The sequence below is a fragment of the Prionailurus bengalensis genome, chromosome B4 (assembly GCF_016509475.1).
Source record: "Prionailurus bengalensis isolate Pbe53 chromosome B4, Fcat_Pben_1.1_paternal_pri, whole genome shotgun sequence".
Lineage (NCBI taxonomy): Eukaryota > Metazoa > Chordata > Mammalia > Carnivora > Felidae > Prionailurus > Prionailurus bengalensis.
The window spans coordinates 38,969,940-39,114,118 of NC_057358.1; positions in this window are offsets into that span (position 1 = coordinate 38,969,940).

Below are 144,179 nucleotides of genomic sequence, written 5' to 3' on the forward strand. Positions count from 1 at the left end.
GGGAACTTTGACTCAGTGTTGACCTGGTTTTGAACTAGTGACCTAGAGGTGAATGACTCCATATCTCATTACTAATTCCCCACAGCCATGCGGTTCCTCCTGCCAGCCACAAGCAAGAGAGTTTGGCGGGGGACAGGGACAGAAGTCCAGCCAGGGGCCCTGAACCCATCAGCCACAGCATCCACCCTGGCTTTAGCCCCTTTGGCTTGCCATCTGGCCTCCTGCCATTCCCCCCATCCTTTAGCCTAGTCTGACTGAACAGGTTTTTGGAAGAGGCCAAGGTCACCCTGGGGCCGACCTCCACAGATGGATTCAGCCTGAGACCGCATCTGTGGTCCAGCTCAACCATGAGTGCTCAGGACCAAGGCATACTCCTTCATCATGGTGGATCATCACTAAGCCAAATGAGGTCTGGGCCTCAACCAGGTAGGACATGACTAGACCCAGAAACTATAAAATCACATTCCTTGGCTTGACTCCCCCTTTTCTTCACCTTGTTTCCTTCCGTACCCCCAATTTCCTCACTTCCCAGTCCTGTTTGTTCTTCAGGCACTCTTGCCCTTCAAGACACCATTATCACTTCTCTGAGGTTAGTGCTCAAGGGAGAAATGAGCTCCATACATGACCTTGGGCAAATACTGGTGAGAGTACAACACTGGGCAACATTGCAGGGTCTTGGTCAAGAAATCTCAGCCCATAGTTCCTTGGGCCAAGGCCCATCACTCTCAGGAGAGAGCCAAACCATGAAGGAACACTGGCCCTCTGGATTGCAGCTGGACAGTCTGTTGGAGAGTGAGTGGGGTTGTGGTTAGCGCATCGGGAGCACTGAATTCTTGCTCTAATGGACATAATTACTTTGTGCTTTCATATGGCTGCCATACAAATTGGCATAAAATGCATTCTTTTTTGTAAGGGCTAATGATACAGGGCAATGAAGGTACTTCATCTTTTCTAAAAAATATGGCTTTAATCATCATTCTTTGAGTATGCTTCTCTGAGAGCATATATCACTTCATACTGAACTATTCACGCATTTATTTCCTCCATTAGACTGTGAACTCTTCAAAGATGAGGGTCCTTTCTTGATCATTTTTTTAAGCAAGTAAATGATGAAAGCGATAGCTATGTAGATAGCCCATACAGAGTGAATTTAACTTTTATTCTGCCTCTTTCTGGATTTATCTGGATTTATCTCCACTACATCATTTTCTTTCAACTACAGTCATATCCAATAATTCAGACACTAAAAATAATTTGGTGTAAAACAATTAAAATCAGGGGTGCCTGGGTGGCTCAGATGATTAAACTTCCAACTTCATCTTAGGTCATGATCTCATGGTCTGTGAGTTCAAGCCCCGCATCAGGCTTTGTGCTGACAGTTCAGAGCCTGGACCCTGCTTCGTATTCTGTGTGTCTCTCTCTACCCGTCCCCTGCTCGTGCGCGCTCTCTCTCTCTCTTTCTGTCTCTATCTCTCAAAAATAAACATAAAACAATAATTTAAAAAAACAATTAAAATCAACATTTACTGAAAAGATAAATTAAGGTGTGATGTTTTGATTTACAATAGATTAATTTAAAATGGTGAGCTTCAAAACTGCTTTTGGTACCGTTCAGATAAAGCCAGCTTGCTCCCAGTCTTGAACTATAATGCTCAGGTTACAAGTGGGGAGAAATGATTGTCGCCAGAAATCAGCTGGCAACATGTTTCTTGTGATCACAAAGCACAAAGTCTTGGCTCTAACGCACAATCAGATTGTGTGTCTCCTAGGAGCTTATTGTCCACCATTCTCAGATGCATCCTTGGGTTTGCCAAGTTCAGACAGTCAGAAAACCACCCAAGGGCATTTCAGTCTTTATCACACGTCCAGCATTTGAGCAAGGACCTTAAGGAGAACAACTTCTTTAAACTTTGTTTCGGTATCATTTTTCTCTGCTTCCACTCCCAGCCATAGTTCATATTAGGGAAATAACACTCTATACTGGAAACTCCTCTGAACACAGAAATTCCTACTATTCTTAGAGAACAAAAAGCCACAGTGGGGAATAAAAACTTGCTTGGGTTCATTTGGCAGTCTTGACCTCTCAGTCTATGACTTCTGGGCCTCCAAATAAGGCTCCCCCCCACCACCACCCGCCCTTCTCATTTTTTTTAATCAGCTCTTTTATCCCCTTCATACACAAAATTCAGTTAAATATACTAAACAAATTTACATGGTCCCTTTTTATGCTCACCATACATCAAGGTTATTTCTAGCACTTCACTTTCTCTGTGACCTTGATCAAGTCACTATGCTACCCCTTTGGAAATCCCTTTCTTCAATTTTAATGGAAAACAAGCAACTTGATGATTTCAGAATTTCCCTCCAGTTTGGAGTGTGTTTTTCTGTTCATCACAGTATTCCTGTTTCCTGGCACAGTCCCTGGCACAGAGGGAAAGCTTAACAAACATTTATTGCATTAGTGAATTAATCCAATAATGTAGTGAGTCCATCAGTCGCATGATACTGAAGAGGGAATAGGAGCCTAGTTTTAAGTCCTGACTGTGTCATTAGCTTGCTGGGCGAACTTGGTCAGTAGCTTCCCCTCTGTAAGGCCAAAGAGGAAACAAGATTTACCCAAGTTCATACAACTAGTAAGTGCAGAGCTAGGGCTAGAATGCAGATCTTCTTGATTCTCTTCTATACAGATGCACTGCTTAGAAATCAGGTCTTAAATTAGGAGAGGGCATCAAAGACCACTGATAATCACTATCCAGACCCCAGATTTAGAGCAACCATAAGCTTGAGGAACAACACATGCCTTCAAGAAAGGGGGCCTCCCAGCGGGCCTCTAACCAACGTCTCCTTACCTGCCAAGTGGAGATAGGCAACCACCAAGTGGGTGAGGCGATGTGGGCTGATCTGACAGCCCTGCTCAGGCAGGATTTGCCGTTTCCTCCTAGAGGCAGCTGGTTGGTGTCTGGGCTGCTGACAACGGCATCTGCTTCTACTACCTCCTAGTGTGGAAGCCAGAGTCTAGAGAGGGGCCTTGAAAGTAGGAACTTCAATCAGAGCAGTTTCCTTTGACATAAACATTCTGTAAAGGCAGAGATGGCCTCCATTCTTATTGACAGTGGCCACTGTCAGTGGCCACTGACAGTGGCCCTGGTGGCTGGCTGTCTGCTTGAGGCGACCAGAGCTGGCATGGGGAAGTCCCCCATTTGGGTTCTTCCTGTAAGCTCATCTCTACCTTCAGCTTCCCCCATTGCCCTGCAGGTAGGATGGACTTCACCTTCTCCTTAGCTTCCACAATGAATCAAGGATAGATAGGCTTGAAACCAGACCCCAGGACACAGTCTCATTGTTAGAGAGACCACCAAGTTTGCTGTGAAAGGCATGGGCTTTGGGATCAGACAGACCTAGACCTGCACCCAGTTTTGCTGCTTACTAGCTGTGTGACTTAGAACTAGTTATTTAATTGTCTCTTTGGTTTACTCATCTGCCAAATGGGAATAGTAACAGCTACGTCATGAGATTTTTGTGAGGATTAAGTGTCAAATATTTCTAAAACACCTAATGCAACACCAGAAACACAATAAGTACTAAATAAGTACTAGCTAAACAATTCTTTGGTGCCCTCCAGTTCCTTGAAGTCCTGAGATCCTTCCCAGGAGTTTAAGAGCCCCTTGGGTGGGAAAGGGTGCAGGGAGGAAAGGAGACATGAGGTGGGTTATTGGCCTTCTGCTTTAGCTAAAGCAAATGTTCTGTTATCTGTTGTCCATGTCTGTTTCCCTTCTAAGGGAAGTCTGAAATCTTGCTCTAGTTCAATCCTTTCATATAGCAGATGAGGAAGCAGAGGCCCAGGGACCATAGAAATGTCACAGGGCTATTCCAAAATGATGCTGGGAGTCATTATCCTGTGGTGTCTGAAAACACAGGTTCTGCAATTATGCTGTTCAAGTCTGGTGTCTTTTCCATCCCTGCCTAGCTATGTAACCTTAAACCAGTTCCTCCCCTCCCACCCCCCTCACCAGGCCTCAATTTCCTCATCTTTTTTTAAGTTTATTTATTTATTTTGAGAGAGAGAGAGACCCAGAGAGGGGCAGAGAGAGAGGGAGAGAGGGCATCCCAAGCAGGCTCTTCACTGTCAGCATCGAGCCCAATATGGGGCTCGATCCAACAAACTGCGAGATCATGACCTGAGCCAAAATCAAGAGTCCGACAATTAACCGACTGAGCCACCCTTCAATTCCCTCATCCTTAAAATGAAGGAAAACAGTGCTACTTCCAGGGGATTTTGTGGAGATTAAGTAAATTTTTATATCTAAAGTGCTTAGAATGGCATTTGACATACAGTGTTTTTCAAGCATTGGTGATTATTACAGGAAGTTGACCCCACTTCACAGTGTAGTATAATGTAACTGTAAGATACTGACTTTTAGTATGTGCACATCCTTCACCGCAACCAAGATGCTTCATGAGGTGAAAAGAGCTTCAGCTGCCTGTGACCAACTTGGACACAAGTGAAGTGTCACGTTTCCTCCATCCCAGAAGCTTGGGCCAGGCTGAGAGAGTTGAATGAAAGGGAAAAGCCCATGCAGGACCAAAAAGATGACTCTAGAAGAGGAGAAGCTTTATTCTAAGCAAGTTCTTCCTCAACAGATATCACTAGGGGGAAACTTGTGGAACAGGACTAAGTGGGACCCTTTGGGCACCATTTGACCACTAGAGGTCAGTGGAATGTTTGCTAACAATGGAGTGTGGGTTCCTGAGGAGAGGTAGTGTCCACAGCAAGATGAGCCAGGGTACCACCACCACCACCTTCCCTTGGTAGATCTGGGTTTGGTCTGCTTTCCCAGAACTCCCACCATGCACAATTGTTCCCTCACCCCTTCTGTGACCAGGCAGCATTGGCAAGGCAAAGCTCTGGGCCAAGGATGGAGAGTGTGGTACACTAGAGATCCCTTTCTCCTCTAAAATCAACCTGCTCAAGTGTTCAAGATTGTCAGTAGCCTTCATTTTCTGAGAAATACAGTCCAGACTCTTCCAAGGCCTCCTGAGGTTGGCTTCCCTGATTTCTTCATCAAATCATTCTGTCCTCTCTACCCATCTCTGCTCACTCTCCACCCTCTTTCTGCATTGCAAACCCATCTGCAAGACCCTCACCATTCTCTGACACCTGCATAAAATACCATAAATAAATCAATATTCTCCATATAGGATACCTCCAGATATCCTATAAGACAATGCCCCTCTCCTAGGCTATTTACCACACACCACTGCGTATGACCATTGTTTTTGTAGTTGTCCTGGCTCATCTACTAGACTGTGAGCTCCTTGAGGTCTTGGACTGTGAAATATTTATTTATTATTTATTTAGGTGTACAGTTCCCAGTCCAAATGTGATATTCATAACTATTTGTTGAATGAACATATGAGTGAAAGAATGAGCATGGCCACGATTCAGACACATATTTTTCACTGCAGGCCCATACTAGTATGCATGAGCCTCTATGCAGAAAGAAAGAGATCCAGAAGCTTCCCAGAAAGCTATCCACTTCAGACTGCATCAAGGCAAGCTGGTGCCTCAGTTTCCCCACTCTGTTGGCATTCACCCATGGTCATGTTCTCTTCCTTTTCCTGGATACATAACAGTCACATGTTCTTGCCTCCTTTCCAATCAGATGTCATCATAAGACTAAATTATGGCCAACAGACTAGGAACAAAAGGATGTGTACTTCTTCCCAGCCTGGCAAACAGAAACCTACAAGAGACCATCCTCAGTTTGTTGGCTCAAGAGGACCTAGAGAAGATGGAACATGAGTGGAAAGGTGCCTGTGTCTCTATATGACCCCATGCAAACCCCATGTGCTGATTATGAGCAAGAAATTAACTCTTAAAAATTTTTATTTCTCAATATATGCTTCACTTGGTAATTCAATTATGATATTTGGCCATGGTTATTGACTGTACCTTTTGGGTTTTCATTGTTTCAGTGGACATTGACAGGATGCTATAAAAGCTTCTAAGATAAGATTCTATAACAGTACTATACACTGGCACATGACTTGTTTTTTAATTTAAGAAAAGATTCATTTAATTTAAGAAAACTTCCTCATCTGAAGTAACTTTGTTTGCCTAAAAAAGGGTCATTTTAGTGAACTATAAGTTCTGTAAACATCCTTTTTAATTAGTTGAGAAAGTCCCTTATTTTTCAACAAAGGGGTTTTGTACACATAACGTGGATTATTTAGTTTAACTCCAGCAAAAGCAATTTTTGTATGTTGGGATAATTGTACAGCATTCATTATAAATGCTCCATAAACACGTTAATCAATCATTTAACAGTAGAGCATATTTCAGGCTCCTTGGTACTGAGCATACTCAAATGTGATTTAAGAGCCCAGGGACTTGGTATCAAAAGGGAATTGGAGCATGAATTCAAGGTATAACTAGATTCATATTTGAACCCTGTAATGCATTTTCCTCTTAGTGTTAGCAGTGAACAAAGCCAACAAAGTAACCAAATGAGGAGTACCTGGGTGGCTCAGTCAGTTAAGTGTCTGACTTTGGCTCAGGTCATGATCTCACAGCTGGTGAGTTCAAGCCCCATGCTGGGCTCTGCACTGACAGCATGGAGCCTGCTTGCGATTCTCCCTCTCTCTTTGTCCTTCCCCCACTGTCTCTCAAAAAATAAATAAATAACACAGCCAAATGAAAAAGGAAAGAGCAAGTAAGTGAAAAACAAAGGGAACAAAAGCAGCATCACAAACACAATGATTTTAGTTTGACAAAGACTCATAGTCACGATAGGATTCAAAGTGTAGTTTATTTGAAACATGTCCCAAATTTCCCAAATCTGCCAAAATCATTGTATTTCTTGGTTGATTTTTGAGTTTTAGAAGGGTCAAATCTTTTCATCTTTAGGAAACAGCAAGAGGAGGAAGCAGTGGGTCTAATCCCCCAGTGAGAAAACTACTGCTTCTTAAGTTTTCACAAAATGTTCTTGTCTTCTCATTTAACTTTCTTTCTAATGTAAATACAAATTCAAACCTAGACTTAATGTAGGTGGGTTTTTCCCCCCTCTATCCGAGTGATGTCACAAATCAACATAAAATCAATGATCCAAAATGCTCGGTGGGTAAAGATAATCCTAAGTATTTCTGGATGGTGAATTGGTATGTAAAAAAATTGCATTGACTACCATGTGTTCTGGGGCTGGTTCTTTGACTGTATGTGTACAATGATGCAAAGTTAAAACAGAGCCTGGAAATTTCATTCTACATCTAACTACTGAAATCAGTGTTTCAATCTCTTAGTGGAAATTTTCAGTTGCTTGAGTCTGTATTTGAGAATTTTTTTTTTATGTTCAACGTCATTTATGTTGTATTACAACACATGTAGAACTGATAATCTGTGGCATACTTTTCCAGAACACTCTCTCTCTCTTTACATATATGTGTATATGTACATGTATATGTATATGTATATGTATACATATATATGTAAGTGTGTGTGTGCTATATATATATATATAAACAGGTGTATATATAATGTATAATATATACATGCAATGATTGTGACGTGCATAAATATTTTTTAAACACAACAGTGGCCTATTCACATCCTTTGATTATGCTTCTATTTACTTAGTTTGGCATAAAAATGAACCACTATATCATGTGGAAAATATATAAATGTTATCTGGTATTGCTCTTAGATGTAAGGCTAATTAATGCTAAATCACAAACAAACAATATTTTAAATAACTTTTTATAGAGCACAAGCCACAGCTCTTTGGGCTGCAGGAAGGATGGTACCTTGGAGAAATTCAAAGGTCAAGCATTCTTTTTTACCCCTCGCTGTTTCAAAACATGTGAATCATGGAACTTTAAAGCGAGAATGAATGTACCTAACCCCCAAATTTTATTTCACAGATAAACAAATTGAGGACCAGCAAGATGAGTCAACTCATGCAAGGTCACACAGCTATTTGGTAGCAAAAACAAGATTAAAGTGTAGGCCTTTTTCTCCTTCCGCATATCAGGCTTTCAAGGGTGTCCCAGAGTGAGCCAAACCAATCCCTGAGAGGCCAGACCACTCTGTACTGCTTCTCTCTGTTGTAGTCTCTTTCTGCCTTGCAGCATGGAGTAATTCAGGAGACTGCACAAATACTGAAAAAATGTCAGGCAAAGATATTAAGTTTCTATATGATAAGAAAAAATAACGGCTTGCAGCCCTGGAACACTAGGAACCCAAGATCAAAACATTAAGCCAAGTGCAGCAGGGATTACGGCTACAGTACAGAAGGAGTTGGGGAGGGGGCCACTGGTTGGCTGGTCGGTTAAGCATCCAACTCTTGATCTCAGCTCAGGTCACGATCTCACGGTTCATGAGTTGGAGCTCCATGTTGGGCTCTGTGCTTAAAGCACAGAACCTGCGTGGGATTCTCTCTCTCCCTCACTCTCTGCCTCTCCCCTGCACACACACACACACACACACTCACACACACTCCCAAAATAAATAAATAAACATTAAAAAAAAAAAGAAGAAGTTGGGGAGAATAGAAGGTAAATTAACTGTAGGAAAAGGAGTCCTAAAAATGTCCTTTGGCTCAGTCTTGACCCGTCGCCTGGATCTCATCTCCATAGTGACTATCAATCTGGGGACACCTGTGTGGGAAGTTTCCACCTTGTAAGAGAACACGTAAGATAATCATGAGCAGCCTGTTGGTAGAAATATGGATGGTAAAAATGTTGTGGTTTAGTTTCAGACAGAAATGAGGAACACGTTATAGGAAACTGGAAGAAAGGGGATCCTTGTTAAAAAGTGGCAGAGCTTGGCTGATTTCTAGTGTTTTGTGTTCTAGTGTTCTTGTGCCTTGTAGGACTCGCAAACAATGACATTCTCAATTTAGCTGAGGAGCTTCGTATGCAAAGTGTTGGAAGATCGACTTGGTCCCTCCTAAGGGCTTACTGTAAAATGAAGGAGAGAGATCAATTGAAGACAGAACTGTTCAACAAAAAAGAACCAGAACTTGAGACCTGGATAATTTGCAGGCTATACATATTGCAAAAAGTAAAGTTTGCTCTGAAGAGATCACGGAGGGTGTGCGCTGAGCAACCAGAAGGGTCATGGGTCCGACTCATGAGTTTAATCAGCAGAGACCAGGAGAGATGGGATTATATTGGCAAAACCCTTACAGGTTTTAACTAAAGGGAACAGGGAAAGCTGGAAGGGAAAGAATGAAAGCTGTTGGACTTTTTAGATTCTACAAGATGGGACTGTAGGGGTATTTAGCTACAAATGTGTGCTATCCTTCCAGAAAAGGGAAGGAGAATCCCGAAGGCAATTTAGAGGTCAGCAGGGTTGCCACTCCACCCCAGGTCCAGAGTGCACAGGCCAGCGGTCTGGAAGGAACAGGGAGGGGCAAAGCTGTCTCTACCGCTGTGTCAAAGGACAGGACCCCTGCAGAGATCCACAGACTGCGCTGTCCTTCCTTACCCCCACAGAGAGCCTCAGTACCTTGCACAGCCATGGGGGTGACACTGTCATGGCAGTGAGCCTGGAGGGCAGAGCATCGAGCCAAAGACAAGTATTCTCGAGCCGTAAGAGCTCATGGAATTCACCTTGCTGGGTTTTGGACTTGCTTGGGACCTGTTACCTTTGCCTTCTTTCCAACTTCTCTCTTTTGGAATGAGAATGTCTGTCTTGTGCTTGTCCCACCATTGTATCTTGAAAGCACATACCTTGCTTGGTTTTATAGATTTACAGCTAGAGGGGAATTTTTGCCTCAGGATAAATAGCACCTCAAATCTCATTCAGATTTCATTTAGATGAGACCGGACTTTAGATGTTAGAAATGATGCCGTAATGAGTTAAGACACTGGGGGCTATTGGGATGTACTGTATGTATTTTGTACACAACAAGGACATATTTGGAGGGGGGCAAGGGGCAGAATTCTCTGGACTGAACTGTATCTCCTCTAAAATGTGTATATTGAAGTTCTAACCCCCAATATGATAGTATTTGGAGATGGGCTTTTGGAAGGTAATTAGGCTTAGATGAGGCCATGAATGTAAAGCCCCCATGATAGGGTTAGTATGATTATAAGAGAAAAGATCTTTCTCTCTCTCCCTCCTTCCCTCCCTCCTTTTCTGCCACATGTGGACTCAGCAAGGAGATCAATGTCAATAAACCAGGAAAAGGACTCACACCAGGAACTAAATCTTCCAGCACCTAGATCTTGGACTGCTGGACTCCAGAACTACAAGAAATAAATGTTTGCTGTTTAAGCCACCCCATTGGTGGCATTTTGTTACAGCAGCCCAAGCAGACTAATACAACAACCAAAAGGGCTGGGACCCTTCACAAAGAAAACACTAGCTACACAACTTGCAGCAGACAAATCTGCAAATGACATGGATAGGCAGAAATTAAAACAAAAAAAAAAATACATGCATCTCAGGATAGAAATCAGAAACACAAGACCTAACGTAGCACTAGCATCTTTTTTTTAAATTTTTTTTTAAACGTTTTATTTATTTTTGAGAGAGAGGGAGAGACAGGGCACGAACAAGGGAGGGTCAGAGAGAGGAAGACACAGAATCTGAAACAGGCTCCAGGCTCTGAGCTGTCAGCACAGAGCCGGACGCAGGGCTCGAACTCACGGACCTCGAGATCATGACCTGAACCGAAGTCGGACGCTTAACCGACTGAGCCACCCAGGCGCCCCAGCACTAGCATCTTTATAGAGGTCAGAGATACCTGACATATTTGGGTTTTTAAAAAGTGAGCTGAAGTACTGAGAGATCAGGCATCTCAGATCCTTTTCAAAAGCACTTCTTTTGGGAAGTCTTCCCTGACTCTTTCCCTGCAGGTTTAGGAACGTACTCCACAGAAATATTTCCGGTGACAGTAGGGTCTACCAAGACTCATCTGAGCAGGGTAGGTAAGGATGCATATTCTTTCCTTGTCCACACTGAATGACAGGAAGAGCCAAAGTAGAGAGTCTTCATTTTCATCTCATTCCAGGCCACCCTCTAGGTAGCAAAAACCCTTCATGTAGTTTATGACACTTTATTGTGCCTTCATTGACTCTCCTAACAAACCCTGTGAAGTGGTTGGTATCATCAGCCCATCTTAAAGATAAGAACATTGAGGCTCACAAAAGTTAAGTAACTCGCCCAAGGTCACCCCATTACTACACAGAAGAACTGGGACCCCAGCCCAAGACATCTAACTCCAGAGACTGGATGCTCAACGCTACACATTGTCTCTCCAGGCATGTTCGTGCGCGTGTGTGTGTACACGTGTGCACAACTGGAAGGCATGTGGCAGAAGGACAGGGGAATAAATTGTTTGTCTGTTCAAACTCTTTGAGTGAGAGTTCCACACCTGAGGGGTGGATTGCTATTGCTTATTAATAAAATAATGTATTTTGTGTTAATGCTTGTGCTTATAAAATACTATTGAAAAACTCTTTCTTCCAAAAATGAAGACTGGGGGAAGATATGACACAGAGGCAATGGGGTTGGTCATTGCCTTCCCTATCCATTCCTCCATTTATTCTGCAAATGTTCATTGAGCTCCTTTCCTGTGCTAAGCACGGCACAAGCAATGCAGGCTCCCCTGGATGAGACACCCTGTCTGCACTGGCCACCATCATGTTCAAGACTCCATTGGAGTTGATCTTCCCATGATGCCTTGTCAGGGCAGCCTCTGGCCAGATCTCTCTGGTACCTGTGTAGACCATCTCTGTGGCAGATGTAGCCTTTGCCCTGGCATTCAGCGGCAACAAGAAAGGAATGTTGCTTTCATTCTTCCCAGGCTCTACCTGGGTGTGGTGGGCGCTGCTGTCACCAGAAGGCTTCTGTAAATAAAGCCTGCTTAATCTCCTTAGCCGGATGGTAGTGTCAGCCGGCTGGGAGCCGGCAGGAAAGCAGCACCATGCTTTAGATTCCCCAAATTGTTAGAGGCCGAGGGTGATCCCACATGAACAGAGGGACCTGCGTTGGCTTGCCCGAGGGAGGGGAGTTGAGTTCAGGGTTTTCTCTCAGTCTGCTGTTCTGGGCATGCTCTGTGAGGCGTCTTTACCAACACAGGGGGGCTGAGCAAATTCCCTGGATGCCAGGCAATTGAGCGGTTTCCAGGAGCACCAGCATTGCCCCTTCCTTCCCACTGGATAGCCCTCCAGGGTTTACATGAGAAATCTGAACTCCTCAGCCCGGCCATGAGACTCACTGCAACGTGACATGCCCAGGGCTATAGAAGAGAGGGTCTCCAGAGCTTACTCAATTTGTGAGACCCTCTTTAAGAAAAAGAAAGCAAAATACCTAGGGTATTTTCCCGCAGTCTTGGAAGGGGTTCATGGCAGTGAGGGGTCCTGAAGCCTAAACTTTATAACACTATGAAAACACCCACTTTTTTGCACACTTACCTTTTTAAGGCTTTTCTCTCCTGACTCCAACCAACATGGATCCCTCCATTCCAGCCAACATTTCTACTCAGTGGGCATCTCCCATATCCTGTTTGACATTCTTACTTATGCTTCTGTGACATAAGTCTGTATGTAACATGACCATCAACTTGAGATGCTACAATTAACAATAATAATTTTTACAGTGACTATTTTACTGGGTGCCCCCGCTATGTCAACATTGTACCAGATGCTTACATCCTGCAAGATAGTGATCTATTAAACACTATTATATTCGTGTTGTGTGTTACATCTCAGAGATGTTAAGTGTCTTGCCACTGACCCATAGCAAGCAAGTAGCGAAAAAAAAAAATAGCATAACTTAAAAATTGCATTTTTCTGACTGCAAAGTCTACACTCTTTTACCTACCTACATCAAACTGCTTCTATTCCTTTCTGTGTTCTCTGTAATGTCCCCTTCAAAGCATAGTGCCAGACACCTGATACCTGGATGAAAATGGGGGCCAAATATTCACAACTTGGTATTAGAAAAATACTAGGCTTCCTAAATGTTTCCTATTTAATGGTTGTTAATTGGCATCCTAGTTCTGCTTTTCACATACAATGACCCAGCCCATGTGTATCAGTTAGCAATACTACAATGATCCTGTGGGGGGAAAAATCACCCTGAAATTCAATGGCATGCAACTATGAGCATTTATTCTTATGCATCTGCAGCTCAGGAGGGACTTGGCTGATAAAGGGTGGGCTCAGCTGGGCTTGGCTTGGTTTCTGACCTGCTCCTTGGGTCTTTCATCCTCCCTGGGGCAGTGGTTTTGCAGGGTAAATTCATCTCAGGACAAAGAGAGGTGCACAAGAGGATAAGGCCAACCATCGAAGCACATTTGAGCCTTTGCCCATGTCACATTTTCTAACATATTGACCAAAAAGTCATATGGCCAAGCTCAAAGTCCACAGCCGGGGACTCCACCCTGCCCACAATGAGGCCACAGTAAGGGAGAGGTCCTGACATCATTACCAGGGGTGAAGGGCTGAGACTAGCAATCAACCTACCACAGTGTAAAGTCGAAGACAAAAATGCCCACCACTCATCTTAAAACTCTCAAAATAAGCTTCCCGTCAATTCAGGGTATAATGATATTCTCTTCAGAATTATCCACTTTAAATTCCAGTACAAACAAATACATGCTATGTAACATTGTCAGAGAAGAGAAGGGAGAATAGGGAAAGCACTGAAAGATCAGAAATGCTGGGTTACCCAGCTGCCAAGGGAAGGGAGGCCATGCAAACTGAAATCTACTCCTAGGGTACTACAAAGGTAAATCTTGGGGAAATAACTCAAGCTCATTCCCAGGTGTCCTGGTCTCATTTTAAATAACCATAGAGGAGCGCCCCCAATTCTCCACCATAAAAGATGGCTAAGGAACTTTCCAAGTCATTTGATATCAAAAAGTGAGGCAGACTACATTCTTTCCCTGAACCCGTACTGGGATTAAAAGTTTGGTGACCTACCTGTATTGGAGCTAGCAATCTGTCTGTTAAATTGGACTAATTCTAGCCTGGGGGAATGTCAGATAGACAGAGGAAAGCAAGTGGAATGCACTCACAATAAAACAAAGGAACAAAAGGTAAAATAGCACAGTGGAATTTTTGAGGAAGAACCCCTTATTTAAGTTGTCAGGGGACGCATTCTACTTTCAAGAGTGTTTTGTCATTGTCACTGGAAATTAATGTCAATGATCACTTTTTAAAAATATCTTTTAAGAAATATGTGTAGTAATGATGCGTTTTTTTCAAAAGCCCAGAAATGGATGCACCAACACAGTCAGGGGATTATTTCTGTGTAGTGGAATCAAAAGCAGTTTTTATTTCTCCTTTATTTCATTTTTACTTTCTGTTTCTCCTGTGTTGACCCCATATTAATGATATAATAAAAAGGAAAAAAGGTTTTAAAAAAAAGGAACAAACTTAAAAATGTTTGTTTCTAGAGTCCCTGAGTGGCTCAGTTAAGTGTCGACTCTTGATTTCAGATCACGGTTCGTGAGTTCAAGCCCTGCATTGAGCTTGGTGCTGAAAGCGCGGAGCCTGCTTGGGATTCTCTCCCTCTTGCTCTCTGCCGCTCCCTCACTTGTGCTTTCCCTCTCAAAAATAAACAAGCACACATTTTTAAAAAAATGTTTGTTTCTAGAAATGATTAGTCATGGAGCAACCATGTTTATAATGCATCCCAAAGTGTATTCTTCAGACACTGGTTCCCATGCTATTAATAGTTGCCTGGTAGTGGTGATGGGTTCTGTGATGAATCAATCTGGGAAGATCTGTCTTAGACCAAATTAAAACTTAATTTTATCTGTCTTAGACCAAACTAAAACTTTCTTTAAAAGAAAAAAAAATAAGAGAAAAGAAAAGAAATGAAAAGAAAAGAAAAAAGAAAGAAAAAACTTCAAGAGTGAATAGGCAAGAAGAGAGCAGAGTATAAGCAATGTTTCCAACCATACCACACCCATGATCCCTTCTTCAAGAAGTAGCTTTCCAGAGTAGCACTCCTTTGGAATTGTTGTTCGAGGCCAACATTGCCCAAATATCAATTCTGGCATAAAGAACAATAAGTTGGGGGGTTCCTGGGTGGCTTAGTTGGTTAAGTGTTTGCGGCTTAGGTCATGATCTTGCCATTCATGGGTTGGAGCCTTGCGACGGGCTCTGTGCTGACAGCTCAGAGCCTGGAGCCTGCTTCAGATTCTGTGTCTCCCTCTGTCTCTGCCCCTTCCTTGCTTGTGCGCTCTCTCTCTCTCTCTCTCTCTCTCTCTCTCTCTCTCTCAGGAATACAAAAAATAAACACTAAAAACAAAAAAGAATGACAAGTTGGTTAGGCAAGACAGTTGGACTGAATTGCTGCTAGACGGGACATCTGACCAGGTGTATTGCCCTCCCCTGTGCCTTGTGGACCCTCCTTTTCTTTCTTTCTTTCTTTCTATTTTTTAAATTTTTTAATCTTTATTTTTGAGAGAGAGAGAGAAGTAGAGAGAGGGAGACACAGAATCCAAAGCAGGCTCCAGGCTCTGAGCTGTCAGCACAGAGCCCAATGTGGGGCTCGAACTCACAAACTGTGAGATCATGAACTGAGCTGAAGTTGGACACTTATGGACTGAACCATCCAGGTGACCCATGGACTCTCCTTTTCAGACCCCCTATCCATCCTGCATGCCTTCTTCTGTGCTGTCCCAGAGCTTTCAGTGTCAGAACAAGCTGGTAGCCTAGACATGTTCAAACTCCTCAGTTGAGGCTAGATGCTGTTCTGCTGTGCCCTCATAGTAAACTGGGTTGTGCTTTTACATAATTTATATCATTCATTCTTTCAAGCCATTATTCATTCAAAATGGCGTGCCTTACATGAGAAAGACACGGTGCTAGGTACTAGGGATACAGGGGTGAGAAAAACACCTCTTTGCCTTCTTGAAGCTTAAATTCTATTCAAGAAACTTGAAGAAATACAATTGGATATTAGAAGGCTCACTGATGAGAAGGCAATAGAAGAATCAATAAGAAAAGTCATGGTTTGATCATTGTTAAAACTGGGAAGTGAATATTTGGTTATTTTTACTGTTCTCTCTATTTTTGTAAATGCTCAGAATTTTTCATTAAAAAAAAGGGTTTTTTTTTAATGAATAAAAGAATCACACAACTGAAAGCAAAGTTGCCTCTATGGCAAGTGTCCCGAAGGAGACATAGATGGTGCAATAAGAGCACATAATGAGGAGATCCCTGTAGGTAGGGGAGATTTTCTCAGATGAACCAATGAGTGAACTGATTTCAAAAAGAACGAGCGTTACTAAGAAGCTGCAGGACAGCGGGAGGGACACCAGAGGGGACAGCAAGAGAGTAGAGCTTATGCTGGAGGGAGCACCACACGCAGGGGCTGAAGGAAGCCAAAGTGACTGGAGCCCTGGGGAGGAGAGAGAAGATGCTGGGAGAGACGCCAGAAAAGTAGAAGCCAGACCAGATCTCCTCCTCCACTAGCCAGCAGTGGACCACCAAAGGAGGCAGTGAGTAGGTCCTGTTCATCTCTAGCCTTGGTCTCTAGTGTCTGCAAAACAAACGCACAAATGAATATATAAAGAATGAATGAGGGGCACCTGGGCGGCTCAGTTGGTTACGTGTCTGACTTTGGCTCAGGTCATGATCTCATGGTTCATGGGTTTGAGCCCCTCATCAGCCTCTGTGCTGACAGCTCAGAATCTGGAGACTGCTTCCGATTCTGTGTCTCCCTCTTTCTCTGCTCCTCCCCCGCTCATGCTCTGTCTCTCTGTCTCTCTCTCTCAAAAATAAATATTTGAAAAAATTTTTAAAAATGAATGAACAGACCATGGTTAGGCAGAGAAGCCAGTGCCACGTGCACTCAGGTGGTCAAAGTCCTCAGGTGTTCTGTCCTAAGTGACCCCCTCTAAGATATATTCATTCCTGCCTCTAAGACTAGCAGTGGTTGGCATCAGAGAGCCTAAGTTCCCCACCTCTGTTGTTTCCTTCTGTGTGGAAAGCACCTCCATCCAGAGCTGTCTGTCACGGGGCATCCCTGACCCCTACCTCTCTGCACACCCCCCCACTCACTTTGTCACAGGGGAGGCAGAGTGGTGGACTTGATTGGTGAGTCTGGAAAGAAAAACTGGACAGCCACTGCCCACAAATCATGCTTTCTGCCCTGCTTCTCCGTGCCCTCAGATTTATACAAGGCCCATCCCCAGGGAAGGCAACATGGCTCAACTCTGCTGTGACTAAGTGGGCAGTCTGCCCAGTGCTGATGTTTCATATTAGTTAGCCCTCTTGCCCCTAGATATAAACCACATCCTCCAATTTATCAATACTAAAGTGATAGTTTAGCTCCTGTCACTTCCTCCTTTGTCTTCTTTCTTTGATGGTTCTGAATTGAGATGGAAAAGAGGAGCTTTATTTATGGAACCCTCTCAGAGACCTCTACATCAATGCTTCCACTATTCCTCCTAAGGAACACCACCCTCTGGGGCTCCCAGCATTGGCTTGGCTACCTGTCTATGGCCTCTAGGCCACAGCCCTGCTTCCCCTCAAGATTCCACTTGAACTTCCTATCTCTGCTTTTGGTCTTTGCTGGAAGATCAGACTCTCATTCTGCCATTCATTTATTTTAATAAGTTATTTAAATAAGTTTTAATAAGTTTAATAAGAAAGAAGCACATGTGAAAAACAAGATCATTTCAGAGACTAATAACCACTCTAAAAATGATAGAAGGCAATGTGATAGAGAATATCTATGGGCAACTTTAGCCTGAGTACCAGGAAGTGGAATTTAAATGCAGTCTTGAATGAGGGGTGCCTGGGTTGCTCAGTCAGTTATGTACCCATCTCTTGATTTCAGCTCAGGTCACGATGTCATGTTTCATGGGATTGAGCCCCATGCCAGACTGCTCTGGGTGTGGAACCTGTTTGGGATTCTTTCTCTCCGTCTCCCTCTGCTGCTCCTCAACTTGTGTTCTCTCTCTCTCTCTCTCTCTCTCAAAATAAAATAAAATATAAATGGAAACTTGAGTGAGAAGAAAGTAGCCATGCAAACATCTAGAGGAAGAGTGCTCTAGGCAAAAGGAATGCCATTGCAAAGGGCCTGAAGTGGGAATGAGCTTGATGTGTTTGAGAAAGGAAAATAAGGATGCTGTGGCTGAAACACAGTGAAAGAGGGGACCATAATGGGGGCTGAAATTAGTTTGGCCAGGGCCAAACCACACAGGGTCTTGTGGGCTGTGGTGAGGAATTTGGAGTTTGGGTCAAAGTCCAACAGGAAGCCATTGGTTGCTATCTTGGCTGGGAATCCTGGAACTTTGGTGTTCTTTTTTTTTTTAATGTTTATTTATTTTTGAAAGAGAGACAGAGCGTGAGTGGGGGAGGGGCAGAGAGAGAGGGAGACACAGAATCTGAAGCAGGCTCCTGGCTCTGAGCTGTCAGCACAGAGCCCGACATGGGCTTTGAACTCATGAATTGCTAGATCATGACCTGAGCTGAAGTCAGATGCTTAACCGACTGAGCCACCCAGGTGCCCTGGGACTTTGGTGTTCTTGTCCCTAGACTGTACTCCATCTAGCTTGAACCCTTTTTTGGAATATATCATGAAGAACACTGGTCCATTCCCTTGGTATTCACTGTTCTCATAATGGGATTGTCACTCTTGTCAAATAGAAAAGTGAGATTATAATCATTAAGAGTTCAGGGGCGCCAGGGTGGCTCAGTCGGTTAAGCATCTGACTCTTGATTTTGCCTCAGGTCATGATCTCATGGTTTGTGAGATGGATACCCATGCCAGGCTCTGCACTGACACTGTGGTGCCTGCTTGAGATTCTCTCTCTTTCTCTCTCTCTGCCCCTCTCTTTCTTGTTCTCTCTCTCTCTCTCTCTCTCTCCCTCTCTCTCTAAATACATAAACTTTTAAAGTCAATAAGTAAATAAATTATTAAGCATTCCAAGTTTAAGTTCTACCCTTTCAGACATAGCCATGGGTGTTTGTTGGGTTTTTATTTGTTTTTGTTTTGAGTTTTAAGAATTACAGTAAAGGGTCAATGCTTAACCCAAACAAGTGACTCACTGATAGTAGGATATCAGGCAGTTCTGGGGAAAACCTCTGGGATCCCTTCAGGTCTCCAGACTGGGCAACCCCCTACTCTGTGTGTGCATAATTCTAGTCGGGGACAAGCTCTGAGAAAAAGAAAATACAGTAAGAGTGGGCAGGAAAAGTGAAAAGGAGTGCCAATTATTTCAGTTGAAAAAAGCCAAGAAACTGGAAGTGCATCTCCCAAAGACAGAAACACATTGCAACATGGGTGGGGAAATCCCCTCCTTAATCAAGTAGCACTTTGAAAGCAGACCTGAACAGAGAGGAGGGGAAACCCACAGTGTGTAAGCTGTCTTGTGGAGTTTATTGTTCAGGGCAGGTGTTATTGGGGAATATAGGTGGGAGGGGGTATAGAGGGGGAGAGACAACTCATGCTCAGCTGGGAAATGTACCACCTAAAAACTAAAGACTCCACCTTCTTCACTTTGCCTGTCAAGAACCAATTCTGGGCACTTGAAAGAGAGAGGCACCCACTAGATGTCCCGAACCCTTAAAGCAGCCCAGAATCAGCTTTACGCTCAATAACCTGATTGACTACAGGTCTTCAGAGTCACCTGTCACTTCCTGTAGATGAGGATGAGGCTTTTGTCTCTAGTAACCAAGTCTCCCAACCAGGATAAAGCCTCAGGGGTCACAGTCTGTCTCTATCACAGGACAACTGGAATTTTCCCGATCTTAACGAGCCCCAGGGTCACAGGGATCTCTAATGTGTGCATTTTCGGAGGACCCAGGTGAAGTGCCCTCTACTCCTCTAAGCTGCAAACCTTCTAGACTCACATATTTCCCAAATAGTTATGGTGCAGCTGGAGGCAGAAGGTTTCAGTATTATCTGGAACACTTCTTTCTTTGATCTGTGTGCCATGCTATCAGGAACAGAAATCAGAAAGAGGCATTCTGCTTTGCTATTCAGCCAAATGAGGAACCACTAAATCCCCTGGAAGGTCCCCCTCGCTTGCAGTGCCAGCTGGGGCAGCTTGGCGGGGAGCCCAGCTGAGGAGGCTGTTAGCCTCTTCTTCTTTCCGTCAAGATCTCTATCTACAAATTGCAGTATGAGACCTGCCAGACAGTGATGGGGAGAGAGCGCCCATGGGGAGACCTGGATAAGCCAGGTACCAGTGCAATCAAAGGTGAACAAAACAATTACGAAAAGCAAGGGAGGTATGCAGGAAAGCAAGAATGTCCCATACTTGTTTGAGTTGAGATCCTGCCTGGGCTTGAGGCAGGATGGATGGGGTTTCTGAAAGTGCCCCCTCCTTATCCTTCTTTCCAGGTTCAGTTCAGTTCAACCCAGCAAACTTGTACTAAGTGTCTGTAATGACTCTGAGGGTGAGCGAAGGGGCATGGCTGTGCCCCACCTGCGGTGGGGGAGGCTCCTAGCTAGAGCAGGGCTTGGCACACGTGACTCCCAGGCCAATGTGGCCCAGTGCCTGGTTTTGGAGAGCCCACAAGCTAAGCATGATTCTCACTTTTATACCTGTTATTTTTAATCAAAAAAGGAATCATACATTGTGACATATTAAAATTATGAAATTCAAATCTCAACATCCAGAGATGAAGCATTATCGGAACGCAGTTACTGTCCATGGCTGCTTTTGCCCCACAGAGGCAGGGCTAAGTAGCTGCATCAGACACCATCCAACCCGCAAAACCTAAAATATTTACTCTCTGGCCCTTGCCAGGGACAGGTTGCTGACCCCTGGACTAGGGTTATGTTCCCAACAGCTGTTGCACCAAGGGTAATGAGTCCATTTCCAAAGCTAAGAAAAAAAATCTCATGCTATCTAAGCTTTCTCACATACTCTATTACTTCTAACAAATGACTTCATCACCAGTTTACCTGCTCCTCTGCTGTTTCTGTTGGGTTCTTAATATTCTGTGGAGGTGAAGGGAAGGACTCAGACTCCCCTAAAAAAGTTCTGAAGTGAGGGGCACTTGGGGGGCTCGGTCAGTTAAGCGGCTGACTTCGGCTCAGGTCATGATCCCATGGTTCGTGAGTTCGAGTCCCACATTGGGCTCTGTGCTGGCAGCGTGGAGCCTACTTAGGATCCTCTATTTCCCTCTCTCTCTGCTCCTGCCCCACTTGCACAGCACTCTCTCTCACTCTCTCAAAAGTAAATAAATAAACATTTTTTAAAAAGGTTCTGAAGTGCAATGAGAGTAAGTTTGGGGTGAAGTGCCAGGTGCTGGCTGTGGTAGAGCACCCTGAGTGACACTCAGACACTGCATGGGTTCAAATCCAAGCCCCGCCACTAACAAAAGTGTGACCTCAGGCAAGCTGTTTCCCTTCACTCTGCCTCAGTTTCATGATCTATAAATTGGACATAATAAAAATATTTACTTAACAGCGTTTTCCAAAAAGATTGGTTAGTTAAAGATTGAAAGCACTTAATAGTGGGCCCATTATTATTAGCATTAGCCAGCATTATTAGTGAGAAATGTCACAACTCTTGAATTTTGTAAAGCTTACATACTTGCACATTATTATTTAGTGATTAGTGATGCTGGCTAATGTTTACGTTGCTCTAATAATGAATTTAGTTTGCTTGTTTGTTTTATTTTTAATATTTTTTAATTTTTATTTATTTTTGAGAAAGAGAAAGTAGGGGAGGAAGGAGCAGAGAGAGAGGGAGAGAAAGAATCCCAAGCTGACAGGGCAGAACCTGATGCGGGACTCGAACCCATGAACAGTGAGATCATGACCTGAGCTGAAACCAAGAGTCTGACACTTAACCGACTGAACCACCCAGGCGTCCCTAGTTTGCTTATTTTAAAACAAACTTTGGCAATAAGCTAAAGGGAACTTAACTAGTTGTAAAATTAAGCTGAAATCTCTCTAGAGCAAAACCATCACAAAGACCTGACATAAGTTCATTTCCTACTATGTAGACACAGACAGGGGCCAGCTGAGAGCCAAACCCAGCAAGAGAAGCAGGATGTGTTTTTCTGTTGAACATTAAAAGAACTTTCTTGTGGCAGCAAAATATAGAGCAGAGAGTTAAAGACATGTTAACCCTGATAGACACCCATAACACACTAGAAAAGCTAGTTAGCAACTGCTAAAAATAAATCTGGACAAAAAATAAATACATTAAAAAAGAACAATAAATAAATCTGGACACCCACAGTGGGTGAAAATTTTACTCAGAACCGTTTAATAAATATGAAGCTAAACACCAAGATACTTGGTATTTTCCCATGCATTATATTATTTTGAACTTTGATTTGTACAAATAAAAATTGATGAGTAATTTAAGTGGGAGTTAAGAATGTAATAAAGAGGGGCGCCTGGGTGGCGCAGTCGGTTAAGCGTCCGACTTCAGCCAGGTCACGATCTCACGGTCCGTGAGTTCGAGCCCCGAGTCAGGCTCTGGGCTGATGGCTCGGAGCCTGGAGCCTGTTTCCGATTCTGTGTCTCCCTCTCTCTCTGCCCCTCCCCCGTTCATGCTCTGTCTCTCTCTGTCCCAAAAATAAATAAACGTTGAAAAAAAAAATTTTTTTAAAAAAAGAATGTAATAAAGAATTACATTTTGGTAGAAAGTTTACTGAAGAGCCAATTCTACTTTTTCAACTTCTCTTCACCTGCAGGAAACACTTTAAGCCTGTAGACCCATGGGCAGGCATCTATGTTCTTTGAGATGGCAGTTCTCCCAAATACACAGATATGGCTAGGAAGAAGAAACTGTCACCTTCCGCAAGGCTTGCCTGGTAGCCCCCATCCTTCTGAGTAATGATCAACATCACAGTGTGACAAAGAGAGTGGTGACTGTGTCACAAACACCAGCCCTCTCACCAGTGGCTCTGTGACCTTCGACAAGCCATTTACCTCTCTGGCCTGTTTTCTCATCTGACAAAAGAGGTGAGCCGACTGGTTGAACTTTGGGCTTCCTCTGAATTATTAGATGCCATGACCTTTTAAGTTGCAAACTAGCAACATAACTCTTATCATCCCTGCTACTGTATTTGGTCAACTCTTGAGGGTGGGTAGTAGGGGCAGGTGCAGAGAAACAGCATGAGTAAGATGACAAACGCAATTTACAGATATTCTAAAACTGTATTTTCTCTTTCTGTGAAAGAAACTCATAAGAAACCGAGAGGATTGGCTTTGGTTTGACCTTTCCACCTTCTATTAAACATCTGTCATGGGCTGACATGGTCCATGATGGAAGAACTGCTTAGAATTGTGTCCATGGCAGCTTTCTGTATTAATTGATTGCACAATGGCTAGGAAGGAAAGAGAGAGAACCTGGGTCATCCATGAACATCCCTTTATACCATCTATGGTATTTATAATTTTGGGGGGAACCATAAGTTGGCATGCCCCATTTTTAAAAAAAAATTTTAAAGTTTATTTATTTTGAGAGAGAGAAAGAGAGAGAGAGAGAGAAAGAGAATCCCAAGCAGGCTCCATACCCTGCACGAACCATGAAATCATGACCTGAACTGAAATCAAGAGTTGGACACTTAACCGACTGAGCCACCCAGACACCCAGTATGCCCCATTTCTTTCCCCACCTTTCTCTCTTCTTACTTGCCTACCTGCCTTTTAACTGCAGTCAAGAAAATCTGCTACTCTCCTTGACCTTCCTGAGGGTCAGACTATTTCTTAGGCATTAGGATGTGACACTCTGCCCTGCAGGGGACGTGAGGAAGACTGGCTGCAGGTTGCAGTTCCATTGCTTAAAAAGGACAATAACAAAGAAGTGCCTGTGGGGAGGCATTTACCACTGCCCTGTTGGAGCTTCACTTCTCAGACTTGGGGAGCCAATCACACCCCTATTTTGAAAGAAAAGAAAGAAAAATAACAACTGTCCTCAGAGAAGACCCTACTCCTGGGATGAGGATCACTCCCTCCCAAATTGTGCATTGGGGCAACAACTAGACAGGGTGGGAGTAATTGGGAGGCAAATCAGACTTTTAAGGTAAATTACTGTTTCATAAAAGAAATGAACCCGTGAAGTGGTACCTGCATCCTTGAGGGGAAGGGATTATTTCCAGAAAGGTGAGTATTGGCAGCTCTATACAGGACCAACCTCTTTTAAGTTCTGGACTTCCCACCCTTGAAAACACCTTTAAACCCCATCCTTATTCTATGCGCTCCATAAGGGCAGGCATTTGTTTTTTCTTTATCTTTGTGTTCGTTGATATTACCCAAGTACTCAGAACAGAGTCTGCTACACAGTAGACACTCTGTCAATTTGTTGACTAAAATGAATGATGCTGAAATCCAGGAAGCCATCTCGAAGTGTACCTGAGGCTTGCCAAAAGCCCAAGTCACACAGAAGAGAGGCAGGTGCCAACAGAGACTGCTCTTTCTTGTGTATCAGTGCCCTGGGCAGGTGTCTGAGGTCAGTTCTTAAGGAGACACTGGAGGTCTACAGAAAGTCTATGGGGCAGTGACTGGGGGCAGTAAGGAAGGTAGAACAGCCCCCAAGCCTCAGATGACCCGATGGGGGTTTCTGGAGCTGAGATGGCTTCTAAGAGTTGTCCTGCCCTGAGGAAAGGGGACCAGGCCTTTATGCACATTTACATATATGCCTGTCATTGGATGTGAGCCGCCCCCTGTGGAGTACGTGACCTTGGGTAAGGTAGCTGTGTTCTGCAGAGGGCAATTCCTGGAGATGGACCAGCCACCTACACTTCCGGCAGCTGGGAGAAAGAGTGCCTCACCCTTAGGGTGGATTCTGGGCAGTAAATCACAGCACTCAGCACAGTGGGGTTTCCCTGGAAGTTTGGAGGAGGGAAGATATTCATTATTTGAGTACCAAACACTGACGGTAGCTGTTTCATCTTGCATTCCTTGCCAGCAAGCCACGGACTCCAATTCTGGTTTTCTTGATCTACTGAGGGGAAAAGAAGGAGATCACAAATGGATAGGAAGCTACAGAACGAGGCATGGGTCCAGAAGAGGGACTTAGAATTGGCATCACTACTGCTTTCGAACACTTCTCCTGACCATTGCCCTGGGAATTAATGTACTCTAATCTTTTGTTGCTGTGGTTTTTCACCCTTTCAGCTCTCTGCTCAAGGTCTTAAGTATTGGGAAACAACATCTAATTGGTGTAGTTGAGTTCATTGTACCCACCACTTCACACTCGGCAGGAATGGTCCCACCAAAATTGCACACAGTGGTGGTGAAATCCCATAAGGAAGGGGAAATGCATGTTGAGACATGCACACATTCACATGCATACACATAGACAAAACCATGGGAAATAATTTGCCAAGAGGAAGCCTTCCTTTCCCCACCTAGTCAAAAAATATATATGAACAATGGACTCAGACAACACTCTGGTGCAAAGGGAGTAGCAAACACCTTGGTAAGAGTCACATCACACCTCTGGGTCACCAAAGGAAATGGCATTTTAAAATTAGCATGATGTGGGGCACCTAGGTGGCTCAGTTGGTTGAACATCTGACTTCAGCCAGGTCATGTGGTTCATGAGTTCAAGCCCTTCATGGGGCTTGCTGCTATCAACACAGAGCCCACTTCACATCCTCTGTCCCCCTCTCTGCCCCTCCCCCACTTGCACTGTCTCAAAAATAAGTAAAACACTTAAAACATTTAAAACTACCATGATGAAGCTCTACTAATCTAAAAAAGTTTCATTCTTAAAGGAAAAGGAGGAGAAGGAGGAGGGGAGGGAGAGGGGGAGGAGGACATAGAAGAGAAAAGCAATGTCTTCTAACTGGGAAGTTTCACGTCATAGCTTTCTAGAGAATAAAATAGCAAAATACCTTTTTGAGACAGTAAACAAATTAAAATTAGACTTTCTCTGCTTTTTTTTTTTTTTTTGCTCTTTTCCCTTTGCCTTTTGAGTCGAGTTATCCTACAGAGGGTAAGACCAAGAGAATGACCAGGGAATGGAGTTTCTATTCATTGCTTGTGGGTGCTAGGTGAGCCAAGGCTCACACAGCATAGTCTTCTGACACTTCTTGGATGTTAGAAATTATATTTCATGCAGCTGTTTCCCCAGGACACAGGGAGATCTCATCACTAAGTCTAGCACAGTATCAGACACAGCAGTGGCTCAGTGTGTCTTGGGAGTAAGCAGGGAAGGGTGGAAAGGAAAGGAGAGGAGGAGAAAGGGGCCAGGAGACTTTCCCTTGACTCATCAGTGTTTAGATTACAGATGAATCACACATCTCACTCAGATATGATCTTCCCTGACCAGCAATCATATAGAGAGATCTAGGAAAATACTTGAGGGAAGAAAGGCAGGAATTATTAAGGAATCTCCCTCTGATTAGCAGAAGAGTGTGAGGTTTAGTCAGGTATAAAGTAGAGCATATTCTGAGAGTCTTCCACTATCTGTGATTTATTCAAAGGAGCTAATTATTGGGGCACCTGGTGGTTCAGTCAGTTAAGCATCCAACTTCAGCTCAGGTCATGATTTCATGGCTCATGAGTTCAAGCCCCATGTCAGGCTCTGTGCTGACAGCTCAGAGCCTGGAGTCTGCTTCGGATTCTGTGTCTCCCTCTAACTCTGCCCCTCCCCCACTCATGCCCTGTCTCTCTCTCTCTCTGTCAAAATTAAACATTAAAAAATAATTTTTTTTAATCTTAAAAGATGTATTTAAAAAATAGTTTTATTCTACAGATGAAGACACCAAGGTCTAAGAAAATAATGTGAAGCTTCCACTTCTGGCCAAAATGGAGTAGTGAGGTCCTGTTTACCATTTCACTTAAAGCAGACAAAACAGTCCTTCAGGATCCACACTGGCCTCTCTCCTCTGGAAACCAGCTCAAGAGTGAAAGCAGGGTTGGGGCCAGAGTGAGGCAGTCAGGCACATCTGCCCGGCTCTGAGGGCAAATACCTCCTTACATCTCACAGCCTTGGTGCCCTGCTTGCCTGAGGGGATGCTAACATGGGGTTAACACGAAGTTCCAGGCAAAGATCTTAATGGGACGCTCTGAGCTTCACTTCTCATCTACTTCCTCCTGCATGTGGTTTTGGTTATGGACTCTACCTTTGACAGAAATCTACATTCAAACCAGCCTCCCTGCCTCTTCCACCTAAGCCTCCTCCTCTGCCGTTGCCCCCCATTCCCAGCCCCTAGGCTGCCATCATTCGGATGCCCCAGTGTGGTGGCTGGGGGTGCCACGCTGAGGTTGGGGCACCTCCCCCAACGGTGTCCTGTGAAGCTCACTTTCCTGTCTTCCTGGAGCATTGGCCACCTGGCCCTTCCTAGAATCTATCCTTGCCACCACCCCCACCCCGTACCCCGGCACAGACCATGACTTTGTATTCATGGTCTCTGTCACCTTGCCTTTCCCCCTTCTGCAGCAAATACTCCAAGTATAGGGACATTTCTAGCAGAGTGGACTGGACTGTCCTGTTGCCTTTTTTGGAGATAATGTGGGGTGACAAGGTGGAGTTTGGGAAAGGTGTGGTGGAGTGGACCCCACTGTGGTTAGAGACTCTGTTTTCTAGCAGTTGTGGGACAGCAGGACTGTCCCTCTCTCTAGAAGTCAAAACAAAACTTTGAAAACCCAGCGCAAATAGCCTTTCTGTCCCATACTTGCCAGGCCCCCCCCCTCCCCCCCCCCCCCCCCTTGCTTTGCTTGGAGCTCAAGTCCTCTGCAGATACCAGTTTCCAGCCAGCACCCTGGGTCACCCTCTGCCCAGATGGAGAGAGGACAGATGCCTTTCCCTTATCAAAACCAAGGACATGACTTACAATAACAGAATCTCGGGTTAGGAAGGCCCCCTAAGGGGTCATTTCATGCATTCCCCTGCCTCCAGCTAAGTCTTAATGTACTCCTCAACAGATAGCCCCTTGGCTATCTGCCCTGAAGTAGCCCCTGCTTATCCGTGCTTGTTTCCAGCGATGAGCATTTCCACGGATATGTGACAGACTGCGAGCACCTTTTTGAGATCTGGATTAGATGTTTCATATGCTCTAACGCAAGATCGGTTTCCCTTGTCTTATTTCTTTTTTTTTTTTATTTTTTTTTTAACGTTTATTTACTTTTGAGACAGAGAGAGACAGAGCATGAATGGGGGAGGGTCAGAGAGAGAGAGGGAGACACAGAATCTGAAACAGGCTCCAGGCTCTGAGCTGTCAGCACAGAGCCCGACGCGGGGCTCAAACTCACAAACCGTGAGATCATGACCTGAGCCAAAGTCAGACGCTTAACCGACTGAGCCACCCAGGCGCCCCTCCCTTGTCTTATTACTTGTGGAGACAGGAATGGAAAAGGCTGGAGGAGGACCCGAAGAAGGAATAGAAGTCGAAACCAAGATGGAAGTGTCCAAGGCTGAGAGCACTTGGCTCCATCTAAACTCTTACTGCTCAAAGTGTGGTCCACAGACCAGTGGAGGCATCAGCTTCACCTGGGAGCTCAGTAGAAATGCAAAATCATCAGGCCCACCCCAGATCTAATGAATCCGCTTCTGCATTTTTATCAGGATGTCCATTTGTACATTAAAGTCTGAGAGGCACTGGACTAGGGCTTATTCTCCATTACTCACTGCGAGCTTTGAGGCAGGACCCTCAACCCAGAGCAAGATCACGTCTCAAAGTGTCTGAATCTGTTCCTACTCCACACACACTTCCCTGAGCGGGTCCCAGCCATCCAGCCCCAATCCTGTGACTTTGAAGGAAGGTGGGAGTATTCCTCCAGGGGGATCAATCTGTCGGCCTTTGCTCACACAACAGAAGCCCTCCCTACACCTGTAGCCCTGGCCCTTCCGGCTGTACCCCTAATATCACCCCACGTTGGCACTGTCTTCGCACTTAGTACAGGGAACTCCATTTTGTTGGGTGGTGTTCCCCCTCCCCCTTTAAGCGTGTGTGATTCATTTGAATTGCTTTTTTTGTTTTTTTAACAAGGGGTTGTTTTTGTGTCTCTGAATGACACCCTTGTGGCCCCTGTTACCCCAGCTCCCTTTGATGCAAGGCCTCTGTTTTATAAGCACCAGGGTTCTGCCACCGGGACCTGGTGAGGCATATTTAAAGCTGTTTAAATTGACAGACCAGGCAAACAGGATTAACTCTGTGGGCCCAGAAGGGGAGGTAGGGGGCTGGGGGAGAGCTGCAGAATGGTTTACATGGATGGGCAAAAGGACAGCCGGCTAGGCTGGGAAGGGGCCTATCACCGGAGCCAGCCAAGAATTCTCGATCTGGGAGGTAGGCAGAGAGCTTGCAATCTGCTGGTGATTGGATTAGACATGGTGTGAAATTCGGAGCAGGGCTGCACGGTTGGGGCTGGGGCCCAGGTTGCTGTGGGGCCAGGCTGCCGAGGCCCTGCTGAGGAGACCGTGTGGGGATGCCTGTCCCTGCCCCAGCAGGCCTTGGAGACAGCCTCAATGTCACAGCCCTGGAGGCTCCCCCACCACCAGGCCCCGTAGTCTTCCCCACCCCACTGCGTCTTGGTCTTGGGAGCATTCTCAGGGAAAGCAGAGGCGGCCTGGCCCCTATTCACAGGGCTCCTGTGCCCTTGGCCTCCCAGCAGTGGCCTGCACTGCTGAGGAGTGAGAAGCCCAGTCTTTAAAGTCTCTGGGTCCTGAACTGCTGTCTCCCGAGATCTTTCTTCGTCTTCTCTTTGTCTCTGTCTCTGCTCTTCATCTCTCTCTCTCTCTCTCTCTCTCTCTCACAGTCTGGTTCATTCAGCAGGATTCCACTCCATCTGGATTTGTTCAAGAGCCCAATTCAACTTGTGTTTTCCTCTTTTTCAGGGATTTGGAGGTACTGATTAACATCTTTGAGGATTTTGAAGCTTCTTCCTGAAGCCTAATCAGGCAACTGGGGCTGGAGGGAGCGGGAGGGTGGGTGGGATTCATCATTGCTGAAAAGTTGACAAGGTTTAAGCCTTTCTGGCAAAAGCAATAACGCAGGTGCAAGTCTAAAAAGGGGGGAAAATGATGAGAGGAAGAAGTTGTGGGGAAGGAAATGGATTTTATGGGCATTCCTAAACCCACCCATTGTGAAAGGAGCTCTTTTTTCCAGGAGATTGGTGGTGATGGAAGCTGATGGCCAGAGTATGGACCCCTGGATCCCGGGCAGAGGCCTGAAGCCGGTCATCCCCCGACCTCCCTCTGATTCTTATGTGACTCTTACAGGAAACAAACAAATAAACACACCTCCATGCCTTCATGCCCTCCCAGAGAAGTTTCTCGCTCTGATTCTGCCAAAGTACACCTCTGGTCAAGCTACCTTTTTTTCTCTCTCATTTTCACTGTGTATGAAGCAGGGAGGTTAGTGGTCACATTCCCTCATCTGCTTTGAAAAGCCACCAATCTTCTGATGCATGAAAGACCTCCAAAGTTCATCTGGTTATATGGCCATAACATCTTAGAGCTGCAAAAGATCATACAAACAACTCCATGACTTTACAGACGATGAAATCAAGAGCCCTGGGGCCCCAGCGTTGCTTCAAAGTGCCCATGATTGCACCTATTAAATGACCAGCCCTCTTGGTAGTTGGGGAGAGCTTAAAATAGAGCAAGGTGCAGTGTTCTTTCTTTCCTCTTCTGCCCACTGGCTCCAAGAACAAACCACAAATGGTGTGTTGTTTTTCTGATAACCCAGGAAAGTACCTGCCAGGAGGGCATTTTTCTCTTCTGTCCTGTCTTGCTCTGAGTACAAACCCAGATGGAGGAGAGAATGGCCAGTCCAAGATTTGCCAGACTTTATCTCAGAGTGGCCCCTTGATGCCTCGCAGAGCAGATAACCTGCATCACTCAAAGGATTTCCCTGCATACGTCAAGCCAATTCAGATCTGTGTCGTAGGTGCCATGTTAACAAGAACTCCAAGTCAAAATCTGGGCTCACCAGGGAAGTTGGCACTGGTTGAAATGTCTGCCATGAGGGAGAATGGCCACACTCAGACTGTAACCTCTGAACTTGGCACAGAGAGAGGCAAGCTGGTGTGCCCCTGGAAGAATGCGTGTCCCCAAACCCACACCACCTCCACCCATATCACCAGCTCCACCCTATTTCCTTCTAAGGGCCCCCCTCCCTCTCTTGCTATAGCCTGTGGCATAGAGACTTGGGATTTCCCCAGCCTTTGCATGGCCATGGAGAGGAGTGGTTTTCTGGTGGAGAGAAAAAGCTTCTGAACCCTTCAATCCCTAATATGCAAATAAAAACCAATAACAGAGGTACTGACAGCCCATGGGTCTTATTCAAAATGTTCCCAAATTCTGCGGCATCTTCTGCCCACAGCCCTCGGTTCACAGTCTGTGGTTCACTGTCAAGCGTCCAAGGTTGGCCCCTTGATAATCCTTCCCCTCCCTGTCCTTGCATATGTGACTCCCATCAAGAAGTGGAGCTGGAGTCTCTTGCCCTTGCCCTGGATCTGGGCTGGCATGGGATTTGCTTTGACCCATAGAATTTGCTAATAGGAAGATTTCTGGGACGTCCAAGTCCAGGTCTTCAGGGGCCTGGTAGCTTCCACTTCCTCTCCCTTGCTCATCCCAGTGGAGATGGAAGAGGCCAGGCTAGCATCAGCCCACACACTATAAGGAAGCTCAAGGCAGCCACACCGAGAGGCCTCGTGGAAGAGCTCTGAGGCGCCAGACACGTGCTGACATCTGCATAGATTCTTCAGCCCAGCCCGGTCTCCGGCAGGATGCAATCAAGTGAAAGACCCCAACCCAAATGACACCTATGGTCAGAAGAGCTGCTCAGCTAAGTGCTGCCCAGATTCCTGAATCTCAGAACTGTGAAAAATAATAAATTGTTGTTTAAGCCACAAAGTTATAGGGTGGTTTGTTACACCCACTGTGCATGAAACCTGTCTTTTGAGATCGTGGATATGGCCCAATGCTAATGGAAGGTATCACTTCTTTGGGTGACAAGCGGGGGACTGACTACAGCAGAAAGTGCACAGGTGTAAGCTGAGTCCTTAAGTAGTCACAACTTGTTTTAAAAGCCAGTCCAGGCGCAGTCGGTTAAGCATCCGACTTCAGCCAGGTCACCATCTCGAGGTCCGTGAGTTCGAGCCCTGCGTCAGGCTCTGGGCTGATGGCTCAGAGCCTGGAGCCTGTTTCCGATTCTGTGTCTCCCTCTCTCTCTGCCCCTCCCCTGTTCATGCTCTGTCTCTCTCTGTCCCCCAAAAAATAAATAAACGTTGACAAAAAAAAAAAGCCAGTCTGTGGTGGGGCACCTGGGTGGCTCAGTCAGTTAAGCATCCAACTTCGGCTCAGGTCATGATCTCACGGTTCATGAGTTCGAGCCTTGCATCAGGCTCTGTGCTGCCAGCTTGGAGCCTGGAGCCTGGTTCAGATTCTGTCTCCCTCTCTCTCTGCCCCTCTCTGTCTCTTTCAAAAATAAATAAACATTTAAAAAAAGGCAATCTGTGACCTGACTGCTGCCGAGACAACAAACCACCAAGAAAGCACCTCAGTCATTGGGGGGAATCAGCCGGTTGTCTTGAGCTGTGTGGAGAGGGTCAGGATGGTGTTAGGATGCTATGCTGCAGTTCTGGAAAGGATGAGTGTGCCTATTACATTTTATAAGCCCACTGTGTGGTGTTGTTTCATTCAACTCATTCTTTTGTTCCTTCCCTACTTAGGTCGGTGTGCCCATCCAACAACCACCCAGTTTCGATTAACAGCAGTTGATTTCTAGCCCACCACCAGGGTCATCCTCTTCATCTATTCCACCAGAAAGTCCCATCATTTCTCCCAAGAGTTCAAAAGTGAAGGCCCTCTCACCATGCCATAGCTGCCAGAGTCTGAGCAGTTCTCGTAATAAGGTGCAGCGTTGTGCCCATGGCCATGGAGAGCTCAGCCCTGCGTTCTGCAACCCTGGGAGCATTCACAGAGCTCTGCATGTGCGGCCAATGCTCAGCGGTGAGTCCCCAGGAATGGCTGGGGCAGGTATCTGGCAGGAAACCCTCCAATGGTTCGGTAACACTATTTTCAACAGCACTAAATAGTGACTAAAGCTGGGGAGAAAAAGGGAGCAGAAATATTTCACTTGCATGAGCTCAGGAGTACTTATTCTCAACAAATACAATTTTCATGAACAGCAGACTGGCTATGTAAACCACTATATTATCACATAATGGAATTTATTAACATCTATAAAAAGGAATGAGGACATTTTAAAAACATATTGATATAGAAAGTTATGCAATGTATGTTGTTATGTGGAAAAAGGTTCGAAATGTGTACAGAGCGTGCTTCCTCTTTGTCTAAAAGGAAGGATGACAACAATGTATATTTACATGTGTTTGCATTTGAATAAAGAAATACTGAAAGAATACACATGAAATTAATAACAATGGTTGCCCCTGGCAGAGGAGAGAGGAAGGAGAGGAGAAAGGGTAGGTTGGCAACATGGTGAGTTGAAATTTACCATAAGCATTTTTATTGTTTTGATTTTGGACCATGTGAATTGCATTACCTAATCCAAAAAAATGTTGGAGGAAAAAGGGATACGTACTTTGCCTGATTTGATTAAAGACAAGCACAAAAAGAAAAACCAGGATCAGAAGCTTTGGATGGAACCATGCCTATTTAGGTTGCCTGGAATAACTCCAGTATGAACAAAGAGCTTGAAAATCTGAGGAAGGAGCCTAGGTGAAAGGGATGCTTCATCACAGTTTCCGGAGAATCCAAAGCAAAGATGATGCCTGAAGCAAAAGTAGAACAAACAGGCTTCCAGAACCTGAAGGAGATGTTGGATTGTGAGAAATGGTTAGACAGCATTTCCATACAGACTTGGAAATCTCACACCCTGACTTCTGTGAATTTTGACTGACCTTCCAGACCTGTGATTCCATGACAGTTATACCAGTCCAGATGTTTCTGGACAGTGAGAAAGAGCTCCCTTCTCTAGTGATATCCTAGTCAAGGGTACAAACTGGTAGGTCTAAGCTGTGCTCTGTGATTCAGGGGGTTTTCGACTTGGGTACCAAACGTGCACAAGGGGAGAAATAAATTGTTCTCATTAAATTAGCTTTCCTGCCCACCTTTTAGAAATACAGTATTACAACTTTCTTGAGATCAGGGACATACACATCCTACCTTGCAGTTACTGCTTATTGAACAAACGAACAAATTAGTGAATTGTCTGGAACCTATGACATGCACTTTATTTGCAAGTTATTTGGAAAAAAAAAGCTTTTGCAGTAACTATTTAAATTATTTTCTGAAGCAACCACGTCTCCAGGCAGTTTCTAATGCGGGAGGGAAAAAAATGAGGCGGTGGCCAGTAGAGGGCAGTGGTGCGTTTATCAATTAATAAAAGAGTGCCTGTGTGCACGTGTGTGCCTTAGAGTGCACACACTTCTCCGTTCCTTCTCTCCAAAGTTAGCTTCTCCCTGCTGTTTCTGTCAAGACAGAATGACCTGCCTTCTCTCAATACATACACCTCTGTGATGGACAGTTGGGGTCACAGTCCTTGACCCACAAAACCCCCTTGGCTAGACTTGGCAAACCCACTGTGTGCTGGAATGAACTTGAATTCTACATTAATACCTTCTTAATAACATTCAGAAACTGTGGGGATTGTTTTCTGGGAAAAGAAGATACCGCCTCCTTCCCTCTTCCCCTCGGGGCCTCTGACCCCTCTTTATCTCCTGACAGGCACCATATCTAATCATGGGAATGAGGGGTAGCCTCCGCAAGACCTGGGCTCTTTCCGGGTGGAGGGAGCAGGCAGCAACAAGGGCTGGGCCACGATTGTAGGCTGCTCAAATATTTAAGGGCACAAAGAAGCAGCTGTCGGGCACTTGTGCACTCAGGGAGGGAGAAGCGAGTCAGACTGATAATTAGCCTGCACCGGGTTCTTGCCATGAGGACTTCTCATCCCCCTGGGGCCCCTTGGACCCAACCTACTGCATTCAGTCAGATCCAGATGAGGCTGTTTCCCCTGCATGCCTTTCTTCAAAGACTGGGAAAGCAGACTTTCTACTACAGAGTGATAACTGATGCTCCATAGACCTGGGGGAAGCCCTTGGACCCTGGGTTTTTCTGGACTTCGGTTGCTTTTTCTGATAAATGGGAGAACTAGATTCACTAATTCACCACTTCCAAACCCGACAATGTGTATGCAAGGCCCCTGCATACATAAGCGTACACATAAGTGACTGTAGCACGCAGCTCTGTGTGATCACAGATCAACAAACTGAAAAGCCATGGGTGCCTAGCAAAATGCAAAAGGTACCGATGAAGACAAAAGTCAGGAACAAAAGTGTAGTATGGAATACAATAGGGACATGAAGGGGTATCAGAAAGGAAAAGGAGAATGATTACAGGGTTCAAATAATAACCGTCTTTATGTTTGTGCAACTACTTACAAAGTGCTGGGCCACAGACATCATTGTGATATAAGCCAGTGCAAAAACAGCCCCATTTTAAAGGTGAGATTGGTACAAACATAAGTTAAGCGATCTCCCCATGATACGATTCCCTGACTTCACAGCCAGTCCTCCCAAATCCATCCTTTCTAGAAGCAATGATGGATAGAAGGAACTCGCAGAAACAAACAAGGTTCCTATGTTTCACATACAGAAGACAGAAAACTCAGCTTGGAGGATTCAGGTAGGGCTGTTAGGGGTGAGAGCCCCCATAAGCACCCTAAACCACCATGAGCATTGTGAGGGGGCAAGTGCTCTCTGGCTATAAGCTTGTGCTGCTACAGAGCTCAAAGGAAGAGGCAGAGGAGGAATAAGCCATCAGTCTTGCTTCTTAGAGGTACAGACTAATGGATGTTTGGTGTTTAGGGTTCATTTACTCAAATATTGCAAAAAAAACTTCAACCTTAAACGTGCTGAGCCCAAAAGAAACTATATAAAGGGGGAGAGGGTTCAAAGCAAGTATCATTAGCCCTCCTATCCCCCAATAATGAAGAATGCCTTCCCTCTTCCTGAGGCTACGTTGGTTTCACCAGCAGTAATTATTAGGAGCCTACAGGATTACTGCTGGAAGCACGGGCTTCTTGGGGACTTGGGAAGGCTGCAAGGAGAGATGCGGTGGGGAGGGGAAGCCATGTAACTCTAAGTGGAGTCAATACAATTGTGGGTGGCCAGTGCCAATCCCTGTCCTAAATATGTTCTAGAAACACTTTTGGACACATTTTACTGGGTATATCACTACTTTTGCATAAGAAATTACTGAAAATCATGATAATAACAATAATGGTTACATCATTATGACCCGATACAGGTACCACATTTCACCCCTAAGAGTTTTCCTGCACATGTTACCTCACTTGCTCCTCCTAAACCTGGGATACATTCAAGGCAGGAACCATTACTGTTCTTTTACAGATGAGAAAACTGAGCCCCAGAAAATTGAAGTGATTTGGCCAAAGTTACACAGCCGGAACATCATCAGGCTGGAACCCAAACATAGGACTTCAGACACCATCGAGGCCCAGTTTTCAGTTCCAGGTGAGTATCATTGGGAAGAAGAGGAGCCAGATTGACAGCACAGGCCTCCCAGCTGGTTGGGGCATCTTACTGGGTCCAGTTGCAGGGACAGGTAGTACAGAACTGTCTGTATACAGGCCAGGGCAACCTACACAACTGCAGGAGCTGGCTGGGCCTCTTGCCCCTGTGACGTGAGGAAGAGGGAAGGAATTGGTGGGTGGTGGGGGTTGGGGAAATGTGGACAGAAAACACAGAAAAAGCAATAGACTGGGAATCTATGGTCTTCAAGTCCAGCCCAGACTGCGCTTTCAGCTGTAGCTTGGGGCAAGTCACTTCATCTCTCAGAGTCAGGTTTACCATGTAGAATGAGGTATTAGAGCACATGATTCTCAAGTCCCTTCCAGCTCTAAAATGTTAGGATTAAATATTTATCCACGCTTACCTGCATGCACGCACACACAGAGCATTACACACAAATTATGAATGTTAACACTAATTCATGAAATAGTTATCAATGCCTGTTATGTGCAGAGCAACATTAGTGCTCAATTATGATTTAAAGGCAAGCATGGGCCAGATGCATATTTGACTTTCAATGTAAAGTCAAACTGCATATGTTGGTATATCAGTCTGTGTGTATATGAAGAAGAGGGTTGGAAATTTAGGATAGGGGCTTATAGGAATGCCAAGTCCCCCATTGATGCTAGCAGTTAATGTAATTAACATTAATGTAAGCTAACGGAGTATATCTTGTACATTAGCTCAACCAGATATCTAGGGACACATGAAAACATAATGAAACCAAATGTATAGGCTCAATGAACTATTTCACATGCCAAATTCTCCAAGAGCAACTTTGCCCTTAAGAGACAGATCATTCTAAGAGATACCATGTTATCTGAGCTTTTTCCTGCATTAGTGTAGCAAAATGACTGGAGATGAGAAGGGATTAATACATGGTGGTAGTTTGCTGGTAGAGATGATTTTATGAGCCCTGGCAGGATAAACATCTCTCTTGCCGGATTCTGCCTAGTGTCACCGTGGAATGAGACAATTCCCCCTGCTTTCCAATTGTATCTGTCCTCTTAATCCCACCATGAGGCTGGGCTTGAGGGCAGAAGCCAGGAAGGAGAGAGAGCCAATTCACCTAAGACACAGAGAGGGTAAGCCAATTGTCTCAGCCCACACAGGAAATCAGATGCAGGGGCCATGGCACAGCCCTGGAATTCATGAGTTCCAGGCTTTGCTTCTAGACAGATGTTTGTGTTTCCTCCAATGTTTGTTTAATGGTAGAAACATTTCAGTAGAAACCAGAGACCTGGCTTCTCTGAGGCTCACCTGTTGCTTTGGAATGTATTTATTTGTACACGGGGCCCCATCTCAGCAGACTGTTCCTTTCCTACAGCCAGAAGGCTGATGTGCTCACGTCACGGTCTCCACGGCAACTGACTGTGATATTACAAACAGCAGATTGTGCCTTGAGGTAGATAGCAAGTGGCCCCAGCAGGTAAAGTGGGCCAAACAAACTTCCTGTTTCCAGGCAAAGATCTAAAAGAAGAACAGTAAAATGTTCCCTCACTCCCCCAGCCCCCCAGACAGGCTCTTCTCTGGAGCAACAAATACCTCACAAATTAAGATTAGGTTTCGGGTTTTTTTCCGCAGTATTCTTGCAAAAGGAGGCAACAGCATTTTCCTTCCTGATTGCCACCCTTCTTCCCCATCCCTCTGCCTCTAATTTACTCATAAACTAAAGACAGAGAAGGAAACCCAGCTTCCCTTGGCATGATCGTTGCCTCATCCTGGACCCTAGGCATTTAAATGTGCATTTAGGTCATGGTGGTGATGGACCATCATGGGTCTATATGGAGTCATCCTCAAAGGAGAAGAAGAAAAACTAGACCTTTGGAAAGCCATGTCTCCACCAGTTAGCACATCTGCTTACCATGAAGCCTGGAATGCCAGGGGCCTTCTCATAGTTTGGCTCCAGTATCCCTGACAGTCTGACCACCAGCTTCCTACAACTACTGGCCATCAGTGGGTCAGGCCCTCATCCAATCTCTCCCCCAGGTAACTTCACCTGCTTTTGACGTTCCCCTTGACACCTCCTATACCATGACATTGTTCTAAGGCCCTGGAAATGGAGTAATGGAGCTCAAAGAAATAGACGTGACCAGTTCAAGCCCTCCCCTAATCCCCCTTACAACCACCTGCCCTTAGCTTCGCCTAAGTCCTGCTTCTAGGGCATGGCCACAGCTGACTGGGCATTCTCAACGGGACTCCTGAGCCCTTAGTCTTGAGGAGTTCAAGGAACTGAGCTAACATACAAATCTCAGTGTGTCTAACTCAGAAACTAAGGGCTTACCCAGTCTTTCTTCCTTCAGTTGTGAACTATAACATTTCCCAAACCACCCACATTGCATACAATATACACTCTTGCCTTTAGCAAGCAACTGTAGTATCCATGTTCTTAGGAGGGCATGGTTAGTCATCACGCTGCAAGGAGGTAAACACCTTAACAGTGGTTTGGAGAAAGAGCGACCCTGTAGAAGGCATTCTGTGCCCCCGCCAGTCCTGCATATCCAAATCTTAATCTTACCTATCCTGCAAGACCACAGACAAAGTCCCGCTCCTCCACAAACTTCCCTGAAACACACACACCTGGCAGGGACCTCTCGTCCCTCTGCAGACCCACCACATGATCCAAACCTCTCTCCAGCTGTGTATCATTATATGTGTTCATGGGTAAACTATGTCTTACCTTCCCTACTAATTTCTATAAGGCCCATAAGGACAGGATCTGTGTCTCATCATTGTAACCTCTTTTGCCTTGAAAATAATAGCTGCTTAATAAACTAAACAAATAAATAACTATAATGCAATGGGCCCCATGACTTCCTTATCTGGACTATTTTCACCATCCTTCTCCTTTCACTTCTTAAAGGGCTCTCCTCTCTGCCTGCCACACAAAGGTGCTGTTTCATACCACTTGATGGTTGATGTGCTCGAAGTCTCCCCTTCCACCTTTCAATCCTTGATAAATTGGGTAGACTGGGTAGATTAACTCTACCCAAACAGCTCCTTTGGGGAGGTGACTTTCCCAAAAAAGGCATTTATTTTATTCAATCAATAAAAACAGAAATCCCTTTTGAGATCTTTGCTTAGGGCTCCAGAATCTATCCTTAAGCTGCAGGCAAGAGACCTCCCTTTCCAAGATTACTTGATCCTTTCTTCTACACGAATTAAAGTGTAATATACCCTCATCTAGGTATCTCTAGAGCAGGCTATCCCTTCTAAATGCACTGTATACTCTCTTCTTGCAACAATTGGTTGTATCTTTGGTGGCAAGTAACAGAAACCCAAAATATTATTGGCTTCAACAAGATGGAAACTTATTTCTCCATCTCCTAGAAGAAGTCTGGAGGAGACAGTACAGGGGTGCTGGGGGGAGCTTCCTAAGGTCATGAGGGACCCAAGATCTTCCCATCTGGTCTGCTGTTCTCAGAACTTGCCTCCTGCCTTGTGGTCCAAGATGACTGTTGAGCTCCAACTTTCCTGGCAGCAGCCCACCAGCAGTAACAAGAAGTGAAGGACATGCTTCTTTCCCTTAAAGGCACTTTCTGGAACTTCCCCTAAATTCTACTGGCCACAAAGAGGTTGATAAATATCATCTTTTTTCTGCTTAGGTTATTACAAATCCTACTACTTAGGATTCTATTTATTTCCTTGTTTTTTTTTAATGTTTATTTATTTTTGAGAGACAGAGACAGAGGGTAAACAGAGAGGGGCAGAGAGAATCCAAGCAGACTCCAGGCTTCGCTGAGCCTGATGCAGGGCTCAAACTCACGAACCGTGAGATCATGACCTGAGCCGAAGTCAGACACTAAACCGACTGAGCCAGCCAGGCGCCCCAGGATTCTGCATCTAAAGAAGAGGCTAATTGCTCCCAGGGAAAACTAGCAGGCCCAGCTTCACTTTCTGTCCTGAACAATTCATTGTCCATCTTCGAGAGACTAATTTTCTCATTGCTCAACATGGTCAGGATTGGCAGAATTGCTATGTCCACCCTTGATCTTCATAAACCAACAGTTTAAGTGGGGCTGGGGGCATCCACGGTAGGGAAGGTCAGGTGACTTCCTCAAAACATACAGTAAATTAGAGCCAAGACAGGAGCGATATGCCATGGTCCCAACCCCCCAGACATCACCTCTTTCGGAGGCTCAGCTGGGTCTGAGCCAGGAGCAGAGACTGTCACTGCACCCAGCAATGGGTGCCAATGAATGCCGCGATCGGGAGAGGTGTGTGCATCCTGGCCAAAAGCAACCTCAGGAAGCTGTAGATAAGAAATCTGTGCCCGGTGGCATTGGGTTCCAGCACGCTCATTCCAGGAGCAGCACATGGACCGAGGCAGGCCTCCCTGGTGCCATCCTGCCCAGTAGCACATCACCCTCCTGCCAGGGCAAGAACTATACTTGCCAGACCAGCCCATCCTCTTCACACAGCATGGCTGTCCCCTGCCACCTGGTAGGTAGCTTGGGACCATGAAAGGCAAGCCACATGGCTGCACCTATTTTGGGGGGCCCTGAGTCTTCAGGCAAATAAATCCCTGCCCGGGCTGGTGGCTACATGCAGGCTTTCCTGTTATCGTCCTGAATCTGGCCCAGCCCCTCCAGCCCTGCTGTTCCCTACCTGAGTGGGACCTGCCCTCCCACTGATGCTTTCTTCTCCATGGGGCCTCGGGAAAGGTATTTGGCCTGGCGGTTTGCCCGCCCCCTCTCCCCAGGGGCCGGGTCCTCTGAACATCCCACAGACTGTGGGGGTGATGGTTCCAGTTTGGGAACATTTTGTACACATAAGGTTGCAGTGTCCTGGGGAGACTGGGATGTGCCACGTATGGGACTATCTTGGGCTGGAAAGGCAGGGATTCTGGGCGTGATGCAGGGTTAAATGGACCCACAGGGAAGAAAGACACTGTCCCTCCTGAGGGACTTTTCTAATGGGGCAAATGGAAGCTCTCCAGGCCTCCGTCCTTCAGAAATGTAGTCTCCCTTCCATGGGTGGGATGATCACCTCCTATCTTTAGACAAGTTTTTCTTAATCCCCTTTCACAGTTGAGACCACTGAGGCCTAACCATGAGTATGGGGTGTAATTTCTCATTTAATCTATATATTCTTGTACAGGTCGTATACCCTCTCTAAATGGGTTCTAGGGCCACTATCTAGTTCAGCCCTAGGGCAAGATCTGCAACATTGGAATCTCCTTTCTTTTGAAAAGCCTCGTGTCAGCGAATTAACCTTTAGGGCAGTGAAGCAAAATTTTATTATCAGATAAGTCCCCTTTCTCCTTGTCCTCCTCCTCTTTTAAAAATAAAATCTTGGGGCGCCTGGGGAGCTCAGTCGATTAAGCATTCGACTTCGGCTCAAGTCATGACCTCCGGATCATGGGTTTGAACCCCACGTCAGGCTCTGTGCTGACAGCTCAGAGCCTGGAGCCTGCTTTGGATTCTGTGTCTCCTTCTCTCTATGCCCCATGCCCGCTTGCTCGCACGCACGCATGCTCTCTCTCTCCCTCTCAAAAGTGATAAACATTAAAAAAACTAAAAATAAAATCTTCATTTTTGAGACTAAAATCTTCTCTGATTCCTTGCTCAAGTCCTGCTTCTCACTCTCCTCCCCAAAGGAAACACCAGGGCCAGTGTGGGATATGTTGTCCTGGCCCACGCGTGTACATACGGATCTCTTTCCCTACAAAGCAACGGGGCTGGAGAAAAAGAAGGGTTCGAGGGCACCCTGTTTACCATGCCCATCTTTTTTCTTTATAAACCAGTTTTTTCCTGTTTTTTTCCTCTCCTTTCTCTCCTCAGAGAATCCTCCAAGAACAGGCTCCCTGAAACCCTGCCCCACTGTACTGTGAGTTCCCTCTTACTCTACCCTCTTCACACCCCAAACCAAGGGGGAGCCAGGGAAAGGCTGCCCCAGCAAGGAGAATAAGTGGGTATTCACTCAGCAGCTGGGGAGGAGGCCTTTTCCAGGGTGTGGTATAGAGCCACAGATGCCTGAACTCCTGCAAAATAATATCCAGGGAACAGGCATCATCAGAATGTTCCCAGCCTGCTTTGGAGAAGTTGTCCAAGGCTGGAAAATGGCCTCATGACCTTGCTTTCCAGATGGTCAAACTCAGAATTAGAGAAATAGATCTGCCTGAGGACATCCCGACTCCCGTACCAGTAAGCCCTTGCCAGAATTCCACAGAGAAACAGCTTGCTCTGGAACACTGTATGACTGAGTTTCCTCTTTTGGTTTTAGGAAAACGAACTACAATAGAAAGACCATCCATTGTGACCATTAGGATGCCTGGGTTCTGTTCTCTTTGCACAGTTAGAGATTGATTGAGAACATTGATTAAGAACATTCTATGTTTTTTTGTTGTCTCCATATGAAAGATGAATGGAGAATATACCTTACTCCTCCCTGAGATCTCTAAGTTTTAAAAATTCAAATTGTATTTTTTTAAAAAAGATATTTCGGGGTGCCTGGGTGGCTCGGTTGGTTAAGCATCCAGCTTCGGCTCAGGTCATGATCTCACAGTTTGTGGGTTCTAGCTCCACATCGGGCTCTGTGCTGACAGCTTGGAGCCTGGAACCTGCTTCGGATTCTGTGTCTCCTTCCCCCTCTGCCCCTCCCCCACTTGTGCTCTGTCTCTCTCTGTCTCTCAAAAATAAATAAATGTAAAAAAAAAAATTTTAAAGACATTTAAAAAAAAATTAAAAGGGGTGCCTGGGTGGCTCAGTCAGTTGAGCATCTGACTTTGGCTCAGGTCATAATCTCACGGTCCATGAGTCCGTGGACTCTGTGTCAGCTGGATTCTGTGTCTGCCTCTCTGCCTCTCTCCTGATCATGCTCTGTATCTGTCTCTCAAAAATAAATAAACATTAAAAAAAAAGATATTTAAAACTTCAAATTGTGTAAGGAAAGAGCTAGTAATTAGAGCAGCAACGTAAAATGCAAAGAGCCTGGTCTTCAAATCCTGGCTCTTCTACTCACTAACTGTGGTTTGGGAGCAGGATTTTTTGAGGGGTGGTGTGTGAGGGTGGGTGTGTTTTGTTTTTGTTTTTTAGCATCTCCAGGCCTCAGTTCCTTTACCTGTCTGCTTCCAAGTAACTAAACTGATCTCACAAAGTTCTGAGGATTACATGAGATGACACTCATAGATGGAGCTAGCCTGACACCGGGCACACACTGGGTGTTTGGCAGGAGTGGTTTCATAACCTGTTTATTTTCTTTGAGAGAGGCATTGTCTTACCATAATTAGTTTAATCCAGTGGACTTCATGCTTTTTTTTTTTTTTAATGGCATTCTTTCCACACTTCCAAGTCTGTGGACCATCCCAACCCCCAATCTTAGTGGCAGGCTAGCAGGTTTTTAAAAACGTTCATAACAATGGCTCATTGAGCAAGCGCTGAAAATGAAATGGACAGCTGAGGCAGCTTTCCAGATAATCCCCACCTCAAATCGGGGAACGCCTGGTCTGATTGATCGGGACACTTGTCTCCATTCTCTGCCTCATCTTGCCCGCTGCAGACCTACTGGCCCCACAGATCCTTTGGTTCATATTTTAAAAATATATATATAATGTTGACTCTCTTTTCATTGCAGACTGCACAAAGGTAGCTCAAAGGTCCTTTGAAGGAAAATGAATGGTTGGGTCACCACCTCAAATGCTAATTTTTCAGAGAAGTAAAATCCAGAGCAATAATCATATTAGCCTCACTAGCTCACTAGTCTTTAGAAAAGCCAGAGGGGCGCCTGGGTTAGCATCCAACTCTTGATTTCAACTCAGGTTATGATCTCAGTGCATGACATTGAGGCCCGCATTGGGCTCTGAGTTGACAGTGCAGATCCTGCTTGGGATTCTCTCTCTCTCTCCCTCTCTCTGCCCCCATTCAAGAATAAATAAATAAATGTAAAAAGAAAAGAAAAGCCAGAAACACAGCACTATCTGTTGCCTCATTTGATTTTACCATAACTCCATAAAGGGCCCAAGACATACCCAAGACATATAGGAAGACTACCAATTTGCAAGGAGAGAACTGAAGCTCAGAGAGGTTAGGAAACTGATCCATAGTCACACAGAAAAGCTATAGTCAGATTCCAACCATAATCCAAGTCTCCAGATTACGGGTGCTTTTGAGAACACTTAAGAAGCCCCCTCCTGTCATTTGGGAGAGGGTCCAGTCTCACAAGAAATAGCTTATGCCCTGATAGCCTCATGCAATTTAAGGAATGCCAGAGAACCATCCTTCTTCTCTCTCTACCCCCTTCAGCTAAAAGAATTCCTCCCACTTAGATGCCTGAAGTGATTCATTCCTTGGAGGATTCCCAATTACAGGTCCAAAGATGATCTGGGGCTGGTTACATTCTGAGTCAGTATGCCTGGGGTGGAACCCAAAGATTCATATTTGTGAAAAAGCTCGCCAGGTGATACATAGCCGGTTTTAAGAAGCACTACTTTAAATCGAGTCTTGCATCCAAGCTCAAAAAAGCTGTCATATTTTGAAAAGGAAGGACACTGGGGAAGAATAAGTCACAGAATGGCTGGAAACCTAATGCAAAATTTTCCTAGATCTGAGAGATGGCCCTCAATACCCTGAGCATATACACTCAGCTTAATCACACTCATGCTTAATCACACTTTTTGCCTTCTTGCAGATTCAAAGTTCACAGCAGCACAGAAAAGCCTCCTCTACATGCAACATGGGGCTCAGATCCACGACCCTGAGATCAGGAGTCTCATGCTGTATGGAGTCATTCAGGCACCTCATTTTTTGGAAAGGATCTCAATTCTTAATAAAACCTGATTGGCACAAAGTTTCACAAATATAGTTGATCCACTTTTTTTTTTTTTCTTCTCTTAACACCTGTTAGTGTTCCAAAGGACACATTTTGGGAAATGCTGATTTGTGTAAACCATTTCAGCAGCTTTCTCTCTAGGTAGCTGGAAAGGTAAGGGAAGATTAAGGGAGCTGAAAAAGTTCAAGAAGGTTAAAAAACGTTACCAAGTAAAAACTTCATCTGCTTGGGACCAGCTCATTTTGAGGTTTTATGCGATACTATGTAGAAAAATCCGAGACTAGGGTTCAAGCTTCCTATATTTTCCCTATGAAGTGAGTTTTTATACATCAAAATTGCTTCCTTATCAGAATACTGATATCAAGCACTTGCAGAAAGTTTTGGAGTTTACAAAGTCCTCAATATGTTGATACAATATAATACTGAATGTTAGAATCATAATATTAGTGAATACTAATATGTTCGTTTTAGGACAAGAATATTGACATTCAGTAAGCTTATGCCACTCATTTGAGAACTGGAAGAGGCTCAGAAATAATCTAGTCTAGTATTTCCTAAGCCTGATTCCACATCAGAAACACTTAGTGCCCTTGCTAAAATCGCAGATCCCCAGAAACTCTGCTTCTGTAGTTTTGGGGCACAGCCTAAGTATCTGTGCTTGTAATTGACCTAGGTGATTCTGATGTTGCCTGTCTATGGACCCATGTTTGGATCTAATCCTCTCTTTTTTAACTGAGAAAATGAAGAACTAGAAAGACAAATGGAAGGAACCCAAACCATAAAGCCAGGACTCAAACATGAATTTTTCTCATTCAGTGCACTGCTATTGCCTCTAAATCCTGAGGCCTGACATTGGGGCCAAGGGGGTCATGAAGGATCATGGTGGTTCATGGAGGTCCATATACAATATTCAGTAAGTACATCTGGAGGCAAGTGGAAAAGTTACTTTGAAGGGTCAGCTGTCTTCACCAAGTGTGTGGGAGCCACATCTATCTGTTTAATATCCCTCATAAAGGCATCAGGAGGCAGACCAAAATGATCTTCCTAAATGAATGAAGATTCTCACATTTGATTTATTTATTTTAATACTTATTTTTAATTATTTTTCCTTTAAAAGTGACCTGGCCTACCAAAATCTGTCTTCATGCTTACATCTTTCAAAGACCCTTCCTAGAATTATCCCACCTGACCTCTTTGATCTCATCCCTCTTCAGCAGCGGTATATCCTGTTGCCCTTGAAGATGTGCTTTTTTGCTGATTTGTTGGCTATAAATGTTCTTTTTTCTAATGTCTATTTATTTTTGAGAGAGAGAAAGAGAGCACGAGTAAGGCAGGGGCAGAGTGAGAGAAGGAGACCGAGGATCCAAAGTGGGGTCTGTGCTAACAGTTCGATGTGGGGCTCGAACTCACAAACCATGAAATCATGACCTGAGCTGAAGTCAGACGCTTAACCGACTGAGCCACCCAAGTGCCCCTTGGCTATAAATGTTCTTAAGACCTTTTCATGACTTGTGCCCAGGCTTCTTACAGTAAAATCTATGTCTTCTCCTCACTCTGGGTCCCACTGGGTCTATACCAAGTTAATGGACATTGTCCATCAGCTGTAGAAGAAAATACTCTGGCTGAGAGTCAGGAAGACTAGGTTCTCATTCCAGTTCTGCCACTAGCTTGCTGGCTGTCCTCAGGCAAGTCACTTCCTCACGTTGTGCTTCAATCTCCCACCCAAAAAGTGAATACACCAGACTAGATTAATATTTCCCAAGACATATTCTAAAGGCCAGTTCCTCAGGAGGTGAATGTTGTAAGAAAAAAGGGTAGCTCAGTTGGTTAAGTGTCTGACTCATGAGATCAAGCCCCACATGGGCTCTGTGCTGACAGCATGGAGCCTGCTTGGGATTCTCTCTCTCCCTCTCTCTGCCCACCCCTGGCTGGTGCGTGTTCTCTCTCTCTCTCAAAATAAGTAAATAAACTTAAAAAAAAGTCACTCTGTTGTTAAATATGTCTCAGAAGCACTAGGTTAAATGGATTTCTACTGTAAGATGTCTCAGAGACTTTAACAAGCATCATGAACCTGCACTAGGGGGATGGCTTGTCCAGAACCCTTATTTGGAAGGCACCCCATGAGGCTAATGTTCTGGAAAACTCACTTGGCCAGAGGCTGGGCAGGATCAGCTCTGGAGTCCCTTCTAGAAAGAAGAGATATAAATAGTAGACTAAGCACTGGGCCAGAAGTCAGAAGACTTGGGTTCAAAACTCTTCCGCTTACAAGTTGTGGGGCGGTATTAGTCACATCGCCCCACCTATCTGAGCCTCAGTTTCCTCAAATGCACCCCACCGGGTCATAGTGGAGGTTACACAGTGCTGAACACATGACTCAAATGAAATAAACGTCTAAATCCTACGAGAACTTGGCATTCTTGCTGTCTGGCGTTCAATGTCTTATTTCCCTCACAGGCCTTCATTAACAGTTCCATGGGATTTCCTTCTGAAATAGTCCTGTGCATCTGCCCTTAAACTGCGTGACTTTTAAGAAGAGTTTTGATACAGCCATGACCACTGGCTTGCCCCGCCCCAGGCTTTGAGCTCTTTTTCCTTCTCCACCCCTTCTCTAGCAGGGAGATATTATAACCCGACCTGGCACTCAAAACAGCCAGGTAGGTGGTTTAACAACAGGCTTGAGAATTTGTGCACAAAGCCCCTGAGGCTCTTTTAACCAAGGTAGGGAGCATCGGAGGTGTGCTGGGATGACTCTGGCCACCTGACGGATGGTTTTAGGCAGCAAGCAGAATGGATCACCGCCAACACGCGGTATAGCCCACTCAAGCCTCAGGAATGTTATTACCTTTGCTCACCGGAAGGCAGGTGTTTGTCTAGGTTGACCCAGGGTCAGGCATACCTAGGCTAAATACAACCAGTCTTTTCCCCAGGCTGAGCACACACGTTTTGACCCAGCCAGGGTCAGGGATCACTAGAAATAAAGGTCAGAGGTTGCCGATGGCAGTAGGGGCTGGATTTCCAAGGCATTTTGTATTCGTTGAAGACTCAGAAAAAGTTACTCGCTTAACAGGCTTAGCAGCATGGGTGTGGGGAACCTGAGCACCTCTGTTATGTAGGATCCTAAGATTTTGATTCCTAACTCAAGGATTTTGATGCTTTCATCAAAAACCAGCTAATAGTGTCAGGTACTACTACTCCAAGAACCTCACACATGTTGTAAGTTCTCCAATCCTCACTATTCTGTGAGGTAGTTTCTATTATTTTCCTCTATTGCCAATGCACAGAGAGGTTAAGTAACTTGTTTAAATGTCCACAGCAATTTAGTGATGACTGGACTGGATCCAGGAGTCTGGTTCCAGAATCTGTGATTCTATCCACCTTCCTAGACTGCCTCTCTAAAGTTAATAAGGGGCTCACTCTTTGAAATCCAAAATGGAGCTGTAAAAAGTAGGTTCATGCAAGCTAGTATTTCACAGAGTGAGGCAAATGTGACCTTCCAAACAAGACAGGCCAAGAAACCAGAAAGTTGGGGCCCAAGGTTTGGCACCCTCATGAATTCCACTCAGCTGAATAGTACCCTGTTTTATTTCCTGGACTTCCTTCCCCTAGGGCACCACACCCTCACCCTACCTGAGATCTCACACACACTTGGCCAAAATAGGTATAGAGGGCCTTAACCTTTACCTCCATTCTCCATTCCTTCTAACCATGGTAGGTACAAAGAAATACCTTGGAGAGGTGAGAAGGCCAGCACATGTGACATGGCCATGTTTCCCTTCACTGAGTCAAGAAATATTTTATAAGTGCCTCCCGTACGACTGGAATGGCTAGGCACTCACCTGACCAAAGTAAATGAGATGAAGATCCTTCCCATTAGCAGCTAACAGAAAGTAAAACAGCTACTCAATAATGGGAAGATAAAAGAGTATCAAGTGTTCCAAGAGGAACAAGAAAGCTTTATAGGACTTGGGAAGGGAACATCTGGTTGAGGTAATCCCAGAAGGCTTCCTGGAAGAAGGGGGAGGGCGGATTTGAGCCTCTGCCATCACCAAGCAGCTGCTCCAAGCTCTAGTGCCAGTCACTGAACCCCCCCTGCAACTCCTTATAGGATCCATCTCAAAATTCCAGCTTCCAGCTGAGAAGCAACACCCTTGGGTTGAGCCAGCCCAGAGCCCTGCCAGCCATAGTCCCCAGTGATGGTCCTGAGGGGCCTGTCAGAATTTCCTGAAGGAACAGCTGCTTTAAAGCAGAGCTGGGGGCGGTGGATAGCTTTGCAAGTTAATCCACTGATATTTTGCCTGCCTCTTCTCTGCGTTGCCAGGCCCAGCCCCTCGGAGACAGCCTAGCTGTGCAGTAAAGGAGAATGGACCCTGTCCTGGAGACAGGACAATAATGAAGTCAATGAAGCATAGCAGGAATGGAAATAAAGGAGCTTTCTTGGGCCTCACTGCCCTGGGGTGACTTGGCCAGTTAATTTTTCCCCCTCCTCGCCTCCTTGTCCCCTCCCTCAACTCTGCTTGCTCTAAAGGCCCCAGAAAGATATGTGATTATATTCGCATGAGATTGCCAGGGAGGTTGCTGGAAGGCTTAGGTCTCTGTGTTTGCCTTCTAGCACTCCTGTAAAAAGGCACAGGGATTGGGAATTAGGTGGCCTTGTGGCTCAGATCCGGAGGATGGAGGCAGACAAGGTAAGAGGCAGAGCAAAGACCACACAGCAAGCTGGTACCCGGACCCCTGAAAAGTACCCAAGCCCCAGCAGCAAATATGAGCATTGTTCCCATTGCTGACTTTTCTCAACCATTCAGCCATTGCTTCATTCCATAGAAATTTATCGGACACCTAACATAATCCAGATGCTGCAATAAAATTAAGTTTTGTCAGAGCTTTTTCACAAACACTAATCTCCTTAAACACTAACCCAAGGTAAAATAAGAAAGTCTTGGTTCTTTCTAGGCCCAGTTTAATTGTTTTACAGCCTGGTTTTCATGTGCCGGGTACCACTCCTTCCAACACTGTGACATTCCATAATCATTGAACTGATTTATTCTCAGAGAACAGATGTCCACATATATTTGCTGCTATTAGCAATGCATTTATTCATTTATTCATTCATTCATTTGGAAAACATTTTTCAAGTATTTCATGCTACTGAGTTCACTCTGGTGGGGAGAGCAGAGTTACTAACGGGAGGAGGACAGACATGTGGCTCCGAAACAGAGAATTAATATCTTTTTGTTGTCTAGCACTTGACATCTGCCATCTTGTTACAGTTCCCCTGCAGCCCGATGAGGGAGTGCTGGGGGCCTCTTTGTAGAGAGGAGAAAAAAAAAAAAAAGAGGCTCTGAGAATTTAGGTAAGTGCCCCAGGGCCCCATAGCTGCAAGCCAGCGACAGACATACCCAAAGAGATTCCCACACAAAGCAGGTATGTGAACAGAGGAAGAGGAGGAAGCAAAGGTGCTGGGTGGCTGGAAAACCTGTTAAACTCCTACTGGGAAGCCAGTCAAAGCTCCTGTCGAGAAAGGAAGGAAGTTCTCCTACCAGACAAAGGAGGATGGCGATGATGGAGCCATTCTCACAGGTGTGCTCCTGATCTCTCATCATCCTGGGGGGGCTTGTACGGCCCTTAGGGTCTGCAGGGGTGCTAGTAACTAGAGGGAGCACAATTGGAGGTTGAAATGGAGGCCAGAGTGGCACCATAGTTCTCTGCTTTGTAACCAAAGCAGAATGGAGGACGAAAACCTTTGGAATAGGGCATTCAGTTGAAGATAGTGGGTGCAGGGGGAGACAGAACCCTGTACTCCACTGGGGACAGTAGCAGCAGTGACAAAGAGGAAATAGCCCAAAGGATTGGGCCTGCCCTGGCAATCTCAAGGTCACCGCAGTGCATGTCCCAGGACCGCGCACAGACAAGGCTCCCAATTACTCATTAGCCAGCCTGGTGTTGGCCCCCACGTCCCTGTCCTTGGCCACAAACAGAGATGAAAGCCCGGCCGCCAGCTCTGGGAGGGGTGGCCTGATAGTTCGGTAGCTGTCTCAGTCACTGGCATTAGCAAAGCCTGGGACAGCCAAGACGGAGGGGAGGCTCGGCTTTCAAATACTTCTGCACCTTTCATGTCCCCCCTCCCTCTGTCCCCCTCACCCAAACAAACACAAGCCACAAAATCCGCAATTAGGGGATAGGGGACTTTAACAATTGGCTCTCAGGGCAAAGACTCCTTGAGCCAGCTTTGGCAAGGACATGCCAAGATGTGTTGATGAAAGGGAAAGACTCCTCCTGAAAGTCCTTTGACCAGACCCATGGAAGGGACGGCTCTATCCTTACCTCAAGTCTGAGAAAAAAAGCACCTTGGATTCAGGTTCAAGTGTACCCAAGCCATCTGGAGGCCTTAGTCCTACCTGGCCTCTGCCTCCCTAACCCTCCTCTCACTAAGGGGCTGTGAGTAGGTGCTCATGTGACCATGACTACCCTACTTCTCCAAGCTTCTCCCACTCATCCCTCACCAATGGAGATCATACAAGTCTAGAAACATTCCCTGAAATAATGCAGTTGGCCACCATAATTCTCCACTACCCCACTCCCAGCCCAGCCCTGGAACCAACCATGTCACTCTGCTCGTCTTTGTCCACTGCCCCATAAAAGGAAATTGGAAAAATCCTACATGGAGACACTGAAGCATGGTAGGAAAGCGTTAGCATTCAGAACTTCCAAAAGTCCTTGTTCTGGACTCTCAAGTGCCTTCTTGAATATTAGCTAATGGCAGCGAAACACCAGCGAGGGATAAATGGTCAGGGCAACAAGAAAGAAAAGAAGCAAGAGATTTCATCCATTCCAATTTCTCAGCCGTCAGGAAACAGTGACTCTCGTGTGCCAGGCTCTGGTGGGAGATTGGGGTAAATACAAAGACCTGGCCCCTGATCTCCAGGAGTTCCTACACTTGGGAAAGAATAACGTATGTAAACAATAATTATAACGACGAGAGCTGCCATTTACTGAGCACCTGCCGAATGCTCTGCTTCTCACCGCAATCATGTAGGGTAGCACTGTCGCCCACCTTGACAAAAGAAGATGCTGCTGCTCAATGAGTGTCAGGTGGCAGGGCTGGGAGCCACCCCCGAAACTGGCAGGCATGACTTGGGTAGGAAGGAGAACATGCACTTGACACCTTTGAGCACCTGGCAACTTCCCTTTCACCACACCTGGTGTCCTAGTTTGCTTCTCCTTTCGGCCCACCACACTTCTTTGCCATCCTTTTTGCTTCTCACCGTCCCTTACTCTGACCTTGGAATCTGGATCTGATCCCTACCTCTCTTGTCTTCTGTTGCCCCCACAGCTTAAATTTGTTCCTAGGGTTTCAGTCACCACCTATTGGCTTGGAATTTCCAAACCTGTATCTCTAGCTCAGCCTTCACTTCATGCTCCAATCCCCCTCCAATCCCCAGGTCATTTCAGATACTTAATGCCACCTTGCCATTCTCGGGCTACTGTGTTCAGGATCTCTTTGCCCCGTGCTTGGATTTTAATGGCCAGAATCCACCGTGACATTCTATTCTCTTCTATACCTAAGTCTTCTTGAGTCCTCTTCCTCTATATTTCTTTTGTCAGTCACATCACTATCTTCATTCAAAAATCTTCCGTGGCCCCCTAACACTTAAAGAATATTTCTAGATGCCCACGGGGCACTCTGTGTTCTGATGCTACCCTCTTCTCTACCTTCCTCTTCTCAGATCCTGCACCCCAGGATGCCTTACCATCCCCCCAGTGCATCTCAGTGCTTCTGCTCCCTGTGCCCTCCTGGCCATCACTTCCTCTGGACTCTTACCTATCTTCAGGCTACAGCTAGAGCAGGTGTCTTTTATGCAGCTCATCCTGGTGCCCACAGCTGGATGCGGGCCCTCTCTCCCTGAATTCCCATCGCACTTGGTTATTTCATGTCCTTGGGTTTGGGGGCTTTGCTTTGCCTTGCATTTTGGTGCTGGGGAAGGAGTTTGGGCTGTGAAATTCAAATGAGTGTGAATTCTGGCTCAGCAACTTCCTAGCTGTATGACGTTGGACCCTTTATTAGGAACTCTTCTTTCTCCCATCTGTAAAATGGGCAACAGAATATAACCGTGCTGTGAAAGTTAGAAATAACACACATGAAAACACCCCCCATGAGCAAGTGGTCAAACAAGAGGCAGTACTTGTTAGCATGATGTGTTTATTTCTTTCCCACTAGAACATAAATCCCTCAAGATTCAGCTGACCAACTTCTATTTGTTTTTATATCAACCTTGGTCATCAGCACAGAGCCAGGAATATAGAGCTCTCTGAAGCAATGTTAGCTGAATGCTGACTGAACGGGAGAAATCAAGACTTTCTCTGTCTCCTTTACTGCTGCCCGGTCTGTCTGAGCCCTGCCACCCTGGAGTCAGAATCCTCCGAGACCACAAACCCAGCCCTTCCCAACCTCTGCCTCCATTTCCCCACCCCAAAGTGCCTCGTTATCCACCCACATGCCTGCCGTACACATAAGATGCCATTTGTAAGAACTCAGCTGTAGGTGGAAATGAATGTTGAGAGCTTCTCAATGGAACAGGAATCATAAATCACTCCAAAGTTGGGATGAAACCCTAGGAAGCCGTGCCATGCAAACCACAATTCCCTAAACCTCTGTACAAAGTGGCCTTGAAACCCCTGGAGACCTGGGAAGACATTCCTTTCTCTCTGTTGCTTGGCACTTGGCTGTTTTAATTCTGGCTGAACCCCAGCAGCCCACAGGCATGTAAAAACGAAAAGCCTCACCACCCATGTCCTAGATGAGAATGCCTTCTGGGCCCCGTGTCACTTTGTCCCTGCATTAAAACCCTGTGGGTCTTTAGGTGATAAATAGAGAAAGCGAGGGTGACTAGACTCTCTGGGTGGCTTCGTTATCCCATCCTCCTCGCCTGCTTCTGGTGGCTTTTCCTGAAATCAAGGCCGGAGACTGCCCGTATCTCAGCTAGGGGTGACCACAGTGAACCCCAATCTCTGGCCTTTGCGGGTTGTGCTAGGGAATGCTCCAGGCCAAGGCCCCTGAGCCTGGGAGGGAAGAAGACTGGTTGCAGATGCTAGCTTGCGAGAAGCTTTGATGTTCCGAGCAGAATCGGGAGGCGTGGGAAGTGAGACTTCTGTTCCCTGGAGCTCCCACAAGGCAAAACCCTTCCGTTATCTTATAGGCCTGAGCATAGCCTCAAGGTGCTGGCTCAAGTCTGTCTTGGCCCAAAGTAAATCAGGCCCGAACCAAAGAATGCACTTGAATCAAAGTGGAAAATTAGACGCTGTGCAGGAGAAAGCTGTCCTCTCCAAAATATATATGCATCAAAGTGTACCCCTGTCTAGCTGGGACAGGAGCCATCAAAATGCAAATGTGGGCCTTGAGAATGCTAATGCTGGAAGTGGAGAACAATACCGAGACAGACTTCTCGGGGCCAGGGAGAGGGCCCCAGGGCAGGATGTGGGAGCCGAGTGGGGGGCAGGGATGAAAGGGGTAAAGGAAGCCGTGTGAGAGAGCCTGGAGATGAGAAAACAGCAGGAGTCAATTGAGGCTGAATGACCGCGGGGGCAAGCCTGGAATAGGGGAGTGCTACAGAGGACGGGTCAGAGGACCTGCCGCTGACCGCTGACCTGAGGCTGCGTGCCCAGGAAAGAGGAGGGTGAGTTCAGGGAAATTTCTCTGAGCGGCAGCCCAGCGGGGTTGGAGAGTCAGGACAAGCCTGGAGTCCCGAGGCTTGGACTTGAGGTCAAGGCCTGGAGAAGCAGACAGAGGGATCCGTGTTTCTGTAAAGGCAGTGAGGCCAGGAGACGTGCTCTGCTTGGGTTCAACTGGCATGGGAAGCACTCCATGCGGGCGCTTGAAAAGGGGCTGCGAGCGGGGTGACGGGGACAAAGCCAGGCTTGCAAAAGCTGCTTCCGTGGGTTGCCTCTGAGAGCCCTTCCTCTCTGCCTCACTTTGATATCTATAAAGTGGCGCTGGCTGGAGCTGGAAGACTGGAGAAAAGTTAAAGCAGAGACTGGCACAGGGTAAATGCTTGCAGGTTTTTGCTGCCCTCATTGTAGATTAAGAACTGAGGCTCAGGAGGGTTTACTAATGTGTGTGCAAACCCCAGACAACAGGGGAGAGGTAGGAACGGGATTCTGACTTGGATCTGTCAGTCCTGAGTCAGTCACGGAGGCTGTACTACCTGCCTGTCCTGGTGGTGGCATGAAAACAGAATCCTAAGGGGGGGCCCTGGGATCCCAGAGAGTCGAAAGAGCTGTCAAAGCTAACAGCCCATGCAAAGGAAGAACCCTGGGGGCCTTGAATGATGGTGGTAGAAAAAAAAAAATCAATACTAGGAGGGCTGGGACACTTGTTTTTGTTTGGGGGCCTGTTCACTCATTTCCCAACAGTGCCTACTCAATCCTGGCCCACAGTTAAAGCTGAATAAAACACTGTGGGACAACTGTCTCCCCATCCAGACTATAAGTTCCTGGAAGGCAAGGATTTGTGCCCCATTCTTGTTTCATGGCCTCCAGGGGCTTGCACAGCACTCTGGGCGGTCATTGAATGGGTTCATTCACTGAAGAGTGTCCCTAGTGCCAGGCTCTGTGCTAAGCAGTGGGAATATGCGAATGAGTGTATGATCCCCGCCCTTGGGTCACTTGTCTTAGTCTGGTGAATGAATAAAAGAAAGGAAGAATGAATGGAAACTGGCCACTCTGCTAATTGCTTTATGAACTGGTAGAGAGCCCAGGGATAGACCTCTGAGATACCCTGCTTTCTCTTGGGCATCAGACCCGAGCCATGACAGTGGACTTAACCACATTGAGCTCTGGTAAGTGGCTGCAGTACCCAGCTCAAAGCTCTGAGCAAGTACTGTCTTTACAGATAAGGGGCCGCACCACTCTGCCATACCATACACACTCCACGCAGAGAGCTTCCAAGAGAGATGACTGGATACCCAGAGCTGTTTATATCCTCTCACCTAGATCGTCCTGGGGCTGAGGACTGCCAAGGGCCAGGGGCCAGGGATGGTGGAAGCTGGGGGAAACTGGGAATTTCTCTGGTGTGAAGCTAACTGGTCCCCAGGGCAGTCCACTAAGGAATCACTGGGATTTCTACCGTGGAGAGCCAGCCAAAAGCTCTGTGACTCAGAGCTGGCTCCCTAAAGATCTGCCTTTTCAGGTGGAGACATCTTCCTTCAGAGGTCAGTGGAAGGGTTCAATGAAAATGCTGGATAGCGGGGCTCCTGGATGGCTTAGTCGGTTGGGCGTCCAACTTTTAATTTCGGCTTGGATCATGATCTCACAGTTCCTGGGATGGAGCCCAGGGTCGGGCTGTGGGCTGATGCATGGAGCCTGCTTGGGATTCTTTCTCTCCCTGTCTCTCAGCCCCACCCCCGCTTGTGTGCACATGCACGTTCTCTCTCAAAATAAATAAATAAACTTTTAAAAAGAAAGAAAGAAAGAAAGAAAGAAAGAAAGAGAAAATGCTGGATCTCATAAAGGAGGACAGCTTGCAAGATATTCAAGAACACATTCTCTCCTGTGGACATTGCTTATATCGAATAGGGTTAACCACAAGAAGCAAATCAGGCATTCCTTCTTCAGTGGAAACACCACAGCCTGAGGCTCCCAGGAACAACCAACAGGAGGGGGCAAGGTTGGCTGGGGGCCCCCGGGCTGTGACTGGCAGGATTTCTGTGAAATGGGTCTGTGTCCAAAGGGGCCTAGTGTGAAATGGAAAATGCCCTGTTCACCACACCCTTCCCCACCAACTCTGCCTTCCAGGAGTCCACACTGCAGGCTCCAAACTTCCATTGTGTCAGCCACAAGGGTGACCAGTCCGTGTCCTGCCAGCCAGGTTAAGGGAAAAGCCAAGACACCCTCCCAAAGATGGCACCCAGAGAAGAGGACTTATGATGACTTATGATTGATAGGATGGGAGAGTGACAGACCAAATGGACAGACCCTACACGACTTACCCACCCCCCCACCCCCCCCACCCCCTCCTAGACCCATGTGGCTGCCCCTAGGCCGGCATGAATGACAAAGAGTACAAGCAAATAGAGACCAAGTCTGCTGCCAGTGTTAGGTACAGAAAGGGCTGGATTTTACAATCTGGCGTGTGGGCTTTTCTGGGAGAAACTAGGGGGGAAAAATGAGAAACTGGGCTTTAAAGACAGATGAATGTTGATGAATTCTCTTCAGTTTGTCAGCCTCTCTCTTCTCGACTGTCTTCACCTTAACCCAAGTCCCCATCGTCTCTCACTTCCTAGCCTGTCCCTTACTTCCGCTCTGTCTCTTCCTCTCCCCTTGCCTCACCGTGTAATACTTTTTAAATAAAAACTGAAACATATAATCCTCATCCTAAAGTCCTCCAGTGGCTACCCATAGCTCTCAGATCACGGCTGAAACCCCCGCAGCATCTTGGCCCTCCTGCCCTTTCTCCTCTCTCCTGCGTCCATGCTGGCTTTCTCTGCTTCCTTGAACATTTGTGCGGGAGCTTCCTGCCACAGGATTTTTGCACGCTGATGTGACCATGCTTTAGTACCCAGTTCAGTTGGTAATTATGTGCGTGATTGTTTGATCAGTAACTGTTTAATTGGACCAATTGATGATTGTATCTGTCTTTGTGCCATTGGACCTGTCCTTAAGCTCTCTGAGGACAGAGACCACAGCTAGTTTTGCTCTTTACTGTAGTTTCCAGTGTTGGACAGAGTGCCTGCACATCAGATGATCAATAAATGTATGCTGAATAAGTGAAGTAATGGAGCAGTCCATTTCATAGATGTTTTCTTGCTGGAACGTATTCAGGCCAGCTGAGGAGCTTGGGGCTTGGAATAGCAGTGACTTGCTAGAGATCACATGGCTTGGCTACCAAGAGGAGCTGGGACTTAGTCCTGAGTATTATCTCCCTTCTCCTGTATGTAGTTTGACTCGGCCACTTTGTGGTGGTGGTGGCCGTGGCACACACGTGTGCAAGCATGCGTGCATGTCTGTTGGGGGTGGGGATCGGATGGCAGAGTCAGCTTTTAGATCACAACTAAGGGAAAAGTATCCAGAAAAGTCTCTTGCCATGGATAATGCTTCCCTGCTTCAGCATCTTTCTCCTGTAGAAATAACCATGGTTGGCTCCCAGACCTCATTAAGAATCCAAAGCAACAGTATAGATGAAAGCAGTAAATTAAAAAACAAACAAAAACTGTCAGGTTTGGGAATGCATTTTTTTTCCCAATTAAAAAAAATAGTCTAAGCCTACTTCATATCAGAATAGACCCTGAAATCAACAAAATATCAGCATAGATAACCAAAATATTTTACTGAATGGACAGAGTTATGCTGCTCTTATAGATAGGGCTGCAGCTCTGGTGTCTGGGTTTATCCTCACCAGTAAGCTCTGAAGGGAACTCTGCTGCTTACCAACCTGCTGAGAGCTCCTAATAGGTGCTCCATAAATATCTGTTGAAGAGTGTATATATATACATACAATGGAGTATTACTCTGCAATCAAAAAGAATGAAATGTTGCCATTTGCAACTAAGTGGATGGAACTGGAGGGTATTATGCTAAGCAAAATTAATCGGAGAAAGACAAATATATGACTTCACTCATAAGAGGACTTTAAGATACAAAACAGATGAACATAAGGGAAGGGAAGCAAAAATAATATAAAAACAGGGAGGGGGACAAAACATTAGAAACTCTTAAATATGGAGAACAAACAGAGGGCTGTTGGAGGGGGTGTGGGAGGGGGGATGGGCTAAATGGGTAAGGGGCATTAAGGAAGCTACTCCTGAACTACATGCTAACTAACTTGGATGCAAATTAAAAACAAACAAAAAAAAAAAACACATTAAGTTTTAAAAAAGTGTCTGTTGAATGAGTAAGTGAACAGAACTTTCACTGGGCTGGAAGAGTCCTAGATGGCAGAAGCGAAGCCACAGCACCCTAAGAGATATGGCCATCTGCTCTAGCATTTATCTGCCACCTCTTAGAAGACCTATTATTTTGTAATACAAGTGCCTAGCACAAGCAGAAAGCCAGAGACGGATTGAACATTTTTTGGCTATTTGAATGTCGCGCCGGCAAGTTACCTCACTTGTCTGAGTTTCTATAGCCTCATCTGTTAAATGAGTACAATGATTCTTTACTCCTGAAGATAAATTTTTTTTAACGAATTCAACCTAGTATTTATTGAGTGCCAGGCACTATGCTAGGTGCACAACAGAAGTGGCTTCTGTCCTTTCTAGCGGAGGAGACATTAAGCAAATAAATATAAATAAACTTATAAAATTACAGTTTTGGACATGTGCTACCATGGCAAACCACAGGGTGCCACAAGAGAGGATGGCAGTGGGACCTTGTTCAGATCAGGGTGCAGGGAGGGCCTAAGAAAGCACCGTTTATTCTGAGCCCTGAAGCAGGAGCTGGGAGCTAGCCCAAGGCAAGGTTGAAATTGCAGGTAACAAGAAGAGCACGTGCAAAGGCCCGGGGTAGGAAAGAACTGGGGCCGGCAGAGGGGATTGCAAGCAGTCCAGGAGAGGTTGAGGGGAAGAAGACCTGATTGGGGAAGGAGACTGATACTGAAAAGGTTGTTAAGGAGGGGACGCTCAGGATTCCATTCACTTGTCAAGAAAACTCTGGGGCTGCTGGGTGGAAGACAGTTGGGGACGGAGGAACAAAGAACCAAAATTCCTCTCTCGGTGTTGAGATCAGAACGCCAATCTCAGGGCGGAGGACTTCACCGATGATCAGGCCCAAACCTCCCACGTTAAGGAGAAAAGACAAGAAGTGCAGTTGGGAAGAGACCTTAGCCGGGATGGCACGTCATCCCCGCCTGCCCTCCGATCAGTCCTTCCAACCTCTCTCGCTCTATTCACGGTTCTAGGGTTCCTGACGCCCGCAGGCGGGGGGGACCGGGCACTGACTAGGGTACCGGAGCCCCGAGGCAGCCTGGACCCGGCCGGGCCCAGCGGGAGCTGCCTGCGAGCCAGGGGTCCCCTAGCGCTGCACGCAGCCAGCTCCGGGCGGCTCACATTCTGGAATGGAAACTTGGAGCTCAAAGGCCCTGAGGCACCCTCCGGTGTAGGTGGCTCAGCCCTTTCTTTTTACTTCCCTCCTAGGCCTTACCTGCCTAAACAAACAGCCAGAGCCTCCCACCCGCTGCACCCCCGCCCCTGGGACAGGAAACAAGCAGTGACAGCTACCCGCCCGCGCCTCCCTTGCGGACCCCGGCGCGGCCAGGCTAGCAACCCGGCTAAGCGGCGCTCCGATTGGCTGCGCCCTGCTAAGCGGCGCGACGCTCGTCCAATTGGAGGCCGGGCCGGGCGGCCGCGCCGGGAGTCCTCGCCGCCGGGAGGCCGTGGGGAGCGAAGTTTTACATGCCTGTGGTATTTGCTCAGAGGGGCATGACCACTTTGGGCAAGTCTTTAAATGTGAGTCAGCTTTCGGCCGATCCCTGGGAAAAATTCCTTCGGTGTTGTCAGGCAGGGTTCGCTAGCTGCAGCTTTTTTTTTTTTTTTAAACAATTCAAAAGGGATAATCCTACTGAATGGGGAAAGGCATTCGGACCCTGTCCCTGGCTCTCCCGAGAAGGCGCCGGGGGCAGGGCTTGGGGGCCAGTCACCTCCACTGCGGGGCGGGAGCACCCCGAGGTGGCAGGCCCCCAGGAGCTGGTTTCCAGGAGGGCGAGGGCACCTGCCCTCTCTTCCCTACGCCCCGTGTCCCCGTGTGCATCAGGGCACGCGGGGGCCAGAGGGCGCATAGAATGCAGTCGCAATAGTGCCCCCTGGAGTTGTTCGGCATACCCGCCTTAACCTGGGAAACTCCCGGTCGCCTGCTTCCCTTTCTTCCTTTGGTTGTTTCTCTTCCATCTCGCTGTGCTTCTGGTCTTGGACCCCGCACTTAACAGCTGTGTGATCTTAGATCCTCTCTCCACCTCTCTTCAGTTTCAGTGACCTCGTTGGCAATGTCAAAGGCAGAAGGCAGAGGAAGTGAACTGGTCTGGGAGTGCGGAAACTTGGGGTTCTCCTAGCTTAGTTTCCCTAATTGATTGGGCAAGTCACTTTTGTGCTCCCAGCCTCAGTTTCTGCATCGGTCAGATGAGGGAGGTGTTCTAAAAGAGACCTTAGGGGCGCTCTGGTTCTACGAGCGGTTCCCCAGCCCGTCCTTGTAGCCGCCTCCTGGAGCTTGTGCGCTAGGAGTAGACCAAGCCCTGTGGCCCTCCAGTCTGCCCCTCTAGTCCCCCCAGTCTTGGCTCCCCACATATCATCTCAGAGACTCTCAGCAGACAGGATGGGAAGTACTGAGGAGAAAAAAAGACCAAAAAAGGCTGAGGGCTGAGGCAAATGAGCAGGGACTGGAGGGATTTGTGTCCAATTTGATTTTAAATGAACATCTTGTGCAGAAGGAGAGGCAATTTGGCACCTGTTGCTGGTGAGTTAATAACTTAGGCACTCTTGGTAATAAGGATACAGTACTGTGAAGACCACATTAGCTCATGTGGCAGCAAATTATAAGAACGGTTGAGAAAGACACTGTCCTGCCTCTGCCTGGGAATTTTGTAAAGCTAAGGTAGGCACCACACTTCTTCAGTTGAGGGGCTTCAAAATTGAGACAGAATGGAACTTAGAGCCCTCTGAATCCTGAAGAACATAGGACAACTGGATTCTTCTAGGTGTGAAAAGTGTGGTTTGATAAAAAGAGCATTTCACTCTGCTGCTAACCCAACGGGTGTGACCTTGGGTGAGTCACTTGCCTGACGGACAGTCTTCATTTGCTGCAGGCTGAGGGATTAGACTGACCTCTTAAAGACCCCTCCAGCTATGACACCACAATTAAATGGAATAATGTGTGAATAATTGTTTTGAAAAGTACAGAGCACTGGGAGTCTTTCTGTTGTTATTTGTGTAGAGATAAAAATGACCTGAGAGCTCAATAAGCTATGCGACTGGTTGTAAATCAGGACATGCACTGCCTGCCATCTTGAGACTGCAACAGGGCATTTGCTTGGCAACAGGGTTTGCTGTGGCCTGTGAATCAGTATTTTTTTATTCCGTTCCTGCTGTCAGCTCCTATCCTGGTTTGGTAGCCGAACCAGCTGCTGCTCTCATTCTACCTTGGTTTCTCCATCTCACCTTGCCTTTTCCAACCTCCAGTAATTGGGATGGATTGTGTTTTGCCTTTGGCAAGCTTGGCTTTCCTAGAAACAGAACTGCCCATCTGGAGGAAGAGAAACTAGAACCAGATTGGTTTGCCACCACTAAATTTGACCAGGCCCCTTATTTCTTTTCTTTTCTTTTTTTTTTTTAAGTTTATTTATTTATTTTGAGAGAGAGAGAGAGAGCGAGAGAGCGAGAGCGTGAGTGCACAAACAGGGGAGGGATGGAGGAGGGGCAGAGAGAGAGGGAGAGAGAGAATCCCAAGCAGGCTCTGTGCTATCAGCACCGAGCCTGGCATTGGGCTCAATCCCATGAACCATGAGATCATGACCTGACCTGAAATCAAGAGTAAGACATTTAACCAACTAAGCCACCCAGATGCTCCAGACCATGCCCCCTTTTTCTATTCTAATCTTACCATTCTCCTGGGGGTTCTGATCTTTATAGAGATGAGGGGCTGGGGAGTAAATAGATTAAAGATAGAGAAAGAAGAATGCAAGGGCCAGTCATAAAGGAAAGGAAAAGACAAAGGTTGTTTTTTTCTTTTTTTTATTATTTGATTTTTCTTCATCATAGTAGTGTACTTCAGTCCCCATCTCCTGTTTTCCCCATCTCCCACCCACCTCCCCTCTGGTAACCATCAGTTTGTTTTCTATACTTAAGAATCTGTCTCTTGGTTTGTCTCTCTCTTTTTATTCCTCTGCTCATTTGTTTTTTTCTTAAACTCCACATATGAGTGAGATCATATAGTATTTGTCTTTCTCTGACTCATTTTGCTTAGCATAACACCCTCTCGATCCATCTGTGTCATTGCAAATGGCAAGATTTCATCCTTTTAATGGCCGAATAATATTCCATTGCATGTAACATACCACATCTTTATCCATTCACTTGTCAGTGGACACTTGGGCTGCTTCCACAGTTTGGCTATTGTAAATAATCCTGCAGTAAACATAGGGATGCATGTATCCCTTTGAATTAGGTTGTTTTTGTTTTGTTTTGTTTTGTTTTGTTTTGTTTTGTTTGTATTCTTTGGGTAAATACCCAGCAGTGCAATTACTGGATCATAGGGCAGTTCTATTTTTTAATTTTTTGAGGACACTCCATACACCATGGCTGTACCAGTTTGCATTCTCACCAACAGTGCAGGAGGGTTTGCTTTTCTCCACATCTTCACCAACACTTGTTTCTTGTGTTGTGCTTTTAGCCATTCTGACCGGAGTAAGGCTATATCTCATTGTGGTTTTGATTTGCATTTCCCTGATGAGTAATGTTGAAGATCTTTTCATGTGTCTTCTTTGGAGAAATGTCTGTTCATGTCTTCCTGCCCATTTTTTTATTGGATTATTTGTTGGTTGTTGACTTGTTTCAAGGGTTGTTTTTTTCTTAAATGAATTCTACCAATTTAAAAATAGAGAAGGGTATCTAAACTATGAGAAGGAGGCTCACATGATCACTACATGCTATGTAAAAAGAGAATCTCTAAAGACCATGGGAGCCTAGTGGAGAGTTTGGTTCTGCTTGGGCAGATCAGGGTATCCATTAAGGGAGGTGACATCTGGGATACTTCTTAAGGATGGAGAGAAATTTTTTCTGCAGTGAGAGTGGGGCACGAGCAAGGCAGAGAGATGGGAGAATATTGTCATGGGCCTGGGTCCCCTAGGAAGATCAGATGCCAGGTGTGTTGGGAATATGGGGTGCTTGGATGAATATGGCAGAATTGAAACTAGAAGATAAAGACCATTATAAATGGCCTTTGCCATGTTAAATAATTTGAACTTTATTTGGTAGGAAATGGAGAGCAATTGCAGACTTTTAAAATAGGTAATGAAAAGCATTGTTCAGACTTCAAGTTATACAGTGAAATTCAGGTCGTGGACAACATTCCAAAAATAGAATGGATGGGTATAGAATGGAATATAAAATATCAAAATTCATGCATAAGCAGTGAGTATTGTTTCACAAAATAGATGTATTTGTATGTGTTTGTGTGTGTGTTCTAGGTCATGATATAAAATATTATTATCTTATAATAATAAATATTTTATATTTATTTTTATATGAAATAATAAAATATTATTACTACAGCGGGTCATGGTTTAAAAAGTCTGATATCCATTGCATTTGCAGACTGCATCAAGGGAGGGCAGCCTGGAGGTGGAGGGAGACAAAGTGCTTGTGAACAGGAGAGGGGACCTGCTTTCCCTCCTACTTCAAGTTCTTGAGAAGGAAATTGCTTATCTTCTGAAAAGAGTTAACTGATCTCTTCCAAGGCCTCCTCCACAGAAGAAAGGTAATTATATTTGCCCCGCAGAGTAGTGAAGAGATCTATTGAAGTATTTGGTGCCGTGCTTCATTGGCAGGGCACTGCCTAACAGTGCACATAACAGGACCAGTAGTTAGAATTTGGTGACTTCAAGTCTCTGTCACAGACCCACATAGCCCTGGTACACATCATGATCCTCTGGCTTAAAAGCCATGTTTTTTTTCCCATTCTTCCAGTGACACATTATGTACTTACTATAGCCAGCAGTGGGGCCAACAGATGTATACAGCTACCTGATATCCTATGACTGGTACCCAGGTATGAATTCAGTGAAGATGTCAGACGAGTAATGGCCTTATATTTAAAGCAATCAATAAGACTATTTCATAATGTCCCATGGTCAGTAACACCAATGTTGTAACAGATCTGAGTGTAGAGAAGCCCCTTGGGGATAACTAGCCCCCAAATGATGCCATCAAAGCACATCTCCCCCTTTGCTGGCCTCAGAAAAACTGAGGTACCACTGACTATAAGCCCTATGACATACCCATTGCTCCAAAACTGACTCTAAGAGTCTATGTTTGCCCTTCCTCAGGCAGCCTTACATGCAGTGGGGGCCCATTTGCTTTCCAGAGACCAGCCGTGTGGAGAATGTTGCTCCCTTGCAACATGGTCTAATGTATTGTTTTTTGTTTTTTTTTCAGGTGACCGACACTCTGCCCAGTTTGATGACACAGCGCACACACCCATGTCCTCACCTTCCTTAAACCAAACCCTATGCATATGGTGCAGATACCAGTTCATTTACATAACCCCAAACACACAGCCTCTTGGTTACACCTTCAAGGCAAATATACCCACCCCTTTCATTCTTCCGACTGCATATCCTTCCTATCTGAGCTGGGACTTTTTCCGGATCCTTTGTCCCTTGCTCCTGACTGCTACTAGATCTGTAATAGCAAGAGCACCTTACCATGTTCTAACACCACTATGTGCCGAGCCCTATACTTCATACAATCAGCAAAATTCCAAGAGATATTATCTCTCTTTTACAGATAAACTGAGACTTGGCAACTGAAAAATTTCACATCTAGTTAATGATCAAGTTGAGTTTCAAAATCAAGTTTTTCAAGATCCTTTGACCATCCTTTGACCCCTGAGATACACTACTTCCCCTGATTCCCTTCAATATTCTCCTTCCACAAGAGCTAGGAATACCTTCTCCCTTCTTCTCTTTCCATTCTATGTTCAAGAAACCATGAAAACCCACTAACTCTTTTAGAGAGAAGTTCTAAATGAGATTTTGTTTTGCATTGTGACTCCTACAGTTGGAGAGTTTCTAAAAGTTGTATATCTAGGCTCCTACCTCTTGACAGACTTCCCTGGCTGTGAGAGAAGATTGTTTTCAGTGTCAGATATTGGAAGAGAGGGAAGGAAAGTGACCCAGATCACACAGTTTCCTGATCTAAAGAAGCTTGAACCGTGTGCCTGCCATGTGCTCCACTGTACCCCCCCTATAGCCCTTTCTTCATCATGTAGTCATTCCTTCTTCACAGCCTTGCCCTCCATCCCCACCTTCCTTTGGATATCCACTCTTATGGCAGAAACACAAACCCATCATGCCACGAATACTGGAGTGGATCTATATTAACCATCCTTAATGTGACCGGCACTGATCTTGGCATAGAAGTAATTATCTGTTTACTTAGCCCCAACCAAGGTTTAAGCCCCAGCCACTCTATGGCCAAGGATGAGGTCAGGGCTGGCCAGATGCATAGGAAACATATGATACAAGGGAAGTATACATGTCTGCATCTGCCAGGTTGGAAAACAGGCCATCCTTTTAGCCTGCCTGACATAACAATGCTTTTCCTTTTTTCTCTTTGTTTGGAACAGAGAATCATAGAATTCCCTGTGTTGGAAAGGCTCTCATAGGTCACATAATCCAGCCCTTCCCACCTGATACAGGAACTACACTGTGGCTTCACTTATGCTGCTCATCCAACTTCTCCTTGAACACCCCTCACCCCCACCCAGATATAAGCTAACTTGCTATTTTACATGGACGACTCACTCCATTTATGGAAAGCTTTAATGTTGGGCAATTCATATAATTCTCTAGCAAGGTTGATCTGATTTCCCAAAACTCCCATCCATGGGTCCCATTGCTACCTTTGGGGTGCCAAAAGTTCTAATCCCTCTTCTAATCATAGTCCTTCAAATAGATGAAGGTAGATAAGATATAATTCTTAGCCTTCTCTTCCTCAGACTGAGCTTGCCCAGTTTGTTCCAGTTCTTGGTAATGTCAGTCTCACGTGTAGGGCAGACTTGAGTGACTAAGTGAATAATGAGCTTTTACCATGTGCCAACTCTCTTCAAAGACATTATCTCATTCAATTCTGTGTCCAGCCTGTGAGATAAGAATACTTTCCATTTTATAGAGGAAAAAACTGTAGCTCATTAGGTTGAGTGTTTAGGCCAAGGTCGAATAGTTAGAAATTGACAGAACTGGCCCATTAGCCTGAGCCTTTTACCAAACACACGTACATTATTCTTTTCCTTGACATAGGAGTTTCACCAGGTCAAGGATGATACAAGACATCCAGGATGAAGGGCTTCTCATCTTAACTAAATAGGAATATTGAAAACAGGTGATGTGTATTTCTACAGTCTCAAGTCTTACTTGCTAGAACCCTTTTCTTCCTCTGCTTCTCCCTAACCTGATTCTGGCTATAGGTTGTAACAAGATATGGGGCAACCTTTCTATTTCTGCAGATAGAGAAACAGAGCACTGAGACTGATGGTTTCTGTCCATGTTGAGTCAGGGACACAGTGTTGAAATTAGAATCGAATCTCCAACTCTCAAAGACAATTTTTTTTATATGTACATAAACAGAAATTGCTAATTTCACACGTGGATGCTTAGAGCAGCAAATACTGGAGACATTTGTCACTTTTCCATAATATCTTTGGAATACAGGAGCCCTCTGGTGGTCAGAATAGCAGGAAGGTGTCCTTGGGAAAGGCAGTCTGAGATTTTCTGCCATTACTTCCCTTTAGTGATCTCTGGCCTCATTTTGAGGTTGCTCCTTTGCCATTTATCTTATTTCTGCCTATTTTCATAGAGGGTGACTTGATTTTTGCACATCCTTCCTTCTCCTTTTCCCCTCGAGTTCCTCTCTGCACCTTTCCCTTCAACCCCAGCTGTCACCACCACCACCCCCCATACCCCTGGAATCTCTCCTTGCAATCTTTGGCCTCAGAGGACCCTTTCTGAAATCTGGCCAGTTCCCCTGTGGCAGGTGCTGAGCGACAGCTGCTGTCTTTGCTGCTGCTTCAGTAGTGTGGAATTCAAATCCCTTGTGGGTGTTTAGAGCCTGCAGATGGATTAACTAATGATGCCTGTTCATCAACAGGCATTTGCAGCATCCTGCTAAGCACATGGAAGATGCTGATCATCACCCACAACCAAGCTTTCTTAGAAGAACAGATGAGGTTCCTCTCCCTTACACACAAGGAGCTGACTGCATATTATCAGGTCCCTGAAGTTGTCCAACTGTCCAGAGCCTGGGTATTCTAAGCTTCTGGCTATAGCTCTAATTGTGCAGAAGTCGGCTTTCCTCACTGTACCTTGCATGGAATCGTCCGTCTTCTGTAAGCTCATGCCACACAACAGCCAACGGCAAATGAAGACTCACAAAATTGCTACTGCACTGTAGATAATTGAGAATTGACCATCGATCCAGAGACAGAAGCTATAGTGGTGGCTTTGGTAAACCTCAATGAACCACACAAGGGGAAAGAATGCCAAGATAGGGTGAGGCAGAAACTTTGGTTAAGATTCTGGCTTTTAGTGCAATAAGGTGATGGGACAGTATAACACTTAGAAAGCAAGTTGCATTCTCAAGAAAAAAAATCTCCCATAAAATGAGCTGGTTACTTTATCATATTATGATGCTTAACAATTAGTGGCTTAAATCGTAGGGCAATCAGTGAGATAGACCAACTAGTTATCCTTACTCCAGAGACGACCAGAAGAGCATCCAGAATATGCTGCAAGAGGGTAGCCAGGATTGAATTTAGAAATAGTGTTTCTGGGGGTGTCTGGGTGGCTCAGTCAGTTAAGTGTCCAACTTTTGATTTCAGCTCGGGTCATGATCTCAGGGTCATGAGATTGAGTCCCATGTCCGGCTCCACACTAAACGTGGAGCCTGCTTAAGATTCTCTCTCTCTCTCTCTCTCTCTCTCTCTCTCTGCCTCTCTCTCTCTCTCTCTCTCTCTCTCTCTCTCTCTCTCTCAAATAAATACAAAAACAAAAAAGAAATAGTGTTTCTGGCCTTTTAGGAGGTGAAGCAGGAGGAGGAATCTGGGAAGATCATAAAGTTTAGAGCTGTAGGTTTGTATAATTTGCAGAGGAAATGGCTAGAGAGAGTGGACATGGTTACAGAGGGCATAGTTAATCCAGTCCAGCTCACAGAGGGATTGTGTAGTAGTGACAAAATGAGCAGGTTTCTACTTCCACTACCTTCCTGGCAAAAGGGAGTGGCCATTGCATGAAGCATAATGAATTTAGTCTTCTAACTATGAGGATTAGTATAGCATTGGAAAGTGTCACCTGAGAGGCTGCAGAAGTCTCTTCTTTAGATTTTAAGAAAGTGTAGATACATATTTATGGAAGCCTGTAGGTGCATATGGGTGAAGTCCTACCTCAAGGATGGCCTCAGGGGATGTTCTCCCGACACCTGTCACTCTAGAATCTCCTTAGGTTTCTTGTTTCCCAACATTTTTATGGATTTTGTAAGTACATCAAGTCTAGGGGTTTGGAGTGAAAGGGTATTGCTGGAGTGGGTGCTAAATCTGTCATCATAGTCCAATTTCTCTCAGCGGGCTGCCTCCTTGCCCTTTCTCACCTCCCGCCAAACCACAGATACTCCCCTGCCTTTCAGCTTCTGCCCCAACTTACAGAACTCACTATGACTTTGTCATTCCACCAGGAACCCTTGCAATGAAGCCAGTACATGGTTTGTTTAATGTTTCCCTTGGTTCAGTGTATGTGCACTCACCATGGTGTCCTTTTTAATAGAGCTCCCTGCATTGATGTGGTCAGGTCTCTCTTCTCACACTAAGCTGTGGGCAAAGAGCCTGAACCATGTCTATTTAATGTACTTTGTTTAGCAGCACAGTCCAAAGACAGGTGCTAAATAAATTATTTTTATAGTGATTCCGATGGTATAATGAAAAGCATACGAGATGGGAAGTTAGAAGATCTAGTTTAGTCCTTGCCTGCCACCAATTAGCCATGTGACCTGGAATATCTCACTGTGTTTATCCAGGCCTCAGTTTCTACGTTTATTCAAGGAGGAGATGTGGACCAGATAACCTTGAAGAGCACCTCCAACTATAAACAGTTCTACTTCCACAATGGTGCTCCCCTCCAAAAGCCCACAGACTCCTCAGGGGCAGGGGAGGGAGAGCCTCGCCTGTGGTGTTCCCAGAGTGCTTAGCCAGACTCTGGCCCTTGGAGGCCGAGGTGGTGGGGTGCAGAGTAAGGGGTAGTCAAGTATCTGTTGGTAGATTCTTCATATCCAGTCACTTTCCAGGAGAAAGTTAATGGTACCACGGGAGTGAGAGGCACTGAAAAGAGACTGGGGAGATTGGTTTTCCTTCGAGCACCACCTCTTCCTGCATGCGTACCACGCGTCCCGTTCTTTGCCTCTGTTCATGCCAACAATGGCCCCAGATCTGGGGGACAGCATACATGGCAGAACTTTCATCTCATGCTCCAAACTGGAGGCTGGGGCTGAGTCGCCAAGATCTGTACAAAGACGCTCATCACCCTGCTGGAAGTTGGGAGAACTCTCCTGTCTCACAATGAGGTGAGGTTTATGCTTCTCTGTGAAAATGTTCATGTAAAGGGAAAGAATAGGCTAGAAGGTTTGGGCACAGAGCCGAGGCTTTTGTGAAGGGTGAGATTCCTCAGCTGTCATAAATATCAGTGGAAGGGGAAACAGGTGGCGATTCCCTGCTTTCCTTACACAAATATTTTAAGTGGATCATAAACCCCCTCTGTTCTCTCAACCAACAGCGTTTTGTGCTTACAGCTTATAATGCCAGAAACCTTTTTTCCAAACTAAGCGGGAGCATCACTCTACTAGAGTACTGGTGTTTGGGGTAAATAGGCTTTGGTTCTAGAAGGCTGGCTTGGGTCCTAATTCCCTAACTCTGATAAATGATGAGAAGTTGGCCCAACTGCCTGGGCTTGATTGACTTGGGGGCTGTCGATGGAAACATGGCTCATTTTACTTCTGATAACTGAACCCTAGCACACAAGAATTATGTTTGCCAGGCAGGCAAGGTGGGAAGTCTTGGCAGCAGCCCTGGGCGAAACCAGGAAGAACATGATGAGGCCAATTGAAAGAGGACGTCACTCGTTTTTAATGAGGGGGTGCATGTCGGACGAGCAGGGCCTGGGGGGAAAGGCTTTTCATGAAGGGGGCAGTGAGGGACATATGTCATGTTCAGAGAAGGGAAATGCTCTTCAGGCAAATAAAAAGGGGTACAGAATGAGGAAACATTACCTGAGGGTCTTTTGAAGACATTATCTTACAGAGATAGCAGCAGGTGGTGAAGCTTACTATGTAAGCATGGGCCGATCCGGCTCCCACCAAGATAGGAGAGATAGAATCATGGAACTGACAACTGCATAGTACCTTATAGGTCTTTCAGGCCAGTTCTTTCATCTAACAAGTGAACAAACCAGGGCTTATTCCAGGAGTAACTGAGCAGGTAAGACTTTTTCCAGGACAGGAATTTTTAGTACCGCAGTATAGTTTAGAGTCAAACAGGCTTAAGTTGCAATACCAGTAGCCCATTTACTAACTGTGACCTTGGAGGATAAGAATACCCAACTCTGAGGTGCCTGGGTGGCTCACCTGGTTGAGTGTCTGACTTCAGCTCAGGTCATGATCTCACGGTCTGTGAGTTTGAGCCCTTAGTCAGGCTCACTGCTGTCAGCACAGAGCCTGCTTAGGATCCTCTGTCCCCCTTCCTCTCTGTGCCTCGCCTGCTCACTCTCTGTCTCTCAAAAATAAATAAACATTTATTTAAAAAAAAAAGTACCCCCTAAACCAAAAGCACACTATATACACTGTATGTTAGCCAACTTGACAATAAATTATATTAAAAACAATATACCCACCTCTTGGGGCTCTTGGGAGAAGTAAATAAGAAAACGTATGTGAAAGCCCCCAGCCCAAAACTTGGGACTGTGCCTAACAAGTACCGACAAATCATCATATCACAATCATACCACATTATGATTGTGATGTACTTGACTAATACAGTCTGTGCTGTCATGAGAGTGAATAAAAAAAACATGAATCAAGCCATTGCTATATGCCAGGCACACTCCTGTTATATTATAGTCACTTAATTAATTATTAAGGTTATATTAGTCCAGTGAATAATTGTAAAAATATTAACTGTTACACTAATAAATAAAACAGTGGTTGGTAAAGGCAATGATGGCAATAAATTGCTCAGAGGGAAGAGATGAAATGGGGCAGGGAGGAAGGAAAATTCTCTTGGGACTTACTCCTTTAGCTGGCTTTGGCTTTGGTTTTTGATTGCAGGTGATCTGATGAATATGAAGGCTCTGTGGTCATTCATTCCTTGGATAGTCACTGAGGATCTACTGTGTACCAGCCACTCTCCTGGGAACTGGGGACATAGTGGTCAACAAAAGTAAGGTTCTTTCCTTAAATGGAGATGACATTCTAGTAGAGGCAGTGCACAAACAAGGAAATAGATATACTGTTAGTGATAAGAACTGTGAAAAAATAAAATCAGTCAGGGCAAGGGGATAGAGAGTGATTGGAGTGATAGCTATTTTGTTTTTTTATTCTTATCATTTTTAAATGTATTTATTTATTTTGAGATAGGGAGTGGGAGAGGTTCAGAGAGACAGGGAGAGAGAGAGAGAATCCCAAGCAGGCTCAGCACTGTCAGTGCCGAGCCCGATGTGGGGCTCAAACTCACAAACCATGAGGTCTTGACCTGAGCCGAAATCAAGAGTCAGACACCCAACCGACTGAGCTACCCAGGTGCCCCCAGAGGAATAGCTATTTTAGATAAGGAGGAGGGGACACTTGAGTTGAGATCTGGAATAGGGAGGGGAAATGGTCATGGGGGTAGATTCCAGGCAGAGGAAAAAGCCCTGAGGTAGAGCCACAACAGGGCCATGTGTCTGGAATGTGGTACTGAGCCCTGGCTGGAGATATGTGTTCTATTTCTGCCTGAATGCAGAAAAATGAAAGATTATAAAAGGGCCTTCTCCAGAGAACTTAAAAACAGGCCTGGGACAGCCCCCTTTGGATAAAGCTAACAGGGAAGAAGCAGGTGAGAGGGACCGTGTACCTTAGTGCATTCCGAGAGATGAGAAGAGTCCCTTAAGACAATCCATGACTTGGCAGTGAAAGTCTGAGAAATGGCATCTTGAATCAGAACACAGAGCCATGTGGCTCCAGACCAGTCTAGGGCTCTTTCACTGTCCAGTGCCTCAGGTACATTTAGCAGAAGGAACGTGAACCCAACATCAAGCCTCAGAGGCCTGGGAAACTTCCCCCAACTCTCCACTTTTCCTCATGAACCTACTTGGGCTCATCAGATATGAATTTTCCCAGTTGTCTTTCAAGATATTCATACTTCCCAATCCCATCATCTCAAAAGTAGACCCATGAGGCCAGGCACCATGTCTAATTCATAGAATTCCCTTGGGAAACAAAGGACCTACCACAGAGCTTGACACATGGTTGGACTGGATGAGTCCTACTTTTTGTCATCCAGTAAGCACTGCAAGATCACCACTCACATCATAAAAAGTCCGTCTTTTTGGTTGTGCCACATTTCACTTTGTTCAGGCTTCCAAGGTTCCCCCAGGTTATAGGTTTGTGAAGGCAATGAGCAAACCCTTTTCACCAGTTCTGGTCCTCTGTTGACCATCCAAACTTGTTTCTATGTGCGGCCTCTCCCTAACACTGACAAATTCTTATAGATCCATGGCTGAGTGAGAAGAAACTGGTCTGGCGGTACTATTCTTGGCATTTACGAGTGTGCAACCTTGTAACCTGACCTCTAGGAGGCCAGGTTTCTCATTCAAAAGTGCCAGACAACATTCCCACATTTTAGAGGGCACTGGAACAGATATTAGGTAGACACAGTCCGTATTATACCCACTTCATAAACTTTAAAGTGCACATGGAGGTTTCAGCCATACAAGTGACCTTCTGCCACCAACCTCCCGATCATTCAAATTGCCTCTTGCTGAATTTCTCCAGCTGTGAAGTTTTGATTTTTTAATGTTTATTTATTTTGAGAAAGAGAGAGAGAAAGAAAGGCAGAGACAGAGGGAGACAGAGGATCCAAAGCAGGCCCTGCACTGTCAGCACAGAGCCTGACACCGGCCTCGAACCCATGAACCATAAGATCATGACCTGAGCTGAAACCATGAGTCGGACACTTAACTGACTGAGCCACCCAAACACCCCCAAAGTTTTCTTTTTAGTGGACAAGGTGAACATTGGATTTGTCCAAAGACTGAATGTTGTTCCCTTTTGTTTACTCATCTTCTTCCTTCCCCTTTGGGAATCCCTAGAGCCCACGGGGTTTTTTTCCTAGGACATAAATATTTGGAACTGAGTTCTCTGTCATTCAAATACTTTCAACTCGGTATACCTGGAATGAGCTCCTGGTCTATATTGTATATGGTAACTAGAGACCACAGGGAATGAAAAGGTGAATAAGGAGTGATTAAGGAGCACAGGTCAGAGGGGGATGATGGATGTGCACACATGATGGTGTGACCATGCGAAACAGAGTAGGTAACATTCCCCTAGAGCAAAGTGCTGTGGAGCACAGAGAAGTGAGCGATCAAAACTGACCCAGGGAATTAGGGTGGCCTTCTCAATGAGGCTACTTTTCCTGCTGGGCTTTGGCTTGCCCAAAGTGTGGTTCTTGTGCCCTCTGCAACCTGGTAGATGCTGGTAGATGTTGATGGGATGGGACAACAGCCTTTCTTACCCTATGGGGAGAGGGCTATGTGGGGAAGGTATACCCTACCCTGAGAGTAAGAGGCCTCTGCACCAGTGACTGGAAGACCAGGAGGGAGGTGAAGGAGGGTTGAATCAGGCTTAGAAAAACAAACTTGGCTTGGCAGGGATTTGTCTTGTACTGGGATCTCTTGGGGTTTTACACCAGGGCCCGGACTGTGACACTCTGCTTAGCACAGGCCCTGGCAGGAGGCTTTAACTCGCCAGGGCTGAAAGGAGCCTGCACCCTGTCATTGAGACCATCCAGCCGGGCTCTCTCTGTCCTTTGTCAGGGCCTGGGAGGCTCCGTATCATTACTCCAGAGCATTCCGCTTCCCTCCGGCCTCATTACGCAGTACATTAGCTGTGGGAACTAAACCCATTACAAAAAAGAGGGGGTGGAATTGGCACACAGGGAAAGAGGCCTTCTCAGATCAAGCTAACAACTTGTGCCTATTAACTAGAGAAGATCGTTAGAAAATTCCCATCTCCTCCTCTCCTCCCCCCGCCTCGCCCCCACCCTCGTCACTTGCCGTGTCAGATGTGGAGGGAGAGCACAGCTCACACGTGAACTCGCCTGTTTCTCGTACACACACCCAACCTTAAAGGGGCCCCGCTGGGGGCTCTAGAGGAGGAAGCGTTGGATGGCGATGAGGAATTGCTTTGATGTCGAGTCAGAGTTTAAATGAACAGGACTTTTCTTTTCTCTCAAATATGGGTCTTTTTGGCTTGGTAGAGACAGTGACTGAAATAAACTGAGTCCCACTTCATGAGTTTTCTATGACTCCATAACAAAATAGACAAGGGGGGGAATGGTCTTATTTCCACTGTTTAGTAATGTGAATAGTAGAGCTGGAACGTACTTTGAGTTGAACCCATTTAAAGTCCGTTTTACAGATGGGGACACCAAAGCCCAGAGAGAGGAAACATTGTCCCCCACACCTTACATGAACTGCAGAGATCTTGTTTGCAAGTCTGGGTTTTTTTTTTCTCACAGGCTTCCTCCAGTTGGATCCTTTTTTCTTTCCGTTTCCCCTCCCTCCTTGGCTCTGTTCCCTCGCTAAGGGTTGGGGAACATTCTCAAGGAAATCCAGTAAAACACCTTTGCTCTTAAGCCACACGGAATTTGGAGTCTCCGCAGTGACCTTGACACTTGCTCTTCCTGTTTCCCCATGTGAAAAACCAAAGCAAGACAAAAAAACCTATACAAAATATGATTCGTGACTGGTCTCAGAGCAAAGGTCTGATTGAGCTCTCTGCATTACTCCTGGCCCTCACCGCACCATCCCTGCCTCTGTGGCCTCCTCCTCGCACCCATTTCTCTCTCCACTGGCAGTCTCCACACAGACACTGACCTGGTAAGTGTACCTTCAAGTCTATGTGCCCTGCTCGTCTGAATGTTGAGCTCAGTCTGAAATCACTCACTCAAAGAGGAGAATGCAGAGGAGGCCAGCCATGCCATGGCTTTCCCCGGCCTCCTCAGGTCAATGGTGGAAACACGTATTGGGGGATCTTTGGAAACTCTTCCATCCTAGCTACGTGGAACACTGAGAAAAGAGACTTTTCTCCTTCAATCCGAGCCCTGTGCGTGTGTGCGTGTGTTTACTATACTCTGCAAAAAGGTCTGATTAGCATTTCTTTTTCAGTTGCTGCTTCTCCATCCCAGCTGCACCAATTGTGGTCGGTAAAACAGAATTGGTGCAACAGCAATTCAGGAAGGCAGCTGAAAGGAAAGGGTGAAGAAAAAACAAGGGAATGCATTTGCTTTGAGCTTGAAGAAACCACTCCAATTTTAAAAGATAGAGAAGGGATGGAATGAGATATTTGGAGGGAATGGACAAAAAGATTCCAAAGACACAGGAACTGGGTTAAATGGGGGTGGGGGGAAGAGAGCGAGGTGTCTCAAACTACCTACACTGAGAAACAAAGGACCCCCTTCCCCCAAAAGAAAGCACATGTAGAAAAATGCAAAAAAAAAAAAAAAAAATTTCCAGAACAACAAATGGGACAAGAAAAGTCTGGAATCTTAGAAGTGAAAAGGTAGTTGGGGTGCGTGGGTGGCTCAGTCTTTTAAGCGTCCAACTCTTGACTTCAGCTCGGGTTAATACCTCACGGTTTGTGAGTTCGAGCCCCACATTTAGCTCTGAGCTGACAGAGTGGAGCTTGCTTGGGATTCTGTCTCCCTCTCTCTCTGCCCCTCCCCTGGTTGCGTTCTCTCTGTTCCTCAAAATAAATAAAAAACTTTAAAAAAATGAAAAGGTAGACATGAAAATTGCTTATTTCATTTCCCTGATTTTTCTTTTTAGTAGTTCCTCTTTTAATGTATTTTTTCCTAACAGAAAGAGATAAAATTGTCTGGTCTTCAGCCACAAAGGAGATGTAGCTTCTTGCTTTTGAGTGACTTATGCAGCAGAGTTAGGGTTGATCTAACCAACCTTGCCTGGGGACCAGATCTAGATTGTTTTGCAAAGTCTCCCCCTTTGACCTTAAGCATACTTCCTCTCATTAAGTCACTTTCTCCTTCCCTTTACTATCACTGGGATGATGAAGGACTTCATGAGTTTGTGTTGGACAAGTACCTAGAACTCAACAGAGTGAGGCCACTGGAGAAAGTGTGACCCACGTTCATAAAGAGGATTCTTGGAATCCTTTATATAAAGATTGCATGCAAATCATTGCTGTGACTGCTCACTTTTATAGGCTTATAACTTAACCCCTCAAAATTACCTAATTGGGACTGAAATATCTCCAGCTGGCTCTCAGCCCCAAGGAGGATGTTCTTGGAATGTATGATCTCCTATTGTCCATTTTCAAGCTTGTAAGGGATGCAAGGGGATGTGTCCTTTACTGGGAAGTGTCAGCATTGAAGTCCACACTGGATTGGGGGGAAGCTTCCAGCAGTTAGGGGGCACTTGGTGTGCAGGACAGGACAGCCCTTTCTGCTCATTTTCACAAACCAAAGCAAATGAAGTGTGTTTGTGGGATCTCACAATGGTCCCAAGCCTTGTTCTCTCTTAGGGTCCAGGTCATCTGGCACAGCATATCAGTAGCAAAGAGTTTAAGAACTTGACTCACACCTGTGTTTGAATCTCAGCTCCACCACTACTGGCCAAGCCAAAGCATGTTCCTGATTTCTCTGAGTTACTTCATTTTAAACTTGGAGTCTGTTGGTTGCCTGACTGGCTCAGTCCGTTAAGTGTCTGATTTTGGCTCAGGTCATGATCTCATGATTTGTGGGTTCCAGCTCCAAATTGGGCTCTCCCCTGTCAGATCTTCACTTCAGATCTTCTGTGCCTTCCTCTCTCCACCTCTCCCCTGGTTGTGCTCTCTCCCTCCCTCCCTCCCTCCTTCTCTCTCTCTCTCTCAAAATAAGTAAACATTAAAAGAAGTTTATTTGCTGGGATGATTATTAAAAAGCATGTAAAGTAACTACCACATAGTAAGTTCTAGAAATATTATATAATGGCCTAGGAAATGGGAAATCCAGTGTTGAAATACATAGGAGTTCAACAACTGGCCCTGTCACTTCCTGGCTGTGTGAGCCAGGACAAGTTAATTAACCTTTCAGTGCTTCGGTTTCCTTATCCATAACATGTGGCTAAAATACCTACCTCTTTAGGTGGACTAAATTAGGTAATCTGTGTTAAGAGTATGATACATATTAGGTTGATACCACTTTGTGATGATAATTCTTGTGTTTATTTCCCAGACTCCAGTGTTATTCCTGCCATCAACTCTGAATGTGACCTAATTAGGTTACCTAACTTTCACAGACCTCCGCTTCCCTGTCTACGAAATAGGGGCAGAACTAAATCTCTCTTGTTCATCCCAATATAATACATAAACTTTCTATTTTTATGAGTTTTCTGTTTCAAAAGTGGCTAGTAAATAGAGAACTGAGTTTCCAGAGGGGCTCCAGGATAGACACCCCTACAGAAGCCCCTGTTCCTTGGTGACTATCTGCCCCCTCCTTTCAGCCCCTGAGCTCACTTAGCTGCCACTACCGGAGACAAAGAGCAGAGATTCCAGGAAGAAGAAATCATCTCCACACTTGGTGAGCCTACAGGGGAGTTGAAGACAGAGGATAGCTAGATACGCAAGGAAACAACCCAGGTGAAAATCAGATCCTATTAAGTATAAAGTCGTATGGTGAGTATGTAGAATTGGGCTTAAAAGCATGGACTCCAAAGTCAGAGCTCATGATGGGTTTAAATTCTGTCTCCATCCTTACAACAGTTTGGTTTTGAGCAAAGTCCTTTGCCATTGAATGCATCTAGGTCTCCCCTTCTATTTAATGCCATGTCTTGAGCACCCCCAACATTAGCCATTAATTATTGATATCACTACTGTTATTAACATAGCTAACTGAAAAAAGCCTCATGGAAGAGCTATATAGAGAACTGGATTTTTTTATTTTTATTTTTGAGAGAGAGAGAGAGAGAGAGAGAGAGAAAGAGAGAGAATCCCAAGCAGGCTCCACACTCAGTGCAGAGCCCAATGCGGATCTTGATCCCACAACCCTGGGATCATGATCTGAGGCCAAAATCAAGAGTCAGGCACTCAACCTACTGAGCCATGCAAATGCCCTGAGAACTGGATTTTGAAGGTGAGGATAGAGAGTCTGACAATAGGGGGAGGGGTCAGGAAATGGTCAGTGTAAATAAAGCAGCATGTCCAGAGGAATGTCCTGTGGAGGAACCTGACATCTGTAGATTTTGAAAGTTTTCCAGGTATTTCTGACATAAAGCCAGGGCTGATGTGAGAACAAGACAGTCACAGGCATGATTCATTAAGTGTGGACCAGGGTCAGGTGCTGAGATTCCTGGCTTCTGGGTCTGCTTCTGCTCCTAACTGCCTGGCCCTGGCAATTCCTTTGCCTTGTTGGATTTCAGTTCCTTCATTTGTAAAAAGAGAAAGGTCAATCTACCCTGGGTGATCTCCTTCCTGCTCTGATGTTCATGGATCTTAACTGGCTTTTCTTGACTGGATGAGAACCCATGTTCAGGCATCATTACTCATTCTTCCTTTCCATTTTATCTCTTGGAAGATTTTCTCAAGATGGTAGGCTCTTGAGTGAGCCCTCTGGGTCTTCTCACCACACCCCTCCTAGGTTACTACATGGATTATACTAGTTTACTGCCCAGTCTGACCTGGCCTCTACCTGGTACCACCACTGAAAGAGGCCAAATAGAAAGGCAATGTGCAGAGACTTGGATGACAATCCAGAGACTGGCTGACTTTGTGACCTGGAAATTTAAAATTGTGTAACTGAAGACTTCTGATAATAGGAACTGTTCACATTTCTTGGGCATTTACAACTGTGTCAACCGCTGTACTAAGAGCTTTAAATCTATTATCTTGTTTAATCCCTCACAACAGAACTGTGACATCGACACAATTATTCCCATTTTACAGCTGTAGATGCAGAATCTGAGGCTTAACGAGATTAAGTACCTTGCCCAAGATCACGCAACTGATATGTGGTGCAGGCAGGGCCCATGCCCCAGTCTGCTGGGCTCCAGTGTCAGGGCTCTCCTGAATCATACCATGTTACCTCTCGTAAATTCACATCACAGTGACTGCTTTGTACCAATGAGTGGATCACACAGAAGGGGTTCAAGCTTGCCTCACGTATGAGGCGCTGCATTTGTTATGTTCAAAGGGGTTTCTAGAAGCCATTTACTCTTTCACTTGTCCTTAGAGACTTCTCCAACCTGCCTGCTTTCCAGTCCCATCACCCTCTGACCATCTGTGGGCAGCCACCTACCATGGAAGCAGCACTGCGCGTGGTTAAGAGCACAGACTATGGTTTGGCACTGCACTAATACAGTATCCCCTGGTCTCGTGTGGCTATGGACACTCATATGGACACTTGAAATATCCAAATTGAAATGTGCTGTAAGTGCAGAACACATACCAGATTTCAAAGACTTCGTATGAAAAAAAAAAATCCAATACCACATTAATAATTTTTCTGTTGATGACGTATTGAAATGATCATATTTAGAAATATGGGCTCAATAAAACATTAGTAAAATCAATTTCACCTCTTACCACTTTCTATTTTTTAAGTTTTTTTTAACATTTATTCATTTTTGAGAGATGGAGCATGAGTAGGGGAGGGGCAGAGAGCGAGGGAGACACAGAATCCGAAACAGGCTCCAGGCTCCCAGCTGTCAGCACAGAGCCTGACGTGTGGCTCAAACTCACAAACTGGGAGATCGTGACCTGAGCCGAAGTTGGACACTTAACCAACTGAGCCACCTGGACGCCCCTGCTTTCTATTTTTAATGCAGCTACCAGAATATTTAAAATTACATACGTGGCTAATATTTGTAGCTCACATTGCAGCACCGGTTAGAGTGAAAGCACCTGCCTTTGAATCTCAGTCCTATCTGTGTGACCTTGGGCAAGTTAATTAATCCCTATGTGCTTCAATTTCCCCATCTGTAAAATGGGGATAATAATAAGACTGACTTTGTAAGGTCATTGTGAGCATTTAATGACTTAAATTTCCCAAACAGGGCCTGGCTCATTTGTTTGCTACATACTATTACTCACTGATGCCAGAACAGCCCAGACTCATTTCTTGCCACACTATGCTTTGTTCTTCTCTTAGAAGACTCTCCACTTTCTCTCCACCTCTTTGGGCTGTGTCTCCTCCAAAACAGCATGGCTTCTGGAACTCCTGTGACTTTCTTTCTTTTATTTTTTTTCTCCAATGTTTAGTTTTTTTATTCTTGAAGTACAATTAACACAAGACATTAGTCAGTTGCTCACCACAAAGTCACCATCCGCTGAGACTTTCTTCATTTTTTCATTGACCTTCTTGCCTTATTTGTTGTCATTTTGGCATACACACCTGAAGTGTAGCTGGAAGGACACTGTGAGCTCCTTAAAATAGAACCTGTGTCTTATTTATCTTTGTATCCCTTCCTGTCAAGTCTTCCATGGACCTAACAGAGGGCCTCTGCTCAAAGTGGTGTCACATACATGCTTGTTATTTGAATAATTAATTAATATACCTCCCCTGCCCCCATACTGGGAAGGTAAAAGTTTTCCTCATTCTTTCAGACTCTTGAAGGGAAGTGGTCACCTTTCTTCTGGTCGTTCTTGAGCCACTGTCATCTCCCCTTGTTACTCTCCCCAGTATAGAACGACCCCATCTCTTTCACCTCTTTGCTCTACCACCTTTCATGTTTTCAGAATGGATGATGGCTTTTGTTTTGTTTTGTTTTTTGCCGTACATGAATATTGATATCAGCTATAATTCGAAGCCTTAAAAGAAATAGTCCAGTTCGTTAAATTCTAATTGCGCTGATGGGAAGGCAAGATAGTCGATTTAATTAAGGAAGCCCTCCCTCAGCTCTGGTGGTCACGGTGATGGTGGCGGGGAGCAGTGTTGCTGCTCCTGCCGAGGATGATGATTTATGTGGTGTGTTCAGAGGCACCAGCGCACACCCTCCGGCGGCACAGCCTCCACGTCTGCCAAGCATCTACAGTCTGTCATTACCCTTCTTGGGAACTTACCCAGAAGGGGAAATTTTCACCAGCTTTGGATCCCACTCAAAGTTCAGGGAACATTGTCTTCAGGGCAAATAAAATCCCCCGAAACAACTCACTTTGGAGGGAAAGGATTCTAATTTTGATTTCTCTTTAACAATCTGGTTTTTAATAAGCCTGGGCAAAGACCTCTTCTAACATTGATACAGAAATTGTACCACTAATGGTACTTTCTTTTGAATTAATCATGGTGCCCCTGATGATTGCCTTGGAAGCACTCCTTGACATTTAAGGGATGTCATTATGAAGACATAATGAGTTCTGAACCTTCAGTATGGATTCACATTGAGAAACTGGGGCTCCAAGATGCTGAAAGGAGTGGATATAAAGGATGTTGGGAAGCAACGTGAGGGGAACCATGGGAAAATTCTAACAATTCTGCCAGTTCCCCCAAGGCCAGCCCTGAGAGCAGTATCTACGTGAACTCTGCAGTGTCTCATTGGTATTGTTGTGTTGCATGCCCAGATGTCCCTTCAGGATGGAAGGATTTGTTCCCCTCACCTGCCGGGAATGTGGCTGGCTTACCACACTCAGCTGGAATTGTCCTTGCCGAGGAGAGATGCCTCATCCATGCATGTGCCCCCTTCCCGGAGGCAGCCTGTGACTGGTGACTAGGCATGCACAGTTGTGAACACTTGGCCCCATGACTCAATCTGGGACAACTTGAAAGGGCCATGACAGCTGTAAGGGATGGGTGGGCTGAGGCCTTTCAATTGCACTGTAGCCCAGCTTCACCCTCTGCTCCTCCCCGCTTCCTGCTCTTCCCTCGTAGGGGTTGATAGAGCACATTCCATAAAGTTTTCTTCATACTAACCTTTTTTTAACGTTTATTTATTTATTTACTTACTTATTTTAAAAGAGAGAGTGGAGGGGGGAGCAGAGAGAATCCCAAGCAGGCTCCACGCTGTCAACACAGAGCCCGATGTGGGGCTCAATCCCTAGAACCATGAGTTAGACGCTTAACCAACTGAGCCACCCAGGCACCCCATCCTTCACACTAATCTTAATTTCAGAATCTGCTTCCTGGAAATCTGACCTGCAACAGTGGGTCCCCCTTTCAATAACCCAGGATGACTCAGTAGTGGCCTCCAACACCCTTGCTACAGTTCACCGTCACAAGGCTTTCGGGATCCGCGTTCACTCTCTTCTATTCTTGCTCTTCATTCCCTGCATGGGTGGCTCTGACACCATGTCTGCAGCTCCACACACTAACTGTGAGTTCCTTCTGTGTGAATAGGTGCGTGTGTGCTGCTCCCACCTTCTGAGTGCCTCCCACTTCACCACGAGCCAGGATCTTCCTGTTTCTCACTGATTCCCAATATACTCAGTTTCAGGCACATTCTTTTTGGGGGTAATACTTAGTGCTGCCTCTTGAGCCTGGCTTCCAGAATCCCCTTGGACTTAATGATCCTCAGAGCTTATCATCAGACAAGAATAGCATAGACTAGGGCTGTCAGTCGGGGCTCTAAGGTCGTTAGTCCCCTTCTCACTCTATAAGAACCCTCCTCGGAGTCCCTGATGGCTAGCTGCACTTTGGTTGACTTTTTAGTCAAGAACACTAATGATGTCTTCCAGTCTCACTGCTAAGCATTGGTCCTAAACTAACCCCAAGCCCAGCACCTTAGCTGTCTGGTTTCAATCCCATACAAAGCGGCCTAGAGAGGTTAAGTCAACTGACGAGAGCACTCAGGAAGCCACGTGTTAGGAACACATTTTAAGAAAAGACCAAACATAATGGAGTTTGGTTTGCTTATCTGAGAACAAGTGAGGTAAGCTGAAAAGTGCACCTCCGAATCACAGGTAGCCTTGCAAATGTGGACTGATCCTCCAAAGGCCAGCTATAGCATCTTTTGCTTAAACTGTACGAGACCAGCAGCAGATATGCTTATTCTTTAGACTTCAAGAGTTTTTTCAGACTCCCTGGCCACCTCTTCTAGTGTCTTACCACCCAGATAAATAGGAAGTTCCTGCAGCTGTCCAATCAAAATCTTCCTGGTTCCTCCAACACCTGTCCTCAGTGAAGGGCAGGGAGGAGCTTGTCCTTCATTCCTCATGGACTTGCCTGCACTTGCACTGCCAGTCTTTCCTGGGAAAATGGCTTCTCTGGTGGGGTGCGGATGTGTCCACAGCACCATTCCCCGTGGCCAAGTGCCAAGTGACGAAAGTGTCGGGGCTTTTGAAATTGTCAGGGAAACTGATTTCCTTGTCAAGTCTTGTCCTGTACAGTTGGAGGGCCAAGTTCTACTTTTGTGTTAGCTGCCACGGAGATCAAAGGCTGCTGACAAGGAGTTAAAGGGTTTGTGCCTGGTCTGCTTCAACCTTTCCTCAGTCCAGCATGGGGAATGATCCTGGCTTTCGGCTTTCTTGAACTCTCTTATCGATCCTCCTTTGTGGGCCAACAGATGAAGGGCCTGGGAAATAATTCTGAGGGACATAACTCAGAGCATTCTTAACTTTGCAGCAGGAGAGAGGCCAGAGAAAAGAAAAGACAAGGGTACAGATGAACAGAGTCATCCACTACCTCAGAAAATTCAGGCATATTCAAATTCCATGAATTGGAGGCTGAGATTCATTGGCAAGATCAGGGCAGGAGATAGGGTGAGATATCAACCCTTGGTGGAGACTAGAGAATCTCCAACCCTAAGATCTCACAGAAGAAGGGCTAGTCTTTCCATTGCTCATTTTTGGGTATTGCACAAAGGGAGGGCACAGAAGGAGATGACTTTGGGAACCCTTTCCTGTATCATGTTCATGATAAGACTATGAGGTGAATGAGTGATAGACAAGTTCAGGATGTTCGTAACCCCAGATATAGCCAAAGTCATGGGTGATTCCCAGAGGGGAAGGGTGTTGGTGGGATGATGGAAATGAGTAAAATGAGTCAATTGTATGGTCATAGATGGTAACCAGCTTTTGGTGGTGTTCACTTTGTAGTGTATACAGGTGTCAAATTATAATGTCATACACCTGAAACTTACATGTTACATACCATCTTTACCTCTATTTTTAAAAAAGTCTTAAAAATATTTAAGTAAAAAAAAAAGTCAAGGGTAAGACAGGGGATGGGATATAGATGAGGTTGTGAAAACCATTCAAGTACCCCAGGAAGGAACCATGGGAATAAACTGAGAGTGTGGAGCATGGAGAGCATGCTTCTGGAGTCAAGAAGACCCATTGTTGGCCTTTGAATTCTAGCTTCCTCTTTGGCCTTTTGGACAATGCTAAGTACCACCTCTCCTCTGTGTCTACTTTTCCTCTCCAATACCCCCAATTTTTCTGACCAGAAGAACCCCCCCCCCGCCATGCATTTCTCTACCCACAGACAATCTGTACACCTCAACTGAACCAGACAATGTAGATTCTCAGCCATTTCTTTGTAACCATATTTAGGCACTACTGAAGACACAAAAGTCTTAAATGGAAAGAGAACACATCTCCAGCAGTGATTGAGCACTGGTATATGACCATGGCTTTAACCTGGAAAGCTTCCTTTTAACGTAGTCAGACTGTTGGGAGCTATAAGGTCCCAAGGCCAGGGTCCTTTATGTCTCTAGATGGCCAATTCTTCCTATTCATTCTTGGCTCATTCTTCTACATAGTATGTGTGGTAGTGTACAATCGCAGTCTGGTTGGTTCTTGAACTAGAGCAAGAGGTTGGATAATAAACTTGCAAAGAAAGGGCTCCTACATAATCTGTTTGGTTTCTGCCTTTCATGTAGCAAGTAGTGAGAATCCAGATAGCAAGGTATTGTCAAAAAATTTATCTGACTCTATTAAGTTCCCAAGCTTAGGTAGCAAGGTTTACTTATACTCTTATTTATTTCCATAAAAGTGTGTCCCTCTTTATAGTCAATTTCTTGAGGACAAACACTTTGTTTTTCTCTATTTCGCCCTGCCACATAATACATCTGCCTATATACTTGCTAAATAAATCAAATTCTTGAAAACACTGTTTAGATATGGGGTGGGTGAACTGGACCAGATGGCATGAAGCTCTAAAGTATAAAAAGCATATTAAAAAAACTTTAACTGGGGCGCCTGGGTGGCGCAGTCGGTTAAGCGTCCAACTTCAGCCAGGTCACGATCTCACTGTCCATGAGTTCGAGCCCCGCGTCAGGCTCTGGGCTGATGGCTCAGAGCCTGGAGCCTGTTTCCGATTCTGTGTCTCCCTCTCTCTCTGCCCCTCCCCCGTTCATGCTCTGTCTCTCTCTGTCCCAAAAAAAAATAAATAAATGTCGAAAAAAAAAATTTTTTTTTTTAAATAAAAAAAAAAAACTTTAACTATGAATCAAAGTTCTCATCCAGAGAAAACACACTGGTGTTCAGGCTCCACCCTAACCCAGTTGAATCAGAATGGAGCTTTTGAAAGCTCCCAGATGATTCCAACAGGAATCCAATGTTGAGAACTACTGATCTGCATAATTTACTGTCCAACTGGAAAGCCCCATGGCGTGCATGTCCTACTAGTAGTAAGTTTAGCCTCTACTAGTTGATACATGTTAGAGAAATCTTTCCACTCATAGACATTTGCTTATTTTCATGGAGCCTGTTAGGTTTGGTGAAACATGTGGGCCATTGAGAATGTCAATATAACTTGATTACTGTCTTCATTTCACAAGGATTTACTAAGCCAAGCAGAATACTAGGTGCAGTGAGAGTTATGAAGGACCTAAGGCAAGGTGCCTTGTTTCTAGGAGAGAAACAAGCTAAGGCAGTACACACGAATCTTTATGATGCAATGCATCAGTACTTACATGCCAAAGTGCATGGTGGGGATTAAAATGGTGGTAGGAGTGCAGAGGAAAGGGTGTGTTACACAAGGAGGTCAGTCTCGAGCTGGACCTCTGAGGATGAGGTGGAGGGTAGGGGAAAGAACACTTCCCATTCCTGACCCTAGTAACATAGGGCTTAATAGTGATGGGCTTTTCTGACACCCCACACCCAGCCCTTGAGATGTATCCAGTTCTCAGTTCTTTCTGGTGCCAGGTGAGAGTCTGACAGAGGTTGCAACATCTCTCAGACCTCCTTCCCCTGGTCTTCTCATCAGCTCCCCCTACCCTCACTTTCTGGATTTTTACATCTGGCTCAGAAACTCAGTCTCTCCACCCACTGGTTCCCTTGATACAGGGAGAGAGCTGGACTCCTAGGTCTTATGGTCTGCTTGGTTCTTCACTCTCTTGGCTTCAGAATTTCTAAGAGTGTTAAGTGAAGGACTGTCTTTATCATGTGTGGCTCCTGGACCTCTCTCCAGAGGAGCTAGTTCACCCACCTCCTCCCCGATCAGCTGTACTCCAGAATTCTAAGGTGTTGTTTGAGCAAGACCAATGAGGAAGGTGGTAGTTTATGTCTGACCCAATAAGAGAGCCTCCCAACCTTCTTCACATCATGGAACAAATAAGAAAGATGATATTCACACAGTAAATGGAGCTACCTGTGCTCTGCTGTTTTGTAGAGGTGACTGATCTTGAGGGGTGAGGGGAGCAATATCTATCTAAAACTGAGTTGCTGCACACCAGAGGGAAAGCTGTATCCCAATCAACTGGGGCCACCTAGCACCCTAACCTCCGTCAACCTCCAGACCAGTGGAACTGTCCTCAGCTATTTACCCCAACCTTTAAAAAAAGGGGAGGAAATTTTTAAAGGATGCTTTATGGCCAAAGATGACACATTTTGGCTTTAAGAACTAGACTTTGATCACTTGGTAGGACACAGAGAAATTGTTCACACCTGAGCAAGAATGTATCTTTTGTCACAGTTCTTGGAAAAGACAAAACTCCTAAAGGTGCTAAGTAGTATTGCTTCTCCCAATTGGGATGGGGCCCTCCTCTTGCCATTTGGCATACTGTTCAGCCATTTTCAGCTGGACCCTCCCATCAGCTGTGGAGGAACTATGATCTGGAAATAGATTTCCAAACCTTAGTGGGAACACCATGAGATGGAGGCCAGATCCCATGTTGGTGCTTGGAGGTTGCATCAGAAGGGCAAACAACAATCAGCGTACATAAGAAAGTCCACAAGGATTCAGGCAGGATGTTGGTGAAAGTGCCCAAGGCAAAAATAGAAACATGTCCCAACAGGTGGACAGAATGTCCCAACAGGTGAGGGAAAAAGGCAGCAAGCAACTCTAGAAATTTGATGTCCAGGCAGGAGATGGATAGCCAACACTGTCAGACTCCTGAATCTCTAAGGCTGAGAATTAGCAAGAGGCTGGATACTGGAACTATCGCTCCTTGCCCACACTGCCCCCATGCTGGGTGGGACCCACTAGACAGAGATTTCAAAGCCAAACTGGAGAATCAGATCACCTGGAGATGCGGATGGACCAAGCCAAGGAGAAAGGACAAGCCTAGAGTTGGAGAGCAGAGGAAAGGCTAAGCAAGGATACCCCAGTGGGCTCAGTACCAAAGCCAGTGAGCAGCCAAGAGTAATATGTACCCTTCAAATTTTTTTTTAACGTTTATTTATTTTTGAGACAGAGAGAGACACAGCATGAACGGGGGAGGGGCAGAGAGAGAGGGAGACACAGAATCGGAAGCAGGCTCCAGGCTCTGAGCCATCAGCCCAGAGCCCGACGCAGGGCTCGAACTCACGGACTGCGAGATCCTGACCTGAGCCGAAGTCAGACGCCCAACCGACTGAGCCACCCAGGCGCCCCGATATGTACCCTTCAAAGTCAAGGATTGTGTCCTATTTATCTCTGTGTTCCTATACCTAACACAGAGATGCCTAGCACAGAGTTCAATTATTATTATTTTTAATGAATGGATGAATATTGGCTGTGTCAAAAGTCATACGGATCAAGTGGCTCAAGCCACAGAATCCAGGACTGCAGCGGCTGAGGAATCAAATCAGGCCAACTTGTCATGTTCAATGCCTGTGGGGTTCATCTGGAAGCACACTGGGCTAGTGGCAAGCACAGCATAATAGTCCAGAGAGAACCAAGGCATGGGATGAATGACAGCAACAATACCATCTAACAATTCTGTGGTGTTTTCAGGTCACAAAGGGTACTCACATCCCTTATCTGGTGCATCTGATCTGTGCAACAACCTCCTGAGGATATTCAAGAGGAGATTAGCTGAGCTCCCTGTCCTCAGACCATGCCTTTCTTCTTTGAGTGCCAGTCAGATGGAGTGGAAGCCAGAGGATTGTTTACCTATAACACATGTGGAGATCTGTCCCCAGAAGGCCAATAGAAGAAACCTTGGCTCCATTTGAAAGCCAGCTGTGCAAGGATGAGGATGGGGGACGAGGCAGCCAGAATAAATATTGAACTTTCATTTTGAAACCCTATGTTGGTGTGGCTGTTGCCATTGTGGGGGGCAAGCTGTGAGGACAACATATTTACCATTTCTAATTGTTCCCACCAAACTGCCAGGTGCCCTCATTCTACTCTATTTATTTATTTATTTGTCCCTTTGTTTATTCCTTTGTTCATTCATTTACTTACTTTCTTTTTTATAAAGTTTATTTATTAGTCTGGGAAAGGGGTTGCGGGAGGGGAGGAGGCAAACAGAAGTTGAGTGAAGATTCTCTTCCATCTCAGAGAAAGGAAATAAAACCACAGATGGAAAGTAAAGGTAGAGAAAGTGCTGACTGACTTCTAGATCTTTTACTCACAGTTGTATTTTTTTAAACCTTCTATACTTTGGAATAATTTTAGATTTACCAAAATGTTACAAAGATAGTAAAGATATTTCCCGCATGTCCTTTATCTGGCTTCCGCTAAGGTTAGCGTCTTACTTACCCATGGTACATTGGTCAAAACTAAGAAATTGACATTGGTACAATACTATTAACCAAACCCCACAGTTTATTAAGTGTCACCAACTTCCACACTGCTTTTCTTCTTCCGTTTCAGAATCCAACCAAGGACCCCACATTGCGTTTATTGTCAGATCTTAGTTTCCTTTGATCTGTGTCAGTTTCTCAGTCTTTTCTTATTTTGAACAGTGATAGATATTTTGTAGAATGTCTCTCAATTTAAGTTTATCTGATGTTTTCTCATGATTAGACTGAAAGTATGGGTTTGGGGAAGGATACTGTGAAGGTGAAGTACCCTTCTCCCTGCATCATATTGGGGGATACATGCTATCAACACGACTTATTACTGGTATTATTAATCTTTATCACTAGATTAAGGGGGTGTGTTCCTGTAGAGTTACATTTTTTTCCCTATAGTTTTTGTTTTTCTCTTTCTATACTCTCTTCTTTAGAAGCAAGTCACCCAGTCCAGCCCAAGCTCAAGGGGAGAGGAATTAAGCTCTGCTTCCAGGAGAGAGGATCCTATTCCCTGTAAGAAGGGGTATCCCTTCCCTCCTCTTTATTCAGTGATTTACTTATATTAGTATGCTAGATTCTTGGGGCTGCCTTAACAAATCACCACAAACCAAGAGGCTCAAAAAAAGAGAAATTTGTTCTTTCACAATTCCAGAGGAATGAAGTCTGAAACCAAGCTGTCAGCAGGGTTGAGTGTTTCTGGAGGCTCTGAGAGAGAGCGGTCCCATGCTTCTCTCCTGGCTTCTGGTGGTTGCTGGCAATGCTTGGTGTTTCTTGACTTGTAGCTGTGTCACTCCAGTTTCTACCTCCATGTTCATATCACCTTCTTTTCTGTGCATCTCTTTGTCTTTCTTCTCCTCTTCTTATAAGGATACCACCAGTCATTGGATTTAAGCCCCACCCCAAATCCAGGATGATTTTTTTCATTTGTTTTTTTGTTTTAAGTAGGTTCCCCCAATGCAGGGCTTAAACTCATGATGCTGAGATCAAGACCTAAGCTGAGATTAAGAGTTGGACATTTAACTTACTAAGCCACCCAAGCACCCCCAGAATGATTTTTTTATCAAATTCCATAACTAATTACATCTGCAAAGATCTTATTTCCAAGTAACTTCACCTTGAGCACTTCTGGCAGACATGATTTTTGAGGGGACACAATTCAATCCAATACAATCAGTATGGACTCATGGATATTTATTTTATTCGTTAGATTAGAATCTATTCATCACTTCTTTGTATATTTGCTTGTTTATTTCCTCAAATTGTTCTAGCTGTGGCCATGGAGAGCTCCTTTGGTTAGTATCTGTATCCTTTTAACATATCCACATCTTACCTTTTCTTTCCTTATCTTCTCTTTTCTTTCCTTCTCTTTTCTTTTTTTGGTCTCTCCCTGTCTCTGTCTCTTTCTCTCTGTGTGTGTTTTAGTGCTTCCTTACTTCCTGACACTAAAGGATGCTCCAGGCTTGTCTTGTATTCTCCCTGTTCCAGCTCTAGAATCAGCCATGTTCCAATACAGCCTTGATTTCTTTTATGGAAAATGTTATTTAGAAATAAGGATCCAAGTGCTAGGTGTGTTTGTTGCTGCCAAGGATGTCACTACTTTGGGGACTTCTCTGCACACAGTCAGGAAATATATGCATGTGTGCTAACCCATGTATATATACATATCTATTTCTGTACCTATAGATCCGTATACATATTAAAATAAATGAGTTCTTACTGATATCTTACTTATCAACTCTAATCAGCACCCTGGGCCCTAGCTCTCCCTCCAGCTAACTTGTAACTTTTTTCTTGAGCAGTGAGAAATTTGGCTCCCATTATCCACAATTTATACTTACTTGTTCAGCCCTAGTATACACATAAAGTAGTTTCAGAATTGCTAACCACTACCTCTGTGAGAAACAAATTTTCCAACAAGAATATAGTGGGTTTTTTTTTTTTTACAGTTCTTTTGTCTTTAGCCTTATAATTTCCACTTAAAATACCATGTCCAAGTAACTTAGGTCAGATCCCCTTTTTCTCACTCCCCCTCAATGAGGTATTTCATACATTTGCAACATAGGTAGATTCATTTTTCAATGTCTGCATTCCATTCTAGGATTCCCCCAACAATCTGGTTGGTTTTTTTTTTAATAGACTATTTTTTCAACGAGTTTCAGGTTCATAGAAAAATTGAACAGAAGATAGATTTCCCATAAACTCCCTTCCCCCCCCATGCGCAGCCTCCCCATTATCAACATCCTCCACCAGAGTGATACAGTTGTTATAAATGATGAATCTACAGTGATCCATTAAAATCACCCTAAGTCCAAAGTTCATGTTAGGGTTCACTTTTGGTATTCTACATTCTATGGGTTAGGACAAATATGTAGGTATTTATTCATCGTTATAGTATCACACAGAGTATTTTCACTGCCCTAAAAACCCTCTGTGCTCTGACTATTCATCCCTTCTCTGCTTCCCCTCTTGTCTGCCCAGCACCTGGCAACCACTGATCTTTTTACTGTCTCCATAGTTTTGCCTTTTCCAGAATGTCATATAGTTGGAATCATACAATATGTAGCTTTTTCAGATTGGCCAAGTTTCCTTCATATCTTCTTATGGTTTGATAGTTTCTTCTTAATTCTAGAATAATATTCCATTGTCAGGATATACCACCATTTCTTTAACAATTCACCTGCCGAAGGGCATCTTGGTTGATTTCAAGTTTTAGCAATTAGGAACAAAGCTACTACAAACATTTGTATGCAGAATTATGTGTGGACATAAGTTTTCAATTCCTTTGGGTAATGCCAAATTGTGTGATTGCTAGATCATATGGTAGAATATTTTTAATTTTTCAAGAAAATGCCAAGCTAGCTTCCAAAGTGGCTGTACCATTTTTGCATTTCCACCAGTAATGAATGAGAAGCTCCTATTGTTCAATCTCCTCATCAATGTTTGGTGTTGCTCATGTTTGAGATTTTGGCCATTCTAATAAGCGTGTAGTGCTATCTCATTGTTCAGACTTAGATTACCCTGATGACATGTGATGTGGAACATACTTTTATGTACTTATTTGCCATCTGAATGCCTCTTTAATGAAGTAACTGTTAAGATATTTGGCCCATTTTTAAATTGGGTTGTTTGTTTTCTTATTGTTGAGTTTTAGGTGTGGGTTTTTTTTGTGTGTGTATAATCATCCTTTATCAGCTCTGTCTTTTGCAAATATTTTCTCCCATTCTGTGGCTTGTCTTTTTATTCTCTTGTCTCACAGAACTGAAAATTTTCATTTGAATGAAGTCCAGCTTATCAATCAGTTCTTTTGCAGATTAGTGTATCTAAAAAGAAATCACCAAAACCAATGCCAAAACCAATGCCATCTAGATTCTCTCCTGTATTAACTTGTAGGAGTTTTATAGTTTTTCATTTTACATTTAGCTATGTGATCCATTTTGAGTTAACTATTATGAAAGGTGCAAGGTCTGGGTCTAGATTCATGTCCAATTGTTCCAGCACCATTTGTTGAAAAGACTGTCTTTTCTCCCTTTCATCGTCTTTGCTTCTTTGTCAAAGATTGACTGACTATATTTATGTGGGTCTATTTCTGGGCTCTCTATTTTCTTTCATTGGCCTATTTGTCTATTCATTTGCTAATACCATACTGTCTTGATTACTGTAGTTTTATAAGTTTTGAAGTCAGATAGCCCTGTCCTCCAACTCTATTTTTTTATTTCAATGTTGTGTTTGCTATTCTGAGTTTTAGCCTCTCCATATAAACTTTAGAATCAGTTTGTTGATATCCACAAAATAATTTGCTGGGACTTTGTTTGCTTTATTTTTTTATGCTATTTATTTTTGAGAGAGAGAGAGAGAGAGAGAGAGAGAGAGAGAGATGCATGGAGGGAGGGGAAGAGAGAGAGAGGGAGACACAGAATCTGAGGCAGGCTCCAGGCTCTGAGCTGTCAGCACAGAGCCCGATGGGGGGCTTGAACTCACAAACTGCAAGATCATGACCTGAGCCAAAGTCAGACCAGAGCCTGAGTCATGACCTGAGCCAAACTGAATTTGCTGGGATTTTGATTACATCACACTGAATCTATAAGTCAAGTTGGGAAAAATCGGCATTTTGGCAATATTGAATCTTCCTATCCATGAACATGGAGTATCTCCCATTTAGTTCTTTGATTTCTTTTATCAAAGCTTTGTAGTTTTCTTTACAGAGTCGTGTACATATTTTATTAGAATTATACCTAAGTATTTCTTTGGGGGAGGTCATGCTAATATAAATGGTATACTGTTTTTAATTTTGAGTTCCACTTGTTCATTGCTGCTATATAGAAAAGTGATTAACTTTGGATTTTTATTTTTGTAGCTTGTTTTCTACATTTTCTACACAGATGATCATGTTACCTGCAAACAAAGATAGTTTTATTTCTCTTTTCCCAGTCTGTATACCTTTTATTTCCTTCTCTTGTTTTATTGCATTACCTAAGACTTCTAGTATGATGTTGAAAAGCAGTGGTGAAAGGGACATCCTTGCCTTGTTCTCAATCTTTGTGGGAAGGCTTTGAGTTTCTCACCATTAAGTATGTTAATCATAGGTTTCTTGCAGATATATTTTATGAAGTTAAGGAAGTTCCTCTGTATTCCTAGTATACTGAGTTTGTTGTTTTTTTTTTTTTTATCATGAACAGTGTTGAATTCTGTCAAATGTGTTTTCTTTATTTACCAATATGATCATGTGAATTTTCTTCATTAGCCTGTTGATATGATGGATTACATTACTGATTAGCAAATGTTAAACCAACCTTGTATACCTAAAATAGATCCCACATGGTCATAGTGTACAAATCTTTTTATACATTGTCAGTTTTGATTTGCTGATATTTTGTTGAGGACTTTTGCACCTGTATTTATGAGATATATTAGTCTGAAGTTTTCTTTTCTTGTAACATCTATGTCTGGATTTGGATTAAGGTAATGCTGCCCTCAATAACATGAGTTAAAAAGTATTCTGTCTGCTTCTATTTTCTGAAAGAAATTATGGGAAATTGCTATAATTTCTTCCTTGAATGTTGATACAATTCACCAGTGACTCCATCTGGGCCATGCTTTCTATTTTGGATGGTTATTAATTATTGATTCAATTTCTTTAATATACATAAACCTTTTCATATTGTCCTTTTCTTCTTGGTGTGAGTTTTGGCAGGGTGAGTCTTTCAAGGAATTGGTCCATTTCATCTAGGTTATCAAATCTGTGGGCATAGTTTTTCATAATATTCCTTTATTATCCTTTTTCAAAATTTATCTATTTATTTTAAGAGAGAGAGACAGAGAACATGAGCAGGGCAGGAGCAGAGAGAGAGGAAGAGAAAGAGAATCCCAAGCAGGCTCCACACTGTCAGTGCAGGGCCTGATGCAGGGCTTGAACTCACAACCCATGATATCATGACCTGAGCCAAAATCAAGAGTTGGAGGATTAATCGACAGAGCTACCTAGGTGCCCCCTTTATTATCCTTTAAATGGGACCTGTATGATCTCTCCTCTTTTACTTCTTTTTATTTTTAAAGTTTGTTTATTTATTTATTTTGAAAGACAGAGAGAGGAGAGCACAAACAGGGGAGGAGCAGAGAGAGGAGAGAGAAAATCCCTAGCTGGCTCTGTGCTGACAGCAGTTCTCAAACCCACAAACCACAAAATCATGACCTGAGCTGAAATCAAGAGTTGTATGCTTACCTGACTGAGCCACCTAGGTGTCCCTCCTCTTTTACTTCTGATATTAGTCATTTGAGTCTTCTCTATTTTTCTTAGCCAGGCTAGAAACTTATCAATTTTATTGATCTCAAAAAACTAGCTTAAATTTATCAATTTTATTGATCTCAAAAAACTAGCTTTTGGTTTTGTTAATTTTCTCTATTGATTTCTTGTTTCTATTTCATTGATTTATGCTCTAGTTTTTATTATTTCTCTTCTTCTGCTTAGCTTGGATTTAACCCACTCTTCTTTTTCTAATTTCCTAAGGTGGAAGTTTAGATTATTGATTTTAGGTCTTTCTTCTTTTCTAATTTATGCATTCAATTCTAAAAATTTCCCCCTAAGCACTGTTTTTTTTGCACCCCCCAAATTTTGATAAGTTGTGTTTTCATTTTTATTTTGTTCAAAATATTTTTAACTTTATCTTGAGACTTCTTCTTTGACTTATTTAGAAATGTGTTGTTTAATCCCTATGTATTTGGGGATTTTTCCAACTATCCTTCTGTTATTGCTTTCTAGTTCAATTCCATTATGGTATGAGAGGAGACTTTGTGTGACTTCTATTCTTTTAAATTTGTTAAGGTGTGTTTTATGGACAAGAATGTGGTCTATCATGGCGAATGTTCCATATAAGCTTAAGAATGTGTATTCAGTTATTGTTGGATGAAGTATTCTGTAGAGGTCCATTTTATCCAGTTGATTGATGGTGCTGTTGTGTTCAACTATGTCCTTACTGATTTTCTGTCTTCTGGATCTGTCCATTTCTAAAAGAGGGGTGCTGAAGTCTCCAACTCTGATAGTGAATTTTTCTATTTCTCCTTGTAGTCTATAAGTTTTGGCTTCGTGCATTTTGATGCCCTCTAGTTAGATAATTTTAAGAATAGTTATGTCTTATTGGAGAATTGACCCCTTTATCATTATGTAATGTCCTTCTTTATTGCTGAAAACTCCCTGCTCTGAAGTGTGCTCTGTCTGAAATTAATATAGCTACTCTTGCTTTCTGCTGGTTAGTGTTAGCAAGGTATATTTTTCTCCCTCTATTTACTTAGTCTATATGTGTCTTTATATTTAAGATAAGTTTCTTGTAGACAACATATATTTGGGTCTTGTTTTTTGATCCTTTCTGACAATCTCTTTTAATTTGTGTGTTTAGCCCATTGACATTCAATATAATTATTGGGATAGTTGGATTAATATCTACCATATTTGTCACGGTTTTATGTTTGCTATCCTTGTTCTTTGTTCCTATTTTTGCCTTCCCCTTTTGTGGTTTAAATTGAGCATTTTATATGATTCCATTTTCTCTCCATTCTTAGCATACGCTTTGTGTGTTTGGTTGTTTTTTTGTTGTTGTTTGTTTGTTTTTAGTTTTTATTTCAATTCCAGTTTGTTAACATACAGTGTAATATTAATTTCGGGTGTATAAACTAGTGATTCAACACTTCCATACATCACCTGGTGCCCGTCACAAATGCCGTCCTTAATCCCCATCACCTATTTCACCCGTTCCCTTCTCCCTCCCCCATCAGTTTTTCTCTACAGTTAAGAGTCTGTTTCTTGATTTTCCTCTCTTTTTTCCCAACTATGATCTTTTGTTTTGTTTCTTACATTCCACATATGAGTGAAATCATATGGTATTTGTCCTTCTCTGACTAACTTATTTTGCTCAGCATAATACTTTCTAGCTCCATCCACGTCATAGCATATGCTCTGTAAGCTTTTTTTAGTGGTTGCCCTGGAGTTTGCAATATACAGTTACAACTAATTCAAGCCCACTTGAAAATAACACTATACCACTTCACAGGCGAGGTGACTGTCTTATAACAACAAAACAATCTTAATTCCTCCATCTCTTTTCTGGTGTATTTGCTGTCATTCATTTCATTTAAACATAAGCGTAGATATGCACAAGTACATATAAGCAAATACATTCCCGCTATTTTGTTATTACAATTTTAAATAAACTTTTATCTTAGATAAATTAAGAATTAAAAAAATATAATTTTTAATTTTACCTGCACTAATTCCTTCTCTGGTGCTCTTCCTTCCCTTACATAGATCTGAGTTTCTAACCTATATCATTTCCCTTCTCCCCTAGGAGAAGTTCTTCCGTAGAACTTCTAACATTTCTTGCAAGGCAGGTCTACTGATACCAAATCTTCTCAATTCTTGTTTCTCTGAGGAAGTCTTTATTTTTCCCCTCACTTTTGAAAGATAATTTTGCAGGGTACAGAATTCTAGGCTGGTGGTTTTTTCTCTCGACACTTTAAATATCTAACGCCACTCTTCTTGTTTGCATGGTTTCTGAGGAGAAGTCAGGTTAATTTTTTTTTTTTTTAATCTTTGATCCTCTATAGGCCAAAAGCATTCTCTGATTTCTTTCAGTGCTTTTTTTTTCTTCTTTATTTTTGATTTTCTGTAGTTTGCATATGATGTGCCTAGGCTTAGTTATTTTGGCATTTATACTGCTTGTTCTCTGAGCTTCCTGGATCTGTTGTTTGATTTCTGACTGAATGTGGGGTTCTCAGTCATTATTGTTTCAAATATTTCTTTCCTTTCTTTATCAATTTCTTCCCTTTCTGGTATTTCCCTTGCACACATTTTACACCATTTGTAGCTATCTCACAGGCCTTGGGTTGTTTTTTGTTTTCAGTTTTTTTCTCTTTGCTTCTCAGTTTAGGAGATTTACACTGAGATATTCTCAAGCTCATACATTCCGTTCTCCATCATCAAAGGCATTCTTCATTTCTGTTACAGTGTTTTTTTTATTTATAGCATTTCTTTTTGGTGCTTTTTAGAATGGCCATCTTTCTGCTTACATTGCCCATCTGTTTTTACATGCTACCTTTTTTATACATTAGAGTCCTTGGCATATTAATCTTATTTTTTTTTTTCTTTTTTTTTTTTTTTGAGAAACGAAGCACACACAAGCTGGGGAGAGGGGCAGAAGGAGAAAGAATCCTAAGCAGGCTCCACGCTCACCACAGAGGCCAAAGCGGGGCTCAATCCCAGGACCCTGGGATCATGATCTGAGCTGAAACCAAGAGTCAGACACTCAACTGAGCCACCCAGGCACCCCTATTGTTATTTTAATTCTCAGTATGATGATTCCAACTTCCTGCTATATCTGAGTCTGGCTGTGATGCTTACTTTTTCTCTTCAAACTATTTTTTTGTTTTCTTGTTTTTAGGGGTTTTTTGCCCTTCAATAATTATATTTTTGTCTTGATTGCCAGACATAATGTGTTGGGTTAAAGGAATTGTAGTATACTGGCATTTAGTAATGTGGTGGTAAGGGGCAGGGGCAGGGGAAGTTCTATGATTAGGACTCAATCTTTTAATAAGCCTTTGCCTCTAGACTGAACTTCGCAAGAGGTTCTCAGGTTTTCTCCCCTCTTTAAAGGTTCTGGATGGCTAAAGAGGGCTGGAGTTGGGTATTCCTACTTCCACCTGAAGTTCCAATAAAATTCCAGCAGGTTCTGGTTAAAATAGCTTCAGCTGAGGGCATGCGTTAAGAACAGAATGCTTTGGCGTATCTCAAAATTATTCCTTTTACCCTCTCCCTCCAGAGCAATAAGGAGCTTTTTCTCCTTTATTCACTGTGAGAAGCTGGTTGTTCCAGAAGGTATAACTCACAAAAATGTGAACACCTCCCAGTGACTGGGTTGCCCTGGGATTTTTATCTTTCAGATTTGTCCACATGAGTCTCCAGCAACTCGTTGATTACAGTTCTGGTTTCCCTACAGAAGTTCCGGGGCGCCTGGGTGGCGCAGTCGGTTAAGCGTCCGACTTCAGCTGGGTCACGATCTTGCGGTCCGTGAGTTCGAGCCCCGCGTTGGGCTCTGGGCTGATGGCTCAGAGCCCGGAGCCTGCTTCGGATTCTGTGTCTCCCTCTCTCTCTGCCCCTTGCCCGTTCATGCTCTGTCTCTCTCTGTCCCCAAAATAAATAAACGTTGAAAAAAAAAAAAGAAGTTTCTACTCATGGATTTCTGCTAAGTTATGATTCTATTTACCTTTCTCTCCAATTTTAGGTATAGCAATCTGCCCTGTGACCTAATTTCTCTTATGAATCAAAGAAGAGTCACTGATTTTTTCAGTTTTTTCAGCTTTTTTTAAGTTGTTTTATTTATTTTTGAGAGAGACCAGAGTGCCCCCCAGTAACATTTCCATCTCTAGACAACTATCGATCTGCCTTCTTTTACTTATTAATTAGTTTTGCCTGTTCAAGCCTTCCATATAAATGGAATTATGCAGTACATACTCTTGTATTTGGCTTCCTCCACATAGCATAATGTTTTTGAGATTCATTCATGTGTTACATGCATCAATAGTTTCTTTCTTTCTTAGAACTGAGTAGCATTCCATCTTATAGATATACCATACTTTTTTTTAAATCTGTTTATCTATTGATGGGCATTTGGGGTGTTTCCAGTTTGAAGTTATTACAAATAAAGCTGCTGTAAACACTTGTCTATGAAATCTCCTTCTGGAATATTTCTTTCATTTCTCTTGGGTAAATTGCTTGGATTAGAATTGCTGAGTTGTATGGCAGGTGACTATGGAACTCTGTAAGAAACTGCCAAACTGTTTTGCAGAGAGAACTCTCGCATCCCCACCAGCAATGTATAAGAGTCCCAGCTGTTCTTCATCTTTGGCAACACTTGGTTTTGTCAGTATTTTTAATTTTAGCCATTCTAGAAGGTGTGAAATGATATCTCATTGAGGCTTTAAAGTTTCTTTGTTTTGAGAGAGCACAAGAGGGGGAGGGGCATGAAGAGAGAATCCCAAGCAGGCTCCATAGTCTGTGCTGAACTGGACACAGGGCTCAATCCCACGATAGTGAGATCATTAGCAGAGCTGAAATCAAGAGCTGGATGCTTAACTGACTGAGCCACCAGGTGCCCCACTTGTTGAGTTTTTAATTTGCATTTCCTGATGACAAATGAAGTTTGGAGCATCCTTTCATGAACTTATTGACCATTTATATATCTTCTTTTGTGAACATTCAAATATTTCACTCATTTTTTATTGGGCTGTTTGTCTTATTTTTTTTTTAATTTTTTTTCAACGTTTTTTATTTATTTTGGGGACAGAGAGAGACAGAGCATGAACGGGGGAGAGGCAGAGAGAGAGGGAGACACAGAATCGGAAACAGGCTCCAGGCTCTGAGCCATCAGCCAAGAGCCTGACGCGGGGCTCAAACTCACGGACCGCGAGATCGTGACCTGGCTGAAGTCGGACGCTTAACCGACTGCGCCACCCAGGCACCCCTGTCTTATTATTATTGAGTTGTATATTCTGAGTATAAGTCATTTGTATGATATGTAGATTGTAAATATGTTCTCTTAACTCATAAGTTTTTATATATTTGATGCAATAATTGTTATTCTTAATGTTCAAACTGCCCTATCTTTAAGACAACTCTTTTTTTTTTTTTTAAAGAACACATATTTGAGCCATTTTGTATGGGGATATGTCAGAAATGCATCCTGGTGGTTTTACACAAAACCTTTTGAGGGACGCCTGGGTGCTTAGTTGAGCATCCAACCTCGGCTCAGGTCATGATCTCAAGGTTCATGAGTTTGAGCCCCAGCATCAGGCTCAGTGCTGTCAGTGCAGAGCCAGCTTCAAATCCTCTGTCTTCCTCTCTCTTTGCTCCTCCCCTGCCTCTTTCTCACTCTCTGTCAAAAATAAGTAAAACATTTTAAAAAACTATTGAGCCCACCACCCAAAATTTGTTTGGTTTTTTTGTTTTTTTGTTTTTTTGTTTTTGTTTTGTTTTGTTTTGTTTTGTTTTGTTTGCTAAGTCTTGAATGCCATCTTATACTCATGATTCTCTTTGGGTCTGATGAGGGAAAAGATACCACCTTTTAAAAATTTTTTTAACGTTTATTTATTTATGAGATAGAGAGAGAGCATGAATGGAGGGAGGGTCAGAGAGAGAGGGAAACACAGATTCGGAAGCAGGCTCCAGGCTCCAAGCTGTCAGCACAGAGCCCGACGCGGGGCTCGAACTTGTGAACCACGAGATCATGACCTGAGCCGAAGTCGGACACTTAACCAACCGAGCCACCCAGGCACCCCATATACCACCTTTTTAATAAATGATGCTGTGACTGTGAGATATGACTCCAAGGAAATAAAATTGGTTTTATAACAAACATGCCAGAACTTCTTCAACAAAATATGACTTGTTCTTTGTACAACTCAAGACACTATCAGCCTATTCCAAAGAAGTTGATTGATACAACTCAGCACATTTTTGAATGGGTCTTTGGTGATCCTCACAAGGAAATCTCACAAGAAAATCAACTTGTGCCTGACAACCACATTCACAAGCTCTTTAAATGTGAGCTTTGACTCTGAGCCAGGCACAGGGCTAGATGCTTCACATTCATGGTCACACTTAATCCTACACAAATCCTGAGAGATGGGCATAATTAGCTCTATTCCACAGATTCTGAAACTGACATTGATAAAGATTAAGTGAGATGCCTAAAGCCACATAGTCACCTAGTGGCAGAGAGTGTACTTAAACCTGGTCCTCACTGCCCCCAGGCAATGCTCACCACAATATATCATAATGCCTCCTCTCATGTTCACTGGTTTCAGAAAAATAAAATCCACTTTAGATGGCAGACTTGTGCCCTGTGCTTTTTACATGATGTAGACTCCAAGGTGTGTTAGAGGATATTTCAAAACCATTCTTAGCGACGGCAGCTCCCAGGATAAGTGACCCATCTCCCAGAGTGACTACTTCAGAGAGGCCAAGGACAAGTGTTTTTCAGAGCCATTCATTATTATTTTCTTACCTTCTTCTCCTCTTCCTTCCTTTCCTATTGCCTGTCAATTTTTCCTCCTGTGAATGTTTCCTGGTGTTCTGATCTAGTGTTTTATTCCCATTTTTTTAAGAGTATTTATTTTGAGAGAGAGAAAGTGCAAGTGGGGGAGGGGCAGAGAGAGAGGAGAGAGCAAGAATCCCAAGCAGTCTCTGCATTGTGGACATGGGGCTCAAACTCAGGAATGCCGAGATCATGACCTGAGCTGAAGTTAGACACTTCACCGACTGAGCCACCCAGGCGCCCCATGCTACTTTTTTATAGCCATCCCCACTTCCCTCCCCCAACCACCCACTGGTAATTCCTGACAACCACTAATTTCTTCTCCATTTCTTTTTTTTTTTTTTTTTTAACGTTTTTATTTATTTTTGGGACAGAGAGAGACAGAGCATGAACGGGGGAGGGGCAGAGAGAGAGGGAGACACAGAATCGGAAACAGGCTCCAGGCTCCGAGCCATCAGCCCAGAGCCTGACGCGGGGCTCGAACTCACGGACCGCGAGATCGTGACCTGGCTGAAGTCGGACGCTTAACCGACTGTGCCACCCAGGCGCCCCTCTTCTCCATTTCAATAATTCTGTCATTTCAAAAAATATCATTATAAATGGAATCATACAGTATGTAACACTTTGTAATTGGCTTTTTTCACTCGACATAATGCTCTAGACACTGATCCAGGGGTTGTTACATGGACAGTAGTTTATCCCTTTCTTTATTGCGTAGTGATATTCCATGGTGTGGATATACCACTGTTTGTTTATTCACACAATAGAGGACACCTGGGTTGTTGCCATTTGAAGGCTATTACAAACAAAGCCACTATATATATTTCTGTATGGGTTTTTATGTGAACATAAGTTTTCATTTCTCGTATAAACACCCAGGAATGCAATCACTGGCTCATGTAATAGTTGCATATTTAATTTTAGAAGAAACTGCCAAATCGTCTTCCAGAGTGGCTGTACTGTTTTACATTCCCACCAGCAGAGTATGAGCGGCCTAGTTTCTTGGCATCTTCACCAGCATTTAGTGCTGTCACATTTTGCTGGGTTTTTAAAAATTTTTTAGGTTTATTTATTTATTTATTTATTTTAACGTTTTATTTATTTTTGAGACGGGGAGAGACAGAGCATGAACAGGGGAGGGTCAGAGAGAGGGAGACACAGAATCTGAAACAGGCTCCAGGCTCTAAGCTGTCAGCACAGAGCCCGACGCGGGGCTCGAACTCACGGACCGCGAGATCATGACCTGAGCCGAAGTTGGCCTCTCAACCAACTGAGCCACCCAAACGCCCCTATTTATTTATCTTGAGAGAGAGAGAGCAAGTGCAAGTAGGGGAGGGGCAGAGAGAGAGACAGAGACAGAGAGACAGAGAATCCCAAGCAGACTCAGTACTGTCAGTGCAGAGCTCCATGTGGGCCTGAACTCACAAATCATGAGATCATGACCTGAGCCAAAATCAAGAGTCAGATGCTCAACCACATGAACCACCCAGGCGCTCCAGTGCTGTCACATTTTTTACACATTATTTTGTTATAATCTTTAAATTTTAGAATCAGTTTCAATAGACAGAAAAGTTGCAGAGATCATATGAGAGTCCCATGAAAGAAATTGAGAAATTTCCCCTCAGTTTCTACTCAATTTTCTCTGTTGTTTGTACCTCACATCTGTTGGCATCTTTGTCACAACTGGAAAACCAACGTCGACACGTCATTTTTAACTAATGCCACAGTTTATTCGGATTTCACTAGTTTGTCTCCAATGTTCTGTCCTTCTTCTGACAGAGGATCCCACCCAGAGTACCACATTACTTTTGTTTGTCACGTTTTCTTAACCTTTTCTGGTCTGTGATAGTTTTTCAGACTTTCCTAGTTTTTGAGGACTTTGAGAGTTTTGAGGCATATTGGCCAAGTATTTTATAGAATATCCTTCAGTTCGAGTTTGTTTTTCTCATGGTTAGACTGAGGTCATGAGTTTGGGGAGGGTTACCACAAAGACAAAGTGCTGTTGCCATCACATCATATCAAAGGTACATGTAATCACACAGACTGATGATGTCAATGTCAGTGTTGACCACTTGGATGAGGGTGTGTCTGCCAGGTTTCCACTGTCAAGTTAACTTCCCTGTCCTCCTCCCTACCTTAGTCTTTGAAAACAAATCCTCAGCATAGCCCACGCTCATGGGGTTGGGAGTTAAACTCCATCTCTTTGAGAAGTAAGTAGCTACATAAATTATTTGGAATTCTTCTGTACTTTTATTTTTGCCATTCTTTTTTTTTATGTTTATTTTTGAGAGAGAAAGAGAGACAGAGCATGAGCAGGGGATGACAGAGAGAGAGAGGGAGACACAGAATCTGAAGCAGGTTCCAGGCTCTCAGCAGTCAGCACAGAGCCCGACACAGGGATCGAACTTGTGAACTGTGAGATCATGAACTGAGCTGAAGTCAGACGCTTAACCGACTGAGCCACCCAGGTGTCCCATTATTCTTGCCATTCTGATAGATAGGTAATAATATCTCATGATTTTAATTTGCATTTCCCTAATGGCTAATGATATTGAACATCTTTTCATGTGCTTAGTTACCACCTATAATCCTTTTCAGTGGAATGTCTCGTCCATTTTCTAATTGGATTGTTGTTGTTTTTGTTTGTTTTACTGTTGAGTTCAGGGAGGTTTTCATACCTTCTAGATACTGATCTATTTCAGATATGACATTTGCAGATATTTTCTCCCAGTCTGTAGCTTCTCTTTTCATCCTCTTAACATGGTCTTTCACACAGTGAAAGTTTTTTTGTGTAGTCTAATTTATCGATTTTCTCTTTTATGGATCATACTTTGGTGCCAAATCTGAGAACTCTTTGCCTAGCCCTGGATATAAAGATTTTTGCCTATGTTTTTACCTAAAATCTTTGTAAAAGATTTACATTTAAGTCTGTGACCCATTCAGAGTTAATTTTTTGTATAAGGTGTGAGACTTAAGGTGCATAGACATAAAAGTCTATGAATATCCAACTGCTTCAGCACCTTTTGGTGAAAACACTACCTTTCCTCCCGCTGAACTTTTGAATCTTTGTCAAAGAGAAATGGAGCATATTTTTGTGCATCTGTTACTTGGATCTCCTTTCTGTTCCACTGATCTCTGTGTCTATCTTTCTGCCAATAACACATAATTTTGATTACTCCAGCTACATAATAAGGCTTAAAATTGAGTAGACTGATTTCTCCCACATTATTCTTCCTTTTCATAATTGTTCTGACTATTCTATCCTCTGCTTTTTCATATAAGTTTTAGAAAAATAATGTCACCAAACATCTTGCTGAGATTTTGACAAGAATTATTTAAAATCTCTGTATCAGTTTGGGAAGAATTGATATCTTTACTGTGTGGAATTTTTCAATGAATAAACCTAGTACATCTCTCCATTTATTTCAGCCTTCTTTGATTTCTTTTGGCACTTGATACTTTTTAACATAGAATCCTATACATATTTCATTAGACTTACACCTAAGTCTAATTCATTAGACTTACACCTAAGTCTAATAATACCACTGGTATTGTAAGTGGTATTGTATTACTGATTTTGGTGCCCATGTGTTCATGCTAGTAGGTAGAAATACAACTGATTTCCATGTGTTTATCTTGTATCCTGAAATTTTGTTGAACTTACTAATTTAGAAATTTTTCCATACATTACTTGGGATTTTCTCTGTAGACAATCATATCATCTGGAAATAGAAGCACTTTTATTTCTTTCTTTGTGGTGAGAGTGAATATCCTTGCCATGTTCCTGATCTTGAGGGAAAGCATTCAGTCTTTAATCATCAATTATGATGTTAGCTGTAAGGCGTTTTTGTTGTTGTTGTTTATTTGTTTGTTTGTTTGTTTATTTTGAGAGAGAGAGAGAGTCCCAAGCAGGCTCTGCACTGTCAGTGTGGAGCCTGATGCAGGGGTCACACTCAAGCAGTGAGAGATCATGACCTGAGCCGAAGTCAGACACTTAATGGATTGAGCCACCCAGGTGCCCCAGCTGTAAGTTTTTTGTAGATGCTTTTTATCATGTTGAAGAAGTTCCATTCTCTGATTTTTTAAAATTTTTTTCTGAGATTTTTTAACATAGATGGATATTGAATTTTGTCAAATGCTTTCTACTGTGATTAGTAGGATCATGTGATATTTTTCTTCTTTTGCCTGTCAGTGTGGTGGATTAACTTTCAAATATTGAACCAGCATTGTGTCTCTAGAATAAACCCACTTGGTATACATTTTATTTTACCTATTGCTGAATTCTTTCTGTTAATATTTTGCAAAGGAGTATGTGTTGAAATATTGATCTGTAATGTTTTTGTTTTGGTGGGGGTGGGTTGGTAGTGTATTTGGTTTTCTGATCAGAGTACTATTAACTTCATAAAATAAATTGGGAAATGTTTCTTCTTCTTTTATTTTCTGGAAAATATTGTGTAGAATTAGTGTTAATTCTTTGAATGTTTTTGTAGAATTCTCCAGCGAAACCATCTGGCTCTGGAGACTTCTTTCTTTGGAGTTTTTAAAATTACAAATTCCATTATCTTAATAGTCACAGGGCTATTCAAACTTTGAATTTCATGTTGAGTGCGTGGTGGTGGTTTGTATTTTCAAGGAAGTTGTCCGTTTCATCTGAATTTTCAAATTTCGATGTGTAGTATTCCATTATTTTTTTTAATTTACATCCAAGTTAGTTAGCATATAGTGCAATAATGATTTCAGTAGCATCCAGTGATTCATTCCCCACATATAACACCCATTGCTCATCCCAACAAGTGCCCTCCTTATTGTCCCTTGCCCATTTAGTCCATCCCCCCTCCCGCAACCCTTCCAGTAACCCTGAGTTTGTTCTCTATGTTTTCAAAAGTCTCTTATGTTTTGTCCCCTCTCCCTGTTTTTGTATTATTTTTGCTTCCTTTCCCTTATGTTCATCTGTTTTATATATTAAATTCCACATACGAATGAAGTCATATGATATTTGTCTTTCTCTGACTAATCTGGTTTAGCATAATACACTCTAGTTCCATCTACATTGTTGCAAATGGCAAGATTTTATTCTTTTTGATCGCCAAGTGATATTCCATTGTATATATATACCACATCTTCTTTATCCATTCATCCATCCATGGACATTTGGGCACTTTCCATACTTTGGCTATCATCAATAGTGCTCTTTATAGTAATAAACATTGGGATGCGTGTGCCCCTTTGAAACAGCACATTTATCCTTTGGATAAATGCCAGTAGTACAATTGCTGGGTGGTAGAGTAGTTCTGTTTTTAATTTTTTGAAGAGCCTCCACACTGCTTTCCAGAGTGGCTGCACCAGTTTGCAGTTCCATCAGTAGTGCAAAAGTGTTCCTCTTTCCCCACTTCCTCACCAACATCTGACATTGCCTGAGTTGTTAATTTTAGCCATTCTGATTGGTGTGAGGTGGTATCGCATTGTGGTTTTGATTTGTATTTGCCTGATGATGAGTGATGTTGAGCATCTTTTCATATGTCTGTTATCCTGCAGTTTTCTATTAATATCTTTTTGATGTTGGTAGGCTCTCTAGTGATATCTCCTGCTCCATTCCTGCTGCCTTGTTACAGCTGGGAAAGAATGGGGTCTAGTATCACTATTCAGCCTTTGCTGCCCTGGGTGGAGAGGGGACCATAGGTTTTTTCCGTGGTTTTGGCTAAGGTAGTATGGTCATTGTCTGAATGTTTTCCATATTGTTAGACAACCCCACTGGCTAGAAAGAGTAGGTTTTGTTGGCTTTGTCTGTGTCTGTTGGTATTTCTGGGTCATCAGCTTCACCAGTCTATCCCAGACTTGGAACCCCCACCACCACCACTCAGGGAGCTCAACACCACACTGTTCTTTGGGTCCAGGATCCCTAGCAGGTCTGTCTTCTCTCCACCTTTCAGAGTCTACTCATGTTATTTTTTTTTAAGTTAATTCATTTATTTATTTTGAGAGAGACAGAGAGAGTCTCTGTGGGGGAGGGCCAGAGAAAGGGGGAGAATCTCAAGTGGGCTCCTCAATGTCAGCACAGAATACATGCGGGGCTTGAACTCATGACACTGTGAGATCATGACCTGAACCGAAACTAAGAGTTGGACACTCAACCAGCTGAGTCACCCAGGCACCTCCAGAGTCTACTTATATTTGTTTTATGTATAATGTTTTATATACAACGTCCAGGGCTTTTCATTGTACTTAATGGGAAAAGTAGAGAAAGGTACATCCCTTCCATCTTTCTGGAAGTAGAAGTCAAGACTTAACACTTTAAAGTCATTTAAGTAACCTGAGTGACGTTTCATAGGATCTCTTACACTTAAGAAGTACACTGTTACATTGAAGGGACAAAATTAACACACGTGAAGTAGGGATCAGTATGAGACAAAATTTAATTCAGGGCTTACTTGTGCAGTGTCAGAACATCAGGCCAGGAAGGATTCAAGGAAGAAATGGAACAGAAGCAAGACAGGGCAGACATCTGTACGTTCATGTGTATCGTGAGCTATTTTGTTTGGATAGACAACATGGTACTCTTGCTTCAACACCTGGAGGTTTGAAATTAACTGAGAGTTGTATGAGCTATTTCATTTTTGGTTTTGGTTTTGTTTTTGTAAATTTGTGTACACAGGACTTATTTCCATGATATCACCACAGTACTCAGTTCTGCCAATTCGTTTAGTAGGTTTGGTCAGAGATTTGTATCACGGGGAGCCTATTGCATAAATGCACCATCCTGTATCCCCATGTGGACTGAGGCTCTGAGGACATGGTGCCAAACTCCAGGTGTGTGAAGACATTTCTTTCAAGAAAGAAAAGTTCACCAGTCTTCCAGGTGTTTTCAAAGAAACACTCCATCTGCTCTGGACATAACAGAGATCTAGGTGTTTCCATTTTTATTCAGGTGTGTTGGCATTGTGATAAATACAGTCTCCGTGTCACAGAGCTTTGAGGGATGAAGGGCTATGTACACTGTTGGTGTAAAGTGTTGTGTGGCTTTTTTTTTTTTAAGTTTATTTACTTTTGAGACAGAGACAGAGTGTGAGCAGGGGAGAGGGGCAGAGAGAGAGGGAGACACAGAATCCGAAGCTGGCTCCAGGCTCTGAGCTGTCAGCACAGAGCCGACGCGGGGCTTGAACCCATGGGCCACAGGATCGTGACTTGAGCCGAAGTCAGATGCTTAACTGACTGAGCCGCCCAGACGCCCCTTTTTTATTTACTTTTTAACGTTTATTTATTATTGAGAGACAGAGAGAGACAGAGCATGAGCAGGGGAAGGGCAGAGAGAGAGGGAGACACAGAATCTGAAGCGGGTTCCAGGCCCTGAGCCATCAGCACAGAGCCTGATGTGGGGCTCGAACCCATGGACCGTGAGATCATGACCTGAGCCGAAGCTGGACGCTCAACCGACTGAGCTACCCAGGTGCCCCAAAGTGCTGTGTGGCTTTAATCGGGGTGTCTGAAATGGTGTGGGCTTGGTGCTGTGCCCCCCTGAGATTCTGTAGCTTCTTTCTTGCCTTTCGGCTGCCTCCCTCCCCATTCTTCGTCTCTCTGCCACTTAATGAAAGGGCAGGAATTTTGAGGACCTTCGGATCATCAGGTCTCTCTCTGACCTGATGATCCGAAGGTCCTCAAAATTCCTGCCCTTCATTGTAAAAGTGTTCTTCATTGTAAAAGTGACAAAATATTGGGGGTCCTGGGTGGCTCAGTCAGGTAAGCACCAGATTCTGGATCTCAGCTCAGGTCATGACCTCAGGGTTGGTGAGATCAAGCCCTGGGTTGGGCTCTGCACAGACAGCAAGGAGCCTGCTTGGGATTCTCTCTCTCCCTCTCTCTCTACCCTTCCCCTGCTCATGCATGGGTGCACACATGCTTCTTCTCTCTCAAAATGAAGAAATAAACGTTAAAAAGAAGTAATGGGGCACCTGGGTGGCTCAGTCAGTTGAGCGTCCAACCGACTTCCGCTCAGGTCATGATCTCACCATTCATAAGTTCGAGCCCCGCATCGGGCTCTGTGCTGACAGCTCAGAGCCTGGAGGCTGCTTCGGATCCTGTGTCTCCCTCTTTCTCTGCCCCTCCCCTCCTCTCAAAAATAAATAAACATCAAAAAAAAAAAAAAGAAGTGACAAAATATTAGTCTACAAATTTAGCTTGTCTGATTTACTGTTTCAAATTGCAAAATGATAACTGGAATGCCTTGTAGCCTTTCCTCTGTCAAAAAATAGTAGGAAGATTTAGAAAGATAGTCATTTTGGTTGAGGAAGCTATAGCTGACCTGGAAGTTAACACCTACGCTTTCTCCTGATTTTCTTCAGCTGATATTATTCTTTAGACTTCAGCTTACCAGTCAGTAAATCTTATGTTTGAAGAATTCTTTCAGGAATAAGAGAGACATTATTGGTAAAGCGTATTTAGCTCCTAAGAGAATAGTCATGTGGGCCTACCATACAAAGATAATAGGATAGGATAAAATAGTATCCAGTTAGGAACTACATTCAGTTACAACATAAACCTTGGGGGGGGGGGGCAGGGGGATGGGTGGAAAGCAGCTTAAATAAATCTGTTTATTTTTCCTCGCATAAAAGAGGTCCGGAGGTCTAAGGCCAGAATGGAAGTTCAATACTGCCAGGAGTATACCAGACTCTTTTGCCATTCTGCTGCCTGATCCTTAATATATTGCTACTATCCTCAAGACAGCACCCTGATCACAAAATGGCCAGTGGAGCTCCAGCCACCGTTTCTACATTCCAGACACTAAGAAAGTGAAGAGACCAAGTTAAAGGCCGCCACGGGCTCAATTAGTCCCTGCTTTGGAAGAACCTCCTACAGCCTCCCCAGGAACTAGTGCCTACATTGCACTGGCCCAGAGTCAGCCACGCGGTTCCCCTATATGCCAGTGGGAGTGGAAAACGGCCTTTGTTTTGCCTGAGCTCACTGCCACCTCCATACTCCCAACAGGGTTGTTAGCAAGGAAGAAGGGGAAAAGGGCTATTTGGCAGACTATCCCAGCCTCTGCAACAAAAATGCTACAAATTAACTTGTGCCCTCTTTACTATAACTAGGGATTTCCAATAGTCAACACGTTTGAAAGAACGTTTTGAAAGAACGTGGTCATATCCATGGTCAAATTATTTCATTCAAAGCAAGAGCCTTCTCAAGTTGCCAGGCCGCCGGGAAAGTCCAGGGATTCCATTAAAGGGCAGAAAATATCGGTGCTGCATTCAAGTTCCCACTTGTCCTCTGAGCGGGCCTAGCCCGAAATAGAACCTCCAGCAGAATTAACCTGAATGCTTTCTATGGCAATTGACCATACAAAGCACCTTTGTGGTCATGACCCAGTGAGAGGCGGTGAATGGTTTTATCCCCTTTCCCGGTGAAGATGGTTAAACCCGTTGGCAGTGACTGGCCCGTGGCCACACTGCAGTAGGGCTGGGATTCCAGATCTTCGGACTCCAACCTCAAGCTCCTTGCTTTCCACCATTGAGTTCATGGCCACTTATGTCCCTGTCTGTTTTCTAATGTGCCTCCACAGTCTCATTAGATCTCCATGGTGACCGTGTGAGGGAGACAGAGCGGTTCCTGTCGATGTCACTTTACAGCTGTGGAAACTGAGTGGTAGCAGTGATTGATGGGGGGACGAGGGCCGGAACGCAGCTTGGCCAACCCGTACCAAGGCTCTCTATATGGGGATGAGTTCCTCAGAAGAGTGGGTGCCCCTCCTGAGGAGGCCCTTCTCACACGTTTACACGCTGCCAGTGGAGCTCCCGGGTGCTCCGTGTAGACCGTCAGGGAGGGTGGGGGTGAGGGTTGTTATTCCCTCCCTTCCTCTGCCTGCCCACCAAGCCCTCACGCTCCCCAGGGGGACCCCTGGGTGCCCCCAGCAGCCTCAACGTAAATCACATAGGGAGGAGGGGGAAAAAAATGTTCCTGAGGGATTGCCCTGAGAAATGTTTTCTTTTCCCAGGAGATATATTTGCTACCAGATAAAGGGGCCGTGTGGAAAACAAACTTTCCAATGTTGTGCTTGGTGTTACTGCTTGCTTTTCCCCTCTCTGCCCCCCTCTTTCTCTCTCATATACACATTCACACATTTGAAGACACTACCCTGTAAAACGAACTCCCTTCCGTGGGGATTTGCTTTCTGGAGAGCGTTTCTCTCCGGGACCACTGTCTTGGTTACCTTTCTGGTTCCGTGTCCCCAGGCCCCACTGCCCCTCTTCCTGCACAAAGGCCTCTGCTCACAAGTATCTCCAGGGAAGGACATATCTTGAGATAAGCTTGCTTTGGGGACTTCTTGGTAATAGTGGCCAAGATGCCTGAGAGCTTGGTAAAAATCCTTAACTTCTGGCCCAATTGCCATCAGTGCCAATGACAGGAGATTTGGTTCACTCAGCCTCCTCCTAGCCCCAGTGGAATGAGCTCATCCAGCCGGCCACCCAGGCCCCCAACATTTCAGCAGAGTTTGAGCAGAGACTCCAAATATTCTGCCCCTTCCCACCCTAAAGATATGTGCAAGTGTGAGAAGGTAACCAGTTGCTAGAAGAGTTCAACACTATATGTGCTTCGCTGGGTCACTAAAGAGCCAACTTAAATTGTTTGGGGCAAATAGGACAAGAAAGTCCATTTCTGCTTCCTCCAAGAAGCCCTCCTTGATCTGCCCAATTCACGATGAACTCTCCTCTTGAAATCTGGAACACTCATTGTGTCTAACATTCATACACAAGCTGCTTTGTTTTGTTACCTAAGGTCTCTTGCTAGTATAATGTAAGTCAAGTCTTCCTACACCTTCCCAACTACTCTGCAAGCTCCCTGTGGCACCAGACTCACCTCAGACCTCTGGGTCATGCCCAGCACAGTGTGCTGCCATCCTCAGCCTGGGGACATTTCCTTGTTGATACATATCATCATAGTTTAACTAACTACCATTTGCTTGGCAACGTGCTGGGTATTTTGTGTATATCCTCTTCTTTTAATATTGCCAACATTCTATGAAAGAGGTATTATTGTCCCCACTTTGTAGGTGAGCAAAGTGAAGTTTCGTGATAATTTGGTAATTTCCCAACATCACAAAGAAGCAAGATTTGAACCCAGGTGATGGAGGCTTTGGAGCAGCCGATTTACCTCCAGTCACTGCTTGTTCAGTCATGCCATGAAAGTCCCTTCAGGGACTCCGCTTCTTCTGCCTCAGTTTCCCAAATCTGGGTGGTCCTTCTGCCAGGTAGGTGGAGCAGGAACAGAATGGCTTTCTCGGCCTGTGGCTCTTGTTGTAAGGAGAATGCCCAGCTAGCAGAGGGAATTGCAAAGAGCCCCCATCCTTGCTCTGTGAGCTCAACCTTCTCCATGCCCCTTTCTCCACTTCCTCCAGGCAGCCCCTTCCACCTCCACCCTGGGACAGCTGGTAAAATGTAACTTCCTTCACTTAATGCAAAGGGGCTCAGTTGATCTCTCACAGAAACCCAGAATGGTCATCCAAGAGAACTTACAAAACACTCTTTGGATCCCTTATGTGCTGAGAAATCCAGACCAGCTGGATGACATTTTCCTCCCAAATGCTCGTAAAGCTAGAACAATTGAGAGAAAAGGACTTGGCACCACGGGGGTTGGGGTGGGGTTCAGCTCCAAGCTCTGGGGAAGCTGCCCAAGGCCCTGGGTGACCTCCTGCCTCTGCCCCCGGTGACCCCTTGCCCCAGATGTCAGTGCCTCCCCTGCTTCCCAGGGCAGTGCCACAATGCTGTGGGTCAGTGGTCAGGGCCCTAGCTGCTTTCGGTTTCTTCTCCTTCAATCTTGCAAAGGAGGCGATAGACCAGATGGGAAAACTGGGGATCCAGAGATGCAGTCCAAGGTGAATGAGTGACTTTGCTGATTCCCCGATCTATCAAATAGGGGAGAAAAGCCTGGCATCTCTGACCTCCTAGCACGTTATGGGGCAAAGTGAGTGACAGAATAATGGCAATCCTTCCCTGAATGTCCCGGGGGCCCTTGAAAGTCAGCACGTAAATCATTCATAACAGCCCCAGTCCAACATGGGCTTCCTCCCCACTCCATCAGTGGGAGTGTGCTGAGGAAATAGAATTATAAAGCCACCCTGTATAAACGGTAATTAGGAAGATAAATCTGCTGTGAAGACATATGTCATAGAATTTCAGTGCTGAAAGAAAGCTTAAGGTTCATTTATTATAACAATACCAAAACGAATTAGAAATCATGTCAGAACATCTATTGTTCTGGGTTTTCTGGCCCTGTAGGGTTGATAAGATAGTGGCAACATCCTCTTACGAAGTCCACCATTTACTTTTGCGAAGATCATAGTACAAGTCCCACCGAGGTCCCTGTGGAGTACAGGGAAGTCAGGGACTGGTATCTTAATTTTGGTGGACGTGGAAACGGGGACACAAAGATGTTGGGCCGCTTTGCCAACATCACACAGTAAACCAAAAGCAGAACCAAAATACATTTCTCTTTAACTCTAACTCAGGGCCACACGCATCAATTCCAGTGACCACAGAGTTACGACAGTCCCCTCTGTAAATAAAATATGGGGGCTTCTCATCACAAAGCAGAATTAGAACCAGAAAGGGACCATTAAAATTAGATCCTGGGATATTATAAGAAATAGTAACCAAGGAAAATTAAATGGCAGGTTATGAAAATATGCACTGAAGAAAAAAAAATGTGGTTATAGTTGCTACTACATGCAAAATCATAGAATAAATAGTCAAAAATTGATTTGGGGGGGGCAAGATTTTTCTTGCTCAATTTTATGGTGAAATCTTTCAATGAATTTTTGCCTTTCAAAATGGAGTTGTACAGAGTCCTTAAACAATGACCTCAGGGGCCCTTCTTTAACCCTTGGATACTAAAATCTTTCTCTTTGGAAGCCCGACACCCTCTCTGTGGCCCCTCTGTACCTGGTCACCGACCACCTCAGCCAGGTCCTCTCCAGCTGTCTCCACCTGCGATCTGAGTAGTCCCCTGACACCACTCCCGGCCACCTGAGCTCACTCAGTATCTGTTGCAAGGTTTGCAATTTTATTTTGTGAAGGTATACTTGGATTAAAATGGAATATCTGGGGGAGAAAAAGAATATTTGAGGTGAACTAATTTTATTTTTTAATGTTTACTTATTTTAGGGGTGGAGGGGCAGAGAGAGAGAGGGAGAGAGAGAATCTTAAGCAGGCTTGTGCTGTCAGCACAGAGCCTGACGCGGGGCTCGAACCTATGAACAGTGAGATCATGACCTGAGCTGAAATGGACTCAGATGCTCAACAACAGAGCTGCCCAGGAGCCCCGAGGGCAAACTAATTTTAAAAGACACCAGTTCCTGGATGAGTCTTTTTGTGTTGGAATGATATTTCCACTCCAACCCCCCACCCCCATCCCAGTTTATCTCCTAACTCAAGGGTGGGGACAGTGAGTTTTCAGATAACATGTTCCTCCCCATGCCTCCTTACTCTTAGTCAGTTCCAGGGAGGTCTGGTTAGGTTGGATTATTTCTTAAGTAAGGCATCTAAGCTTGCAGCACCCATACTGATCCTCTTTGGAGACGGAACAGTTGGGACGGACTCTGTGCAGGAGAGGATGGTGTCAGAACCCCTACTTTTCTTTGCCTAGGACAGCATTTTCAGACTGAAAGTCTATGTTCCCTTTGTACCCCGATTATTTTTATCAGCCTTCCTCTCTGGACTGTAAGCCAGGCTGGGACCGGTGCTACAGGGGTAGATGGAGGGAAGGCAGAGTCTTATAATTCCAGGCCAGATGGGAATGCTTCCTTTCCACACATTCATTCATTTATTCATTCAACGAATATCAATCGAGTGACCTGGAAGAAAGCAGTTTCCCTCACAGGTCAGGTGGTGTCTCATCCATTCATCCATTCATTCATTCAAGTAGTTACCTACCCGAGAGGCATTTATTGAACAGCTAGTGAGAGATAGGCTTCATTCTAAACATTGTGAGGGTAGAAATGGATATGACACAGTCATTCTCCCCAAGGAACTCAAAAGGCAGTTGAAGAGATAAGAGGTACACATGGGATGTTAATTAATAGTTACTATTAGGAGCTTTAAATAGCTTTATTTGGAAAATGTATTATTATTTATAAGTATGTCATCATTTGCCTTCCAGCCGTTCTGCAAATGGCCGGGGGTAACCATTTAATTTGTAGATGAGAAAATGGAGGTGCAGGGTAATTGGTTATATTTGGTATATTTGGTATATTTCGTAGAGCCACGTTTCTTCTTGAGTCCAGTGTTCTCTCGAATATCCATTTGTTAACCTTTATTAAAATACCAGAGTTATTATTCAGCCTTAAAAAGGAATGAAGGTTTGATACATGCTACAACGTGCATGAACCTCAGAAACATTACACTAAGCGAAAGAAGCCAGACACAAAAGGTCACATATTGTATGACTCCATGCGTGTGGAATATCCAGAATAGGCAACTCCGTAGAAACAGAAAGCAGATTGGTGGTTGCCAGGGGCTGGGGCCAGGGAGGGATAGGGAGCAACTGCTTAATGGTATGGGGTTTCCTTTGGGGGGATGAAATGTTCTGGAAGTAGATAGAGGCAGTGGTTGCACAACATTGGGAATGTACTAAATGCCACTGAATTTTCACTTTAAAATAGTTAAGCTTATGCTCTGTGAATTTCACTTTAATAAAAAAAATAATAATTTAAAAGATACCAGAGTTGAATAACTGTAGAAGAGATTGACAGGAACCCAGGTATGATTAGGGTCAAGGGCCAAGTGCAAGGCACCAACAGTAAGTGTTGTACTAATAAATCTTCCTCAGGCACCCAGGACTTGGAGAGGCTGGTCGGCCACGTTGCCTTTTTACAAGCTGTCATAGCCCCTGTGCTTCTCCTTTGCAACGTTTACAGGCTGTTGGATGTCTGTCTTCCCCATTAACCTCTAAGCTTGCTGAGAGCCAGACCATCTTTTTCACCCCCCACACCACAGTGGCTGGTACAGGGCAGGGACTCCGTAAATGAGATCTGGTTCATCGTCAGTGGTGCGTAATAGCGTGGATGGTGACAGACGGCGGCCGCACTTGCCAAATCACGATGTTGTACACCTGAAACTAATGCTACATTGTACATCAACTCTACCTCAATAAAATAATAATAATAAAAACTAACCACCACAGCAACAGAAAGCCAACTCTGGCTCCAGTCCCCTTCCGCCCCTTCAGGGCTGTGTTTTTGAACCTCGGGGGTCTCAGTCTCCAGACTTCGGCTCTCCCCTCAGTTGTCTTCCTCAGCTCCCCAGACTCGGTGGGAACAACAGACCTGGCTCAAGCTGTGGGTCCTGAGTTCTACTTTAACATGGTTGTTGCCCTGGCAACAAGGCCTCTGGGTATTTTCTCACTGCCAGAGGCCTCCATTTGTTCTGGGCCTATGATACTGATACACTACTTTTGTGGAACCAGTGGGTTTTTTCCCTCTGGTTGGGGGGGGGGGCAGGGAACAATTGGCCACCTCTCATCGTATCCTATGACGAAAAAAGGAACAGTGAGGAGAAGCTATTTATTCCGACAAGCTCTAAAAGATTTTTTTAAACCTCTTCAAAGAGCGGACAATGGAATGCTGCCGGGCCTTTTACATACCGGCCCCTTCCTGGGCACAAAGCTTGTTTCCATTTTGTACTAGGATTTAATCCCAGAAGAGCCAGGCAGTGACAGCTTCCCTCGTTTTGTGGACTGGAAAACTGGGGTCCAAGACTGATGACTCATTCAAGACCCACAGCGAGTCAGTGTCTGGCCTGAGATTAGACTCAAGGTCCGTGCACTCACTCGGCCCTGCTCTGGAATGAGCTGCTGAGTCAGGCTTCGAGGGTCTCTCTTGGAATGAGCTGCTGAGTCAGGCTTCGAGGGTCTCTCTTGGAATGAGCTGCTGAGTCAGGCTTCGAGGGTCTCTCTAGGAGGTCTTCAGCAGACAAGGACAACTGCCATCTGGAATGGGTTAGTCTCACTCCTGCCGGGAGGCTAGGGGATGGACCGCATGACCCCTGCAGGTCCCTTTCTTCCCTCGGCCTCTCCAATTACCTTCTCTAATTTCCAGCAAACGTGCTTTCTCTAGGGAAAAATGAATCCGGGGCTCTAGCTTCCCATGGGAGTCTGCAAACGATTTCACTTTCCAGTTTGGGGAATATGAGCTCCATGAGAGAAAATGCGCAGTGGGCTGTCAGAAAGAAACATTTCAACAACACACTATATATTTAGATTCTTCCCAGCAACTAATGCTCCTAGTGGGTGCAGTGCAAACCAGGAGTCCTGGGCCCCCCATCCCTCTCCTGGGCTGTTAATTGGTTCACTTTTCTGCTTGAAGCCTGGGCTGGGCTTCATCTGCAGAATGCTGCCTCCTCACTACCTGAGGGTCATGAGGCCACAGCGAGGAGTCATAGCTTTGTCCTTGGGGAGTTCGGACCCTTGTGCAGCCCTGAGAGTGTGGGCCACCTGTTGCACGTTTTTTCCTGATTCTTACTTCTGTGAATTTCTATTTTCTGAACCCAACTTTGGATGCATGGCTTGACAGGATTTCTCTGATGCTTTGGGCTTAAGATTAACGATGATAGTAGCTTCTTTTTTTTTTTTTTTTTTAATTTTTTAATGTTATTTATTTTTGAGAGAGAGAGACAGAGCATGAGTGGGGGAGGAGCAGAAGGAGAGGGAGACACAGAATTCGAAACAGTCTCCAGGCTCTGAGCTGTCAGCACAGAGCCCAACTCGGGGCTTGAACCCACTAGCCGTGAGATCTTGACCTGAGTGGAAGTCAGATGCTTAACCAACTGAGCCACCCCGGCGCCCCTCGATGATAATAGCTTCTATGTAGACTACTTACTAAATATCTCTGTTGCTGAGCACCTGATATGCATCATTTGCTCCCACAGCAAGCACGTGAGGAAATGAGGTTCAGAGACATTTAGCAAGTTGTCTAAGATCACATAGCCAGTTAAGTGGCAAAGCCAGTCTTGCCGTCTCGTCCTGACTCCAGCATTCATTCTCTTTATGATAACACTAAACTCAGAGATGTAATTATGGGCTTTGCCAATAGTCACGTATCATTTTGACACCAAAACACTGGCATTTCCCAGAAACCCCCCTTTTTTTTGTTTTTTGTTTTTTTTTTTACACTGAAAGTTTTTAATCATAGAGAAAAACCACAGAATAGGAAATGAGCCCCCACCCCCCCAGGTCCACCAATTACCAACATTTTGCCATACTTCATCTATCCATTTCTTCTTTTTCTTTTTTTTTTCTATAGCACTTTAAAGAAAATTCCTGACATGGTGTCATTTTGCCCCTAAATACTTCCATATGTAGCTCTGAAAAGGGGGAAGGAGAGGGGAAGGAGCGATTTCTTACAGAATCACAAAACCAAACACCTCACAAAGATAGTAATTTCTTCATATACCCAATACCCACTTCAGCTCTGTTTTCCTCCCATCTCAAAAATGCCTCTTTAGATTTAACTTGTTTAAATCAGGATACAAAACAAGATGCATGTACTGCATTTGGTCTCATGTCTCCTAAGTTTCTTAATTTGCATTTTCATCCTCTCTTTTGCTTTTCTGTGTTATTGGTTAGTAAAGAAACTGTGTCCACTGCCCGGACAAATGTTTCACAATCTGGACTTGCTGGACTGCTTCTGTGTGGTGTATTTGTCTTGTTCTTCTATCTCCTATACTTCTTGTAAACATATAGCACCAAAAGTTTGATGAAGTTCATGTATCCAGCAAGAACACCACACAGATGCTGCAGTATTCTTCCCATTGCATCCCTTCAGGTTCACACTATCTGGTCCGATTTTGTTTTATTTTTTTCAGATATTCTCTATACCCCACATGGGGCTCAAACTCACTACTCCAAGATCAAGAGTCACAGGCTCCACTGACTGAGCCAGCCAGGTGGCCCTCTGCTTGTCCAACTGTAATGCAGAGAGACATTGATGTGTTTGGATGGCTCCCAGATATCTTGATGGCTTATAGACACAAAAGGGAATATTTAAATCCCATATTGTCTCAGGTTATCTGGACTATCTGCTATATTCTCTTGAGTGCCAGTATTTTGTTTTGTTTTGTTTTGTTATTTTTGTTGTTTTCATTTTAGAGACAGAGAGAGCATGCACAGGTGCGAGCGGGAGAGAGGAGAAGAGGGAGAGAGAGACAAAGAGAGAAAGAATCTTAAGCAGGCTCCACATTCAGCATGGAGCCTACATGGCACTTGATCCCATGACCCTTGGATCATGACCTGAGCCAAAATCAAGAGTTGGACATTCAACCGACTGAGCCACCCAGACACCCCTTGAGTGTCAGGTTTAAAGACTAATCTGCATTAAATTGGAAAACCACAGATTTTCAGCTTCAATAGGGCTATAGTCTTTGGGGTCCAAAAGCCTCCTTTGTGTGGGTAAGGGAGAAGAGTCACTCCCAAGGTGTGGTGAAGAGCTCATGTCCATTTGTAGGTGTAGGCAATTTTTCCCTTGAGTGTTATCTTGTGGGTGTGGACCACATTCATGAGCTAATGATCCAGGAATTAGAAAGTACCTGGCTGACTCTCGTACCAGAGTGGCGTGGCAGAGGCAAGAAGTATGAGCCAAGTCAAGAAGGAGCCAGGAACAGACCCTGTGTGCTGTGGGAGGCAGCTTGAGGCAGTAGCTAGAGCAGAGAACATGGAGAAATACTGATACTTTCAGAGAACGCTGGCAGGGAGAGACAATAAGTTGGCAGAACTTGGACTAAGGAAGAGCTGAATTAAAAAGACTCTAGGCAAGGAACTTAATTCAGAGTGAGGAACTCTAGCCAATACTGAGAAGAGTGATTGGAACTTGGGGAGTGTTGTGGAACCAGCCAGAAGAGACTTAGAATCACAGAGTCCTCACACTGAAGAGCCCTATAAATCATCCAGTCCAACCCCTTGCTTTTGCAAATAAAGGCATGGGGGCTCAGAAAGGGGTTCACTTGTTTAAGGTGACACAAAGATGCAGTTGGGACAAGAATCTAGTGCTTTGGTTCTCACCGAGCCCCTCCCACCTCACTGCTCTGCACTGTGCTTCTTCCTCAAGGAGCAGCAGCCATGCAGGGAGAAGTCCAGCTGGCCTGAGGTGGAGGAGAGCTGCAATGAGAAGCCAGGTTTCATTTGTTGGTAAGCCAGCCTAAGCCTAACTTCCATGACTAAGCCATGTGACCATAATTTGCTTAAGTCTTGATAGCTCCTATGCAATTATTCTTCTTGCTGTGCAAACTAGTACCAATAATGTGTCGTGTGTGCATGAGTGTGACTATATGGGTGAGGTGGGCTATATAGTTCCATGGTCTAGGTTTAAAAAATGATAGACCTGGAACTTCTGTCTGGCTCAGAGGAGCATGTGACACTTGATCTCAGGATGGTGCTTTCGAGCCTCACGTTGGATGTAGAGATTACTAATAAGTAAATAGATAAGTGACTAAATAAATAAATAAATAAACTTAAAAAATTTTTTTAAAAGATAGGCCTGCAAGCCCTCATCCACTGTCCCATTGCAGCAGTTAAGTCCAGAGGACAGGGATAGACACAGACACTCCTGCTGAACACTGGTGTTACTGATCGATTCTTGCTAAGTGATGCTCAGCTTGAGGGCTGGGACCTTGAATCAGTCAACTATACCTTCCTAGCGTTTAGCAGGGAAGTTGCATATAACAATGAGTGTTACTTAATAAATATGGCTGATTGAATGAGTGAATAAATACCCCAACAAGACCATCTTAATCTCATACTACTCTTAATCCACGCCCCTTCACTGATCTCAGCATTGTGTTCCGGAACAGTGGTCTCTAGATGTCACTTGTTTACTTAACACCCCCCCCCACACACACACACACAGAATTTTAAACATTATTTATTCTCTCTTTCATTTGTAAGTCAATATCCAAAAAATTATATCAGAAGTTTAAATAAGTAATTAAGATGGATATAATCTCCGAGTATTATACATTTTTAAATATCAAAAATACTTTTAATATTTTATTTTAATAATTTATAAAACTATAATAATTTATTAAAAATTTAAAAATATTTTCAATATTTAAATATTAGCATTTAAAAAGAAAATTCTTTTTTTTAATTTTTTTGAATATTTATTTTTGAGAGAGAGACACACAGTGAAAGTGAGGAGAGGCAGAAAGAGGAGACACAGAATCCAAAGCGGGCTCCAGGCTCTGAGCTGTCAGCACAGAGTACATCATGGGGCTCAAACTCACAAACCATGAGATCGTGACCTGAGGCCAAGTTGGACGTTTAACCGACTGAGCCACCCAGGCACCCCTAAAAATAAAATTCTTAAGTCACACTTTTACATGTACCCAATGGAAAATAGTTACCATAATTATTTGATACACAACATCATCCATTTAAAACTTTATGAACAAATTCTTCTTTGTGGCATTTCTACTTCACCTGTTATAATTTTATTCAACAAAACTATGTTCAGAAGCATAATTTTTCAAAATTCATGTGACTGGTATGTTCTAATTTTCAAAATTATTATTATGTATTAGGTTATAATAACAATTATTAGTAGTAAACAATTGATCAAATCAATATAAAATATTACCCAATTCAATAAGAAAAGAAACTTCTATGAAAAGTAGCAATACAGGCCATATCCTGGGTCATAAAACAAACCTCAATAAATTTAAAAGAATTAAAATAATATAGACTCTGTTGTCCAACCACAGTGACATCAAACTAGAAATCAATAGTAAAAAGATAACAGGAAAATATCACAACACTCCTACATAATCCATGGGAAGAGCAGAAGTCTCAAGGGAAATCCAAAAATACATTGAACTGAAAGGAAATGAAATACAGCACATCAAAAGTTAGGGGACACAGCTAAGCAGTGCTAAGAGGGAAATATGTCACACTACATGCTTACATTAGAAAAGAGGAAAGGCTCATGTTCATAACCAAATCCCCCAATTCAAGAACCTAGAAAATGAAGAGCAGATTAACCCAAGGGCAAGAAGAAGAAAGTAAATGATAACAGTGAAAGGAGAAATCAATGAAATTTAAAGGCAGAAAAGCAATAAATAAAATTTGTGAAAGAAAGAGGTGATACTTTAGAAAGTTAATAAAATTGACAAACCTCCAGCAAGACTGACAAAGAAAAAAAATAAAAGACACAAACGACCAATATGTGGAATGAAAAGGGGACTATCACTATGGAGTCTGAAGACATCAAAATGATCAAAAAGGGATTCCACAAACAATTCTACTCTCATAAACTTGACATCTTAGATGAAATGGGCCAAATCCTCAAAAAACACAAACTGATAAGTAATTATAAAATTACAAGTCACCCAATATGAAATAGATAATCCAAAAAACCCTGTGACAATTAAGAGTTCATAATTTTAAACCCCCTGCCAAAAAATCTCTAGACTCAGATAGTTTCACTGGAGAAATTTACCAAATATTAAAAAAAGAATTAACAACAATTCTATATAATCTCTTCCAGAAAATAGAAGATAAAGAAACACATTCTAAACCAATAAATCTCATAAGTATAGATAAAAATTCTTAATAAAATATTAGCAAATAGAATTCAACAGCATATAAAAAGAATCATACACCATTACCAAGTGGGGATTATTCCAGAGATGCAAATCTGGCTCAAAATTTTAAAATCATCAAAGTAATCAGCCATATTAACCTGTTAAAGAAGAAAACATATGATCATGGGTTGCCTGGGTGGCTCAGTCAGTTAAGCGTCCGACTTTGGCTCAGGTCATGATCTCGTGGTTCGTGAGTTCGAGCCCTGTGTTGGGCTTTGTGTTGGCAGCTCAGAGCCTGAAGCCTGCTTCGGATTCTGTGTCTCCCTCTCTCTGTCCCTCTCTGCTCACGCTCTGTCTCTCCAAAATAAATAAACATTTAAAAAAATGTAAAGGAAGAAAATATATGATCGTATCAACCAATGCAGAAAAAGCATTTCACAAAATCCAATATCCATTCACAATAAAAACTTTCAGAAAAAATAAAAAAGGAATAGGGAGGAACTTCCTCAACTTGATGAAGAAAATCCACAAAACACATGTAACATCATACTTAAAGGTGAAAGACTAAATGCTTTCCCCCTGAGATTGGGAATAGGACAGTGATGTCTGTTTTCACTGCTCTTATCCAATGTAGTGCTAGAACTTCTTGCCAGGACAATAAACAAAGAAAAAGAAACAAAAATCATATAGATCAGGAAAAAGAAATAAAATTATCCATATTTGCAGATCACATGATTGTCTATGAAGAAAATCCCAAGGAATCTACAAAAGACTACCAAAACAAACAAGGAGTTTGGCAAGGTCACAAACTATGAGATAAACATACACAAATCAATAAATTGATTCCCATATACCAGCAATAAACAAGGGGGCACCAAAATAAGAAATATAATGCCATGTTACAATTGATCAAAAAGCCAAAATACTTATGTATAAATCCAACAGAACATGTACAAGAATTATACACATAAAGTTATACCATGCTGATGAAAGAAATCAATAAGACCTAAATGGAGGGACATGCTGTGTGTATATATTAGAAGACTAGACACAGTGAATGTGTCAATTCTCCCCAAATTGATGTATAGGCACGACACATTTCTTGTCAAAATCCCAACAAGATTTTTGCAAACTAGTCACAAGATTATTCTAAAATTTACATGGGAAGGCAAAGGAACTAGAACAGCCAGAACAATTTTGAAAAAGAAAAAGAGGGGTGCCTGGGTGGCTCAGTCGGTTAAGCATCTGACTTTGGCTCAGGTCATGATCTTATGGTTTGTGGGTTCAAGCCCTGCGTCTGGCTCTGTGCTAACAGCCCAGAGCCTGGAGCCTGTTTCAGATTCTGTCTCCCTCTCTCTTCCCTATCCCCCACTCACACTCTGTCTCTGTCTCTGTCTCTCTCTCAGAAATAAATAAATGTTTAAAAATTAAAAAAAAAAAAGAAATTGAGAAAAAATAGTACTCCTTAATTTGAAAGATTTACTTTAGGGGCGCCTGGGTGGCTCAGTCGGTTAAGCGTCCGACTTGGACTCAGGTCACGATCTTGCGGTCCGTGAGTTTGAGCCCCGTGTCGGGCTCTGGGCTGATGGCTCAGAGCCTGGAGCCTGCTTCCGATTCTGTGTCTCCCTCTCTCTCTGCCCCTCCCCCGTTCATGCTCTATCTCTCTCTGTCTCAAAAATAAATAAAACGTTAAAAAAAAAACACTAAACAACACTAAGAATTTAAAAAAAAAAGAAAGATTTACTTTATAGGTACAATAAATCAATAATCAAGACTGTGTTATTGGTGGAAGAATAGATAGAGATGAACAGAACAGAATAGAAGACACAAAAATAGGCCCACACAAATGTGTCCAACTTCTTTTTGTCAAAGGTGCAAAAGCCACACAGTGGAAGAAAGGTAACCTTTTCAACAAATGGTGCTGGAGCAATCAGATAGCCATAGATAAACAAAACAAACAAAACAAATCAACTTAAGTTTCATGTCTTATACAAAAATTAATTCAAAATGGATCACAGATTTAACTGTAAATTCTAAAACTATAGAATTTTTAGGAAAAAAGAAAATCACCAGGACCTAGGACTAAGCAAAGAATTCTTAGACCTAATAGTGAAAGTGTGATCCATAAAAGGAAAAACTGATTAATTAGATTTTATCCAACTTTAAAACTTTTGCTCTGCAGAAGACCCTGTTAAGAGGATAACGTCAAGCTAAAGATAGGAAGAAAATGTTTGCAAACTGACAGATTACTGGTATCTAGAAGGTGTAAAGAGCTCTCAAAATGTAACAGTAAAAAGAAAACAAACAATTTTGCCCAATTAGAAAGTGGGCAAAAGACATAAAAAGGCATTCTACCAAAGAGAATATACAGACAACAAAGAACCACATGAAAAGATATTCAATATCATTAGCCATTAAGGAAATGTAAGTAAAATCATGAGATATCATTACAAACACTTCAGAATCATTAAAATAAAATACACTTGAATCAACAAGGTAAAGCTATTGTCACTCCAACATCACACTTGGAAGTCCCAGGTAATGCAATAAGACAAGAAAGAAAGTAAAAGGTATACATATTTAGAAGGAAGAAATATAACTTTCTTTGTTTTCAGATGACATGATTATCTATGTAGAAGATCCCTAAGAATTAAGAAAATAAAACCTGTGGACTAATAAGTGATTATAAAAAGATTGCAGCATACAAGGTTAGTATACAAAAGTCACCTGCTTTCCTATATACCAGCAATGAATGTTTGCAATAGAAAAAGTAAAAACCAACCGCCATTTACATTAGCACCCCCCAAAATGAAATACTTAGATATAAATCTAACAAAATGTATAAGAGATCTATATGAGAAAAAATACAAGACTCTGACAAAAAAAAAATCAAACATCTAAAAAAGTAAAGAAAGGGGCACCTGAGTGGCTCAATCGGTTGAGTGTCTGACTTCAGCTTGGGTCATGATCTCGCAGTTCATGAGTTTGAGTCCTATATCAGGCTTGCTGCCATCAGCACCGGGCCTGCTTCAAATGCTTCAAGCACTCCCCACTCTGCTCCTCCTCCACTCATGCTTTCTCTCTCAAAAATAAATAAAACATTAAATAAATAGATAGATAGATGATAGATAGACAGATATTCCATGTTCATAGATAGACAGACTCAATATTGTTCAAATTCCAAAGTTCTTCTCAAATGATCTACAGATGTAACAAAATCTCAAAATCCCAGGGGCGCCTGGGTGGCACAGTCGGTTAAGCGTCCAGCTTCAGCTCAGGTCATGATCCCACAGTCTGTGGGTTTGAGCCCCACGTCGGGCACTGTGCTGACAGCTGGAGCCTGCCTCGGATTCTGTGTCTCCCTCTCTCTCTGCCCCTCCCTAACTCATCTCTATCTCTGTCTCTCTCAAACATAAACATTAAAAAAAAAATTTTTTTTAATCTCAAAATCCCAGCAAGTTATTTCATGGATATCAACAAACTGTTTCTAAGTTTATATGGAAAGACAAAAAAGCCAGATAGCCAACACAAAAGTGGAGAAGAACAAAGTCAGGAAGTGGGTACTACCCGACTTCAACAGCCACTATAAGGCTACAGTAATCAAGACAGTGTGGTGTTGGTGAAAGTATACACAAACAGATAAGTGGAACAAAATAGACCTATACAAATATAGTCAATTGATATCTGGTAAAGGACCAATGAAAATTCAATAGAGAAAAGATAGTATTTTCAACAAAATTGCTGAGAACAGTTGTACATATTCATGCAAAAAAGGTAATCTAGACACATACTTTATAACTTCCACATGGGTCATAAACCTAAATTTAAAATGCAAAACTATAAAACAGCTACAAGATAACATGAAAAAAATCTAGCTGACATCAGATTTGGCCATGATTTTCAGATGTAACACCAAAACCACAATCCATGAACAAAAAAATCTGGTAAGTGGGACTTCATTTAAATTAAGAATTTCTATTCTGGGGCGCCTGGGTGGCGCAGTCGGTTAAGCGTCCGACTTCAGCCAGGTCACGATCTCGCGGTCCGTGAGTTCGAGCCCCGCGTCGCGCTCTGGGCTGATGGCTCAGAGCCTGGAGCCTGTTTCCGATTCTGTGTCTCCCTCTCTCTCTGCCCCTCCCCCGTTCATGCTCTGTCTCTCTCTGTCCCAAAAATAAAAATAAACGTTGAAAAAAAAAATTAAAAAAAAAAAAAAAAAAGAACTTCTATTCTGTGAAAGACACTGTTAAGAAATGAAAAGCCTGGGGCGCCTGGGTGGCTCAGTCGGTTAAGCGTCCGACTTCAGCCAGGTCACGATCTCGCTGTCTGGGAGTTCGAGCCCCGTGTCAGGCTCTGGGCTGATGGCTCAGAGCCTGGAGCCTGCTTCCATTCTGTGTCTCCCTCTCTCTCTCTCTCTCTCTCTGCCCCTCCCCTGCTTGCGCTCTGTTTCCCTCTAAAATAAATAAACATTGGGGCGCCTGGGTGGCTCAGTCGGTTAAGCGGCGGACTTCGGCTCAGGTCATGATCTCAAGGTCCGTGAGTTCGAGCCCCGCGTGGGGCTCTGTGCTGACAGCTCAGAGCCTGGAGCCTGTTTCAGATTCTGTGTCTCCCTCTCTCTGACCCTCTCCCATTCATGCTCTGTCTCCCTCTGTCTCAAAAATAAATAAACGTGAAAAAATAAAAAAAATTAAAAAATAAAGAAATGAAAAGCCAAGTCAGAGACTGGGAGAAAATCTTTGGCAACACACATCTGATAGAGAACTGTAATCTAAAATATACAAATACTGGGGCGCCTGGGTGGCGCAGTCGGTTAAGCGTCCGACTTCAGCCAGGTCATGATCTCGCACTCCGTGAGTTCGAGCCCCGCGTCAGGCTCTGGGCTGATGGTTCGGAGCTTGGAGCCTGTTTCCGATTCTGTCTCCCTCTCTCTCTGCCCCTCCCCCGTTCATGCTCTGTCTCTCTCTGTCCCAAAAATAAATAAACGTTGAAAAAAAAATTAAAAAAATATATATATACAAATACACACACACACTATTAAAACCCAACAATAGGAAAACAAACAGCCCAATTTAAAAAGTGGGCAAAAGATCTAACACTTCACCAAAAAAAGATGTATGATTGCAAATAAACAAAGAGTGTTCAACATAATACATCATTTGGGAAATGTAAATTTTTTAAAAAAATTTTAATGTTTGTTTATTTTAATGTTTATTTTTTGAGAGAGAGAGGCAGAGCACAAGCAAGGGAGGGGCAGAGAAAGAGGGATACACAAAATCTGAGGCAGACTCCAGGCTCTGAGCTGTTAGCACAGAGCCCAACATGGGGCTCAAACTCAGGACTGCAAGATCATGACCTGAACCAAAGTCGGACGTTTAACTGACAGAGCCTCTCAGGCACCCCAATGTTTATTTATTTTTGAGAGAGAGAGAGAGAGACAAGAGAAACGGAGTGTGAGCAGGAGAGGGGCAGAGAGAAAGGGAGACACAGAATCCAAAGCAGGCTCCAAGCTCTGAGCTGACAGCACAGAGCCTGGAACAGGGCTTGACAGGAACGATGACATCATGACCTGAGCCGAAGTCAGACTCAGATGCTCAACTGACTGAGCCACCCAGGTGCCCCAGGGAAATGAAATCTAAAAAGCAGGTACTATGTACCTATTAGAATGGTTAAAATCCCAAACACTGACAACACCAAAGGCTAGAGCTTGAAGTATAGGAAGTCTCATTCATTGCTGGTAGGAATACAAAATGGCTCAGTTACTTTGTAAGACATTCTGGGAGCTTCTTACAAAGCTAAAGGTAGTCTTGCCATACAATCCAGCAATTGCACTCCTCCTTGGTCTTTACCCAAATGAATTGAAAACTTGTGTCCACACAAAACTCTGTGCACAAATGTTTATAGCAGCTTTCTTCATAATTGCCAAATAATGATTGTTCTCCAACGAGTGATTAAATAAACAAATTGTACATCTATAAAAAGGATTATTATTCAGTGCTAAAAAGAAATGAGTTATCAAGCTATGAAAAGACATGAAAAAACCTTCAAATCATATTGCTAAGGAAAGAAATCTGAAAAGACCACACACTGTATGATTCTAAATATATGACAGTCTAAAAAGGCAAAACTATGGAGACAGTTAAAAGATCATTGTTTGTAAGGGATTTGGTGGGAGGGAAGGAGGGTGTACAAGAATGTTTAGGGCAATGAAGCTATTTTGAACACTGTATTTTGACACTGTAATGACAGATGCACAACATTATGAATTTATCAAAACCCAAAGGACTGTAAAAGAAGAGTGAATCCTAATGTAAAATATGGATTTTACTCATCATCAGGGAAATACAAATCAAAGCCACACTGAGATACCCCCTCACTCTGGTCACAGTGGCTAAAACGAACAAGTCAGGAGACTATAGATGCTGGCGAGGATGTGGAGAAGCAGGAACCCTCTGGCTTGTGGTGGGTATGCAAACTGGTGCAGCCACTCTGGTGGAGATTCCTCAATAAATTAAAAATAGAACTGCCCTATGATCCAGCAATATCACTACTAGGAATTTACCCAAGAGATATAGGAGGGCTGTATCCCTGAGGCACATGTACCCCAATGTTTATAGCAGCACGTTCAACTATAGCCAAATTATGGAAAGAGCCTAAATGTCTGAAGAGCATCTGAGTCTGATGAATGGATAAAGAAGATGTGGTTTATATATACAATGGAATACTATTTGGCAATGAGAAAGAATGAAATCTGGCCATTTGTAGCAATGTGGATGGAACTGGAGGGTATTATTCTAAGTGAAATAAGTCAGTCAGATTAAAACAGATACCATATGTTTTTACTCATATGTGGATCTTGGGAAACTTAACAGAAGACCATGGGGGAGGGGAAGGGGAAAAAATAGTTACAAACAGAGAGGGAAGAGGGCAAACCATAAGACACTCTCAAATACAGAGAACAAACTGAGGGTTGATTGGCAGGGGTGGGAGAGAGGGGAAAATGGGTGATGGACATTGAGGAGGGCACTTGTTGGGATGAGCACTGGGTGTTGTATATAAACCATTTTGACAATAAATTATATTAAAAAATAATAAAACAATAAAATAAAATATGGACTTTAGTTAGTAATGATGTATCAATATTTATTCATCAATTGTAATAAATGTACTCCATTAATGTAATATGTTAATAATAGGGGAAATTGTATGCTGGGGAGGGGGGAGAAGAGGGGGAGAGGGGATAGGTCTATGGAAATTTTCTGTATTCTTCTTAGTTTTTTTTGAAACCTTAAAATTGCTCTAAAAATAATGTTTATCATTTTTTTAAGTGAGATCTCCCATAAAGAAGCATTCCAAAAAATGTATGCAGGAACTCCTCCCTCAAAGAGGTGGAGCTTAACACCTAACCCCTTAAGGGTGGTCTGCCCTTGGTAACTGGCTTCTAAAGAGTAAACTATGGAAAGGGAGAAACAGAGTAACTTGACAGTGGTGAAACCCAGCATACACTCCCTCACCCAGGTGATCAAGGTTAAATCATCAGTCACGTGGGTTGCAAGTACCCTTGATATGATGTCATGGCAATGGCACTTCACCTCTGTGGTAATCCTCCCCAAACCCATGACCTCAGTCTAACCTTGAGAAAGACAAAACAAATCCAAATTGAAGGATATTCTATAAAGTACCTGGCCAGCACACTTCAAAAGTTAAGGTCTTCAAAAACAAGGGAAATCTGAGAAACTGTTACCAGAAAAGGCTAAGGAGACATGACGGTTAAAAGTAATGTGGTACCCTGGGTGGAATCCCCTAGCAGAAGAACACCAGGGACACGCTAGTGGAATCTAAATAAACTGTGACATTTAGTTAAAAGTGACGTGTCAAGGGGTGCCTGGGTGGCTCAGTTGGTTAAGCGCCGACTTCAGCTCAGGTCACGATCTTGCGGTTAGTGAGTTCTGAATTCAAGTCCTGAATTGGGCTCTGTGCTGACAGTGTGGAGCCTGCTTGGATTCTCTCTCCCTCCCTTTCTCTCTGCTCCTACCTCCCCCTCTCAAAATAAATAAACTAAAAAAAAAAAAATCTGTCAGGGTGTAAGATGTTAGCAATAGGGGAAATTGAGTGAGGGGTACATGGAACTCTCTGTCCTATCTTTGCAACTTTTCTATCTAAAGTGATTCTAAAATTTGAACTCTTATTACAAAATGATGTGTTTAAAAAAGTAACACCACTCACGGCTGGTGAAGATGCAGACAAACTGGATCCCTCATACATTGCTGGTGGAATTGAAAGAGGATACAGTCACTCTGGAAGACCATTTGGCAGTTTTTTAAAAATTTAAACATGCAACTACTACGTGATCCCACACTTGCACTCCTGGATATTTATGCCAGAGAAAAGAAAACTTACATTCACACAGAAACCTGTATGTGAGTACTCATAGAGGCTTTATTTGTAATAGCTCTGCAGTGGAAACAGCCCAGATGTCCTTCTTTGTGTAAATGGTTAAACAGATTGTGGTACATCCATACCATAGCATATCACTCAGCAATAAAAAGGAACAGACTATTGCTAAACACAACAGCCTGAATAAATCTCCAGAGAACATTGCTGAGTGAAAAAAGTCAATCCCAAATGGTTGCATAGTTTATGATTCTATTATAGAACATTCTTGAAATGACAGAATAACAGAAATGGAGACCAAAGTAGTGGTTAAGGAGAGGTGGAATGGCATGCCTGGGTGGCATGGTCGTTTGAGCATCCCACTCTTGATTTTGGCTCAGGTCATGATCTCACAGCCCAGGATCGAGCCCCACTTCGGGCTCTGTGCTGAGCATGGAGTCTGCTTAAGATTCTCATTCTCTCTCTCTCTCTCTCTCTCTCTCTCTCTCTCTCTTTCTCTCCCTCTCTCTCCTTCTGCCCCTGTCCCCCACTCACACTTCTGCTCTCTCTCTCTCTGAAAAAAAAAAAAAGAGGAGTGGGATAGAAGAAAGGTAGGTGTGGTTACAAAAAGGCAACATGAACAGTCCTCATGGTGATGGAAATATTCTGTATCTTGACTATATCAATATCAGTGTCCTGGTTATGATATTATACTATAGTGTTACAATATGTTACCATTAGATAAAAAGCTACACAGGCTATCTGCATTATTTCTTACAACTGCATGTGAATCTGCTTCCTCCAAATAAGAAGTTCCATTAAGAAATTTTTACTAGAACATTATTTCCTAATGAAATGGACAAGGCTTTTATTTCTAATTACTTTATGTACCCATGCATGATATTACTTGTTATTAGAATCAAACAGGGAGCAGTATCTATTTTATTCCTGCTTTTCACTTTTATAGAAGGAACGCTGGGAAACTTTGCTCACATAAATAAGTTTGGACGGAGTTTTATTATAGCAATATGATTTAACTGTCTGAACTCTTTCCAAGTTCTATGCCAAAAATAACATACTGCTCTATCATCAAGAATTATTTTTAATAATCTATCAGCTGACAACTCGATTAGGTCCTCCTCTGATGTCGTTGAAAGCAAAGAATTGGAAGACATCTGACTTACAAATACCTACCGTCCAGTCTTTTCAGTCATTAAACTTCTCTGTTTCTGAAGGGTCACCAAAAATGCTTTGCCAAAACTCATCAAAAGATTAAGTATCCTTGTTATTCTTTTTCTTGGAGGCACCTTCTAATTTCATTGAAAGAGTTAGATAAATTGAAATATTGTTAACTCCAATACACATATGCCAAAAACTTACATAAAATTATTTTGTATTATCATATGCTTACTTCTTATTGTTGCCAAACCTTTCAAAGATGCAGATATTTTAATTTTAAGCTTCAGATTTAATACAGTTTATGAATAACATCCACAATCATTCACACACATTCACAAATCATAGCCTAATCATTGAAAGCAGTCATCATTGTAAAATTAATCACCCAGGGTAGATTTATTCTCTGTCCAAACAAAAACCAAAACACCCCACTGGGTCTTCACTTTTTAATCCAAATCAATATGTGTTAATGTATGTCCTCATTCTAAGATGATGGATAGATAGATGATAGATAGATAGATAGATAGATAGATATAGAGAAGAGAGAGAGCTTGAAATCTCACCAGAAATATACCATTTATCACCTGGATAAAGTAATGTACCACCACCTTCATTATTTCCTATCTCCACTCACTTTATTTTCATGGGATTTGCATGATGGCAATATTTTCCTTGATCATCACTGGGGAATAGATGAGGAGATTCATTAAACAAAAATATCCCATTTGCTACCTCACTGTGCAATATGTCTGAATTCAAAATATCCTCCAAATGGGGCAAAGTACCCCATTCTAATGCCATGCTTTGCCCTTAACAGAAATACGTATAAGACAGGGAAAGACACAAAGCTTCAGAGATTTATGTTGTCTTCCCTGGTAATTTCAGTTGTCCTTTGATGCCATGGAGGTTTTTATACTTGGCCTAATGCACCATAGTAAGATTTGGGATGAATAAAAGTTAGGTTTTTTTTTTTCCTTTTTATAAAGTGAGCAAAGGGCTATTGAGAAAGAAGAGGCAGAAGCAGAGAACCAGCCAATGCAGGTGCACTGTCAAGCAGATCAACTTTAGAAAAGGACTGAAATGGAATTGAAGATCTGGAAATTGATTCCCTCAAATCAACTCCTGCCTGAATATCCCTTGGAAGTCTTCCTATCTCCTCAGGCACACTCACACTCCAGTTGGTAAACCATTATTCTCCCTCTCACAACCCACACATAGAAGTAGGTGTATGGAGACCTAGAATGTTATCTGAACTTAACAAAGACCTTGTTGCCCATCATTTCACCACTGTGTAAGCCCGAACCAATGAACATGCCTGGTTGGGTGGCCAGCACTGAATTTATGCTTAGTGCCATGATGAGCAACTAAGAAAGAGAAGCCAAATGTTTTCAGGAAGTAATAGTCCATGAGAAGAGGCCAGAGAAACATGCATGAAGCAAATATATCACACATGAAAGGTGCATAAGAATATGGCAAAAATATTTACACTTCCTATTGAAAGGGAGAGAGGAGATTGCTAGAGGGGTTGAAGGAACTGGAAATATGGGCTCTAAGATTGGGGAAATTTCAGGAGGAGCTGCGTTTGTTTCATTTCAGAGACTCAGAAATAAGCACATATGAGTTTTGATAGGGTAAGTAAAGCCTGTGGACTAATACCTTTTAAAAATGTCCATAGCTATCTCTTGGTAAATGAAAATGTTTGCCATTCTTTCCTATTCATAGGTAACATTTTGTTTTTGAACCAGCCTTTTATATTCAACAATAGGACAAAGAGAGGGGAGAGACAGCAGGACAGAGAGAGGGATGGAGGGAGCAAGAGAGAAAGAAGAAAGAAAAGAGGGAGGGGGTGTGAAAGAAGGAAAGAAGGAAGGAGGAAGGAAGGAAGAAAGGAAGGAAGGAAGGGAGGGAGGAAGGAAGAAATACAACCAATTTGTCATCTCCTTAGAATTTCAGCTCAATTTCCAGGTTGGTGGTAATCAAATGTATTAATTTATACTAAAGTGTTAATGGCTTACACAACAGGTATGCCCTTCAGCTCAAAGATCCCTTCCAGCTCAAAGGCTCTGTGGAATTTTATACAGAGTATAAACTCTGTGGAATCGAAGTTTAAAAAAATAAATAATTTAAAAGGAAGATTAGAGAACAGGAATAGGGGAGACTACAGGTCTTCCTCATTAAGGCAATCCAATCAGGAAACTCCATGCAGTAGCAAGAACTTACTGAGCACACCAATAGGTCTATTAGATACCATCTACCAGTAGATGGCGGTCTTCATATTAACTGACTTCACTGGACCTGCCCTCCTTTCTACAAGATTATATTTGTAGGCTTGGTTAGTTTAATGCATAGTCACTGTGGGAAGCTCCCTGCACATTGTGAATTGCAGAGCCCTAGGTTCGATCTCCACCTGCCCAAAATTAACTTCCTCACAGACCCTTCCATTTATGTCTAAAATTCAAATTTTCCCAGCCCTTAGGGGCAGAGGGAGTGGATGGCAGGCAGGAAGGGGAACTGAGGTTAGTCATTAACACTTTAGCAGAAACTAGTATGGTATTCCAACTCAGGAAAGAAAAGACATTGAAAAAATATTTTAAAAGACTGGTAAGTTCTAACAAGAGGATCTGCACAGCTTTGGTGGTTGTTTACGTAGGACATTCTATGTATAAGCTGGAGTAGCATGTAGGTACCTGACTTGTAGCCTTGAAAAGAAAGCAGGAAGAAAATAAATGGTAGATTGGAGCACATCAATTTTCCTGAGATCAGACCTGGAATCCCTACAATGTTTCCTTCAGCTTGCATCTCACAATGGAAGACTGAGACCCCGAATGTTTGCTGAAAAGCCCATAAAGCTTCTCACACCTGGGTCCGGTCCAGAGACTAGATAATTCCTTCTCATTCTCTACTCTGTTGTCCATGGCCCTGGATCTGTTCGGACTAGCACGTTTTTCGTCTCTAGGATGGCTGGAGAAGTGAGAGGACATAGACAAGGAGGAATTATTCAAAGAGGGGCCAAGACGGTGAGAAGCTGGAAACTGGCACAGTTCCTGACCTGGAGCACACTGGAGAAGACAGGACCTATTCAGCAACATACTGTCTTCAACGCCTTCACTGGCTGTCATGGGAAATGTGACAGACACATTTGGTGCAAGCCCACAGGCAGAACCACACGTACAGAGAAATCGATCACAATGGGATGTAAGGAAAATTTCACCCTCTGTGATGATGATTATATAATAATGATAGTAATAATCATAATAATTTACAATTGTTGAACCATCATGGTGAAAAACTTACTTTGTTTCATGTGCCTGATATCATTTAATAATTACAACATTTCTAGGGGCGCCTGAGTGGCTCAGTTGATTAAGTGTCCGCCTCTTGGTTTGGGCAAGGTCCATCTCACAGTTCATGAGTTTGAGTCCAAATAGGGCCCTGCGCTGACAGCTTGGAGCCTGCTTGGGATTCTCTCTCTCTCTCTCTCTCTCTCTCTCTCTCTTTCTCTCCACTCCTCCCCTGCTCACTCTCTGTCTCTCAAAATAAATAAATAACAATTTCAAAAAATAATACTAATTACACCATTTCTGTGAAGTGGGTGATATTGAGATCACCATTTACAGATGAGGAAACAAAGGTATAGTGTTGTTAACATACTGAGGGTGAGCATTTAAGCACTGGCGAGGCCCCTTCCTACTTCAACTGAACGGGCTGCCCTCAGAGGCAGCAAGTTCCCTGACACAAACACAGAGGCATTGAGGTGGAGGTGAGGGACATCCGACAGGAATGCTGTAAAGGAGATACATTGGATTCAGTGATCTTACATGTCCTCCCAACCCATGGGGCACATGGGTCATTTAGTCATTCAACAGACATGGGTGGGGTGCCAGGCAGTATCCTAGACACAACGAGAGATCATGTTACCAAAAGGAAGAGTGGGAGAAGGGAGTGAAGAGAGAGAGGGGGCAGAGGAGAACCTACTAAGCAATTAAACAATTGGGTTTTTTTTTTAGTACAATTAGCTACTATCTTACAGAAGTGAAAAAGTGCTATATAAGGGGGATATAATCTAGTCTAAGGAATCCAGGAGGTGACATTTAAGCTGTGGCCTGAAAGCTGAGTAAGAAGTATTCAGCCAACAAGTAGGGGAGAAGAAGGGGAGAGCGTTCCAGGCAGAGGGAACAGTCTATACAGAAGTCCTGAGGCAGAAAGACTTTGGCTCTTTTGAGGCTCAGAAAGGCCAGTGTGGCTGACGTCAGAGTGGCAAAGAGGAGCTGGTCTGAAGTAAGGCGGCAAACTAAGCAGGAGGGACCAAGCAGTTATAACCCATGTTGAGATTTTGTCCTTAGAAGAAGGGGGCATGGAGCAGGGTGGTGGAGTTGTAGGGTTTTGAGCAGGGGAGAAAAATGAAGACTTCTAGGTTTTCAAAGATTGCTGTAATTGCTATGTGGACATCAGAATGGAGGGAATGGAGAGTAGACACTAGGAGACCAGTGCAGAGGTTGGCACAGGAGTAGGAAATTGCCCTCTTTCCAAATGGTTCACAAGGCACTGCCCACCCACACCCACTAGTGTGCATCTTCCTGAAGGGGGAGGAAACCCAGGAGGGGAAGATGGGAGATAGGCTTGGGACCTACTGTAGGTCTCCTCCAGCATGACCCGCCAGCATCTATCTGTTCTGGTCAACACTCTTGATGAGGTTTTCCAGTCTGCATTCAGCAGTTCCAAGACAGTGTTGAGCAGGGCGTGCCTGGGGGCTCTCACGCACCCATCTATAATCAAGGACAGCTGTCCAGAGCTGTAGCCCCAAGTGTCCACCTCCTACACTGCCCGTCACTATTGGCCCCTTCCCCACCACCCAGAGGAAGGTGTGGGAAGCTGGGGGCCTAAGACAAGGAATTGCAGGCAGCAGTTAGGGAGTCCAAGAGAAGGAACGTTCAGTCTTCGAAGAAAAGTTCCAAGTCAGATCATTATTCTGAATGCACAAGAGCTAAGAACGGATGCACATTTCATGCAGATTTGGCAAATTTGGGTACTGACAAGCAACGTGGTGGGAAGAACAAAGGACTCTGAATGAGGTCTATTCCTGGTTTCTCCCCCAACTTACTGGGTGGCCTTGGATAAGACTTTTGACCTTTCTCTCTCAGTTTGCTCAACTCTCAAACACAGATAATAGTATTTGTCACTTTTATCTTTCAAGGATGCTGTAAACCTCAAGCTCACAAGAAAACGGTTCTGCGAGTTAAAATCTTGATACAGAAGTGAGGCAGTGGTTTGTTAGGACTGAAAATCAGATGGCAGGGTTGGGAAAGAGCCAGGCTTTGCTCCAGCTGTCCATGATGTCATGTAGTGCCTTTCACTGGAAATTGAGACTTCATGTTTTAGTGCTTCTGTAGAGTCTCCAGTGCCCCCACCATAAGCTCTTTTCCCCACACTTGTTCCTGCTTCCACAAGCCCCCAGACCCTGAAGACTTTGTAACAGACCCTGCCAAAGTATCTTCAATCAAGTTAAAGAGAAGTTCTCCCTATTCTCTACTAAAGTCTGTTTAGAAATCCTTCAAATGCAGCCAGTGGCCACCCCAAGCCAACCATGTTTAAACGGGAAAGTCTTTAACAATATGATAAAGGTAGATAAGTGACCCCAGCAGTGAGTGCAGGAGACATTGTTCATTTTGATTGGACTTCTTCTGAAATGATTAAAACCTGACATCCTTGGTTAAAGCAGCACCCCATCCCCTTCTGCTTCACCATGCTTTCAGGCCCCTGTTGCATTTTCTTCAAATATGTACCATGTCTAAACTTTGTAATCAATTTGCTCATTGTCCCTCTCTCTACTAAAAAGTTGAGAAGCCATGGTTATCTTACATAATACTGTATCTGACACATAGTAAGTGCTCAGTATTTATTTATTTATTTATTTATTTATGAGAGCGCCATCAGGGAAGAGGGGCAGAGGGAGAGAGAGAGAGAAAATCTTAAGGCTCCACACTCAGCTCAGAGCCTGACATAGGGCTCAATCCCACGACCCTGGAATCATGACCTGAGCCGAACTCAAGAGTCAGAGGCTCAACCAACTGAACCACCCAGATGCCCCAGTGCTCAGTTCATTTTTGATTGACTGAATGAAGGAATGTTGACTTTTTTTTTTAATTGGTATGTTGCCTGTTATCTGTCTTCACCTACCAGAATACATTTGCCAGGATATCCTCAACACCTAGAACCCCAGCACTTGAAAAGCGTTTGCTGAATGAATGAATCCGTGAATGAATGCCAGAAATGAAAACAGGCCGAGGAGTCTAGAAAGAATTCCTGGAGGAAAGGCAGTCTGAGTTGGTCTTAGAAGGGTTAGTCAAGCTGGGAGATCATCACCATTTTAGTCTCATTATTCCATGAGATCTGATATTAACAACCACAAGCTACCATGACCAGAGTGCTTGCTATGTGTGAGGCATGATTTTGGGCACTTTTATCACCATGTTTTATATTCCAGAGAACATATTTGGACCAGCTTATAAGTCAACCTGAAATAATTTTCTGCATTAAAAAAAAATCGGTTTTGACACATTCTTGTCGTGGAAGTCAACCATTGTTCCAGTGATGCTCTGAACAGCTGCAGACCAGAGGAAGCCAGAGGAAGCTCCCTCCGCCTGCTGTTTAAGCAGCTGGCAGGTTAACAGAGACCACCCCAGACCCTGCAGCCATCAGCAGCTGCTGGAGCGGATGGAAATTCTGCTACCCATCAAGTCCAACAGATGAGAACAGAGGGAGTGGCCTTGGCCGCGGGTATGACCTGTTTATGTCAACCTTAACGTGGAGGAAGTTTTTGAGTCCCTAAAGGTCAACCAGCTAGCATGGTTCAGACAAGAACTTTTCAGACTTGCAGCAAGAACTTCTCCATGTTCCTGCAGTCAGGTTCTGGGAGGACCACCCCAAATGCTGGGGCGGGGAGGTCTAGTGGCATGGGTTCACATGTTTCCATACTTGCTTCTGCCGCTGACGCGGTTACAAAGCCAAATTTCCAGACTTGTTGAAGTTTGGAGGTGAAAGGAGTCATAGAGATTATTTAGACACAGCCCTGTATTTAAGGGATGAGCCACTCATTTGATGAAACCCCAAGGGTCATCATCTTGCCCCAGGCCACATAGCCAACTGCTGGTAGTTAAAGAGTCAAGCCTCTTACCCAAGGGCCAGTGCTTTCTCATCAGTTTTGGACTAACTAGGCTTCTGCAGCATTATTATTAGAAACTCTGTTGTTTTTTCTTTTTTCAAACAGCAATAATTAGTGTATTATGAACAATACTATTACTAACAGTATTATCAAGCAAGTCTATGTCAGACTTAATGCGAGGGTTTTATTTAAAATTAACATCAACACCCATGATAATATGCTTCATTGATCCAGAATGATGGAAGTTCCAGGGTGAAAGACCATCTACTGAGTGAAATACCTTGCAGAAATTATCATCTTTCTATAATTTAAAATGTAATGAATTATTGGGGTGCCTAGGTGGCTCTGTCAGTTAAGTGTCTGACTCTTGATTCTGGCTCAGGTCATAATCACACTGTTCATGGGATCGAGCCCCACATCAGGCTCTGTGCTGACAGCTCAGAGTCCACTTAGGATTCCTCCCCCCACCCTACCTCCCCCGCCTCAAACTAAATAAACATTTTTTTTTTTTAATGTGATGAACTACTTTCAATACAAAAACCAAAACCAGACACAATGAAGTTTTTCTTGGGAAGAAAATTCCCACAATATAATATATAATTCACAATATATTCCCACAATATAATATATAATTCACAATATAATTCACAATATAATAGAAAATTCTCAACCTTGTGTTCAAGATTCTAGATTACACTGTCTTCTCAATGTGTGACCTCAGGCAAGCTGCTTAACCTCTCTGAGCTTTGGGTCCCTCATCTTTATATCGAGGATAATCAAACTGATTCCATACCATCTGGAACCATGTGGCCTTGCCACCCTGGCCACAACAGTTTGGGTCCACAATGGTCTCTCACAGTCCTCTGTTGAATGCCAGCTGCCTGAAAGGTCTAGATGGGATAGTCAGTAAGCCACCGGGGCTTCTGACAGGACTTCTGCAGGGGAGAGTCTGAGAGGGCACAGAGGGTGAGGTTAGTCCAGAAACCTAGAGGCAGGGAGAAGGAGGCATAGAAGCCATTTGTAAACAGAACACTCATGGCACAGGAAAGAGAGTGGAAAGAAAATCAGTCCTGTGTTAGCAGCGTTAATGATAAATAGTTAAGGAGGTGCAGAGGCATTAGGAAAGAGAAGACAGTAACGGAGCCACACCTCAGGAAAAGCCATGAAGAGGCAGACCATGAGGGAGATGGGAAGGGAATGTGAGGAAGCGGTGACCAGCAGCAGGAAGGTGGGCCAGCACACGTGGAAGAGGTGCCTCTGCAGAGGGACAGGCTCCGAGCTGAGGACGGTCCCTTCGGCCACCGTGGCCTCCACACAGCCTCCTCGGGCAGCTGTGGCCCCACTGCCTCAGCACAATCTGGCAGCTGTTTTTTCAAACGAGCTGTGGGGATCTCGTAGACACAGAGGAAACAGAGGTCGTGGCCTTGGCCCTCAGGGAGCGCTTACTCTCATTCGCATAAAAGTAGAGCTCATGAAGAACACACCCAATCAGGTCTGGTAGCTAACCCCACACACGCTGCATAACTGAGCAGAAATGGATTTCGTCCCTAGCTCTGCCACTTGCTGAGTGTGTAACCCGGGAAGAGCGTCGCGCCCCTGCAAGGCTCCCTGTGCCCATCTCTGTGCCTGTGCATGGGGCTGCAGCAGCCCAGATCAATGGGCATCACCTCCCCCGCAGCCACATCACCACCGTGCCAACTGCCATGCCTTCGTGGCTGCCGTCCGGCCGGAACCCAGCCCTCCTTTGCTCTGTGAGAGGTGGGGAAAGCCCAGGCAGAGAAGATCAGAAAAACAGGCCAGGAAAGTGGCTTCCAGTTATCACAGTGGAGGAGGACCCAGAACCCAGCTTAATAAAAGGAGAATCCCACCAGTGCCTCCTGGGGCCCGCGGGCTCGGGTCCTCCAGGGCTGCGCCTCCCTCCCCAGTACCGGGCTTCTGGTAGCAGCCTCCCTGTGCCGGAGAGGGACCCAGGGACAGGGACGCTCCAGCTGCCGGCAAGTTCCTAGAAAGTCCAATGAAATGGATGTCATTCCTTTGCTGTGAGTAATCAGCCCAACAAAGCCCACTGGTATTTCCGAGTCCATTCCCAGTGCCCAGAGCCGGCCCGGCCGCCACAGCAGCTGCAAGAGTGGAATGCAGCTCGCCAGCACTTTGTCCTGGATTCTGCCTTCGGGAAAGTCTCCTGGCTCAGAAGTGGAGAGGCACCCTGAAGGTCACTCTCCTCCGTACCCTGCCTCTGGGCCCAAATATTTTAAGACATGGGTGTCTGGGGTCCCCCTTTAACCCATCCAAGTCCGGGGACCAGGGGAGCCAGAGTGAGGACAGGAAAATGACGCTCCTTGTGTCCTTGATCTTCTCCTGGAAGGGGCTGCAGGAGTGAAAGAGACCAAGAAAAAGCAGCTCAGCCTCACGTGGGGTGCCTGCCCCCCCCCACTCTCCTTCCTCCTCCATCTTTGGTGTCCAGGACAGGCCATCCGTGCGACCCTCTTCTTCCAGGCCACTCATCCTGGCAGCTGGCAGCCACAGAGCAGCTCCTTGTTCTGGGAGCGGTGGCAGCAGGGGGCTTCCCTGACTTAGAGCCCATGGGCCAGGGGAGGGGGGGGGTTGCACTGGGGGGGGGGGGCATGTCTTTTGCCCTTAGCTCATTCAGCAGTCACAGTAATCCCACTGGGAGATGTTCTTACCCATCTTTCCTAACGAGGAAACTGAGGCACAGCAAAATTAAATGGCTTGCCCAAGACCCTGCAGGCCAGTCTTTCCACCGCCTGGCCAAACCTTCTGCAACGTCCCGGGCCGATTTTCGAAAGACAACAGATTTGAGTGCTCCCTGTTCATCATCCAACCCCCGTCCAAAGTGAAAGAATGGCGCCCACACAGGCCACAAGCCACAGCTAACTGCCCCACAGCCCCAACAGGAAAAACTCTAAAGCGTCCTCTCCCAAATGGTGCCGCCTTCTCCCAGCATAATTTTCAAGCAGCCCTTAACTCTTCCCCAAGGGCAGCTCCTGGGCAGGAGCATTTCTTTTGCCTGCACTGCTGGCAGCGATTTCTAAGCTTCCCCAGGGTGTAAGCAATAGCCCTGGGGGTAGTTGGGGGTGGGGTGGGATCCAGGGGCCAGTGCCCCTCAAACCTGGTGTCCTGTAAACTTCCTGATCATTTTGGATTTACCAGCTCAGAAAAGAAGATTCTTGTAAGCATACAGTTGCCTGTGGTCAGGGGGATGATCTCAAACCGCTTCTAGTTCCTGGGCCAGGAGCCAGCTGC